At 52.3% G+C, this 141,780-nt stretch overlaps 1 protein-coding gene across 2 annotated transcripts; it reads right to left on the bottom strand.

The window, feature by feature from the left end:
* Positions 1 to 56,398: 56,398 nt before the first annotated feature.
* ETS1 (ETS proto-oncogene 1, transcription factor) lies at positions 56,399 to 134,262 on the bottom strand. Of its 2 annotated transcripts, XM_059866978.1 has the most exons (10): positions 134,121 to 134,262; positions 127,123 to 127,205; positions 124,801 to 124,945; positions 81,171 to 81,290; positions 80,468 to 80,668; positions 77,121 to 77,198; positions 75,767 to 76,012; positions 71,412 to 71,672; positions 62,025 to 62,143; positions 56,399 to 61,074 (listed from the first exon to the last, which is right to left on the bottom strand). In XM_059866978.1, the coding sequence occupies exons 2-10, from the start codon at positions 127,192 to 127,194 to the stop codon at positions 60,859 to 60,861; spliced, it is 1,458 nt and encodes a 485-aa protein (XP_059722961.1). In that variant the 5' UTR covers positions 127,195 to 127,205; positions 134,121 to 134,262; the 3' UTR covers positions 56,399 to 60,858. The 2 variants fall into 2 exon arrangements, with proteins under 2 accessions (XP_059722961.1, XP_059722962.1); XM_059866979.1 differs by lacking the exons at positions 124,801 to 124,945; positions 127,123 to 127,205; positions 134,121 to 134,262 and adding an exon at positions 103,553 to 103,908.
* Positions 134,263 to 141,780: the final 7,518 nt, after the last annotated feature.

The following is a 141,780-nucleotide window of genomic DNA, read 5'->3' as shown; positions in this document are numbered from 1 at the left end:
GCAGGTGACCCAAACATGCTGGAAATTTTGTTGGAAATTTTGTCCCATATTTCGAGCCACCACACACCTGGTTGCTTCCCAAAGCCAGCAGCTCTGTTTCAACACCCATAAATCCCAGGCTTGGAATTCCAGGAATTGGAACTGGGCTCCTGCAGATCCTCAAAGCAATATTTAGGTTGAGGTGGAGTAGTGGGGGTTTTCCCCCCCCCATCTTTCTCAAAATCTTTATTCTTTAACAAACTTGTTGCCAGACAAAAGACAAATTTTCTTTGAATGTCAAAACAGGATGTTTTTGACAATCTCAGGACATTCAAAGAGCGTTTTTTTGTTTTCTTTTTGAAACAGGAAACTCGTCTGAGAGCCCTTTCCTGCAAATGGTTTCAGTTGTGACAAAACTGCCACATTCTGACAGAGCTTGGGGCATTTTTTATACAAAAGGATGCCACATGTAAAAATTTTTGAAAAACCCATCCAGGTTACTCAGTCCTGGAGGTGGGTGTGGATTTTTCTCCTAAAAAAGCTCATTAAAGGGAAATATATGGAGATTGAGCTGTGGAGCAGCTGGGAATGGGAATGTTTGTCATGGATATTTGGAGAGCAAGGTCATTAAAGGGGATCTACCCATGGCATTGCAATCCAGGTGTCTCTGCTGCATCCCCAAACCCCCATGGCACCTCTTTGAGCATGAGGGGATGGAGGATGCTGAAGAAACATCAGTGGAACAGCGCTGCTGAGATGCTCAATTCTCAACAAGGAACTGAAACGAGATTTGCAAGTCAAACTCTCTGCCCCTCTTTGCACCCAGAGGGAAATGGGGCTCCAGCAGCTCCAGGGGGCTGAAACGAGGGGGAGGAGTTCATGGTGGGTGACAGGGGAGGAGCTGGTGGGGTCTGGGTGGTGGAAAATGCTTTGGGAAATCCTGGGTGTTTCCCAGTGTCAGGATCCTGCTCAGAACCTCGGAGCTGCTCCTGGAGCCCTGCCCTCCCAGGTGTTGGACCTGAGCTGTGGAGGGATTGCAGCAGGGGGAAATCCAACCCTGGCACCACTAAAAATGGACCTGAGCCTCTGCATCCCAGTATCTCATCAGGTGAACCTGGATGCATTCAGGAAGCCATTCCAGGAGCTCTCTGCCTCTCTTAGCCTGGCTTTGACAACCTCCAATACAGGGGAGGGAAAACCAATCTGGTTTACACTCAGGCACAGACATTTCAAGACTTTTGTCTTTTATTTGCTTAGAGATGGAATCAACTCATCCCAACCTGGATTAAAACCATCCCTTGTGGGACCAGCTCATCCCAGCCTGGCTTAAAATCATCAGTTCCTTGTGGGATCAACTCATCCCAGCCTGACCTCAGACTTGCCTAGGTCTCGTCCAGTCTTCAGCAGGATGAGCACCCCATGTCAAAAGAGCAGCTGTTGGGTTGAGATGGCTCCTCCAGAGGCTTCTAAACATGCCCTGGGCATTGCCTGGCAAAGCTCTGGGATGTCTCCATGAGATCCCAGCTCTGTCAAAGCTCAGGGAGCCTGGTGGGAATAGCAGGACCCCAAAAAAAGTGATAAAGGTGGAATCACCATCAAGCCCCATCTGGTTTCTGTATTGTTGGGTGGTCTGGAAATTCTGGGATTAATGGGATCCATCCACAGTTCCTTGCATTCCTCCTCTCTGTTTTACCCAGGCTTCTGTGAGGACTTGCAGAAGTTAGAATATCAATATCAGAAGGAATGTAAGGAAATATTCATTCCTGCTGTCAAGGAGATCCAGAGGAAGGCAGGAGGAATTAGGCAAATGTGAGATCAAGACAGGATCGTTCCACTTGCAATTCTGTCACCCAGAGCAGGGAGAGGAGGGATTTGGCTCCTCATCATTGTGCTGGATACAAGCAAAGAGCAACAGCAGCACGAGGGCTCTGACACAAGAGACCAAAATCTTCTGCTTGATCTGCAAGGAAGAGAAGAATTCACTGGAATTTCAGCAAAGGGAGAACACTGCAGTGAGGAATACCTTGATTTTTTTCTTGTGCAGCCCAGATTAACAGGACTGTGGTGTTGGAATTGTTCTCCTCCATCCCCTTCCCTCAGACTGTGCAGTGTCCACTTGGTGCTGCTGGGCTGGATCAGTGTTCCAGCACTGCCCATCAGAAATGTTCCACAGGAGTGCAAGGCACCAATAAAATTGTTCCCCAGAGGGGATTTTTGGACTCATCTTTCATCTAATTTGATTAACTTGGCTCATTTCCTGCTCTCCCTGTGATCCCACTGATGAGATGTGCAATCCCAGGTTTATGGTGCCCTGCTGGGATCACTCAGTGACAGGAGGGAGCTTTGCAGGCACAGCCTCAGCCTGGCTCAGTGCATTCTGCCTCCTCTGAGTCCCCAAGCTCCATCTCTGCACCTGAGTGTCGGGACACCATGGAATCACAGGATGCTGGGATGGTTTGGGTTGGAAGGGACCTCAAAGCTCAGCCAGTCCCACCCCTGCCATGAGCAGGGACACCTTCCACTGTCCTGGGACATCCTTTCGCTATCCTTGCTCCAAGCCCTGTCCTGGACACTGCCAGGGATGGGGCAGCCACAGCTGCTCTGGGAATCCCATCCCATCCCCTCCCCACCCTCACAGGGAAGAATTCCTTCCCAAAATCTCATCTACACCTGCCCTCTGTCCATGGGGACCCATTCCCTGTCCTGTCCCCACCACCTTATGAGGTGGCCCAAGGAACCATGAGCCGGCTGGAGGCTGCTGAGCCACCCCAGAGCATCTGAGGGCCTTGGAGCTTCAGGTTCTGGGCAGGGCCAGACCTGTTGTGCCTGTGCACAGGAACGTCCTGGTGTGATCCCAGATTTGCTCCTGCTGCATTTTGGGGGTCCCAGCTTTGTCCCTCTCCAGATGTGAGGGGATGGGAGGCAGGGCTGTGTGCTCTCAGCCCTGTTATCTGCTCTTTAAACAGTGTTAAACCTCCAGAAATAAATCCTCTGGAAGAGCTTGGTTTTGCTCAGCTCCTCACCTGGCAATGCTCCTAAAACATCCAGGAGTTTTCACAGAGGTCTTTAGGAAGATTTGACACTTCCATCACTCCTTTCATCCTGAAGTGCTTTTCCAGCCTGAGACCACTGCTTCAGTCAAGCTGTTCATGGAATATTGGGGTTTTTCCCTAAAAACCAAATCCTACATCATCCTGGGAGCCCTGCTCATCTTCCATCCCTGTGGAATCAGTGAGGGCTCAGCACACTGCTCATCCACGAGGGGATTATTGGGATGATGCCACTGCAAAGGGAGCACTGGGAAATGGTCCTGCTTTGGGAAAAGTGGTGGTCTTTGGGAAAAAAAAATAAATACATGTACAGTATGCAGAGGACACTGAATTTGGCTCCAGTCCTCTGCTGGAGATTGGCTGCTGCTGTTGCTAACACTCAAAGCAGGACAAGCACGTTCCAGAGTGAATTCCTACACAGCTCTACCTTCAGAACCGCTTTGGATCCAGACAGAGCAATGCTGTCCAGGCTTTGGGAACAGTTTTAAGGGTGAAGGAGCTCCCAACCCTCAGAATGCCCCAGCACATGATGCAGGGACAGGCTGAGGGCAGCATAGCAACTCTGTCACCACCTCCAGAGGACAAATTTACCCTGGACTGGGATTTTCCATCTATCTGCCCTTGGCCAGACCCCAAATGCTTAAACCCCTCTTCCTGCCACACTGTGGGGGAGATGGAGATATTCACCCCTTTCTAACAGAGTCAACTCTCCCTGTTTATTGCTAAACTGATAACAAACATCTGGGATGAATAAAACCCACCCCTGAACCCACAGCTAAACCCAGCACTGGTGTGAAACACCAGGAGAGAGCTGGGGCACAGCAGCCACACCAAGAGGGTTCAGTGCCAAAGGCCCCGTTCTGAGGTTGCCCTTGGACTTGATCCTTCCAGGCAGGAATTTACAGGAATTTACCATGCTGCTTTCCTTTAAATTGCCACAAAGAGGTGAGTGGCCCCCAAATCCTTGTTCTTCTCAGTGCTGGACTCCAGGAAGGTTTTGGGGGGAGAGGTGGGAGAAGTTTTTGGCTCCAGTAGACCAGGAGCTTGTGTGGCTATGGAGGATCCTCTGGAGCTTCTGTTTCTAGGAAGGCTCCAAAGGAGCATCCATGCAAGTTGAGGTAGGATTGCCAGGAAAAATGAAGCAAATTTGGAAAAAATTAGCCGCAGGAGCTCTCCTCCCTCTTCCAGACATGCAGGTGTTGCCTGGGCTGGGAAGATGTCAGGACTGTGGCAGTGAGGTGTGGCTGATGTTAAACAGGACAGGACGGGTGGGTTTGATTGGAAAAATGCAAATGGATTGAGATGGAGACGAGGGTGTGTGGCTGGGGGGGAGCAGGACAGGGCGGGCAGGCCCTGGCACAGGGTGCCCAGAGAAGCTGCGACTGCCTCATCCCTGGAAATGTCCAAGGCCAGGTTGGACAGGGCTTGGAGCGACCTGAGATAGCAGAAGGTGTCCCTGCCCATGGCAGGGGCATGGAATGAGATGGGTGTTAAGGATCCTTCCAATCCAAGCCATTCTGGGGTTCTGTGACATTATCCCCTCCATTACTGCAATCCTGCTGCTCCCCAAAATCTGCCCCTGCCTCGTCAGATCAGGTGCTGGAAGAGGAAGCAGGGTCTTGGCAGGGTGGTCAGAGCTGGAAAGATGCTGGAGAAGGATGGATGGCATTTGGAGAAGGAGGGCATCTGGAGAAGGAGGGCACTTGGAGAAGGATGGAATGATGGAGAAAGATGGAATGATGGGGAAGGATAGGATGATGGAGAAGGATGGAATGATGGAGAAAGATGCAGAAGGATGGAACAATGCAGAAGGATGGGATAATGCAGAAGGATGGGATGATGCAGAAAGATGGGATGGTGGAGAAGGATGGGATGATGGAGAAGGATGGAACAATGGAGAAGGATGGGATGATGGAGAAGGATGGAACTATGGAGAAGGATGGGATGATGGAGAAGGATGGAACGATGGAGAAAGATGCAGAAGGATGGAACTATGGAGAAGGATGGGATGATGGAGAAGGATGGAATGATGGAGAAGGATGGGATGATGAAGAAGGATGGGATGATGGAGAAGGATGGGATGATGAAGAAGGATGGAATGATGGAGAAGGATGGGATGATGAAGAAGGATGGAATGATGGAGAAGGATGGGATGATGAAGAAGGATGGACGAATGCAGAAAGATGGCATCTCCCCGCTAATGAGGCTGAGAATGTGCAGTGCTGGAGCTGCCTGGGCTGGAGTTAAAGGGGTGGTAATTACCTGATTACTGCCTAATGAAGGACAATTGAAATGGATAAGCCTGCTTGGTGCTTGGAAAAACCCGAGGAGTTTCTAGGGAGACCAAACCGCAGAGATCTCGGCTGGAGGGGGGAAACGGAGGCTGCAGTTCCTTGCTGAGCCAGGCTGGGGAGGGCGACCCCATTTCTGACTCATGATCCCCAAATCTGACCCATCCCGGAGCCATCCCACGGGATGACCTCATCCCACAAACCCAGCTAAAGCCAAGCAACAGCTTCGTGCAGCATGCTCGGAGCAGAGGGAAGACAAATGGCATTTGCTGCCCCAGACCCCCCGGTGGTTCCTTCTCCCCCGCGGCTCGGGGCGGTTTCCAGCCACCGCGGCTTCCAGCACGTCTCGCAGGGCCTGGGCAGAGCTGGAAAATGATGTTTAATGTGTCTGCCTGGGCAGGAGGTGATTAATCTGTCTGGGGGCATGGAAGTGCTGGTCGTGTTTGTGGCCATGGAGCTGCTTTCATCCAGGGCGGCCAGGAGAAGCTGTGAACACCCAGAAGCTAGGGTAGCTATTTATTTGCTTTATTGAATAAATATATTTAATCCTTAAGCCTTGGCTGACCTCCTGCATGAATGGGTGCTCTGTTGGGAGAACCCATCCCACCCAAAGCAGGGCAGCCAGGGATGCAATGGGAACGCCGTGCCAAGGGGAAGGGCAGGGGGCCGGATCCCGGCACAACAAGAAACGCCGGGATGGGGGAAGGCCTGCGGAGATTATTCCCCCCAGCGCACAGCTGGGTTATTTCTGCTGCCGCCAGATAAAAGGCTGGAAGTTTATCCAGGCCGGGTGCAGCAGGGATAGGTTTCCTGCAGACAGGTGGAACGCTGAGCACGGGACTGACCCAACAGCCGACGGCCCTGGGGAATGTCCCAGCCCCGCTCGGAGCCGGGGCGCAGCCGCTGCAGCCCCCGGTGCCCCGGCACGGGCAGACGGGAGGGGCCGCGCCAGGCCGATAACAGCCCCGGAAAGGCATCAGAGACACCCGGCCGGCCTCTGCCTCTCGTCACAGCTCCCTGCCAAGGAGGCTCCTGCACCTTGTCAGCCTCCTGGTAATGGGAACCAGCTGCCGTGGGGGATGGAGAGCGGGGGAAGGGACCACTCCTAATTCCTGCTGCTTGCCCGGGGCTGTGGCGGGAGGGAGCGATGGGGATGGGATGGGATGGGGTGGGATGGGGATGGGATGTGCCTGGGATGGGATGGGATGGGATGGGATGGGATGGGATGGGATGGGATGGGATGGGATGGGATGGGGATGGGGATGGGATGGGATGGGATGGGATGGGATGGGGATGGGATGGGGATGGGGATGGGATGGGGATGGGGACGGGGACGGGGATAGGGATGGGATGGGATGGGGATGGGATGGGATGGGATGGGGATGGGATGGGGATAGGGATGGGATGGGATGGGATGGGGATGGGATGGGGATGGGATGGGATGGGATGGGATGGGATGGGAATGGGGATGGGGATGGGGATGGGGATGGGATGGGGATGGGGATGGGGATGGGGATGGGGATGGGGATGGGGATGGGGATGGGATGGGGATGGGGATGGGGATGGGGATGGGGATGGGATGGGATGGGATGGGATGGGATGGGATGGGATGGGATGGGATGGGATGGGATGGGGATGGGGATGGGGATGGGGATGGGGATGGGATGGGGATGGGGATGGGGATGGGGATGGGGATGGGGATGGGATGGGGATGGGGATGGGGATGGGGATGGGGATGGGGATGGGGATGGGGATGGGGATGGGGATGGGATGGGATGGGGATGGGGATGGGGATGGGGATGGGATGGGGATGGGGATGGGGATGGGGATGGGGATGGGGATGGGGAATGGGGAGGAGGCACCCAAAGAACTTGGCCGTGTGGATGCAGAGGATGCTGAGGATGCAGAGGATGCTCAGCCCCAAGGCCAGCTCTCGGGACCTGCTCACTTGTGGGTGCAGCTAACACTTCACTGAACAGTTTTTCAAGCTTATTGGGGTTTGCCATTCCCCAGGATGGGTGTGATGTTCTTGCCTGCCTTCCCCTGTCCCAGAGGAAAGATTTGTACAGAGGGAATTCCACAGCCCAGAGCTGAGCTCAAGGCTAAAGCTCATGCCCAAGAGACAAGCTGATATTTTACCCCAAAATATCCACTTCACTCCCCAAACTGCTGCAGAGCTCAAATCACTGCTCTGCACAGAGAACAGACCTCCCAGGAGAAGTGGTCCTGGGGAGAGGATTGTTCTGGGTGTGCAACAGCATCCTCCTTCCCTGTGCTCCTGCTCTCCAAAGTCACCACCACCCCAAACTCTCCTCGTTCCTTGCAGGATTTTCACCCTCTGTAGCTGGGAATTGGAGCAGAGGGAGGATTTACACCCTTGTCCAGGCTGGGCTTCTGGGAAGAGCAGCATCTCCAAGGAACCGGCTCCATAATTGGGTTAGCCACGCTCATTTTCAGGAACAGGTTGCTGTTAACAAGTTTTAATTAAAACCATCTTCACAGTGTCAGCAAGTTGAAACTGAGGGCAGTGTTTCATATCCACAGTAATATTCCCAGCCGGATCACAGGCAGGGTGTCTGCCAGCATCCCAATTTTGGGGCAAAAAAAGCCAAATTTGCCAACCCAAGTGGCTGAAGCCTCACTTGGACCCCACACACAGAGCCCAAGGGCAGCTCAGCCTCTTCCAGCACCACGGATGCTCCTCCCTCTCCTATCTCCCAAACTTTCTCCAGGCTAATTTTAGCAATCAGCCCCTCCAGAAATCTTCTCTGGAGCTTAATCCCACTTGTGAAGGGGGAAATGAAGAGTTTTCCTGCAGTGGAATTACTCTCTGCTCTTTTCTTGCCATGAAATTCAGGTTTTGGCCCTTTGGAACCTCTTGAAGAGATTTTCCCCTGCTTTTTCCCAGCCCTGGCTCTGCCCAGAGATTTCACAGCTCGTTGCAGCCTCACTTTGAGTCCATCCTGAGTGCTCTAAAGGCTCTTCTGAGCTCTCTCCAGCTTTCAGTGCTCAGGGAGATGGGATCAGGGAGGGACATGGGATCAGGGCACTTTTGGATGTGCTGCTGCGGAGAGGTGGGATCCAGACTGGGTTTGGGCTCCTGAAATCCCAGGATGCAGCTCAGAATCCAGGAGTGCAGCCCTGGCACAGCTGCCTGCCTTTTGCAGCTCTGCCTGTTGGATCAGATTCCTGGGCTGATGAGAAAAGGCATTTAATTCACCAAGAGACAAAATTCCACTTCAATCCATCAATGGAAAATGAACATTGAATTCCAGGCGCAGTTTGGATCCATTTCCCTACTCAACCCCCAATACAAGAAGATCTAAAACCTTGTGCTTCTCATCACAGAAATGGAATATTTTCCCTTATTTTCCCTCCCAAATCAGGTCTCCAACCCAAATCTATGGCTGCTCTTGGCTTTTTGTCTCCCTCTTCTGCCAGGCCTGGAAAGGATTTCCTGGGAGGAGGTGGGATGGTGCCTTTGCCATGTCAGGTCTCAGCTCCACACTGGGGATGGGGTGAGCCCAAAGGGGTGTTGGGACTTGGGGCAGGAATTAAAGCTGTGCCTTTAATCTGGGATTGTCCCAAAGGAATTCCAAAAGCACAAATCCTGCATGGACATGAGCACCACTCACCCACCACAAAGCCCAAGCACTGGAGAAAAGCTGAATAGTTTGGCAATCTCAACTCTGCCTTTCTAACCTGGACTAAAAAGACTTGGCTTGCTGTTAAATAAAGGGAAACTCCTGCTGGAGGGGGAATTTTGAACCTGGCAGTCCCAGAGCGGGCGCAGGGTGGGTTTGGGCTGAAATCCCGGGATCTCCCAGCGCTGCTGGCTGATGCAGGAGAGAAGGGGCGGAGCTGGTGGAGGGGCAGGAGCGGCGGGGCCGGGGGATCCTCCGAGGGCATCCCAGCAGGCAGGATCCTGACCCAGAGCAGATGGGAAGGGAGGGAGGCTTTTTCCAAGGACCCACTGTAAGAGCCTGAATGAGAGATGCGGGACTCCAGACAGCTCTTCCTAATGCAGTTTATTCCATCCACGAGGTTACAGCAGTCCAGGGTTGTGGGTGGCAGAGCTGTGCCCACAGCTGTTAGCTCCAGCTGCAAGTAGGCCTGGAGACCCTTTGGCTTGGTTACAATGCATTATTTACTTTTCTTTGCTGAGCATCTTAATACAGTAGAATCAATCTATCCCTTAACTATTATCCATAGCCTGTCATAACTGCTATAATTACCATGTTCATGTTACCATTCTCCAGTCACTAAAAGTCAGTACATTACAGTTTAAGCTAGAAGTGGTTTTTCAGTTTTCTCACAGTGGAAAATTCTGAGACCTTTTTCTACATCAGCAGGCTTGTTTGCCTGTGTTCTCTTCCTGCTTGGTAAAAACATCTTCTTTGGGGAGGATTTATCCTTTGTTCTAAGTCATAAAAACCCCTTCTAACACAGCCTCGGTTATCCAGTCAGACTGGCTCAGCAATTCTTTTCTTCTATATCAAAACTTGCTTCCATCTCTATTCCTTCTTCAGATTCTACATTTAATAATCTTTCTGCCATGCATACATATCTGTGAGACTTTCTTGTCAAACTTTCATCCTTCCCAACACCCGGGGAGATAAAGGTATTAAAACTGACCATCTGCAGAAAGAGAGCAGAGATGCCTCAGGGTCGGGGGATAAAATTTGGGATGGAGCCTCCAGTGGGGCAGGGTTTGCTGCACCTCCCTGCAGGGATGCCCAGAGCTGTGTCTGGGAGGCAGAGCTCATTCCAGCTGGGAAGCAGAGTTAATCCATTCCCTTCCCCAGCCCCAGCTCGTGGCAGGTTTGACAGATCCCAGGGCTCCTTCCCGTGTTCTGCCCATCCCTCACTCGGCTCCCACAGCAGGAGCAGGACGCGGGCACAGCATCCCCCTCCTGTCTCTGCCAGCCCTATGTTCCACAGGGAAAAATACCAGGAAAAGTCATGGCTCCCTCAGTCCTGGGGAAAATCTGGGGATTTCTTTGGCTGGGATAGGAGGCAGTGCCCATGAGATCCCCACACCTCTTTGGACCCATGGGAAAGGATTTTGGGGTTGGTTTTGGGGCTTTGCCAGGAGTCTCAGGTCTCCATCTCTCTGGCTCCTACAGAACCCCCTTTCCCATCCATAAAGCACGGCAAAATTCCTTCTTTTTTCCATCTGAGCTCAGAAAAAGCAGAGGAGATAGGGTGGATGTGGCATTGCAATGCCTACCTCACAGATTTCATGGACATTTGGGGGGGAAGCTGCTTTCCTTGGGGGGGATGAGAGCAGCACAGGGCCAAATCTGACCTGCAGTGGAAATCCAGGGATAAAATCCTTTATCCAGAGGTTTTTTGCTGACATTTCTCCCTGCAGAGTGTCCTGGGCAGAAAAAAAGACCAACCCCAAAGCCCTTTTCTTTTGCCTTTGTGGGACTGGGACTCTGCACTCCCAAATTCCTGCTGTTCCCTTTCCAGCCCAGCCTTGGAGAAGAATGACCCCATTGAATGGGCCAAGTTAATCAGGTGAGCTCCTGACACACCTCATTTATCTTCCCTGAGCCCGGGAGACCCAAAAAATGGGATTAAAAGCAGCGATAAACAAAAGATCCCAGACGGCCAAGAGATTTGTGGATTTTCCCCTGATCTGAACTCTGGGCCCAACATTTGGTTTTTATTTGGGAATAATAGGAAGTGACAGAATTGGGCTTTTTCTGCCTCACTTTGTGACTGATAAAAATATCCTGGAGGAGGTGGGAGGAATGTCTGGGAAGGGGATGGACTGTGGGATCCACTAATTTGCCTTTTTTTGGGTATTAGTGGAGGGTCTTCCCCAACTTGTTATTGCAGAGGGATGGCAGCTCCCACCTCTCCTCCCCTGGTGCTCCCTGGGTCTCCCTGTCCAGAGGGGAACAGGAGCTCATTCCTGGGTTATGGAGAGTGCAGGGCTTGGGATGAAAACACTCCCAAAAACATTCCCAGCCTTCAGGGCCACCCCCATCCATCACCCTGGATCCAGCCCCAAACATCCATCACCCCTAGGAGCCCTCTCTGCATCTTTCTGATGCCTTGCAGAGCCCCAGCAAATCCCCTTCCTCCCCTGCAATCCTCAGCCTGCCCTGCTCTCCCTCGGATCCAACAGAAATCCCATTTCCTATGGAAAAAACTCCTTTCCTTAGGAACATTCCCAGATCCCAGCTCTGTCTTCAGGGAATTTTGGGTGCTACAGAGCTGCTGCTTCCACTGGGCATCAGGGGCTCCATGTCTGTAGGATGAGCCAGCAGATGGAAATGAATCCCTGGTGGAGCCCTGACTGCTGAGAATTTCAGACTTTCTGTGCTGACAGGCACTGACCCCCAGGAGAACACTGCAGTGACCTGAGGCCATGGAGAAGCTTCCAGAATGGAATGATGGCACTGGGATTGTGGGTCTGGGGTTTGGATAGAAGTGTGTGATATCACAGGGGGGAAAACTTAGAGTTTAAGGTTTTAGAATATAGCAATAGGTATAGAGCAAGATGGAGGTTTTAGGGCAGAGGCTGGTCCTCCTTCTCCTTCTCCTTCTCCTTCTCCTTCTCCTTCTCCTTCTCCTTCTCCTTCTCCTTCTCCTTCTCCTTCTCCTTCTCCTTCTCCTTCTCCTTCTCCTTCTCCTTCTCCTTCTCCTTCTCCTTCTCCTTCTCCTTCTCCTTCTTCTCCTTCTCCTCCATGGGTTTGGGTGGTTTTGTGTAATTGGACAGAAAAGTCCACATTAAGGGCACGGGGGATTTGTTATTGGGTTAAAAGTGAAAATAATTTGGGTGTCATTTCTTAATTGGGCAGTTTATCCTTAAAAGACCTTGGAGAGAGGGATATGGGACCATTTTTAGTTTGTTGGAATGAAGTGCTGTAGAACTCAGGTTTGTGAGACTGTAACATGGATAAGAACTGATAAACATCTGAGTCCCACCACGGAACTCCATCTCACACATTTAATCCCCACCCTGGTAAAAAAGAAGATAAATCCCAACACATCCCTAAACATTTCTGGGGACAAATGGAAGTTCCTTCCTAGGATTTATAAGAAATAGAGACATGGGGGGGTACAAAGCCCTGGAAATTAAAATTTTCCAGCAGTTTTTTCCTTCCACAGTTGCCCTTTCTTCCCTGGATGAATTATGTTCCTTCAGTTGGAATTTCCGGAGACGAGCACAGAAATTCATCACCAGGCTGTGAAAGATCATCGGTGATCTCTGCAGTTCTGAATTTGTAGGGAAAACTGGGTTTTTTCTGAAAGATTTTTAAGGTTTCATTAAAATAAATGCAAAAAAAATCTTTTTATGTCACTTTCTAAGAGCTGCAGCCTTGCTCCTGATTCCTGGGGCTCCTAAAATCAGGATCATTGGCAAACTCTGGGTCTAAGGGATGCATCTTTACAGGAGGGTGGTTGGGTTGTTTGAATTTAATAGAAAACAATCCTGAGAAGGGAAAAAATCCAAACACACAGGATGGGGGAAACAGCCCCTTTTTACTGCTTAGGATGCCCTAAAAACAGTGAGGGCTGGGCTGGCTGTGCAGGTGTTTAAGAGGGAATGTTCTGATGTGGACATAAAATTCCAGGGAAAGCTCAGCCACCCCCCTATTTTAAGGAGTTATCCAAGGGGGAATTTAGTTTCTTACAGAGTTTCTCAACAACTTGGTGGAGATGGGCAAGAAGAAAAGAGGTGCTTCCCAAAACCAGCGTTCCACAGCAGATTCCAGTGCACTGGGATTTAACCTCCTGAATCAGGAACACCTTCCCAGGACCCTGTGGGCCAGGAGAGCCAGAGTTTCCCTGTCCCTAAGGCCCTGCACCATTTGGGGTATGGGTTTCCCACACTGAGCATCCCAAAGCTTCCCAGAGGGGTGCAGCAGGCAGGAGGGATGGGAGGAGGGGCCCTGACCCCAAAGGAAGAAGCAGCTCTGTCCCTACAGCCCCTGGAGGGGAGCAGGAGTGTGGGAGGAACAGGGTGGGATCTGGGGGTGTCCATGACCCCAGACTCTTGGGATGGACGTGTGGGGCATCACTGCAGGTATCACAGCCCCCTGCAGATTTGGGGTGTGGAAGGGCTGGATTTGGGAAGCACCTCTTAGCTGGGATTCAAATCTAAGCAAAGCCCCTCTGGCTTCATTCCAGTGATGCTGGAAGCTGGGATGAGCTCTAAGAGCTGATGGAATTTTCTCCATATCTGTTCCCAACCATGTCAGGTCCCCTGAGCTGTTCCTGTGTCTCCCACTCCTCACATTTCTTCCAAAAGCCCCAAATCCCACTTTTACAGATGAACCTCCACTTCTTTTGCTTTTAATTGAGGAGGTTTCCAGACCTCATTCCATCCCAAAAACCTCACCTTGGGCACCTCAGGGGCTTGGAAAATGCCTGCCCATCCCCAGAGGATGCACAGAGATAGTCAGGAACTTTGAGATCTTCTCCAAACCCCAAAAAGAGAGGTGGGATGAGCTGGACTCAGTGCACACGGAAAGGCTTCAGTTTTAAACTGGAGCAGGAAAAGAGCAGGAAAACCACCCAGGGCATTGTTTTTTCCATGGTTCAGCAGCTCCTGTGCAGTGTTTAAGAGAATAATGAGGAATAAAGAGAATAAAGAGGGAATAATGTCATGGAGATGATGGGATCCACACAGCCACATATGCTGCTTTCCTGGGGAAACTGAGTCCTGGAAGAACCCTGCCTGGAACCCTGCCTGGAACCCTTCCTTGAACCCCTCCTGGAACCCTGCCTGGAACCCCTCCTGGAACCCTTCCTGGAACCCTTCCTGGAACCCCTCCTGGAACCCCTCCTGGAGCCCCTCCTGGAGCCCTGCCTGGCTGGACTGGGAGTGTGCAATGGCTGTGAAGGGGATGAGAACCTTTGGTCCAGGTCTCCATCCTGGCAGGTGAGGAACACTGCCTGAGTTATGGGATGTCCCAAATGCTGCAGCCACAAACACAGCTGGGTCCCTGGCATGGGGATGTGCTCCAGGCCCTTTCCATGCCTCTCCTGCCCCTCTGGCATCCCCAGGATTTGCTTTGTCCCCTTCAGGCCTGGAGCAGGGATGCAATCCCAGGTTCTCCATGCACAGCATTCCCACAGTTTGGCAGTTTCTCCTCATTTTTCCCCTCCTTTATCCCACAATCCATATGGAGAGAAGAGCAATGTGTTTGGAGATTAAAACTCACCCCAACTCTCCCACCAAGCCAAGGGAACCCCTCTGGGAAGCTCCTTTTTGGATTATTTGATGTGGCTCAGCACAGAGCAGCCACCTCCCATCCTGGGTATTACCCCGGCACCTGGGTCATTTAACACTGCAATTTGTAAATCTTCTGGTTTTCGCTAAGTCAAATCAAAATACTCTTTTTTTAAAGGCCTATAAATCACTGTAAAATCCTGACCTGCCATGGTCAACAGCCCCTCTCTGGCCCTGATCTGAGCCAGCATCTCCATGGCCATGAATATTGGTTTGGAGACCTGTAAGGCAAGAAGATCCATTCTATTGTCAGCAAAGGATCTCTTCTGGAGCTTGCAGGAGCTTCCTCTCTCTTAAAATCCAAATAAAAAAGGAGCTTGAAAGGAGAACTGTGGGAGAATCCCCCTGTTTTCCTGAGCAGAGCATCTCCCGTGGCTGCAGCTCCATCCCGGGAAGCAGCTGTGCCTGTGGGAGCCCTGTCCCTCCCGGCCCGGCTGTGTTATTGTGAGTGTCACGTTACAAATCCCCTTTCCATGCCCAGATCCCGGCGGGAAAATAAACGGGGCGAGGTCAGGACCCTGCCAATAAACAGGAGCCAGCCCCGGCTGGAGTGGGGCCGAGGGGATTTGCCGGCCTGGCCCTGTAGGTCCTGGCTCTGAGGTGGTCATTGTCCCTCCCCATCCTGCCAGGACACACAAATCCCCTGGGAGAAGCTGCGCTGGGAGGGGCTGGAGTCACTCACAACCCCTGCAGGTCGATCTATAATCGATCATCTTGCAGAGACAAAGGGGAATTGTCCGGTTTTCTCCAGAAATAGTGCCTTTGGCCAAACCCCCTCCTTTTTCCAGGGAATATTCCTTGGTGAATATTTGTAGGTATGGAGCACACTCAGGGGGGTGAAAATTCCTTCAATCAGAATAAAGCATGGCAGGAAACTCCAGGCTGGAGCTGTAGATCCATTCCTGGGACTCCCCATGAAGGATTTAGTTTTTGGCATCTGCTGAGGCAAAGGGAATGTTGAGGGCATCCCAGTGGGAGCCAGGGATCTTGAGCAGTAGCAGGGAAAGGGTTAACATGTGTATTCCCACAGGAGAATCCCATCCTATCCCATCCCAGCCCAGCCCAGGCACAGGAACCCATGAGGGAATTCTCAGGAGCAGTCACCTCCAAGCTCCTCTTCTCCCTGCCTTCCCCAGCCCTGGGTGCCCCTCCCGAGGATTTTTCTCCCTAATTAAGGATGTTCCCTGTGAATTTGCTGTGCAGGGTGGGGAAAGGCCAGAGAAGCAAAAATCTCCCCAGAGGGCACCAAAACTGAAGGTCTCCTATTTCCATGTCCCTTTCCCACAGCTCCCTCCAGCACCTCCTGCCCTTCCATGGTTTGGAATGAGGGTCCTGGGCAAATATTTGCAGAATAGGGGAGAATTTATAAAAAGGGATTTGTTCACCATTAGGACAGAAATAAAATAATAATAAACCACAGATATTAGAAAGACAATATGGTTCAAAGCATTGGAGTTTCCATGGGATGAGGGGGGAGCCCTGGCACAGGTTGGGTGGATCCCTGGAAGTGTCCCAGGCCAGGCTGGGTGGGGCTTGGAGCAACCTGGGACAGTGGGATTCTGCCCTGCCGTGACAATGTGGAACAGGATGAGCTGTGAGGTCTCTTTGCAGCCCTGAGCACTCTGGGAGGCCACTGATGCCTTGTGCAGGCTGCCCTAGACCAGGGCTGGATGGAGTTAAAGAATAAAGCAGGGATTTATTCAAAGGATCTCCTCCATGGACCCACCTTGGGCAGCACAAGAGCCCAGCCAGGGCTGCACCCAAGATGAACCAAAATGGCCTCAAAATGGACAACAGGTCACGGGGTCTCTTACCAGCTCTGCTCCATTTGCATATTGGAGTTCATTGTCCAATTCCAGCTCTAGCCCATCCAGTCTCACTCTGCTTGTTTTTCTCTCTCCAACCCATGGTGTTTGTGCTCCTGGGCTGAGATTTGGATCATTTGTCCTTGGTGCCCAGCTGGAGCAGGAACTGTTTTGTCTCCCTGCTCTGTGCACAGAGCTCACCATCCCCTGATGTGAAACCCAGACCCACACACTAAAGCAGCACAGAGTCTGAAAAATAGAAAATCTAAACCTGAGGCATCTCCATAATTCCAGGTGGTTTCAGAGCTTCACCATCACTCAGGTGCAGCTCCCACCACAGACCCACCACGGGAGGGGGGCAGGGGTGGAGGGGAGGGCTCAGTGCCCAGCTCCAGCAGATTTTGGGTGGTGCCCCTGAAAGCCCCAGGCCCAAAGAGCCATTGGTGCCCTGGGACTGAAACTGGGACCTGCCACCACAAAAGCACCTGGAGGGGACTGGTAACAGGGGAAAATGAGAGAAAAAGAGGGAAAAAGAGGAAAAGAGGGGAAAGGAAGGGCTCAGCTGCATGAAGCTGCTCAGGTCAAGGAGCATCTGGAGCTGGTTTTAGGTCCAGATTGGAGAAAACTTTTTACAGACAAAGTCTGGTTAAACCCAGATTTGCATCACTGCAAACTGAAACTTTGCTGCATTTTCAGGAGTCAATAAAGGACTCACATTTTGTGTTATATTCATATCATATTTCATATCTCCAGGAGCCAATAAAGGACACAAATTTCATATCATATTTATATTATATTTCACATCTTCAGGAGTCGATAAAGGACCCACATTTCATATAATATTTTAATCATATTTTGCATCTTCAGGAGTCAATAAAAGCTCCATATTTTATATCATATTTGTATCATATTTTGTATCTTCAAGAGTCAATAAAGGCCCCTTATTTCATATCATATTCATATCATATTGATATTTTGAATAAATGATATTTTGTTTCTTCAGGAGTCAGCAAGACCCCCCATTTTGAATCATATTTTGTATGTTCAGGAGCCAATAGAGGCCCTACATTTTGTGTCATATTTGTATCATATTTCACATCTTCAGGAGCCAACAAAGGCCCCACACTTTGGGCCATATTTGGCTTCATTTTCAGAGAGGCCCGGGAGGTTTTGTGTGACACCCAGACATGTGAGCAGCTCCAAACCTCTCTCTGTTGCACCTCTCCAAAAAGCAAACGCTGCAGATGCAGAGGAGAGATTTCTGTGGGTCCTGCTGAGCTCTGAGCCTTGCCAGGGGCACCAAAACCCCGAGCAAACAGCGGTGACATCGGCTACACCGGTTTGGGGTGGCTGTGACATGAGCTCCCCTCTCACCTCTGCTTTGGGTCACCTCGGTGACAGCTCCTGGTTTAAAGGCACAAAGGTGGTTTTTGTGAGAGTTTTTTGGGGTTTGGTTTGCAGCTGCTTTGCCCAGGAACTGAGTGAAACTCTCGAGATCAAGATAAATGTTGCATGGCAACCGAGCACCTGATGGGTGAAATATGACACAAATGCAATCTGAAACATGGGGCCTTTATTGGCTTCTGAAGACACAGAATATTATCTGAAATGTGGGTCATTATTGACTCCTGAAGATGCAAAATATGATACAAATATGATCTGAAATGTCTGTCCTTTATTGATTCCTGAATATGCAAAACATGATATAAATATGATATGAAATTTGTGTCCTTTATTGGCTCCTGGAGATATGAAATATGATGTGAATATAACACAAAATGTGGGTCCTTTATTGACTCCTGAAGATGCAGCAAAGTTTCAGTTTGCAGTGATGCAAATCTGGGTTTAACCAGACTTTGTCTGTAAAAAGTTTTCTCCAATCTGGACCTAAAACCAGCTCCAGATGCTCCTTGACCTGAGCAGCTTTGTGCAGCTGAGCCCTTCCCTTCCCCTCATCCCTCTTTTCCTCCCATCCCAGGAGCTGGGACCACAGGAGTCAGTACAGGGGGAGGAGTTGGATTTGGGCCCCTGCTCCTGTCAAAGGTGGAGAAATTATTGTACTTGTGGGGTGCCCCAGTGAGGGAAGGAATGATGGATCTGACTCCATGTTCTCAGAAGGCTCATTTATTATTTTTGATACTGTATTATATTAAAGAATGCTATACTAACTATACTAAAGAATACAGAAAGGATACTTGCAGAATGCTAAAAAGATAATAATGAAAACTCGTGACTCTTTCCAAAGTCCTGACACAGCTTGGCCCTGATTGGCCAAAGAGTGAAAACAACTCCCAGCAGAACGCAATGGAACAATCACCTGTGGGTGAACAATCTCCAAACACATTCCACATGAGCACAGCACAGGAGAAGCAAATGAGATAAGAATTGTTTCCCTTTTCCCTGAGGCTTCTCAGATTCTCAGGAGAAAAATCCTGGGCGAAGGGATTTTTCACAGAATGTGAATGCCACAGAGAAACCTGGGCTGCTGCTCCTGCTCCAGCTCCTGAGGGTGGAGAAACTTCTGGCATGGAGGAGAAAGTGATTGATGAGCTCCAAGTCCTTCCGCCAGGTTTGCTCCTTGATGAACACTGATGGTTGGACTTGATGATCTTTGAGGCCTTTTCCAACCCAAAGGATTCTGAGATTCCATGATCTTCCCATAAAAACTCACAGATTGCTGCAAATCCTCTGGAAAGGGCTGAGGTTGGAGATGAAAACTCCAAAACTCCTGGCCCAGAGGCTCAAATAAACTTTATTTTGGAGGATTTTAATCTCTTTGCGGATCAAAGCATGAATTGCATCATTTCTTCAGAGGAAGGTGGCAAAGAAAATCCCTGTTTGGAAAAATAGGGAAACTGCAGCACAGCACAGGACTTGAAAAATCCCGGCCAGATCAAATATTCCACATTTCTTGGAGGATATTTGGAGCACATTTCTTGGTGGAATAAACCAGGGGCTGGTGATAAACCAGTAAGAAAATAATCCTGTGTCCAGGGAAATTTGGACTGCTGGATCGGGGGAGGGAATTGCGCTGGAAAGGTCAAGTTCAGCTCTAAAAATCAACCCTTTGCTTGGACAGATTCCCCCTTTTCTGGAGGCAAAGGAGATTTTCCCATGGAAAGCCGTGTTTTGCTCATTAAGAGGAGAAGCTGCTCTGCCTGTTCAAATATCCCTATAAATGCTGGATAAATAAATCCTAAAGGATCTGTTTAATAAATTGTATTTTTAGGCATCCTCAGCAGGTCCCTACTGCCCCTTGGTGAAATCAGACGATGCCCGGGAGCAGCAGGAATTCCAGAGGAAAATAAATTCTCCCCTTCCTTGCCACTCCCTTTCCCTTCCAATCCAAGTGCTTCTTTAGGAACCTCCAGGATCAGAAATATTCAAATTTCCCAGATTTTTTTAAAGGGAAAGCTGGGAAGGAAGCATCCACCCCCAGCAACAATTTCTGTTTTGTGCAATCCTGATTTTCCATGGATCTGTTCATTTTTACTCTGATCAGCTGCAAATCCTTTCCCTCCACAAGGAAATGTTTTCATGGTCTTGGAAGGAGATTTTTGGCCCCAAATGCCAACCCAGCAGCAAAGAGCCCCCATCCTTCCCTCCTGTTTTCCAAGCAGGGAAGGGCTGGAGCATCCCAGGCCCAAGGACTTTGCCTGATCCCCTCTTTGCCCGTTTTCACCCAGAAAAGTGATTTATTAACGAGGCCTGGTGGAATCATTTCCCCTCCCCACTCTCCTGTAAAACCCCACAGGCTCCAAACGAACGGAACTGCTGTGTTTGATCCCCATTTTCCCCCTCACTCCATCCCCCCGTTCCAAATTTCCTCTTCCCCACCTCATAAAAGGATTTTCTCCCCAAGAAATGCTGTTCCTGCTTTGCTGATGGGGTCAGGACCTTTCTTTTTTCGGGTTTTTTTTCCTTTTTTAATCCATTTTATTACCCCCAGGGAGGGAGGTTTTCCATCTGGGAGCTGTGTAATGCAATCCAAAAATAACAGCACGGCTGCTCCCTCCTGTGCCCCAGAGCCCTGGGAAGGGACCACCAGCATCCCTCTGGAAGGATGGAGAGGTGGGGAAAACCCTGCCCAAATCCTCATTTCTAGAAATATATCCTGTATATTATATATGTTATGTTTATTAGTAATTATATGTATTGTATAAATAAAATAATTTAATAATAAACAATATAATGTAGAGATATTATAAAAATTATTAAATAATTGTAAATTTTCATATATCTATATCTATATATATCATTCCTCTGGAATGATGGGGAGCTGGGGAAAACCCTGCCCAAATCCTCATTTCTAGAAATATAGTCTGTATATTCTGTATACTATGTATAAGTAATTATATGTATTGTATGTTTTAAATAATAGACAAAATAATGTATAAATATATTTAAAGAATATTAAATAATTGTGAATTTTCTTTAATGGTGGATATATATATCTATATATCTATATATCTATATGTCTATATGTCTATATGTCCATATATCTATATATCTATCTCGTCCCACTGGAATGATGGGGAGCTGGGGAAAACCCTGCCCAAATCCTAATTTATATAAATATATTCTGTACATTCTGTATAGTAGGCATTATATGTATTGTATATATTAAATACTTTAAATAATATAAAATATTATGTATAAATGTTGTAAAATATTTAATTATTACTATACCATTATAGTGATTATTATATTAAATAATTATTAATTTAATATTACAATTATATATTAATAATAGTACAATTATTATTATGTTAAATAATTGTGAATTTTCTTTAATAGGGAGAACTTTATATAATTATCATCCCCCTGGAATGAAGGGGAGCTGGTGAAAACCCTGCCCAAATCCTCATTTCTAGAAATACAGTCTCTATGTTATGTACATTGTGTTTATTAGTCATTAAATGTATTGTATATATGAAATAACTTAAATAATATACAATATAAAAAATAAATGTTATTAAAATATTAAATAATTGTGACTTTTGTTTAATAAAGGAGACATATATCTACATATTTATATTTATATCTACATTTATATTTATATCTATGTCTATATTTATATATATATATTAAATCCCTCTGGAATGATGGGGAGATGGGAAAAACCCTGTCCAAATCCTAATTTATATAAATATATTCTGTATATTCTGTATATCATGTTTAATAGTCATTATATATATTGTATATATTAAATACTTTAAATAATATAAATATAATGTATAAATAATATAAATTATATTTATATCATATTAATTATATTTCTATGAATAATATACAATTTAAAATCATTATGATGTTATAGTAATATTAATATAACATTACATTATTAATATTATATTAAATAACTATTAATTTAATAAGACAGTTGTATTTATTGATAATGATACAATTATTATTATTCTATTAAATAATTGTGAATTTTGTTTAATAGGGAGACCTTTATATAGATCTCATCCCTCTGGAATGATGAGGAGATAGGGAAAACCCTGCCCAAATCCTCACTTCTAGAAATAAAGTCTTTTGTATATTGTGTTCAATAGTCTTTATATGTATTGTATATATTAAATAACTGAAATAATACACAATATATTCTTATAAGTAATGTTTTATATATTACTAAAACATTATTATAAGAATTATATATTTTATATTAATATTATTAATACAATAATTATTCATATGATTGATAATTGTGTTATAGTAACTGTGATAGATATAATATATAATACTTATATTGTATATTATAATAAATAATTACTATTATATTATTAACAAATTATTCTATTTATATACTATTAATAATACAATATTAATATAAAAATATTCGATAATTGTAAATTTTCTTTAATAGGGAGGCCTTTATATAGATCTCATCCTTCTGGAATGATGGGGAGATGGAGAAAACCCTGCCCAAATCCTCATTTCTAGAAATATAGTCTGTATCTTCTATGTGTTATGTTTAATAGTCTTTAAACATATTGTATATATTAAATAATTTAAATAATATACAATATAATGCATAAATATTATAAAATAATACTAAATAGTTGTACATTTTCTTTAATAAAGGAGACCTTTATATATATTTATATCATCCCTCTGGAACAATGGAGAGATGGGGAAAACCCTGTCCAAATCCTAATTTATATAAATATATTCTGTATATTATATCTATTATGTTTAATAGTCATTATATGTATTTTATACATTAAATGCTTTAAATAATAAATAGTATAATGTATATTATTAATATTTAAATTATCAATATTATATTAAATAGCTATTAATTTAATAATGCAATTTAATATAGTATTAATAATACAAATATTATTATAATACTAAATAATTGTGAATTTTCTTTAATAGGGAGATCTTTATATCATCCCTCTGGAATGATGGAGAGATGGGGAAAACCCTGCCCAAATCCTCATTTATATAAATATATTCTGTATATTATGTTTCATAGTCATTATATGTATTGTATATATTCAATACTTTAAATAATATATAATATCATGAAGACATATTATAAAATTATACTAAATAATTGTAAATTTTCTTAAATACAGGAGACCAGGACTTTTTGGGACGTCCCTCTGAGGATAGACTGTTGATCTCCATGGGAGTTATTCCCTTGGATACCCAGCAATGTCTTTTTGGATATCCAGTGTCTATCCCTAGGTCCTCCTCTCCCACCCCAGCCTCCCCAGGGCTGTGGAGAAGGCAGAAGGGACCAGGCCCAGGGAGCCACCCCAAATCCTTACCCAGCCCCCTGGGAATGCTGCCTCTGCTCTACAGCCCCTGGAAACAGCTCTTGAGTGGGAAATGGATTTGTAGAGAATTCCCAAAGCCTGACAGAAAGCTCACACCGTGTGCATCTCCATGTACCTTTAGGGAAACAACCACGGAAGGTGCACTGCAGTGGGACCCATGAGGGGACATTTTAGAGTGATGAGGTCTCTGGTGTCGAGATGACCCCGAGGTGTTGGAAAGTCTCTTTTTCCCAGCCCCGAGACCGAAGAAGAAGACAGAGTTCCTTGGCTCTGGTTCTCAAGGTTGTTTATTTGCTCTTATCTAATGCATGGTCTCTCTCTGACCTGCTGAGATCTGTCCAGCAGGTCAGGTTGTGGCACACTGACCACCCTCAGGGTGGTGCTGGCGTTTTATACTAAAAACTGCCTGTACTTTATTTACAATAGTTTTCCAATAGCTATCACCTATGTTAGACAGTTTGTCTCTACTCTAAACCAATCCAAAAGTGCCACCATCACAGCAGAAGTGTTGTCATCTTATTGCAGGGGCTCCATACTGTTGTCTCCTTATCACAAAGGTTTCACACCTTCTCAGTGTTTCTCATGGGCAGCTCCTCAGAGCACTGACTCTTTCTTCTTCACAAAGTAACCAACTGACTCCAGTTCTCTTCTCAACCAACCATCCCACTCTTTTATAGCGCTCTTCTTCTTATTGGTTACAGCTGTGCCTGTCAAAGTCAGGCCTGTTCCTAATCTTGGATAATTGGCCCAACTGCAACTCCTTAGGGGTAAGATTACTTTCTACACTATCTTTATTTCCGTAAATTCTATCCCCCTACACAGAAGATGGAGGAGGAAGAGGAAGAGGAAGAGGAGGAAGAGGAAGAGGAAGAGGAAGAGGAGGAGGAGGAGGAGGAGGAGGAAGAGGAAGAGGAGGAGGAGGAGGAGGAGGAGGAACACACCCAGATTCCTCCATCTTGCCTCTTGAACCCCCATTCTAAATCCCCAAAATTCTACTTTTTCACCCTGTGACAAATTCACCCTGTGACAAATTCCATTCAAACTCCTGTGGCTTGTAACTCCTCACACAAAGTCACAAAGTTGGTAATTGTTTCCATGGGCTAAAATCCAAGGCACAGGTGTTTTTGACTCTGTGCCAAAGTCTCTGAGCCCCCTGCCAGGGTCTCGAATCCTCCAGGGCAGCCAGAGGAATGTCCGGGGTTCCAACATTAGATGTTTGGCTTTAAGGCATTTACAGCATGGTGTGGTGAAAGCTAAAAACCACATATAGTGTATTGTAATTAAGGAATGGCTTCTGATTGTGATAGCATGAATTATAACACCTGTATTGTCTCACCTTTCTCATGAGACTGAAAATGGAATAAAAGTTTTTAGAACACCTCTCAGTTGCCCCATCTCGGGGTCAGCAAAGGGCCTAATCTGACAATTTTGGGGAAAAAATGCCATCCTTAACAAAACTGGGTGTTTCCCATGAGAAACTGGGATAGGTTATGATGGCCAGAGTGACAGACAGGGAATACTTTATTATCTATTTATATCTCAATTTTTATAGATATTTAATCTCTATCATATATTTTATATATCTCTATCAAGTATTTAACTCCTTAATCCCCAAGGAAGGCATTTTCCAAGTCATCTTTCCCCATTCTCCCCTTTGTTAAAGCAGTTGCAGTTTCCAGGCAGGAAATAAAACTCAAATATTTTGCCCCTTGCAGCTGAACTCAACTTTTCTTTATTTTAGAAACATGGCTTGGATAGAAACTCATAAATCTCTCATCCCTCAGAGCTTCCAATGCTCCTGGGAACATAATTTTCCTTTGAAGTGGAAAGTGGGAAAAGTAAAGGTTGGGAAAAGAGGCTGGTCCTGCATAGCCCAATTTCCCCTCCCCCTTCAGAGTTTCCAAAGGGTTTATTTTCAAATTTGAAATTAGTTTCACTCCCTGGTTTTGGTTCAAAAAGTGCAGGGGAAAGATCCCAACCTGTCGGATTCACAGCTCTTCCCATCGGTGTGCTTTAAGAAAAGAAGGGTGAAGGAGACATTTGGCCTTTTTCTCCTCACTTGAGGGAAGATAGCAGGCAAAGCGGTCCAACTGGGATTTCTGGTGTTATTTTGGGAAGCAGAGCTGACCCTTGGCACAGCCAGCACCACTAGAGGGCCCAGAAAGTGCTTCAGTGATGCTGGTGCTTTCCTTGTGTTGCTTATCATAATAGCCAGTGCCCTAAAATTGCTTGTGCATCACTGGATCCCTTCCAAAAAATTGTAATTAAAAAATAAATAAATAAAGTAAAGTCCCAGCAGTTCCTTGGGTGGATTTTTATATAAAGGCTCCTCCAAGACTCCTGCAACAGCAAACCCCTCAAATTTCAGCCCCTGTTTGCAGCTGCCAATATCTTTACTGTATTCATAATCCATATTTTGGGCACAGTTGTACCTGTTTGAAGTTATTTGGGATCAATACAACTTGCATGAATGTCATTCCCCTTCCCAGGCTGGAATTCAGCTCACAGTGACCCTCCTGCCATGGATAACTCCTAGGACCTTCTGGAGCTGGGACCGAGCAGTGACAATCGGTTCTCCCGGGATTTTTTAAACTCTTTTTCCATTAAACGAAGGGAACAGCTTTTCCTGCCATTCTTCTCTTGGATATTTGCGGTTCAGCTCAGCAAACAGGGAGAGGAAGGTCCCCAGGAGTGGGGTGGGGATGTTCCAGGCCCAGGAACAGGGATAGATATATTCTGAACCCCAACCTTCCCAAATCCTCAACTCTGCAGCTTAAATACCTCCCAGAACAAGCCAAGGACAGCCTTGGTTCCTCCAGCCTGGGATCTCAGCCCCACAGCCCTGTCCTAGGATTAGGGGCTGCCTTGAGCCCTTCCCAACCCACACAGAGGGGGGATCAGGGAGGCTGGAATCACACAGGGGTGGAGCAGGGATGTCGGGAGATCTTATCACAGCCTTTATCTGCCATTCCCGATTGGTATCTGTGCCTCCAGCAGCCTCTGCCCCTCTGGATCCTCCCTGAGCACTCCCAGGGGACAGCACTAAGAGCTCCTGGAGACACCATGAGGGATTGGAGACGGGAAATGGGATATTGGTGGGAGCAGTGATGGGGGAGGGCAAATCCAGAGAGCAGAGCAGCCCCCAGCCCCGTTCCTGACCTCAATTTGGGCACTCCCAGGGCCACACTCATGGGGATCTCGGTGATGCTCCCAGCAATGCTCTGACCAAATCACAGCCAGGGGTTAAAGAGCCCTTCCAGCAGGAGTGTGAGTCCTAGGAGACGCTGTCATTCCCGGAATGCCTCTCCGGGCTGGGAGATCCACACAGGAATTCCCATTCCCAGAGTGCCTTTCTGGAGGGGAAAATCCATGCAGGATTTCCCAGAGCACCTCTCCAGAGTGTGAAATCCACACAGGAATTCCCAGAGAAATCCACACAGGAATTGCCATTCCTTGAGTGCCTCTCCAGGATGGGAAATCCATGCAGCAATTCCCAGAGTGTCTTTCCAGAGTGGAAAATCCACACACCCACAGGAATTCCCATTCCTAGAGTGCCTCTCCGGGGTGGGAAATCCATGCAGGAATTCCCACTCCCAGAGTGTCTCTCCGGGGTGGGAAATCCACACACCCGCAGGAATTCCCATTCCCAGAGTGCCTCTCCGGGGTGGGAAATCCATGCACACGCAGGAGTTGCCATTCCCAGAGTGTCTCTCTGGAGTGGGAAATCCACGCAGGAATTCCCAGAGAAATCCACGCAGGAATTGCCATTTCCAGAGTGCCTTTCTGGAGTGGGAAATCCGCGCACCCGCAGGAATTGCCATTCCCGGTGTGGCTGGAGCAGCTCCTGAGCCATCCCCGTGCCGGGAGCGCAGGGCCGGGCGCAGGAAGGGCCGGGCTCCCTGCAGAGCCATCCCGAGCTCCGGGATGTTTCCTGCAATTCTTGCTGGCCCTGACCCGCCTTTGGTTATCGAGGTGCCGCTGCTGGGCTGCCGCTGACCTCCCCCGAGCCCGGCCTGCAGCATCCCCGCTCTGGGCTTTATCTCTGCGGGGTTTCGCTTCCTCTGACGTCTTTGGAGCAGCCGGGAGCAGAGGAGGCTCCGGGGGCTGGAGGAGGCAGCGGGGCAGCACCGCAGCCTCCCGGGCACAGAAAATCCCATGGGACGCTGCATGCTGCAGCCTCCGCTCAGCTTGGCAAGAGCGAATTCCATTGTCCACATCATCCATGAGCAGCTCCCGAACCCCTCTATCAAAACTTGTATTGGTGTAAGGTCCTAGAGGATCCCAGGATGGTTTGGGCTGCAAGGGGCCTCAAAGCTCACTCTGTTCCACCCCTGCCATGGGCAGGAACACCTTCCCCTCTCCCAGGGTGCTCCAAGCCCCGTCCAACCTGGCCTTGGGCACTCCCGGGTGGGGATCCTGGATAAATTCAGGGTGTCCTTGTGAAGTGCTGGGAGGCTCGGGGTGGAGCAGAGGTGTGCCCCTTCCTGCCCAGCTTGCCGGCATGTTCAGAGTTAAACCTCGGTGGGAATTTAAACCCAGCCAGGCACTGGCTCCCCCGAGCCCCTTCCACAACCAACCAGCATCCATGGATGGATTCCCCCCTTTTTGGGGAGAGGGCCCCCAAATCTGGCAATTGGGAGCTGCGATTGCCAAATCCAAACCCAAACCCCAGCTCCCACTGCATTACCCACCCCTGCAGAGAGCCCAGCCTTTAACGAGCCCCTCCAACCCAAACTATTCCAGCATTCCATGACTTTGTGGGGGCTCACCGGTGCTTTGGGAGCACCATCCCCCCCAAGCCCCATCACCCTGCAGGGAGCGGCTGCACCCAAGCCCCGGGGCTGAGCTGCGGCACCGCCCGCCGGGGCGGCCTTGGCCCCGCGCTCGTCCCCCGCAGCCTTTTCCACCGTCCCGCTGCCCATTGTTCCCGCAGCCCGGCCCTGACCCCGGGTATTTATAATCCCCCTTTCCGGGCCGGCATTGTGTGCTCAGCCCGGGATGAGCCGGGCTCCGCTCCCGCTTCCGCGCCTTCCTGTTTACACCCGGCCGGAGCGGGAGCCAGGCCGGGCTCTCCACAGCTCCGCTCCTCCTTCCAGCGGGGACGGTGTGATGGCTCTGCTCCCCAGAACTCCTGGGGAAACGGGGATAAATCACCCTCTGTGCAGTGCAGAGGGACCAGGCTGGGGACCGGCCACCCTTCTGCCCACCCTGCTGGTCACGCCCTATTCAGAGCAAGCCCTGGTGTTGGTTTGCCTCCTTTTTGCAAGGAGGTTCCTTGGGATGGACTCAGCAAAGCCATTAAGCCCCTGGAGTTTGGGAATAGTTGGGTTAACCCAGGATGAGCTCTAAGACACCCTATTGCTATTGCCACCTTCAGCTTCAAACCCTGGAAAGATTGTCCTGGGGCTGCTCAGACAATAAAATCTGGGCTATATCAAGCTCTTCTACACTGAAACACTTTGTGACCCCAAAATAACATCCATGCTCAGATTTGGGCCCCAAATGGATTTCTTTTGTCTCCTAGAACTGGCAGTGTTGTAGCTCAGCAGGCTGTGGCCATGCCTTGACACAGACAAGCCTTGGATGTGTTTTGTATTTTAAAAAGTGGAAAATATCTCCATTCTGTGCTGATCCTGTGTGCAGAACTGTTCATTCCAGCAGCAGAGACCTTTTTCCCAGATAGATTTTATTGCTTGGGGAGGTAAATCAGAGCTGGCAAGGGGCAGACCTCGGGCTGCCAAGAGCCCGTGGTGACCTCTGTAACAGAGCTGGGCCGCAACAGGATGGGCTGTGGGCTCCCCTCTGCTGCAGAGCTGGAGCTCAGGCTGACAAAAAAGAGGTCAGTGTTTAATGGGTAAAGGTGTGACAAGAAAATCAGGCCTGACCCGGTTCCAGTTGCTCCTGCTGGGACAGGATGAGTGTGAGGGATCCCCAGTCCTCACCACGGTGCTGTCCTGGCACAGGGAGAGCCAAGGCAGAGGGAAAAGGTGTTTCTCTTGTGCTAGAAAGAGAAAAAATTGCAAAAAGGAGGCAAACCAATGCCAGGGCTTGCTCTGAATAGGGCGTGACCAGCAGGGTGGGCAGAAGGGTGGCCGGTCCCCAGCCTGGTCCCTCTGCACTGCACAGGGGATGATTTATCCCCATTTCCCCAGGAGTTCTGGGGAGCTGAGCCATCATTAACCCCAGAGGGTGCAGAGGTTACCCCATGGGCAAACCCCTGCCTGTCCCAACCCCTGGGCAGCCCCTGGAGGCCGGAGGGGTCCCTGCCTCCAGAGTGGAACAAAGGCAAGCCCCAAACCCAGCCCTGGCAGCGTTAATGTGCCCTCGCAGAGCGGGGTGGAGCCACCCTGCAGGAAACCCCCAGTGCAGCCACTCTTCCAGCCAGCTGGAGAAACCATTATGTGTGCTGCTCTCCCCTCAGCCCACCTGGGGACGTCACTGGTGGCCTCCATCCATCCCTGGAGGAGATCCAGGCGTGTTTCCCTCGGACAAACAATGGCCCTGACTCACAGAGTGCGGAGTTTTGGGGGGGTTTTTCCTGCTCCCAGCCCGTCCAGGGAGAATTCCCCCCAAAATCCCACCTGCAGCCCTGGCAGATGTGCAGAGTCTATGGCTGTCACTGCACATTTATCCTTTATCTGCCCCTGACAGGCCAGCCAAACAGAATTCCAGATGTTTCCTACCACGGAGCCCAGCCCAAGGTTTTGGGGATTTTCAGTGTTGTTTTGGGTTGTTCAGTGTTTGCTTGGTTCTCCTGGCACTGGGACATCTGGAGAGGGCAGCTCCCTGCAAACATTGATTTATTTTTTTCCCCAAAATAGGAAAAAAAATTTAAAATTTCCATGCAGCTACTGTTAGCCAATATTTAATATAAAAATAAAATCCTGGGATTTGTCTTGGGACCACTCAGGCAGTAAAATCTGGGCTATCTCAAGTTCTTCTATGTCCCTGAAACACTTTGTGACCCCAAAACAATGTCCAGGCACAGATTTGGGCCCCAGATGGATTTTTTGAAAAAAAAAATCAAAATTTCCATGCAGCTCCTGTTGGCCAATATTTAATACAAAAATAAAATCCTGGGATTTGTCCTAGGGTTGCTCAGGCGATAAAATCTGGGCTATCTCCAGTCCTTCTATGTCCCTGAAACACTTTGTGACCCCAAAACAATGTCCAGGCTCAGATTTGGGCCCCAAACCGATTTTTGGGAAAAAAAAATGTATAATTTCCATGCAGCTCCTCTTAGCCAATATTTAATACAAAAATGAAATGCGCTGTCTAATTTGTTAGGTCATTGGTAACATTATTTATGGGGAGAGGGATGGATAACAAGAATAATCCCACATAAAGGAGGCAGTGGGATCACACCAGCCTTCATGTAAGGATCTGAATTCCCTTTGCTTGGAATGGCAGCAGGATGGAAGCCCAGCTGAAGGCTGAGGCAGGCACTCCACAGGTTTCCCTGATCCCTGGGAGGGACGGGATCAAACAGCTCCTGGAATGGTTTTGGATGTGTTGTTTTTGGCAGCACGAGAGCTCCTAAGTAAACCAAATATTTTTTAAAAAATAGATTTTAGTTTTTACTTTCTAATTTTATTTTAACTCTGAAGCAAAATATTTTCCATGGAATGCCCCTGTCTGGCTGTCAGTGTCTGTGAAGTGGAGCTGATGGACCCGATCCAAGCATCCCACCCATGGCCTGTGCCAGCCTGGGCTGCAGCTCCTCAGGGCTGGGATCTGCCCTCCTCTGCCAGACCTGCTCCAGGCACTGCAAACTGAGCACAAATCCTGTCGGGATCCAGGACATTCCTCTGGCTGCCCTGGAGGACTCCAGACCCTGGCAGGGGGCTCAGAGACCTTGACACAGAGTCAAACACACCTGTGCCTTCCATTTTAGCCCATGGAAACAATTACCAACTTTGTGTGAGGAGTTACAAGCCACAAGAGTTTGAATGGAATGACAGTGAATTTGTCATGGGGTGAAAATGTAGAATTTTGGGGATTTAGAATGGGGGTTCAAGAGGCAAGATGGAGGAATCTGGGCGTGTCCTGTCCTTCCTCCTTCTTCTTGTCCTCCATCTTCTGCTGTGATGGTGGCACTTCTGGATTGGTTTAGAGTAGAGACAGACTGTCTAACACAGGTGATGGGTATTGGGAAATTATTGTAAATAAAGTACAGGTAGTTCTTGGTATAAAAAGTCAACACCACCCCAAGGGCAGGGACTGTGCCACAACCTGACCTGCTGGACAGATCTCAGCAGGGCAGAGAGAGAATGGAACAGATAAGAGAAAATAACCCTGAAAAGCAGAACTGACAAATCTCGACTTCTTCGGTCACGGGGCTGGGAAAAAAGAGACTTTCTAATACCAGGGAGGTCATCTCAACCACAGAAACCTGAGAAAATCCCACCCTGCATCACCCCCAGCCCCCAGAGAACTCCTGCAGGGCAGCAGCTGGGGAGGGGGCTCCTCAGCAGTGCTTTTGGGGGAGCTGGAGCATCCAGGAACATGGCAGGTGGGATGGGGCAGTTCCCAGCAGGAAAATTGGATTTTCTCAGGGCAAAAAGCAGGATGGTGCTGGTGACCTGCCTCAAGTGAGCTGGGAAATTGGTGGAGGTGAAACTGGAGATTCACATCCCTTCCAGATGGCAGTCAGGAAGCTGCTGGAAGATTCCACCATGGGGTTATGCCAAGAATTTTCTCTGCATTAGTTCCCAATTTGGACTTCCCAGGTGAGCCCCTGCAGAAGCTCCCAGCAGTGTGGGTGGTCCTGGTGCTATGGATGAGCTCTCTGGAGACAGAGATTCCTTCCCTCAAGTGGAAGAAAATAAAATTTCCACCTTGAAGTGAAGTCTGCAGTCATGGATCCATGGAATCCTGGCTGGTTTGGGTTGGAAGGGATCTGAAAGCCCATCCAGTGCCACTCCTGCCATGGCAGGGACACCTTCCACTGTCCCAGGGTGCTCCAGGCCTGTCCAGCCTGGCCTTGGGCACTGCCCGGGATGGGGCATAACTCCATCCCTAATTAGTGAAGAGAAGCAGAGGCAGAGCAGGGTCACACATTGATGGTGTGACTGAAAACCTCACCATTCCTCCATGACCAGAGGAGACTTCCCAAAGCATCCCTGCTCTGTGGCCATCGAGCCCTGCTGGGTTCACATGGAACATCTGAAAAAACAAGAATTAAAGGGATTGGAGAGGGAAAGATCTTTGTTTCACTGCCTGGTGAGGGGCAGCTACGGGCATGGGAATTTCCCTTTCATTATATTCCAATCATCTCCCCACACCAGGAAAACTCGCGTCCTTTCCTCACCAGCCCCCTCAGAAAGTTCCCCAAGCCCTGAGCCTTTCCCCCTTTATTCCTTGTGGGATCATCCAGGCTGTGAGGAATCAGGATGAACAGAATATTGTTGAGATGGGAGGATAAACAGGGCTGGGAGGAGGGGACTGGCATCTCCCCGTTACCCCCAGGGAACAGGGACATCAGCAGGAACCCTTGGTGGCTCTGGGCAGGTTGGGAGAAGTCCAGCTTGAGGCTGTGGTATTCCAATTGTTCCTGCAAAACCTGGTTCTGGAGATGTTCAGCTTAAATCCAGCGTCCTTGGGAGCACATCCATCAAATCCAGCAGTGCCACCAGGCATGAGGAGCATCCACAGAGAGCTTGTCCCATTCCTGCCTCCCTTTCCCCAGCAATTCCATTGGGATTAAGGATCCTTTTTGTTGGAACCCTGACTGCTGAGAATTTCAGACTTTCTGTGCTGACAGGTACTGACCCCCAAGAGAACACTGCAGTGACCTGAGGCCATGGAGAAGCTTCCAGAATGGAATGATAGCACTGGGATTGTGGGTCTGGGGTTTGGATAGAAGTGTGTGATATCACAGGGGGGAAAACTTAGAGTTTAAGGTTTTAGAATATAGCAATAGATATAGAGCAAGATGGAGTTGTGGGGTGGAGGCTGGTCCTTCTTCTTCACCTCCTTCTCCTTCTCCTTCTCCTTCTCCTTCTCCTTCTCCTTCTCCTTCTCCTTCTCCTTCTCCTTCTCCTTCTCCTTCTCCTTCTCCTTCTCCTTCTCCTTCTCCTTCTCCTTCTCCTTCTCCTTCTCCTTCTCCTTCTCCTCCATGGGTTTGGGTGGTTTTGTGTAATTGGACAGAAAAGTCCCCATTGCAGGCACGGGTGGTTGGTTATTGGGTTAAAAGTGAAAATAACTTAGGTCTAATTTCTTAATTGGGCAGTTTAGCCTTAAAAGACCTTGTAGAGAAAGGCAGTGAGCCATTTTTTTACCTTGTTAGTGAAGAACTGTAGAGCTCACCGCTGTGAGACTGTGACATTGATAAGAGAAAATAAATACCTGAGTCTGAACACAAAATATCGTCTCAAGAGCTTCAATCCCAACCTTGGCAGAGGAAGGAGGAAGCCAAAAACCAACACTTTTCCACCCTGGAAAAATGAACACCTGTGTGGCACAAGGGATGCATCTCATTAATACAAATTGTAATAGATTTCCTGCTTTTTAGAGCTTAATCCTCACAAGAAGGGGCCAGCAGAGGGGGTCTGCTCTGGGAGCCATCAGAAATCCAGCACAAAGCTCTTTTTAGGGAACAAGCATGGAAAGAAGGGGCTCTTGGGTTATTTTCCAGTGTTTCCTTGTGTTTTCCAGCTTTGGTGGATATAAAGATCCCCAGGATTTTTCCTTGGTGCTGTTAATCCCTTTCCATCCATGCACTGAGCAGAAAAGGGTGGGGAAGGACCAAAATCAACCAGGGTCATTGGCAGGGAGGGGGCAGGAGCTGCCAGCATTGATACACTATAAATAATAGCCAGAGTGGCTTGGGGAAAGGAAAAAATCCAGAGAAATTCCAGACTAAAGCAGGAGAGAGCTGGGATAAAGCCTGGTGGGTTCAGCATCCTCTGCAGTCCTCGGGGCAGGAACAGGGGCTCTCTGTGCTGAGCCCAGGCACAAAGAACAGGATAATTTGGGAAGTGCAGGATGGATTTCCTCCCCAGGACCCTTTGGATTGTCTCACCAGTGCATTACATCCTCTAAAGCTTATAAATCAATTAACTCAGGCCTGCCTAGCTAATTAGAGCTGCTTACACTTCCAGCTAATAAAATATTTGTCATTTCGAAGGCACGTGGGAGTTTTTCTTCAGCTTAACCCAATCACCCTGACAATTCCTGCAGCTGAAGACATTCCCAGAAGCACTTTTTGCCCAGAGGTAAGAAAATCTGATTAGGTAAGATGACAAAAACTTGCATTCCTGTAGTTTTCCCTGCTAGAGTGTGGATGGGTGGAGATGATGATCCAGCAGCACTCCCATTGGCAATCCAGCAGTGGGGATGGAATTTGGAGGAAATTTTGGGATTAAGGATGCAGAGATCTGTTGGACACTTGGGTTCAATGGATTTCATTGTTTTTGCTTCATCCTTAAGCCAAGTCTTGCTGATTTTGGGAGGATTCAAGCTCACCTGCCTGGTTTTTTTTTGGTGTTTATTCATCTCCACATGTTTAATTCAACAAAGGAAAAAGAAACTCTTTGAATGTGCTGCTGCATCCAAATGGGTTTTTTTTCCTCTTCTATCTTCCCTTATTTTTTAATGGACTTAATAAAGAAGGAAATGTATCAGCCAAGTCCAGCCCATGTGGCTTTAACAACTCAATTTAATTAACATCTCCCAAACTGTCTTATTAAAACTAAATTAAGTCCTGATTTGAGAAGTTTAATAGATCACCCAGACCTTGTGCAGAGACAACTGCAGCTGTGGGAGTGCCAGCAGAAGGAGCTGAGCCTTTCCCTGCTCACCTTTGTGGGGCCAGAGCTGCTCCCTCCCCCATTCCCAGGCTGCAGTCCAGGTCTCCTGCCAGGTTAAATCAGTGTTCACTCTCTGGGGCTGCAGACAGCCAGGAGCTCCCTGAGCCCTGAGTTTATCCTGGAAGACAGGAAAAACTGCCAAACCAGAAAATTATACAGAATATACAACCCTTTCCCTGGCTTTTTAAAATGCATTTGCCTAAACCACAGTTTTGTAAGGTTATTTTTTGACTTATTAAAAAAAAAAAAAGATGCTCAGGTTAAATAAGAATTATCCTAAAAATGGCCCTGTTTGCCATAAGTGCTGTGTGGGGAAGGATTTTGCCTTTGGGGTAGGTGGAAACTCATCATTTTTGGAAGGGAAACAGGGAAGAGCAAGGAAACATCAGTTTATTTTGGAAATTTTTGCTCCCAACAAGGCAAGTGCTGCTCCATCAGCCTCTTCTGTGGAGGAGCTGCTGCCTTCCCCATCCTTCTGTGCCCTTTTCTCTCTATTTCCCTTTCCCCCTATGCTTCCCTCCTCCTCCCTGGGGGTTCTGCCTTCCCCCTCTGCTCTCCAGCTCCCAGAGATGCTCTCCCACCAGAAAGCCTCCAGGAGCTGCTTCTGCTCCTGCTTTTCCCAGCAGACCCTCAGGACTGGAGAGCTGATGGGGGCAGCATCTGCTTTCCATCACCCTGCCAGGCCAGGCTTAGCTCTGCTCCAGTCTAAGCCCTGCCCAGGTTAATCCCTGCTCCCACAACCCTGCCCCATGGCTCCAGAGGGCTGGAGATCAAGGGAGCTCCTCAGGGTGGGGCTGAGCAGGGCTGGAGCTGCTCCTGGGGACACCTCAGAGCTCCTGGGGACACCTTGGAGCTCCTGGGGACACCAGGCCAGCAGGGCTGGAGCTGCTCTTGGGGACACCTCAGAGCCACTGGGTGGGCTGGCAGGGCTGGAGCCGCTCCGGGGACACCTGGAGCCGCCCCTGGGAGCTCCTGGGGACACCAGGCCAGCAGGGCTGGAGATGCTCCTGGGGCACCTTGGAGCTCCTGGATCAGCTGGCTGGGCTGGGGCTCCTCCTGGGACACCTCTGATCTCCTGGGGACATCTTGGAGCTTCTGGAGGGGCTGGCAGGGCTGGAGCTGCTCTTGGGACACCTCAGAGCTCCAGGAGGGAGCTAGACCTGCTCCTGTGGCTGTTCCAAGGTGGGGTTGAACCCACGGATGAGTTTTGGGGAGGGGGTTGCTAGCAAGGCTCAGCTGCTGCTTTTGGGGGACTGCCCATTCCTGGGGCACTGGCCTGGTGGGAGGGGCCATGCCCAGGGACAGTGCCAGCCTGGAGGAGGGCTCTGCTGAGCCCAGGGGAGCACAGGCAGGGGCTCTGGGGCTGGAGGGAGCTGGGTCAGTGCTCACATCCCCCAAATCCAACTGGCCTTGGGACCAGCACTCTGAGCAGTGGGCAGCCCGGTGCTGTAGGATCCTGTTTCCTCTGGTGTCCTGGTTTAGGGCAAACTGGGGAGAAAACCTCCAGAGGGAGCCCCCCCAGAAAGCAAACCCACACAGACCCTGACCCCATTTGGTTCGGGAAGGATTCCTCGGAGAGAAGTGGAAAGAACCTGTTTATTTAACAGGGACAGCACCCCCAGCACACAAAATCAACAATACCGGGTGACACCACCCTGTCACCGCTCTGAAGAGATGGCAAATTCAGAAAGTCTCTCCTGCAGGTGCTCGCTCTGTTACCAGTCCCTCCGGCACTGGGACAGGCTGCTGCCCACCGTAGGCCCCAGCAGGCCACAAGGGGCAAACTCTCGGGGTTTGCCAGGTCCCAGTCCAGAGCAGGCTCGAGTGGATCCAAGAAAGGGATAGAAAAACAGTCCAGGGAAAATTCAGACTGCCTAGCTAAACTGACTAATAAGCAGGAGCAAAAAGCAAGAGCAAAGCAAGAGCAAAGCAGGAGCAAAGCAGAAGCAAGAGCCAAGCAAAAAGCAAGAGCTGCACTATGCACTGCCCTGTCTGTGTCCCACCAGCCGTGGGGGAGCGGCTGATAACAAAACAAAACAAAGCTTCGCTCCTCAGAGCCAGTCTGGAAGGCACAGAACACAATATCCAGCATAAATAGAACACACAAATGGGGATACAAGGATCATAAAGTCACCCTGGGACATCTGGGAAGTTTGGGATTCATTCATTGTGAGCCCTAAAGGTGCTTCTGCCCATCCAAACCAGCAGCAGAGAGCGCAGCCAGGATGGCTCAGACTCCAGAGCTCGGGCAAAAAAAAAGGATTTAAAGCCAGATTTAAACCACACTAATTAGTTAAAAAGCCATTGTTTCATCATTTGGTAGTAAAGCAGTGACTTTAAACCAGCAGCTGCTCATTTTGCAATTCTCCTGACAAGGATTTTCCATCCCTGCTGACGTTGGTGGAGTTATATCACCTGGAAATCTCCTCCCAGTGTGTGTGGAGCAGCGTTGTTTACTGAAGAGTTTTAATCCTCCATTTACAGCCCCCCTCTGCTGAGAATCTGCGCTGAAATCAGGAAAGGCATCTGCAAAAAAACAAAAAATCCCTATAAAAACCCTTTGTAAGCAGAAGGGAAGGAGATTTGAATCACTGAGTGCTGGAAAACTTCTCTCATCTATTTATTCCTGGGCCTGACATCTCCGAGAAAAAAATCCCCAACCACTTTCCAAACTCCAAGAGGGGTCTGGAAAGGTTAATCCTGGCACAATTTTGCCATCAGCCGTTCTGGAAGCTGTTTCCCCACGGAAAATGTTATCTTGGGTTGGGCTGGGGTGTCCCTGGGTGCTGTAGGGCAGGAGGAGGATTAGCCCCAGCCGTGTTTGTAACTCTGTTAATGTGGGAGATAAGGATCGTGTGATAATTGCTGGCAGCAGGGAAAGAGAAATTCCCCAGCTCCAGCCTTGGGGGACAACTGCCTTTTCCCTAAAAAGCATTGGAGGAAAACTCCCTTTTTCCTAAAAATCACAGGGGAAAAACTCCTTTTGCCCTAAAAAGCACTGGGGGGAAATTCCCTTTGTCCTAAAAAACATTAGGGGAAAACTCCCTTTCCCTAAAAAGCATTGGAGGAACACTCCCTTTGTCCTAAAAAGCACTGGAGGGAAAATTCCCTTTTCCCTAAAAAGCATTGAGGGAAAAGGCCCCTTTCCCTTAAAATCTTTGGGGACAAATGTTCCTTTCCCTAAAAAGCACTGGGGGGAAAACCCCTTTCCCTAAAAAGCATTGAGGGAAAATGCCCCTTTCCCTTAAAATCTTTGGGGGGAAACTTTCTTTTCCCTAAAAAGCACTGGGGGAAAAACCCCTTTCCCTAAAAAGCATTGAGGGAAAACTGCCTTTGCCCTAAAAAGCACTGGGGGGAAATGCCCCTTTCCCTGAAAAGCACGGGGGAAAAATCCCTTTGCCCTGAGAAGCGTTGGGGGAAAATTTTCTTTTCCCTAAAAAGTGTTGGGGAAAACCTCAATTTTCCCTAAAAAGCATTGGGGGAAAACTCCCTTTCCCTAAAAGCACTGGGGGGAAATGTTCCTTTCCCTAAAAAGCATTTAAAAGTTGGCAGAAAGCCATCAGTGAGCTTTTTTTCTGGCATGACACCTTCCTGGGGCTGCTGGGACTTTTCCCAAAGAGGATTTTCAGGAGTTTTGTCCCCACCCATGGGGGTTGGGGTTTGTGTGGTGGTGGCTTCACCAAGAGGTGGCATCTCCCCAGGTTTGTCCTGGTGACCCTGAGTGTTTTGGGGGGAATTGGGTGGTGTTTCAAAACCAGAGCTTGAGTTAGAAATGTCACTTAAACCCCAGCTCTGTGTGGTTTGAAGTTGTTATTTTCTTTTTATAAAAGGTCCTTAGAGACTTGTTCTTTTTTGTATGAATAATTGTCTTTTACCTTTCCTGGGAATTAACTTCAACAGCTCCTTGGAAAAGCCAAGTGTTGCCTTCCAGCCACCCAAAGAATCTGGATGCTGTAATTAAGGACACAGAAATTCAGGAAAAAGAGAAATGAACAAAACCATAGAAATTATTTTCCTCACTTTCTCAAGACCCTTTTCTCCTCTCTGCCCCCTCTGCCTTCCCCACCTCTTCCTTTCCTCTCCTGAAGCAGTTGGTTGTGAATGGGGTTCAACTTTGCATTGTCAAATTAAACTTTTCTTTTAGAACTAAAAAACTTTCAGTTTTAAAAAATACTGGGAAAACATCTCAGTAAAAATTATAAATGTTGTTTCAAGTGAAAATAATACTAAACCCCAAAGTTACAGACAGAGTTATTGACCTACTTCTGTGCAATGATGATGTGGAATCAGCTTCCTTGGGTTTATTTTTTTATATCTTTTGCTTTATTTGTAATTCCCAGAGCTGCTTTGCTTCTGCCCAGAGACCCTTTTAGTAGTGTGAGGAGGGGTCCCCTCCTGGGGGCTCCTGGAGCTTCTCCCTCTCCCCCACAGCAATGAGATACCCTGAACTTTCCAGGGCAAACCTCCAAGCCAGGGGGAGTGCTGCTGCTCCAGAGGGGGCTCATTTTGGGATTTCAGGCAGCAAAATCTCCCCAGTGAATCCCCATTCTGAAGCAGAGAGGTTTCTGGGGCCCTTTGGAGGTGGAGCAGGGATCAGACACGTGGAGAGGGGAGAGGAGGAGGGACCCAGTGCTGCTTTGATCCTTCTTGGCGTTCCCCAAGGCCCCCATGTGCCCAGCACCTGAGAAAGACTATTTATAAACCTGCAGGAAGAACAGGGAGCCCATAAATCTCCTGGGCTTCCTTTTCTCTCTGGAGCAGGAGGAAAATGAAAACCACGTGCTGGATTCTCCAGGGATGCTCCATCCTCCTGCCCCAGCCTGGAGGTGCCCATGGGACCTGACTGTCCTCACCTGGGGGTACTCAGTAAGGCAGGAGGTGAAATCCACACACTGGACAGGAGGGAAGACGTTTTCCTGACACTTTGGGGTGGTTTCATGTGAAAACCCCAAAGCTCCCAGGCCATGAACTTTGCTGCTGCTGAATCTCCATCCCCACGGCTCCTTTGAGGGCCAGATTCCATCACCTCTCAGCCAAAGCCATTTTATTAGAATGAGGAGAGCTGCTCACTTTGAATAGGAACCAAACCCTCCATTTTGGCAGGGAAGGGTCACAGAGTTTCCTACAGGCTTCTGGAAGCTGCCATGGAGATTCTCTGGAGGCTTCTACGGGGCTGAGCTTGTGCTGCAGCCCAGCATCTCCACACTCAGCATAAATTTGGCTGCTGGACACCAAATTCCTGAAGGAAAGGTGGATGCCATCAGGCTCAGCCACGCACTGCAGTGGTGATGCCTCCCTGACGGGCAGAGCTGCTCTCTTTGGGATCAAAGATCAAAGGGCACCAAATGTGTGACCTCCCGTGGGGGCTGGAGCTCATCCCAACACCAGAGCTCCTCGTGGGGAGTGGAGGGGAGGCTGCTCCTGTCCTGCTCCTGGGTGAAAGGGGAGCAGTGCTGCTGACCCCAGGGGCCACAGAGAGCAGGAGCAGATGGCAAACAGAGCTCCCAGTGTGGCCCTGCCCGCAGGAGGTGACCCCGGGCACAGGGCATTGTCACCAGAGTCCTCACCGGGACACGGGGCCCAGTGACTGCAGAGAACTGCCCCAGGCAGCAGCTGCTAAAAATACTGGGAGGGACAAAACCTGGCTCCTCCTGCCCCTGCAAAAATTGGGAATTTGCTGTGCTGTTTGCATGGCCATGAAAAAAACTGTCCCCACTTTTTTTGCTGTTTTTTTCCCCATCCTTTCATCCTTTCCACTGGTGCTGTTCAGCTCTGAGCCCTGGATCTAAAATGAAGAACATGGGGATCCCTTCTGTCAAAAAAAAAACCCCAAAAAACACTGAGAAGTTATTCTTGGTATCATTTTTAAGGTGGGGAAATTGAAGCACAGAGCAGGGTTGGATTTTGCCTACCCCTTCATATCCTGGGAACGAGACAGAGAATTTCACACAAGTTTTCACACAGCCCTGGCCAAAATCAAAGCTGCTGCCCATGGACACGTGGGATGCTCTCCACATGGAGCAAATCTGCCCTACTCACTTTGCATCCACTGAAGGAAAAATAAATCAAACAAACCAGTCAAAAACTGCCTCCTAAAGGCCCCGGTTCTCACGGCCGGCAGTGACCAGAACTTCCCTGCGGTGCTTTCCTTGCAAAAGCTTGGGATGGTTTATCCATGTAGGATAACTGGGGCAAAAAAAGGGCTTATTTCAAAGTTATGAGGGGAGAGAGGTGCCAGAGAAAGGAATTCAGGGTAGTGAGAGGGAAGTGCTTGGCTGCACATCTGGAATCAAACCTGTGAAAACTGAGGAGAATCCAAGAAAACCACCTTTTTGGGATGGAGCTGGGCATAAAATTGGGAAAAGCAGCAGAACACAGAAAGGGGGGGGAAAAAAGATAAAATCTCCTCCAGCACCATCTGAGTGTTTCCTAAACCCCCAGGCCCGGTTGTACACATGGGAAAACAGCCATAATTCAGGACATTGGGATGGGGAGCTCTGGGAAAAGCAGCGTCTGAAGTTTCAGTGAAGGTCCCACAGCACCTGTGGAATATTTTCTCTGCTGCCTGCCCCTAATTGCATCCATCTGGGATGGAGGAGCTCTTTCAGTGCTGCCATGTGTGGGCAGAAGCTGCTGGGCTTTGCCCCATATTCCTGTCAGATCACAGATAAACACAGCCCCATCCCTGGGCTGCTGGGATAAGGCAAACACACCAAGTTCTGCTTTCAGGGCAGCTTCAAGAATGAAGCTCTGATTAAACAGATGATTTTCAGCCTCTTTTTGTCACATTCTTGTGAAAGAGAGGTTGACACAAAAATAAAAAGGAGGGGCAATCTCTCTTGCCTTTTTCCCTGGGGGGAAACAGGGAATACAGGCACTGTGTGCCTCAGTTTCCCTGTTTATCTTTGGGGCATGCTAAAACTTGCTGCCCAGATGAGCTTAACAAAAATTCCAGTGTTTAAAGTGACATTTCCATGTGCCACCCCCAGGTGTGATGTCCCAGCAGCAGGAATGTAAAGAAAAAGGGGAAATTCCCCCACTCCTCATGGAAAACTCTACTGGAGGGAAATCTCCTCCAGGAGGAAGGACCAGGGCATTTGGAGCTGGTAGGGGCTCAGAATCCCCCAGGGATCAGCCTGAGGCTGCAGCAGGGGCTGGGATTGTCATCACATTATTAAACAGTTCTATAAAACATCCAAGTTTTGTTCTGGTGGGAAAAAGCTGCAGGAGGGAGGATGGGGGAGCTGGAGTGGATTTTTTCCCTGATTGCAATTTTCTTTGTCTGGATGTCAAGCTCCAAAACATCCCAGTGACTCCAAATGATTCTGGACACTGATTTGAAAAAAATTCTTTCACGTTTTGGCATCACCCAATAAAATTCTGGAGAGATTTCTCTCCCCATTGTCTTCCAACCAATTCCTAGAGAGTGGGGAGAAGAGATAATTAAGTCAAGCCTCATTAAGTGTTTCAAGAATTCCCTCTCTCCTAAGTTTTCCTGTGGTCCATTCACTTGCAGCAATCTTTACCTGAGCTCATCCCACTTAACACAGCTGGAGAAGCGGGAAAAATCCAAATTTTTGGATTTGTGAGGTGCCCAGGGATGGAGAAGGGTCAGAAGCCAGGATTTAGACCCAATCCTGTCGCCCTGGGTGACATCTCTGCCTCTTCTGACCAAAGGGTTGGGATGAGATGTTTATTGCCCAGCAGCAGCACCTGAAATCACAGGATCATGGAATTACTTTGGTTGGAAAAGACCTCTAAGGTGACCAAGCCCAGCCATAAATCCCAGTGTGACTCACTGAGGTCTTGTAGGATGGTGTGGTTCTGACACCACCCACTGTCCCTTGGTCCCCAGGCCATGAAACCCCTCCTCAGGTGAATCAGAAGAGGCTTTTCTTGGAAACATGGAATTCCAGAATGGTTTGGGTGGGAAGGGACCTTAAAGCTTCTCCAGTCCCTTGGGCAGGGACACCTTCCCCTGTCCCAGGTTGCTCCCAGCCCTGTCTCACCTGTCCTTTTCTCTTCCCCATGGTCCTTCCTCCCTGCTCCCACCATCCCAGCTGAACTTCATGTAGGGAGTGGGAAGTGGAATCCAGAGAGGTGGAAAAGGGTGGGAGAGGAGGAAGAGGAGGGAGTTTCAGGCCCAGCAGCTCACTGACAATTTTGCTGTTGCTGTTTTTATTTTTTCTCCCTTTATGTTTATCCAATTTTGAAATTCCACTTAATTAAGAAAAAAAAAAAATCAAAGCTCTGCCTGGAATTTCTCTTGCTGCCCGTTCTCAGCCTGTGAATTTCCCAACGCCTCGGCAGGGGCTGCCTGGACTCCATGGGCCCAGAGCCAGCTCTGGTTTCCATTACAGTGATTAATGCCAGGGACCACGCTCACATCCCAGGCCTTCCACACTGCTCAGGGATTTGGGGAATTTTGGTACCAGTTCTGTGAACCCCTTCATTCCTGCGGGGCAGCCATGGTCACGTTTCCAGCAGGAGCTTGGAAGCTGCTCTCCAGGAGGATGGGAGCAGGGCAGGGCACCCCAGAGCTGCTGGGGTCCCCCTGCTTTCCTCTGCTCTCTGTTGAGGATTTCTCCATGCTCAGATCCCAGTTTTCCCTGCTCTCTGCCCAGGATTTCTCCATGCTCAGATCCCAGTTTTCCCTGCTCTCTGCTGAGGATTTCTCCATGCTCAGATCCCAGGTTCTTCTGTGGGAAAGCCACTGCTGGGATGTGGGGAAGGCTGGTGGTGTGAGGTTTGTGATGGCAAAGTGGGTCAGAGGATTTTCCTTCTTCCCTGTGTGCCCATGAATCCTGGAAACATCCAGGAAGCCACCACCAGGACCAGCCTCTTCCTCACCCCCAGTGATTCCCAGCTAACTTCAATCCCTTCCTGGGAAAAGCATCACTAAATACAACTTTATTCCTTGTACTTTCATTTGCTTTGCTTCGTTCCCACAGACCACAGCTGGCTGCTCCCAAATCCTGGGGGATGGGGGATTTCAGGAGGAATCAGGAAAGCTGGGATGAAAGCAATGCTGGACAATCCTTGCCAAATCTCCCCTGGGAAGGCTGAACTCTCCACCACCCTTGCTGAAGGCACCTTAGAGGCACCCCCACAGTTATTCTGCTTGTGCTCAGGGTTTTCCCAGTGCTGGATTCATTGGATCAGCCATGGGAGGAAATGCTCAGGCTCCCCAAACTCCTTCTCCAACAGATGTTCCAATAACAGCACATTAAAAAGGAAGTTCCCTCTTCCAGGTAGCTCCAGCTGTCAGCGATCCAGAGGTGAAATTTATCCTTTGCTCTTGTCTCTATAAATCCTTTCCTGAGCTCCAGGCCAAGGCAGCTGCTGCTGAGGGGCCAGCGGGTGCTCAGGGAGTTCACTCCTGCTGCCCTCATCCCAGCCAGCCTGGACCTGTGGGGAACATCCCAAAATGTCTTCAAATCTCATGGGATTGCCCTGTTTGCAGCTCCTGGAAACAGGATTGCTCCTTGTCCAGAAAAACAAGGTGGATTTCACCCAAAATCCATGGAAGTGCATGGATTATTTGGAATGTGTTGATGGCCTTGCCCTGCCCCAGCAAGACCTGGATAGGTTTTTTGAATCTCCTCTCCCTACCCAGACAGATGGATCCATCCAAACCATCTCTCTCAGGTGTCTCCAAAGCCTTGGATGGACACCAAATTATTTGGGATACATTGGTGGCAACGCCCTGCACGACAAAACCTTGTCAGATTGGCTGAGACACCTCCCTCTTCCCAGAGAGATGGATCCGTCCATCCATCTATCCCTCCATCCATCCATCCATCCATCCATCCATCCATCCATCCATCCATCCTCCATCCATCCATCATCCATCCATCCATCCATCCATCATCCATCCATCCATCCATCCATCCATCCATCCATCCTCCATCCATCCATCCATCATCCATCCATCCATCCATCCATCCATCCTCCATCCATCCTCCATCCATCCATCCATCCATCATCCATCCATCCATCCATCCATCCATCCATCCATCCATCATCCATCCATCCATCCATCCATCCATCCATCCATCCATCCATCATCCATCCATCCATCCATCCATCCATCCATCCATCCATCATCCATCCCTCCATCCATCCCTCCATCCATCCATCCATCCATCCATCCATCCATCCATCCTTCCCTTCCTCTGGGTGCCTCCAAAGCCCTCTTCCCATGCTCCTAAAGCTTCTTGGATTACAGACTCCTTGGGGAGAAAAAGATCCTGGAATTTTTTGGAGAGCTGATCAAAACATGTTTTGATTTTATTTGATTTCTCTCCACTCCCAGAAAATTGATTTTTTTCAGCTCAAAGCCAAGCTCTCCCCCGCTACTCCCACACAATTTGTATTTCTGTGCTGATTCCTTCCCCTCCTTTGTAATGTCAATCCCAGAATTTCTATGGAAGGCAGACATCTTTTACAAAGAGTTTATCAGGAATCCCATTATTTACCTGGGGAATTGTCATGAGGGATTATTGCCTTTTCCAGGAAGAAATTTTTCAGGCTTTCCTTTTGTGTGTCAGCTCAAGTCTCCAAGGAGCTGCCAGAGCCATGGCACTCTGGGGCACACATTCCACAGCTCCCAGCATCCGGCTGGCAAGAGGAGAACAAGCTGGGGCTGCCTTGGCCTGTTCAGCCCTGCTGGAGGTCACAGTCCCTCATGTTCATCCTCCTTCCTGGAATGCACATGGATATTGTCTCTCCCAAGCCAGGCTTTGGTTTCCCAGCCCAGGCCACACTTCTGCATGCAGAGCCTGAGCAACCAACGGGATCCCAGCTTTGTCCCTCTGCTGATGGGATGAGGAGCCAGCATTCCCTCCTCAGAACCACATTCCTGAATATCCCCACACCCCCGTGTGCTTCCCGCTGCCTTCGGCGAGACCTCTGTCTGCTTCCCACCGTGCCCTTCCTGGGACAGGGAAAGTGCTGGGAAAGTTCTCTCCCAGGGCACTCAGCTGGCTGCGGCCTTGAACAATGCTTGGAAGGGAGGATGGGGAAAAAAATAGCCCAGCTGACGGCACAGGGACTCATCCAAGCAGCAGCAGCAGTGCATAGTTTGTGGTGGAAGTGTCCTGGAGTTATTTCCTATGGAAATCTGGATTGGGTTAGCCCTGCTGGCAGGCTGGGATCTTCCCAGCTCAGAGGCCCTGTGCTGGACTCCCATTCATTGGTCACCAGCTTTCCTACTCCAGGCTTTGCTTTTCCCAAGGAGATCTCTTGGTCTCCTCCCTGGCTGGTTTTCTGAGGGTTGTTCCCAAAAAGCATCTCCTGGAGGCTGAGATTCCATCCCCAGGAAGACACCACGGGACTCCTCATCTGGAGTTCCCCAGGATCCATCCCATCCCAATGCTGGGGCTTCAGGGTCGAGTCAGAGACCATGCCCGTGGTTTTGGTGGCTGCACATGGGGGAGACGGAGCTCCTGGACAGGGTTTGTCCAGCACAGACCAGGACATGCCTGGGTTGGGCCTGTCCGTGTCACTAGAGCATGACAAGGAAAGCAACTGAGTTGTCTCCAACAACTCCTTGTGTTTTGTTAGGAAAAAAGGGAAGAAAAAACTGAACTCATGTTTTTCAGCACTTCCGATCTCTCTCAGGACATGACCTTATCCTGATTTGGTGCTCTGAGACAAATCCACCTTTGCAGAAAAATCTTCATCATCCACAAGGAAAGCACATGGAACACCAGAATTCTTTCCTATTGTAAGCCACTCTCCCTCTCCACAGCTCCATCAGCTCCTGCTCCCATCAGGCTTGGAATTTTGGGACCCCACTGGCTGGCTTTAAGCCCTACTTTTCCCAGGCCACGTCCCCACTGCTCTCCCAAATCTGACCCTTCCCGAGCATCTGGCAGCCAAGCGCGCAGAAGTCGGGCAGGGAAAACCACACAGCATTTTTATCCCCCAGCAGAACCTCCTGTGTTTATTTCTGGAGTCACAGCAACCCAAGACAAGGACCTCTAGGGCTGAGAAGGAATGTGTGAGAAGCTTGTGAGCAGGGCTGGCAGACTGGGAGGGAGGTGCTCTCCAGAGGGAGAGGTGTGCTCCAGAGGGAAGGGTGTGCACTCCAGAGGGTGGGATGTGCTCTCCAGAGGGTGGGATGGGCTCTCCAGAGGGTGGGATGAGCTCTCCAGAGGGTGGGATGAGCTCTCCAGAGGGTGGGATGGGCTCTCCAGAGGGAGGGGTGTTCTCTCCAGAGGGAGGGGTGTTCTCTCCAGAGGGTGGGATGGGCTCTCCAGAGGGTGGGATGGGCTCTCCAGAGGGTGGGATGTGCTCTCCAGGGGGAGGGGTGTTCTCTCCAGAGGGTGGGATGGGCTCTCCCGAGGGAGGGACGTGGGTTCTCCCAACACGCTGCTCTGGATGACAATCACCTGCTCTGTGCTGGTGTCCCTCCCTTGTTTTGGTCATGGGCAAGGCAAGATTTGGGGTGAAATCCTTCAAATTCTTCTTGTAAGCAGATCCCTGAGCTAATCCAGCCCTTGTCTCCAAGAGATCATCTCCATCTCCACACTGGGGAGGGATGCCCACTTGCAGATCTGTGCAAACCCTGGGTGAGCACAAACCACCCCCAAGTGATTCCTCTCATCTTTTCTTGTGTGGTTAAACAAGTTTGAATCACAACCCAATTTGTTTATTAAACCAATTTCACTAAAATGTGCCACCCCTGGAAGCAGCCTGTGCTCATTTCCCCCTCTCCCACAATCCCAAAGCTCATAGAGGGGGAATCCAGCGCTGCAGCTGCTGAGATTTCTAAATCTACACACCAAACCTGGATTTGTTCTGTTTCTGTTTGTCATTTCCATAAGCCATCCCATTAGGAATTGCACATTCCTGGTTGCTAATTTTATCAGAGAAGGGCTGCACAGATCCCCAGGCTGATACCAGGAATGCTCCTATGGAAAGAGAGTCGTGTTTTCCTGTGTACACAGAGTGGCTCTTCCTGAGAGGAACTGCAGACAGATTTTTGTTGAGTTGTTGGGTTTGTTTGGAGTTTTTCTCTCCTTGCTGGTGGCTGAGCAAGCAGCTGGCACGGCCTCTCCACGGATGATTCACCGTGACCAGGCAAAGGCAGATCCAGCTCTTCCTGGCCCGGCTGCTTGTGACAGGAATTTTGGGTTCAGGCTGGGAGGTTTTGGGGATGGGAACCAGCTTTGGGTTGGGTTGGCACAGCACGAGGTGGTTGGGAAGGGGAACGTGCAAAATCCCATTTTGCTACTGCTACAAGGTGGCAATCCAGGGATTAGGGAGGGGTCATGGGAGTGGATCAGAGTGGCTTGGGTTGGAAGGGACCCTAAAGCTCAGCTCGTTCCAGTGGGACTTTCCTCTGTCCCAGGCTGCTGCAGCCCCAGTGTCCAACCTGGCCTTGGACACTGCCAGGGATCCAGGGGCAGCCACAGCTACTCTGAGCACCCTGTGCCAGGGCCTGCCCACCCTCACAGGGAACAATTCCTAATTCCCAATATCCCATCCATCCCTGCCCTCTGGCAGTGGGAGCCATTCCCTGGGTCCTGTCCCTCCATCCCTTGTCCCCGGTCCCTCTCCAGCTCTCCTGGAGCCCCTTCAGGCCCTGCCAGGGGCTCTGAGCTCTCCCTGGAGCCTTCTCCTCTCCAGATGAGCACCCCCAGCTCTCCCAGCCTGGCTCCAGAGCAGAGGGGCTCCAGCCCTGGAGCAGCTCTGGGGCCTCTCTGGACTCTCTCCAGCAGCTCCACTTCTGCTGTTGGACTCCCAAGCCCGCAGAGCACTCCAGGATGGATTTGCCTTTGGCACTGAGGTACATTTCCAGCTCAAAATAAGGTTCAGTTGTAGAAACTCTCCCAAAACCTGTGTGAAAATCCCAGGTTCATTGTCAGCACCTCAGCCTTGGCATCCAGGTGGAATCCTGGCAAGGAGCTGCTGTGTCCTGCTGCAAGGAATGATTTCTTTGAGCTGCAGAACATATCTGGGGGGTGAGGAGCAAAAATGAGCCCCAGGCTCCAAATAAGCCACAGCATTCCTGAGCAAACCCTTCCAGAGTTTAAGGAGCCTCAGCAATTAACACCTTCCTGATTGCCACTCTCTGTTCCTCATTGCACTCTGTATTTCTTACTGATCAGTTTTTGCCTCCCAGCCCTTCATGGCCACATTTCCTTTCCCCATGGAGGAAGGGAGCCTGTGAGTTGGATAAATCCTTTCCAACACACAGGGAGAGAAATGGAGCTCCGAGAGCCTCCTTCCAGTCATTTTCCTTGCTCTCTCCTGAACTGCTGCCAGTTTTGCAGCTCCTCCACTTGGGCTGTAAATATTGGTGCTGTTGGAGCCCAAAAGCTGTCCCAGCTCTGGGATGCTGCTCCCAATTCATATCCCCTGATTTTCACCCCAAAATCAGAATTCTATTGGCAGAGCTGTGAGACCAGGCACCATTTTTTGGTTGTTATCCCTGTTTTACTGGGGAGATAAGGATCTCTACACATTAAACCCTAGAAGTGACCAAGGCTGGGCTGGAGAGGGTTGAAGAACCTGGGATAATGGGATAAATAGTTACATAATTAATAAGAAATAAATAAAAAATAAAATTAATAATTATTTTTAAAATTTAAATTTAAATATTTTAATTATATTTATGTAATAAATTACATAATTTAATGTACACATTAAACCCGTGGAAGTTCCTGCCCATGGCAGGGGGTGGAATGGGATGAGCTTTAAGGTCCCTTCCAACCCAACTTCTCAGATCTTCCCAAAACCTGGCAAACCCCAGGGCAGCACCAACAGAGCCTCACACATCTCATCCAGCCTTTGGAAAGGCACCCGTGGGTGCTGGGGGTCCCAGGGGCCCTGGGGAAACTGCTGGCACCCCAGAGAACCCACAGCAGGCTGGGCTCTGTGGGATCCAAACCCTCTGGCACATCCCAGACCAACGTTTGGCACAGCCCTTAAACAGGTCAGCAGTGGCAGAGATTTCCAAAAACAGCTGGGAAAGGGGCTGGAGGGTTTGGATTCACTCTGAAGAGCATAAATCCATTGCTGCACACCAGCAAAGGAGTTTTCCCCTGTGTCACCCAAGGATGGTGACAAAATGTCTCCATTTGATCCCTTTTCCTGTGCTGATCCCACCCAGCCAGAAGTTCCTTGGATCCTCAAATCCTCCTGCAGCTCCATGAGTGCCACTCTGTCACTCTTATTCATTTACTGGCATTTCATCCCCCTTTCTCCTCCTTCCCTTGCTGGCAGGAAGCTCCTGCCTTCTATTTTTATCATCAGGAATTGGCTCTGCCATGAAAATGGGACCTCACAGGAGCAACCCCTGGATTCAGAAGAAGGGAGAGGGAAAAATAAACATCCATCTCACCCTGTGCCAGCACTGAGCCAAGGCTGGATTTCGTGGAGGAGGGAAAAGTCAAACCAGGGCTGTGCCAGCTTCATGCTGAGAGTGAGATTTCCCCCACTTGCTGTTTTTTGGGGGGGATTTCATGATGAAAACTCAGCATGGTGATGCAGATCCTGATGATTTATGGGGATTTCTCCTCCAAGGAGGACTTTCCACTTGGCCAGACTGGGCAGTGCTGAGGAGAAGGGCTTGGAGGGGTTTGGAAAGAGGAGCCGGCAGGGAACTGGGAGCAGGTGCTGCCAAACACCTTCAGTCCAGGCCCCAAAGGGTCACCTTATCCCAGAGGCTGGGGCACAGGATGGGGACATGGGGCCTCCAGGTGCCTTCACTGTCCCCAAGGTGCAGCCACTGTCACCAACCCCATTCCCTGAGTCCTGACTCCAGAAGAGCAGGAGGGATCCAGCTGGGTGGGGCTCTGCAGAGCTTTTGCACATCATTAAGGTCCAAAATGACCCAGGTTAACCTTAGATCCTCCGTGCTGATGTTCCCCGTGTTCCTAGGAAAGCTTTGGGAGGTGTTTGGGAACACAGAACCCCTGGCAAGGGCTGCTCACAGCTCAAACCCTGAGCTGTTTGGGCAGGGCATCCCACCAGGCTTCCCACAGGATCCTGATGGTCCCAGCTCCCAGGTTTTGGGCGTGGTGTCTCCAGGGAGACCCCAAATAACATCCCCCAGCGTCCTCCACTCCACTTTCCTGGGAAATATCTGGGATAGAGGTGGGAAAATGGGGCAGCAATGTGGGAATGGGTTTATTCTGCCCTGCTGGGTTGATCCTGGCTGAGGATTCAGGGGATTGGAAAAAAATGAAACATCACAGTGGTGGTGGGGCTGGAAGGAGCAGCTATTCCATCCTGTCGCATCCCATCCCATCCCATCCCATCCCAGTCCCAAACAGGGACCCCCAGTGTTCACCCCAGTGTTAAAGGCAGGCTGGAAGGGTTTGGGATCTGGGATTGCATTTGGGGAAACTGAGGCAAAGATGGTGAAAGAGGCCAAACTTGACAAGAGCTCCCCAAGTCACAGATCCCAAATCCCAGACCTCCACTGGGGATCCCTGCCAGCTCCTCGTGCCCTTCAGAGAGGAAGCAAAGCCTTTTCCTGCTGCCAGATCCCCCTGCTTGGCTTCCTGGGTTCATTCAGCCAAGGGTTCTCCCCCTGGGGCAGAGCCCCCAGCAGAAGGACAGCCATGGGAATTTTGCAGGAGCAACCAAGACAGAGAAGGGGAAAAACATTAAAACCCCAAAGAAAAATCTCAATGTGGGGAATTCTAGTTCTATTTTTTCTTGCAGAGGATGATTCCCTGCTCCAAAAGAAACCCTTTTCTGGCAGGCTGGAGCTGAGCAGGCTCTGCTCTCCCCTCCAACCTTCCCAGCCAGCCCTGGATCTGGGCTGGGAGCCGGGGGCTCGCTGGAGGTCTGAGGTGGGCACGTTGGTGGTCTGCCCCAGCCAAGGCCAATGGCTCTGGCTTCACCTCGTGCTTTCCAGCTGGGAAATATCATTAATGGGGGCTGAAAATCCATGGCACCATTCCTGCCCTGCTTTTCCCACTGTGCCAGAGCTGGAGCAGCAGGATGGGGGTGGAGGATGCCAGGGAGGAGCGCCGGAGGAGGGAGGAAAGTTTGGGATGGCAGGAGGGCTGGAGGAGAGGGGGAATGTGGGAAGGCAGTCAAGGAATGAGCATGGAGGAGGAGGGAGAGGCTCTGCTGGGTCCATCAAGGGCAAGCCAAGCTCAGGGAATTGGAAATTGAGAAATTTACCCCATGGAAAGTTAGCCCTGTCTGAAGGAAAAGATGAGCTCAGTTCAGCATGACCAGCCTGGGAGTGTGCTCCTCCCTTCCCAAAATGATGCTGAAGGCAGGAGGGGGTGCAGCATCTGGGGAGCATCCCCACCTCAGGGATACAGAATTTTGGGGAGTATTCTCACCCAGGGATGCAACATCTCAGGAAGCAACCCTACCCCAGGGATGCAGAATTCTGGGGACTGCCCTCACTCCAGGGATGAAGTTTTTAGGGAGCATCCTTCTTTGATGGGTGCAGGATTCTGGGGATTATCCCAGCCCCAGAGATGCAGGATTTTGGGGAGTGTCCATGCCCAGGGATACATCAGCTGTGGGAAAATCCTGACCCCAGGGATGAAGACCTTGGGGGAGCATTCTCACTCCAAGGATGCAGCATTTTGGGGAGTACCCCCACCTCAGGGATGCAGAATTTTAGGAAGCATCATTCTCTGATGGATGGGGAATTCTGGGGAACAGCCCTGTGCAGGGGTTCTTGGTGAGCACTTTGGGGACCATCCTTTCTGCAGGGATGCAGCATCCTGGGGAGCATCCCTACCCCAGGGGTGCAGAATTCGGGGCAGCAGCCCCGGCCCGGGCTCCCTCCGGCACAGGCTGTTTGCCTCGTGTCCCCAGCCCCGAATTCCTGCCCTCCGGAGCAGCCTGGCACAAAGGCTCATTGTGGGAGCGCCTTTCAAGCGAGGCCAGGGAGCGGCCGCGCTCCCGGCAGCGGGGAAAGGCCGCTGGAAGAGACGGAAAGTTGCTGTTGGACGAGGTTCAGAGGCCGGGGCTCGGCGGGAGGGAGCCGGGGGAGGAAAGCAAACAGCGGAAAGTGCTGACTCCGACAGGCAACCCCGGCATCCCACGGCAGCACCCCCGGCACAGCCAGCCCGGCAGGGGGAATGGGCACCAAAGGTGTCCCAGTGCCTCCCAGCAGCCCCAGATCTCCATTCAGGAGGGGGAATGGGCACCAAAGGTGTCCCAGTGCCTCCCAGCAGCCCCAGATCTCCATTCAGGAGGGGGAATGGGCACCAAAGGTGTCCCAGTGCCTCCCAGCAGCCCAGATCTCGTTTGCCTGGTGCGATGTGCTCGCTGTGCCCAGATCCACCAGCGGGATGTGTGCAAGGGTGTGCTCACCCCACAGGGAATCACAGGATGGTTTGGCTTGGGAGGGATCGTGAAGATCATCCAGAAACTATTGCCCAGGAAGGAGCCAAGCTCATCCCCTGCTGCTCAGCACTCCATCCTTCTCCTTCCCCCTCTCCCTCTGCATCCCTCTGCTGCACCCCCCCCCCTTAAATTCATCCTTCTCCTCTTCCATTGCCTCCTTCCACCTCTCTGGGATCTCAGGGATTTCCGGAGCCCTTCCCTCACTTCAGCCTTCAGCCTGCTCCTGTTTCTATCTCAGCGTCCCTCAAACACCAGTTTCAATGTCTCATTTCAAGGCACCAACCTGAAAATGCCCCTTTTCCTCACTGGTCTCCCCTTGCAGCAGTAGCTCAGGGCGTTTCCACCCCAGAAATCCTCTCCATCCCACAGGGATCCCTTGGGATACACTGCCTCCTGCTCCACTGCACTGCTGCATGTGTGCATCCCTGGATAATCACATGCTGGGGAAAACCCTCCTGCCTGCTCTGGCTCTGTTCAATCCCACACCTGAGCAGCCACACAGCAGCCAACAGACCAGAAAAATCCTCCTCCAGGCGCAACTCCCCACACAGGCAGGATTTTCTTCCTGGAGAGGACATCACTCCCAGCAAACCCTTCTTCTCTGCTCAGTTCTATCATAAGGGTCAATTATTCCATGATTCTACAAAATTATTGGACTCAAAGGTCTTGGAGCAGCCTGAATTGCAACCTGAGTAATTCTATTCTATTCTATTCTATTCTATTCTATTCTATTCTATTCTATTCTATTCTATTCTATTCCATAACTATATTCTGTTAATAATTATATCTTGAAGGTCTCTTCCAACCTTGTGATTCTGTGATTCTGTGATAATCTATAATATTAGATTCTATGATTCCAAATTCCCATGTTTTTTATTAGAAGCCTGGTTGCAGGATGCTGCAAAGGGGATGGTTTTGGGGGAGCAGAGCTGTGGCTGTGATGGTTTTTTCCATGGGAAAATCTCTGGTTCCCTCCCCAGACTCCACTTCCCCATCCCAAATCTCACTGCAGCCGCTGGTGGCATGGAGACCTTGGGAAAAGGAGGGGTGGGGACAGGGCAGGGGCATCAGGGGGGCACATTTGCTCCGTGTGCCCCTCCTCCCCCTCCGCTTCCTCTGGGGGAGCAGGGGGCGGTTAATGAGGTTAATAATTAACGCGGGGCCGTTAATGGGCGCGGTGTTTTTAGTAGGAGCGCTCCACAAGCTGCAGTCGCTGCGGAGTGCGGCATTCGGGCTGCGGGGGGGACCTGCGGCATCCCCAGGATCTGCAAGGAGGGAAAACCCCCGAGAGCTGCGGCACCTTCACCGTTTGGGGCTTGGTTGCTTCCCCAGCAGAGCCTCCGCCGCGGCTGCGCTGGGAGGGGAGCGGAAAGGAGCGGAAAGGAGCCGCTGGATGTTTGTTTTCCCGGGACAGCCGAGCACGAGCCCCGGCGCTCCCGCTGCGATGAAGAAGCCCCGCCGGGACCAAGGGCCCGCGGCCGCCCCAGCGAGTCCCGCCCGGAGCGCCGCGCTGCGGGGAGAGGATGGAGCGGGCTGGGAGCTGGCCCAGGGCTGTCCCCGCTTTGGCTCCGTCCCCTCCGAGGTCGGGGATCGGCTCGGGAGCGCAGCGGTGTCCCGTGAGGACCATCAGGATTCCCCATCCTCATCCTTGGTTATCCCGGGATGTTGTTCCCTGTTGTTATAAATGGAGAGTTTCTAATCCTGCATCCGCATCCCCCCGTGCCTTGCCCACTCTTCCTCTGGTTCCGGTGACTTTCCCGAGTGTCACATTCCTAAGCAATGGCTCTGACCCGAGCCCTGCTGACTCAGCCAATCCAACGTCACTGGTGTCCTTTGGGAACTTCCCTTCACGCAGAATTTTATGGATCAGCATCAGCTCCTGGCCCATGGACGTCCCCCAGATGCTGGATTCATTAATCACCACTTCCAGAGGCTCAGGCTCCAACCCAGCCCTGTCCAACTGGGCACAGCACCGTTTTCATCCTGGCTTGATGAGGACAAGGAAACACCAGAGCCAGCATAAAATTCCCTGGAAAAAGCATCCTGACTCCTGTGCAGGCTTGGGAGCTGGAATCGTTGTGAGTCCCTCCTGATGCCTTAAGGAGCTGGAACAGAGGCTAGATGGAGGTCAGAGGAATAAAGTGGATATTTATTGAAGGGCCTTCAAAGGCCACACCCTGGCAGTACCAGAGCCACAGTCCTGGCTCTACCCAGATGGCTCCAAGATGGAAGCAAAAGAGGCCTTGGTCACAAGATCTCCCATTTTTATAAGTTTTAGTCCATTGGCATACAGGAGTTAACTGTCCAATTAATAGTTTGCGATTATGAATTTTCATCCTCCTTGCTTGCTTGCCCACCTTCTTCTTTTCATGTTCTTTGTGCTTTGGGCCTGAAGTTTGAAGAGATTGTCCTTGAGTCTCCAGCAGGAACAGGATTGTTTTGTCTCCACCACCCTGTGAAAACATCCTGGTAACACTGAATATAAAGCTAAAAGCTGCACACCAAAACAGAACAGAAAAACTCAAAACCTAAGGTACCATTCCAACCCAGGACATTCCATAATGGATCCAAACGTGGTTTTCTCCAGGATCTGAAGCAGTGGTGAAGGACTTGGAGAGGGCCAAGGTGGATTTCTCCTCCCCATGGGCCACAGCCCGAGGTCTCCAGGAGGAAAGAGAATTCCCAGCACAGCTTCCCTCTGGCGGCCGCGGGATCTGCGGGGGGGGGGGGGGGGGGGGGGGGGGGGGGGCACACCCATCACCTGAGCTCCTGCTGAGGAAAATGCCCTGCTCAAAGCTCATCTGGACTGGTGAACCACAGACACGCCATGCTCCCAGTGAGGGCTTGGCATGAAAGAGGGTTTGGGAAGCCTGGGGTGTGGATCCACCATCCCAAAGTGAGAGGGAGCTGTGGGGAACATCACCCCACCATGATGTCAGCCAGGCCCTTCTTTCCCATAAAACCCCAACTTCAAAAATGGGGAAAACAGAGAAATTGCTGGATTTTCTGCATTTTTTGTTTTCCCACTTTCTGCCCCAAATCTAAAGAGGAAAGGCAAGGAATAATCACACGGACACCAAGGATTAGGAATTATTCTTCTTTTAATTTCACATGGTTTAAAATACGATATGAAATAAGGCTACAGTATATAAAAAACTCTCCAGCAAAATGATGTGCCAGCATCAGCAATTAAAACAAAACCAATCCCCTCCTTCTCTAGGAATTCAATGGAGGAGGGGTTTTATTTTTTTTTTGAATCCTTTAAAAAAAACCAAACAGAACCAGACACAACACACGGACACACACACACATCGCTACATCTCTAAGCTACCTCAGCTCAGGTTTTTTTAAAAAAGCACCTGCTTTTTCCTTGTTTTTTATTTTTTTTTAAATCTCGCTTTTAAACTTTTTTTTCCCACTTTTAAAAAATATAAATTATATGAAAATACACGCTGGAAAATAGTCGAACAGCACAATATAACAATCTCTTTTTTTTTTTTTTTACTTCTTCTAAGTTATCAGCTTAAAAAAAAGGTGTAAAACCAAAATAAACAAAAAAAATACTTCCTTATATTTGTTGGGGTTTTTTTGTTTGGTTTTGTTTTTTTTTTTTTTTTTTTTTTACTGAGGCAGTTAATTCCTGGAGATATTCCATTATAACATATATGTATACATAGATTTATCCTTTATTTAAACCTCTTTGGAATGTAGACAACAGCTCCTTGTGTTACACAGACCCTACCAGGGAGCAGGGCACACCAAGGCATCCTAGTTTTCCAATGTTCACAAGGAACCAGCAATTGAATCCTAAAACCTTGGAGAAAACCCCTCCAAAACCTCAAAACTCAGATAGTGGAGATGTTTCCAGCAGCACCTGGATTTACTGCTGCTTTCTGGGACCATTTTTAGGAGGAGGTGCTGCTTTGGGAAGACAGGAGAAAGTGAAATGTTACATTACTCCTTATTTGTTGCCCTGTCTTGTTATTTCTTCCCCAGAAGGATCCCATCTGGATGGGGATGGAGGGAGTGTGGGAATGACATGGTTCTCCACTTGGACACATCCGAGTCCAAGGGCTATGGTGGTCCCACACATGGAGATGGAGAGGGACTGGCAGCAGGAAAGTGCTTGTGGGTTTTGTCATTTTGGGGGGGGTTTGTCATTATTGGGGTGGTTTTATCATTATTGGGGTTTTTCCCTTTATTTTTGAGTTCCCAAATATCAACTGTCAAGGCCCCCAAAGCTGTTGGCAAGGCTCAGGCTCTGCCTGAGGGGCCAAGGGAACACCGACCCACATGGAAACAGCAAAGAATGAGCAGGACACAGAAAATATGCCAAAATCTCATCCAAAGCACCTGAGACATTCCAAACCAAGACAAAATCGTCCCGCTTCCAACACTGTCTTCAAGGGGGAAATTCACTTCTGTGTGGAGGAAGCAGCACAGGAGGGAGTCCAGCCCTGGCAGATCTCCATCATCCCTCTCAGATCCATCCTTTTGGGCCAGCAGGTGGGAATTAACCAAATTTTCATGGACTTGAAGGAGCTCAGAGGGTTTGGGTTGAGCTTGTCCAGCTCAGTACAGCCCTCACCAAAGGCCAGCAATGAAAAGCAGAAGGAACAAGGAAACAAAGCAAAAGAAACAAAGAGAAATCTACACATTTCCAGTGTATAAACAGCACCCATCTCTGGGATGGCCTCTAGAACGGGAGTAAAAGCAAAGGAAAATAGGAAATGATGGAGCTGATATGTCTGGGACTGTTCACAGGCTGTGAGCTGGGAGGGCAAAGGGCTGGAGAAATGATGGGGAAACTCCAGCCAGAGGCTTCTTCCAAAAATCCAGAGCTGCTTCCCCTGGCTCACCCTTCCCTACCTTCAAGCATCTCCCCAAAATCACTGGGAACACACAGGCTCAGCTTGGAAACCTGGAATAAGCACAGTGGGTGAGGGCTGTAGCCTGGCAGGAGGATGGGGTTGTAGTCAAACCTGCAATTCCTCCTATTGGAGGGAAATTTTATCCCATTCTTTTTCAGCTGGAGCATCCAAGCAAAGCAGGAGGGATGTTCTGGGGCATGGCCCATGCCAGGGGCAGGAGCTGGGATGTCTGGGAATCCCTTTCTAAGGCTGGAAGGGGGATTGAAGTGCCCCATGATGGGCAAGCTCACTTTGCAAGCACTTTGCATCAACCCTGAACATCCCAAAACCCCTCTGATTGCTGTGGGGATGCTCTTTGCCAGCTCCTCCCTGTGCCCTCACACCTCTCCTGGCTCCCTGTCCAGCTGCCCAGCTGTGGCTCAGGCTGGACCTGTCCCAGAGCCTCACCTCTGGGGGTCTCATCCATGATATTCCAATTTTCCTTTCCTCCCTCCAGCTTGGCCAGGCTGCCTCCATCCTCCTCCTCCCTGCCTGCCCAAGTAGATGAGTCTGAGCTCCACTTCTCAGTGGGCAGAGCCCCTTTCCTCCTTTGGGGTTCCCTTCACCTTCATCCCCTCTTCCCTCTTTCCCTCCATCCCACCCTTTCCTTCAGACAACCCACAGCACCTGAGTGTAACAACCTCCCTTCCTGGGCCCCCTCTGCTTCCAGCCCCTGGCAGGAGCTCCCTCCTGGCCTCCCCATTTCCCTCCAACTCCACCTTCTGTAAGGATACAGCAATTCTGGGGCTGATTTTCCCTAAAATGCCCAGTTTTAGGATGCAGAGGTGCTGGGTCTACCCCGCTCCAGAGGACAAGGAGAGCCCAGCACCTCTGGGCATCATTTTGGGGTTGGGCTCCCCTCCAGCTCTGCCCCTGTGAGAGAGGGGTTGTGCCTGAATATTCTGGGTATTTTACACAGATTTCTGTCCTGCCACCCCATCCTTTGGGATTGGGCAGGAATCGCTCCTCAGCCCCTCTGGAAAGGCTCTGACCCTAACTCCCAGAGCTGTCCAATGAGTGAATGAGCTCTGTGCCCCAAGAGACACAGAGAAGAGATTCTGGTAAAGCCCAAAATGCTGCCTTTAAATGCAGACACCCTGGGAGGGGTGAAAGATTCCCTTGGGAGGCCAAATCTGCGGGGATCTGGCTTTGGGATTCTACTGGGATATGGGAACAGCCTCTGACCCTCCTAGTCCCACCAGTGCCCCTGAGGGTGGTGGGACTTTGTCCTCAGCCTGCCCAGAGCATCCCAGTGAGCACAGGGAGCAGCAGGAGTGACCCCTCCAGAGAAAACCAGCTGCAGGAAGGGTTTGGAGGCCAGAGGGAGCAGCTGGCTGCCCTGGGCCTGGTCCCACAGCCACCCCTGGTGACACCGTGCTCTGTGCCACTCTCACCCTGACAGCAGCAGCCCAAGAGCCATAAGGAGCCCATCTGCAGGGACAATTTCCTTTCTGCTGTGCCCACACACGGCCATAAAGACAGAGCTGCTTGAAACAGGAAGGAAAAAGCATTTCCCTTTGGTTTTTGAACTTTTTCCTGATTTTTCCCTCAATTACCTTGCATATTTTTCATTTACCACATTGAAAACATGGGAATTTCTCTCCTTTCCCCCTCCCAAAAACAAAAATGTCGGTAAGCACCAAAGTGTTCCTTGAGCAAAAGAAGTGATTTGGAAAATGCCAAAAGACATTTTCCATGGAAATTTTGAGAGGATTTGTGCAGCCAGACACTAAAAAAAAAAAGCAGGGATTTCAACCAGCATTATCAGCACAGCGTGTGGGGCTGGAAACAGGAGAGGCACCCTCAGCCAGCATCAACAGGAGCCACTTTGGAGTTCATTTTCCTTCCCATCCCAGTCCCAGCATTCCAATTTTCCAGTGGGGTCTATATAAACTAATTCCTCTTTTTCTCTTTTTCCTCCCTGGGATAAAACTCTCTGCTGGCAGAACAGAAACAAACACACACAATATTGCAATACTGAGACCATCTTAGAGCTTAAGACTATTTAGAAAAAAAAAAAAAAAACAAATACTGGCACAAAATTTAATAAAATAAAACTTTAAAAAAAATAAAAAAGTCTTGATCCCTCCTAGGAAAAATTCTCTCTTGTAGAAAAGAAGACAGTGGACAGAAAGGTGATGGAACAAGAACAACAGTTCTTGGTCTTTTCCTATATTGCCCCTCCCCAAAGCAAGAATATTCACCCATTTTGGTTTTCCAAAAGAAAAAAGTTTAAAACTCCTCAAATCCTCAGGAATATTGTCATTCCTGACCTGTCAGTTTGTGTGTGAGTGACCAAAGGGATCCATTCCATCGCATTTTTTTCTAAACAGCCAAGGGTGGGGAGGGGATTGTTGGTTTTTTTAAGTGAGCTACATTTTCCTGGCTTTCTCAAAACTGAGAATTTTCCCCCAGAAAAGCCTGTCTTGGAACTGTCAGGAAATCAACAAAAAGCCCATCCTTCCCCAAAGTTTTCCTCTTCCTCCCCCCTCTCCCCCGACATCCTCAAAGCCTCGAACCTGAGCGGCCCTCGGAAAAAAACGAGCAGAAGAACAGCGAAAATCAATAAAAAAAGAACCGCCAAACAAGTCCCGCGGGCTGTCCCAGGGGACAGCGCTGTCCCCGTGTCCCTGTCACTCGTCGGCGTCGGGTTTGACGTCGAGCATGGCGTGCAGCTCCTCGGGGGTGTAGCCCAGCAGGCTCTGCAGGTCGCACACGAAGCGGTACACGTAGCGCTTCCCCGCCGTCTTGTGGATGATGTTCTTGTCGTAGTAATAGCGCAGCCCACGGCTCAGCTTCTCGTAGTTCATCTTGGGCTTGTTTTTCCTCTTGCCCCATCGCCGGGCCACCTGCAGGCAGCAGGGATGGGACGAAAGGTCAGCCGGTTGGCGTGTCTGTGGGGATGTTCCCTTCCCAGCAGGAAGGGGGAGGATTTTCACAGAATTCACAGAATTCCTCATCATTAAGAATTGATGCTTGGGAAAACCAACCTCTGTGCAGTGGCAGAAGATGGCAGAGCACCCCATGAGGATTTATCTGGATTACTTTGTGTGCTACCTCAGATATATCCTCATATCCCAAGTTCTTCATCCCTTTCCCAAGGTTCCTCCTCCACCTTCTGCCAGTTCTAAACCAGAGGACACCAATGTGCAATGGCCCAGTGCAAATCACTTCTGCAGTTAGGCAGGCTCCAGTCACTCATGGAATTATTTAGGTTGGAAAAGCCCTCTAAGATCATGGAGTCCAACCATCCCCCAGCACTGATCCACATCCCCAAGTGCCACATCCATAGAGCTTTTAAATCCCTTCAGGGTTGGGACTCCATTGGCAGCTGTGCCAGGGCTGGACTGCACTTTCCATGAAGAAATGTTCCCTTATCCAACCTAAACCTCCCCTAGCGCAACTTGAGGCCACTTCCTCTTCTTCTGTCACTGCTATTTGTCAGAAGAGACCAACCCCCACCTTCCAGTCAGGGGAGGGGACAAAGATGCCACCTGTTCCCCAAAGCAGGGGACAGTCACCCCTCACCTGTACCCAGCCTATCTGAAGAGCTTTGCCACTGCTCCTCTTCCTAAGGTGTGCCATTTGTTTCCCACCAACTTTGGGCACAAACCCCTGCTTCCAAAAGGTGACTGCATCCCAATTTTCAACAAACTTTCAGTTGGACTCTGATTCCTTGGTTCCCCATGACATACCCAAGACCAGAACAAAGTGGCTGCCCAAAGGGAGGAGAAGAGGCTTATCCACACCAATATTTCTGAGGAATTTGGGTTGTGCACTTAATTCCAGGGCACTTTACCTCATCTGGGTCTGAAAGTTTGAATTCCCAGCCATCGCCCGTCCAGCTGATGAAGGATTGACAGGACTTGTCAGTGAGCAGTTCCAGCAGGAATTGCCACAGCTGGATGGGTCCACTGCCTAAAAAGACAAAGGAAACATGGAATATTAATGCCAAGAAAAGCACAGTTTGTTCTATCACAGAGGGGGAAAAATTCCCATACAAAAGGTGCTCACTGAGTAAAATAAAGCCTTCTGTCAAAAAGAGCCACCAGCAGCCACAGGGCAGGAGCTGAGCTGAGAGTTAAACCCTACAGGTAACAGAGCTTCCTATTTGCAGGAAGAGCTTAATATTCATGCCCTGGAATGCTTCACGTGGAGTTACATAAATAGGATTATTTTTCTGGCACACTAACAGGAGGAGTCACTGCCTTGGCAGGGCAGCAGCGCCAGTCTCCGTGCCAAAGAGCTGCCGGGCACGGCTGAACTCCGGCAGACTCCGCTTCCCGGCCGTGACTCTTTGCTCTGTGCTGCTGATCCAGATAAGGGAGACCCAGGTACGAGAATTCCTTGGCCTCTTTCCAGGGCGTGTTGCTGCAGGAATGGGCTCTGCAGGCTTGTGGGGAGGGTGGGGGCACACAGAGCTCCCCAGCCCAGGATCTCCTCATTGGCACAGCCTCAGCAAATCCACACAGAACCTCCCTGCGGCTGCTGCTCCCCTGGCCCCGCTGGAGAGGCACGAGGTGATGCAGAGCATTCCATGCCATGGGCATTCCACCTCTCCTTCCACACCTGGTCTCCACCTCCACTCCAATCTCTTCCTTGGCCCATCACCAATTTGTCCCAGTGCCCTCAGTGAGAGCCTGTGGTGAGGTTGGGCTGGAGTCATGGAGAAGTTTTGAAATATTTATCTCTCCCTTGGGCTTGTGTCCCAATCCAAGGTAGAGGAGAAGCCCTGGAGCTAAAATCTCTTTGAGGAGCAACTTCCAAATGTGGCCACACCCCAAGTATTGCACTTGGCTGTGGGTAAGGTGTTTTGGGAGAGACCCTGCCATGGTTTAAACCCAGCTTGGAATAGATCATTAATAATAATATTTATAACAATAATTATAACAAGACAGCCAGAGGAGAGAGGAAATTATTTATCCCACAGGGAGTTGCACAGGCTGGATTAGCTGGGGTAATCCCAGTGCTGACAGAACTGAGCAAAGCTTCAAGCAGGGAAAAAATGAGTTATGGGCTCAGAAAAAGGGACGGAGCCCAGCCTGTTTTCAGGAATGACAATGGATGCCATCTGAGCTGTGGCTGTGGGATAACCCACGGAGGGAAGGGAGGGCTGCTCCCCTTCCTCACAAAGTTTGAAATTACTCCAAAGCGGCTGGGGAGGAGGAAATGAGGGAGCTGGCTCCAGGACATAGGAATGGCTGTGTCCCATCCAGCCCTTCCTAAATTGTTTCCCTCCTGTTATCCCTGTGGAACCTCTCCAGGGCTTTGTCAGAGTCAGGCCTGGGGGTTATCACAGCCCCAGGCAGGGCAGGGCAGGCAGGGCAGGGAGCTCATCCTGCTGGAAAGGGGAAGGGATCCAGTGGGGAAAGGCTCCAGCCCGCCGCTCCCTGGAGCTTGCCAAGATGTTAACTCCACAGCCACGCTCCCCAGTAGGGATGGAGCTGGATAATCCACGCCAAAATGAGGGAGGAAATGCAGATGACGCCTTCACCTCTTGTTGAAAGGGAGGAGTGAAAAGCCTGGCCTGAAGTGCCACCACATCTCCACGCTCAGGCCTATTTATAGCAGTGAGCTCTAAATGCAGAGAAAACACTGGGAAAAGGCTTTAGTGGCTGCCTGAGGTCCTCCACAGGTGAATTCCCAAGGGGATGAGTTCTCTTGGCCCATCTGGCCTCACACCAACTCCCCACACACAGCAGGAAGCATCCAACACCCAAATCGAGTTAACAGAGTTAACAGAGACACAGCCCAAGTGTCCGAGGCCAGGTCCATCCCCTCCCTTTGATTTCTCTCCTGCCCAGCTGAAGAATAAGGACTTTTAGTTGATTCCTTCCCCAAAATAAGAGGGATGGAAATTCATCACCTGGGTGCCGGGTTCTTGGGTGAGGAACTGCCCTCAAAACACCCCTGGGCCATCCTGGCCCTGCAGGATCTTTGGAGGCTCCAGCCTCACTAACCCTGGGCCAATGGCCAGTGCTATTCCTGTTTGGTTGCCAGCTGGCAGGAAGAGGTGCTGGGAAACTCAGGAATTCTTTCTTCTCTGCAGCAAGCAAGGTAGGGCTCCTGCCACCGCCCCCAGTGCCACCCTGCTGGGTATTTTGGGATTTCCGAGGAAGTGGTGTCATCCTTGGAACAGGGATTCCCAAGGTCTATTCTGAGCTGCCTGCAGGACACACGTAAAACCCCAAATTCCTCTCGCTGGACAGGCAATTATGTGAGGAATGTGTTTGTGCAGGGCTCCAGGCATGTCCCAGCTCCTGCAAACACCCCCTCCCTGCCCGAGGGGGAGGCAGTGGAGCCTGGCAGATGTGGCACTGCTCGAGATGGCAGCGAGGAGCAGGAGCCAAACCCCAACACATGCCCAGGCCTGTGCCCCAAATCAGCACTGGCAGGGAGGAGACAGAGCAGGGAGCAGCACTGGAGGTCAGGACATCGACATCGTCTGCTGGAGCTGTAATTAGTGCTGGGAGGGGGAGCTCCACAAATGAGCCACTCTGCAGCCAGCAAGGAGCAGGGAATATCTTCCCATAGGATTTCAAGGTGGCTCCTGCAGCAATGCCACTCCCCTCAATGTCACAGGGCAAGCTCCTAGGCTTGTCCCTGCACCCAAATCTCCTCACCCACAGGAGCTGGGAGCAGCACCCATTTTCCATCCCTTGTGCTCCAACCTTTCGCTTCACCCCAGCCAGGGCTGGAAATCCCCATCAGGATGCCAGGGTGAGATCACTCCATGGGATCCCCTGTGCTGGGATCACTCCACACAGCCAGGCTGTCCCAAGGCCAGGGGGTGCTTCCCACCGCAGGATCTGCTGCCTTGGTTATCCCAGAACATCCCCCTGTTCCCACAGCCTGGGTTGGGGATCTACCCCTTGGATCCCGCAGCAGATCCAAGAGTGAGGGGGAGGGGCACAAGGCAGCTTTTATGGCATTGCTCCCCATACACCCAGGGGCTTCCCAGAGCAGACCCAGCCCTGGCTGGGGACTGGGGGCAGCCCCTGCTCCACAAAAGACAACGGGAGGACTCAGAGGATTGGGGGTGTCCTCCCACCCCACCATGACCTCCTGCACCCATGGGGCTGCTAAGAATAGCACCCACAATGGGGGCCCTGTCTGGCCTTGGTGGCACTGAACAGGGTCCTTCAGCAGGGACTGTCACACCACAGGAATTCTGCGGCGTCAGGGGGAAAATATTCCCCTGGGCTGGGTGTCAGTGGGAACTGTGGGAACTGGGAACCGCTGCCTGAGCGGGGCTTCCTCAGCACCAGGCCCTGGTGGTGTCCCCAGGGTTTGGTGCCACACCATCCCTGTGCCATCCCTCCTTGGGCAGGAGGGTCCCCCACCTCCTTCCCAGCCACGGGGACACCAGACTCTGCTGGGTGGGGCTGTTCCAGTGGCACGGTGACGGTGGCACCGCCCAGCTGGGGCAGACGGGCACAACCCCGGCCCTGCCATCTCTCTCGGGACGGTTTTACACACCCACCCCTCCCAACGGCCTCTGTTTTGTTTCCCTTGCTTCAAACAAGACAAGAAGACAAAAAAACCCCACCTACCAACCCCCAGCGAGACACCTTTGCCTGGCGCTCTGCGGTTTGTGGTTCCAGCCCCACAAAACAACCAGCCCTGGCAACGGCTCCGAAACAGCCCCTGCCCCATCACCTGCCCGGCCTGCCCATCCCCCTGCATGGCACCACTGCCCCCAGATCCCCAAAAGTGTTGGGAGTGCTGGTCCCCATCGCTTCCTCATCAGAACAGCTCCCACAGCTCCTGCCCAGCTCCTGCCCAGGCTGGTGCAGGCATCAGACACTGCAAAGTGGTGGAGCTTGGATGGAGCATCTCCAAAGAAGAGCTGTGAAAAAGCAGGAGAGGACCTAGGAAGCCCCTTCCTCCTTCCTTTGGGAGCAACACGGCCATGATTGCAGGCAGGAAAGCAGCCAGGGGCTGTCCAAGCCAGAGCTGCTTCCCTGCTGCAGCTCCTCTGGTCTCAGAATGGGGTGTTGGGAGGACTGATCTCACAGAATTTCACGAGTGGGAAGAGACCCACACAGATCATCAACTCCAGCTCCTGGCCCTGCATGGGACAACCCCGAGTCCCATCCTGAGAGCCTTGTCCCTGAACTCGAGATTGACTCCAGGGGTACCTGGCAGAGCTCCAGGGGCTCTGTGAGCTCCACATCCCCCTGACAGTGGTCCTGCAGGCCATGAGCTGCTGAGCAGCACCAGCTGGGTGTCTGCAGGAGACCCAGGCAGAGCTGCTGCCCCCAGCACCCCCCAGCTGGAGCAGCCCTGGGGAGAGCTGAGCTCTGCCACGCTTGGGCAGCGGCGCGTGGGGCTGCGTTTGCTCTCGTTTGCACGTCTGGCAGGTGGGGCAGGAGCCACTGAACAGGCCCTGGTGCCACCCTGGAGTCCCCACCCTGGGGAGGCCACGAGGGCACTGACCCCATTGGGCCCTGCCTGAGGCAGAAGTGGGCAGGAGCTGCCAGGTGGTCACCCTGAAGTCACCTGTGAGGGCAGGTGAAGGGCATGAGCCAGGAGGAGCAGGACATGAAGGACATGAAGGACATGAGCCAGGAGGAGCAGGGTGACACCATCCCCTGCATCCCAGCAGGGCCAGCAGAGCTGTTGTGCTGCTGGGCACAGGAGGGAGGTGCCTGCATTCCCCAGCTCCTGTGCCCTGGCTGCAGATGCCCACGTGGGCACTGTGCTCCAGCAGGGCAGGCAGGGAAGGAGCTGGAGTCCAGGAATGCTGCAGCACAGGCTGGGGAAGGGAAGGCAAGGACAGCCAGAGCCCTGGAGTGAGGCAGGAAAGGGGACAGGAAGGCAGCTGCTGGCAGATTTTTGGGTGCTGATGGCCACAGCACAGGGGGGGATCTCACCTGTGGAGGCTCCAGAGCAGCAGCACAGCACCAGGGGGAGGGGCAGCAGCACCTGAGCTGGCCTGAAAGGGACCCACTTTCCTTGGCACCCCTCGGCTTTCTTGCAAAACAGCAGCTGTGCTTTCACTGCTGGGCACAGATAACATCGCTCACCAACAGCCCGGCAGGCTGCAGCTCTGCAGCACAGCAGCTCACACACTGCTTGGGGCTGAGGCACATCTGGGCCCCATGGCACAGCCCTGTGGGGGCTGCCAGCCAGGCTCAGCAAGGTCTGGCTGGGGCAGATCCAGCTCAGCAGAGAGAGCTGGGGTGGGATAACATCTGTGAGGGAGGCAGTTCCTGCAGGGCCTCCTGAATTCCTACTGCCCAGCAGGACAACAGGGATGCTCTGAGAGGGACACTCGGGGCATGGGTGACATCAGCTGGAAGGGCATTAACTCTTTAAGTGCTGGGACTGGCTTTAAAGGATCAGCACCTCCCTGACCAGGCCCAGAGCAGAGGACAGGAGCAGCAGCCATACAACCCCAGCCTGCATCTGCAGGATGAGGGCTTGCTCTGCACTCAGCTCAGCTCTCCCATCCCTCTCCCCTCCCCTCTGGAACACGAGAGATGACCCTGCTGGGTGCTCAGTGATGTGGAGCAGCAGTTCTGGGCCACGGCAGCAGCAACACCATGCATGGAAAGCCCCAGGGTGTCAGTCCTGCCCACCAAACAAACCCCATAACCCGGCTGCCAAACCACACAGCTGCTTGAGGGAACCCAAAACCAGCTCAGTGCTGAATGGTCATGGCGAAGCAGGAGGGTCTGAGCCTCCTGTGCCCCTGCAGCACCAGGGGAGCAGCAGTAGAGGCTGCAAACACCAACCCGGGGCGCAAAGATCCAGCTGAGTTTATCCACCTGGTGCAGGGCTCCTGCAGGATGCTGGTGGCCATGGGAGTCACCAGAGGCTGCAGGATCCAGCTGTGGCACAGCCCCAGGGCATGTGGAAGCAGAGCTAAGCTCACTTTAGCCCAGCTGGGCTCAGGCACTGAAGGGATCTCTGCCCACTCACACCAAACTTGGCTCTGCTGCTGAACCACAGAGCTTAGACTGAGCTCAGCTGAGCCAGTGCGAGGTTTAGCAGTGAACACACATCCCAAGCCATCCCTTGCTTGGATTTCATGTTTGCACTCTGTGTCATGGCAAAGAAAATAAAATCTGGCTTAATGTAGAATCTCAGAATCAGAGAACTTCCTGAGCTGGAGAGACCACCAGGATCACCCAGTGCAGCCCCTGGCCCTGCACAGACCCCCCAGCAATCCCACCCTGGGCATCCCTGGCAGAGCTGCCCAAACCCTCCTGGAGCTCTGGCAGCCTCGGGGCTGTGCCCATTCTCTGGGGAGCCTGGGCAGTGCCAGCACCCTCGGGGGAAGAACCTTTCCTGATCTCAGCCTGCCCTGCACTGGCCCAGCTCCAGCTGTGCCCTCAGGTAAAATCCAAGCTGTCCAAGCTCCAAACCCAGGTGTCCAGGGCTGGCCCTCCCTGCAGCAATGGAAACTGAAGTTCATCAACTCCTGAGCAATTACATTTCTTCTTCGAAAAAAAGATAAGAAAATTGCATCAACCTCTCTGTAAGCAACCATGGCAACTTGTTAAAATAGGTCAAGATGTGGGGGCAGATAAGGCAGCTCTGAAAGGCCGCTCAGAGCTGGGTGAAGAACACATCAAACGCAACCGGAGCTTCCGCCAAAATGCACCTTCTCACCCCAGAATGCGCCTCTGGGGCAGATAGCATCAGAGAAGTGCTGGGGCCACCTCCCTGGGCACACAGAAACAGCCTGCCAACAGAGCCTGAACAAGATTGTCAGGTCCTTGAAGCCAGGACAGAGAGCTCTGGGGATGAGGGATGTGATGCCCCTTCTCACCCTGCAGGTCCAGCAGGGCCAGCACGAGCAGGGGGCTGGGGCTGGGTGTGGCCTCAGGGGGCAAATGGAACCCCAAGGTCTGGGTGTTTTGGGCTCCTGGGCTGGCAGAGCCCTGCTCTGCTCCTTGGGAGGCTCCACCTCCTCAGCAGAGCCACAGGCAGAGCCCAGACTCTGAGTTCCTCTGCTCTGGCTGCCAGACAGCACTTCCTCCCTGAGTAAAGTAAGAGTAAAGCAAAGCAGTGCACAAAGAGGCCTGAGCCCTGCCTCAGTCCCCACCCTGAGCCCTGCTCAAATCCCCACTCTGAGCTCCCCCTGAGTCCCTGATCTGAGCCCTGCTCAAATCCCCACTCTGGGCTCAGCTGGCCCAGGCCAGACCTCCAGCCCTTCTCAGGGCAGGGTTTTCCTCACTGACAGACTCAGAGAGTGGGGAGTGCCCAGTTCTTCTCCAGTTTGAAACCCAACATGTTCTACTCGCTCTCCCCAGGCCCTGCTCTCACAGTGACCCAGCTCTGGCTCCCTTTGCTTGGAAAATCCAGAACTGAAGGGCTGAGGGCTTTAAAATGGCTCAGAGGGCATCTCTGGAGTCACTGCCTGCCAGGGTCACCCATCCAGGGCCCGTTCTCAATATCAAAAGCTGGCTCTGCTGGCTTGAGCCCTGAATATTGCTCAGCAGCCTTTGGAACAGGCAAACAGAGCTCCAGCTTGAGCGTTTCCCAGTGATCCCAGATTTTCCTCTCCACATTTAAAGCCTATCAAGTGAAGCAATGCAAAAATAAATAAAGAAATCAGGCCTTCCCATTTATTGATTCCACCTAAGTGCCTGGGCCAAGAGATTCTCTTCTCAGCTCCAAGAGGGGTTGGAAATGAGGTGAGGGAAAATGTTACACAGGGGAAAGTGTTTGGAATTGTGCTCTGGCATTGCATGAACCCAAGTCTCCCCTTCCTCAAGGCACTGCTCCAAGGACAGCCTTTGGGGTGCTAATATTCCTTGGAAAAACACAGAGCCCAGCCACTGACTTCAGCTCCTCGCCTCTCTCCAGGGGTGGCTCTTCTGCACTCTTTCCCATGAGCAACAGCAAACGTGGAGGGAAATATCCAGCTTGGAAAAGAATGCTCCTGGTTTTGCCAGCACCTCGGTGCCTCAGTTACCCCAGCTGTTCAAACTCATCCTGGGCTCCTGCATCCCCAAAGCACTTCCAGGTGCCACAGGGAAAGGCATTGCCAGGAGAAAATAAGAGTAAAAATAGGAATAAGAAGAGCAATTTGTGCTCAGTGGTCTCTTTTCTCCGGAGCATCGATTTCAGTAGCACAGCAGAGAATGAGCCCCAGGGCACAGTCCCTCCTCTCCCTCCCCAGTCCATTCAGGAATGCAGAGCACTCTCATATTTGGCATGGACTTGGTAGAATCTCATTCAGCAGGCAGGGCTGGGCTCTCTTTCTAACTAAAGCTATAGCAACAAACCACTTCCTTTTTTACACTCCTAAAATTATCTGCCCACCTTTCCTCCCCCTGCACCTCTCCCACCCCCGGCAGGCTCGGTGTCAGCCCCACATGAGCCGTGCGTGGGAGGGCACTCGGGGACAGCCGCGCCTCAGGATCTGCTCCGAACCTGGCCATGATCTTTATCACCACAAACTCTTTCCACCAGCTGCTCCCAGCTGGGCCAGGACAGATCTGAAGGTGCAGAGCCAGGGAGGAGGCTGCCCCCGAGTTTTCCTCAGAGCACAGGGAAAAGCCATGGCACAGAAGGGCTGGAAAGGATTAGCTCAGCTTTAGCTGGAAGTCCCATCCCACCAAGTTTCTCTCCTTGGAAATGCCAGATTGCTGAAGGGCTGTCATAAAGAGCCAGAGTTTCCGTGGCCTATCACCTTCTCATCTCTCCCACCTCAGGGAATGGAGAATGTTTGGGATGGCTCTGGCAGTGCCCCATCCCTGCCTCACACAAGGTACAAGGAGATCCTCTCCTCTGTGCCACAGGGAGAGGATCCATCCCCACACACAGCAGTGCTGCAGCTGAGCCTGCTCCTGCCCCAGGGGGAAAGCACAACCAAGAGCCCACCAGTCACCAGCACAGGGCTGCAGGCTCTGCAGCACCTCCTGCTCAGGGACCAAAGCAGCCCCAGCTCCTCCACAGCCAGCCAGGGGCAAGGGGAGAACAAGGTACTGAGTGCCCTGTGCCCAGGGAGGTGCCACATCCCCCACGAGCTGTGGGATGGGTGGATGCCCACACTCAAAGGAGATGCAGCCCTGGACTGACCCCAGACACCCCAAAACCCTCCCTCACAGCCCTGCACCAGCCACAGCGAGCTGGGGCAGCCCAGAGTGGCCCGAGACTGTCCCTGGGCACGGGGAGGTGCTGCCCCAGGGGCAGGGGGCACAGAGGGGCTGCCAGGCCCGTGCCCTACCTGTGTAGCCAGCCAGGGCAGCAGCAGGGATGACAGGCTTGTCCTTGTTCATGTCGGCCCGGTCCCGCACATAGTCCTTGAAGGTGCCCTTGGGCTTGTGGCTGGGCAGGGTGGCAGGGTAGTCCTCAGAGTCGAAGCTGTCGTAGGAGGGGACGCGCTGCAGGCTCTGGAAGGAGGACTGGCTGCTCCAGGACTGCGTCAGGCGGTCACAGCTGTCGTAGCTCTCTGTGCTCTCGAAGGAGTCCTGGCCTCCCAGCTTACCTGGGGGAGGCACAGCAGCTGAGACAGGCCTGGCCAGCACAGGGCACTTCACCTGGCCAGCACAGGCTGCTCCACCTGGCCAGCAGAGTGCTTCAGCTGGCCAGCAGAGTGCTTCCCCTGTGCACTGTGCAGGCACAGGGCAACTGATGCTGTTCCTTTACATCCCATCTCCAAAGTAAGCACAGCCCAGAGGTGCAATACTTTCACCTTTGCCATCCAGAGCAGGGCTGAGCCCTGGAAAACTTCAGGCAGAAGAGCAAGGCAGAGAGAGACAGGGGAAAAACCCAAATCTGGCCACTCTATCCAAGACTCGTGCTTTGCTGACTTTGAAGGCAATTTCAAACACATTCCAAAAGGCAATTTCAGAGACAAAATTCACTTTAGATACTCAAGGCTGAGCTCAGGAGCCTAAACGTGGGCACTCCAGGACCTCTTCATTCAGTGGGTGGGGAGGCCCTGGCACAGGGTGCCCAGAGCAGCTGGGGCTGCCCCTGGATCCCTGGCAGTGCCCAAGGCCAGGCTGGACAGGGCTTGGAGCAGCCTGGGACAGTGGGAGATGCTCCTGCCCATGGCAAGGGATGGAACCAACTTTAAGGTCCCTCCCAAGTCAAACCTTTCCACAATTCTCTGATTTCTGTGATTCTCTTGCTGCTGAAGGATATTGGAGGTCTCCAATAAATCCCCACTACATCTGCCAGCCCAATTCAAACACTGCTCAGGCACACCCAGCTCCTTGAATTTGGATGTTTCTCCCTAAATTACACAGCAGCCTTTTGCTGCCATCTGTTCCAGCCAGCCCCAAATCCCCAGCCAGCAGCAGGTTTGCTGCAGGAGCAGAGCCAATGGCTGAAAGCTCCAACAGCTTTTCCCAGCTCTGGTAAGGTGAGCACAGCTGGTTTGTATCAAAGTCACTCTCTGGGGTATTTTTAGTCAAAGCCAGAACATGAGAGGCCAGATCCTCACCAGTGCTGATTTACACCCCCCAGAGCCAGCCCTGTACTGAACCAGAGCTAAAAAAGGCCCCAAAGAACAAACTGAAATTGCAGCCTCTGATCTCCCTACTCGACTGATTGCTCAACATCTTTCCTGACAAGCTAACAGGATCATTCAAGTTCACTAATTTCCCAAACCCAGCTAAAAACAGCTGCTGGGATTGTGCAAGAGCTCCTGGAGAAATTTCCATTGGCAGAGCTCCCCATAGCCTGGGCCCAGAAAGCAAATCCCAGGGGACAGGGAACGTGGAAGGGCGCTGGCAGACGCCCCCAAATATTTGTTGTGTTGTAGTTTGAAGAGCACTTGCTGTGAAAAGACTCAACTACTGCAGGGCCTGCCCTGATTGCTGGCCTAGAGTCATTGGGAGCTGGGATCCATTGGCTTCATTCTGCTGGGATAGCCCTATTCCAAACTCTTTTCTATTTTCTTTTTGTTTTTTGAGGATTTTCACGCTCCAATCCTTCCCTGAATCCTGCTAAGGAGAACACAACGCTGCTGTGTCTGTACATTAATTGGCATAACCAATTCCCTGAGCAATCCTGCAGCACAGGCTCATTTTAAAAAGGAATTAAAACCTGACAGAGATGTGATTTGTGTCAATCCATTGAAAATTCACCTAAATTCCACCTAGCTGGAACAATCACGCCTTGCACTTACTCAGGACCAGCCTAAATGAGTTTGGCAGCTCCACTTCTCAACCAGCTGCCCTCGCTGACAGGGCAGAGAGAAACAACTCCCGTGGGACCCCAAAATCTCCTCCTAAAGGCCCCACAGAAGGCCTGGGAAAGGCCCCACAGTGTCTGGAAAACCTTCACCCTGAGGTGATGCTGAAGGGTTTGACTTTGTGTCAGACTAACCTTGTAAGACAGTGCAAGGTAAAGAGGAACATAAATATAAATTAACTGGGCTCTGCTTTATATTAAGACTTTCCCCCAGCCCTGGCAGGATTTGTGTCCCCCAAAGGCCCTTCCATGGCTGAAATGCAGCACTGGTGTGAGCACAGCCTCTTGCACCAGTGTTCAAGCCTTTGCTAACAGCAGCAGCCAGGGCTCTCAGTTCCCTCCCCTGAAACCATTTTTAGGTTTGCCACTGAGAACAGGCTCCAGGTGGAGTTGCAGAAGCCTTCCTGAGCCATTGCACTGTGAGAATGATGAAATCACCTGTGTTAAAGAAAAGGTCAAGAAAAGGCAGAGACGTTGCTGAAATTTAGGCAGAAAAACAACCCCAAAAAGAGCAGTTTCCCCAAAATTAAAACCGTGCTGCCCTTCTGGCTCAGGTCATCTCTCTCAGAAGGAGAGGCAAGAGCACGAATAACAAGTTCCCAGTAATTGGCTCTCCCAGCCTGGAAAAAGAGCGAGGAAGTTCAAATGAGCTGCATGTGCCATGCAGCCTGGAAAGCAGCTCTGGCTTTGCTGGGAGGGCAGCTCAGCCTCAGCTCTCTGGATAAATGGGTTTAAGTGCTGCACATCAAACCTGGCTCACAGCACCACGTCCCTGTAACAAATTCTGGGGCTGAGGACACCTGGATTTCATTTTAGGGGATGGCAGGCAGGTCACATCTCCTCCCTGTGCCTCAGGTTCCCTACCTGGAATCTGGAGATAATGATCCCACTTGTGAGGGACTTTGAGCTCCATGGATTCAGCTTTTTGCTTTGAAGGAGGCAGAGCCACATCCCCAGCCTGGCATCATTGATGTGATCACAAAGCAATCAGACACGTGGGCCCCACGTGTTCCCAGTCTCACAACATTAATTGGGAAGGAATTTGGGCTCAGATCCTCCGAAGTGTTCAGGTGTTTAAATCCCACCACCTCAAAGAGGAATCACGTACCTATAACTCTTTGGGGAGCAGCATTTGGGGGGTCCTTAGCTCTGCTGCTGCCCCAGCCCCTGACATCTGCACCTCGTAACCAAGTTCAGGAATTGGCTGCAGCAAGTATTTCAGAGAAGCAGCCATCAAATCCCTGGACATAATGGACAAAGACTTTGGATCATAAAGTGCAAAACTCTTCAGAGCCTTCAACAGCAATTCCTGATGAGAACTTGTGAAGAATTTGTGGAGCTTTGCCTGGGCTCCTAAAAATGGGATTTCTACAAGCACCCAGCAGTTTGCCCTGCCTGGTAACATGAAAGCTCAGCTCAATTTCACTCAGGTTCAACATCAAAGCACAGCACCAGAAACATGCCCTTTCTGCAGAGGATGCAAAACAGGCAGCAGAGGAGAGGAGAGGAAAGCAAGCCCTTCCTCGAGGTTTCCCTGGGGAGAAGGGCAGGGAGAGCTCAGAGCCACCAGGGAAGCCAGCAGTGTTGCGAGAGGGCTGTGTCAGCACTGCACAGCTCCCTCGGTGCTCCCAGGGCCATTTTCTCGGGAGGGGGGGTGAGAACAGCAGGAACCCAAGCCAGCCCCAGTCAGACAATCCCCTTTTCTAGAACTTTCATCATTCTATTTCTCCAAAGTATCTAGTCTTATTTACATAGCTATCCTTTAAAACTCTTTTTCTAGTTCCCTTTTACAGGAGTGTGCCTTGGTTGACGGAGTGACAAAACTCTCCTTTGTCCCCTCAAAAAGGAAAGAAGCCCAGAAGTTTCTCTCCTCCATTAGGTGAAAAAGCCACCTTATAGGCCATGGGGACTTCACCTCAAACTTAAGGATAGCTAATTGGACAGAAGCCAAAATGTCCTGCCTGAGCAATTAACTAGAAAAAGGAGAGAACAAAGAAACTAACCACTTTTGTGAGGTGTTTTTCCAGGAGCAAGAACGTCTGGCACCTGACTCGGTTTTCCTTTGTTTGTTATTTTGCCTTTTATTAAACCTTTTTGTTTCCAACACTGCAACAGAAGCCATCCTGCTGATTTTTATGCCTCCAAAGGTAGCTGAGCTATCTTGGGTGTGATATAGACCTCTGAGAGCTTATTAGACCTGGCCCAAAGAAGTTACTACATCACAATTTCTCTCTCAACAATATCTGTCCTGTTCCATGGCATTTCTAACTCAGCATTTCTCATCTCCCAGTTCACTGACAAACACATCCAGTGTAAACCTTCTGTTAAACCCTGAAAACTCTCTCCAAGTTCATTTCCCAGGTTTAAGCCCAGCTTTACCTCGGCTGGCACGGCCCATGCACATGTTGTCTGGAGTCACCACCTCCTGCTTGATGGAGAAGAAGTCGTTGTGCAGCGGGTCCTGGGCGGGCTCGCGCAGCAGCACCGAGGGGTACTCGCTCTCGTACTTGAGGGACAGCAGCTCCTCCGAGCTGATGGGGTGCAGGGTCTGGTAGGACTCGGTGATGAAGCTGGGCTCCGAGAACTCGGACGGGGGCACGCACTGCGCGTGCTCGATGCCATAACCTGGGACACAGCACAAGTCAGAGCCTGCCCAAGGCAGCTTCAAGGACCCAGAGCATCCCACAGCCCCTCCCTTGGGCACTGCTTGGGGTGAGGGCTCCAGACATCCCACACCTCCTCCCGTAATGCTTTGGGTGAGGCCTCCAGAAGCTACAGAGATGGGGTCTGAAAATGCAGCAATTTAGCAAAATACAACACCCCCGACCGTCCTCAATGTGCTTTGCACCAAACTCCTCCCAGGGCAGCTGCCAGAAGGAAAAAGCTGGGAAACCCTGGGAAGTGGATTTTACCCTGTTGCTCAGCAGATAAGCAATAGGGTAAAAATGCTTCATTGCTGGTTGGGAAATGTGAGTCCTTGCACAGCCACCTCTCCCCATGCCAGAGCCTGGAATCCCAATCCACAGAATCATGGAATCCCAGAAGGTTTTGGATTGGAAAGGAACTTAAAGCTCATCGAATCCCACCCCTGCCATGGCAGGGACATCTTCCACTACCCCGTTGCTCCAAGCCTTGTCCAGCCTGGCCTGGGACAATTCCAGGGATGGAGAGTCCACCACCTTTCTGGGCACCCTGTGCCAGCGCCTCTCAACCCTCACAGTGAAGGATTTCTCCTTCACACCTCATCCAAATCTCTCCTCTTCAGGTCAGCTAGGCTTTTTGCTGGTTTGTGAAATATCTCCCAGATTTCCAATGCCCTTAAAGGACAGCTCCAAAGCAATGGCAATGGGAAGTGCAGGAGTGCAGGTGGAGACTCATCCCTTTCCTTGCTAGGCTCCTCCCTGGCAATCCAGAGTTCAGCCTTTCCCTCCATTCCCTCCCTTTTTTTAACAGGTTTTTTACAATTCCCAACACTCAGGTGTGCTGAGGCTGCTTTCAAAATCTGCTGAGTTACAGCATCAAACCAATAGTGCTAGAAGAAACCAGATGTTGGCACACAAGGCAGCCACCAGTCCAAGGCAGTCCAGGAGGCTTCCAAATCAACCCTAAACCCTTGGAAACACCAGATCCCCCTTTGCAGGGTGCAGTCCTGTTGTGGTGAGGACAAACCTCTGCTCAAAGGTGCTTCCAGGCATGGTAATGGTGATAATGCACACTGCTAATTGAGACTTACTAATGAAGTAGTCTGAGGTGTAGCGGGACTCGGGGTACGTGGTGCTCACGCCATTTGCTGGGTACGGTTTCACCTCCTCTGCAAAGAAGAAAGGAAGGAAATGTCACCAGTGGAAGGCACACGGAGCTGTGCAACACTTGCTGTGACACAGAGAGCCCTGAACTTCCCAAAATCTCCTCAGGTTAAACTGGGACGTTCTGAGCTACAGAAATGAGTCCAGAACTGAAATCCCGCAGGAAGCTGGGGCACGTGGGGTCCTTCGGGAATTCCTGCTGCAGGTATGGCTGAGCTTAAACAAAAACCAACCCAACCCAAACAGCAACAGCGTTCTCAGCCAGGGCCCCAGGAGGCTCTGAGCTCCCAGCTGCAGCATTTCCTTGCCTGCCTCAGGCTTTGTCACCTCTCCTTCTCCTGGGGGTTGCTGAGCACACTTCCATGTGTCAGCTCCTGGAAAAACTCCCCAGACAAGGACAGTTGTTTTCCTGGAAAAGCCCTATTTTTAGACCAGCAGTAGGTGTGTATGAGGGAGTGGGTGACCCATCCCAAAGCCAGCTCCTCTAACCCCAAATCAGTGTGAAATCCCAGCCTGTGCAGCACCTGATGCAGGCAGAACATTCCATGTCCCAAACTGCTTTGTTCACTGTCCCTGACCCCACTCCTGACATAGACTCCTCCATGTATATATGGTCAAAATGCCAAATTTCAGCTTTCCATAGGCATAACTCACTGGGAGAGAGCACAGAGCACATCAAGGCATGGATTCCCTGCTTCCCGTGGCTTTTTCCAAGCACTTTGCTCCTCCTGGGCTGTGCTGAATTTGCTTTCCCATGTAAAAGCCACCCTGCCCCTACTCTGGGCAGTTTTTCCGTGAACACCTGACCCATTCCAGTGTGGCATTCTGAGCAGGGATACTGGGATGGGGATTTTCTTTCCTTTAACCAAAGCAAGGCCCCTGGGCAGCTCTGGGCTGGGTTTGTTTCTGCCCCAGCTCTGGAGAGCCGAGCACAGATAACACACGTTCGCCTGTGAGGAGCCTAAATTTGGCCCTCTCCCCTGGGGACTGCAGGCTGGAAAATATTCCCTAACAAAAGGAGAGGTTGTGCAAACACAGACTAATGAGAAATGCTCTGTTCCTCTCTCCACAGTGTCTGCCAAGGGGCAGGGGCTGACCACAGAGCAGGGGAGAACCTTTGGCTGAGCTTAGAGTCAAGTGCAGGGCACTGCTGACTGCTGGTAACTGAGGGGGTTATTTTAGGAAGAATTATGGAAAAGTGAGCCTGAAAATACCCAAATCCATGCAGGGAAAAGGCACCGTGTGCTGTTTTTAAAGCCTGAGCAGGCTGTGGTACGTGAGTCACGCAGTGCTCACTGGGGACAGTGTCAGCTCAGGGGACAGCGGGGTCACAGCCTGTCCCAGCCAGACCCTGGGCCAGCAGCACAGGTAAAGCCAGGCATTTCAGGGTTAACAGCCACTCCCAGCACCAACACCCCCAGTGATGATGGTGGGGATGTTGGAGAGACAAGCTGGAGCCCTGGCTGAGCCTGGAGACTCCTGGATCTCTTCCCATGTCACATTCAGGTGCAGAGGGAGAGCCCCAGCTCCTCCTGTGTGGGCAGAGACGTGGCAGGGACAGGGACAGGGACAGGGACAGCTCTCTTCTGTCTGTACAGCTCCAGCCCAGCTCTGGTCAGGGCTGGAGATGGGCCCCAGCACTTACAGGGAACAGAACCCAGTCCTGGGGGGAGGCTGGTTATTTCTTGGGAGCTCTTTGTCACCCACAAATACCTCACTGGAAATGTGTTCAGAGCCCACCAGAGGAGCAAGGTCCCTGCTTGTGCAAGAGTGACAAAGTCACCAATGAAACCAAGCAGGCAACAAAGATTTCTGGGTTCCCAGGGCAACACCAACAGTGTGAAGACACAGAAATTCAGCTTTATTCATTTTCAGCCTTTCAGAAGAAGAGTTGCAGCAGGCACAAAGATTTTCAGCTTCTTTGAAAAACTCCTCTCTGTCCCAGGCCGTTGTACCACCAATTCAGTGTCTGAATACCCATGTGTGTCAGTGCTGTCTGAAATTATGATTCCCCTCTGCCATAAATTTACAGCATCGAGTCCATCTCTGTGTGTGGGGAATCTGCAGGAAGGAGGTGCAAACCCAGCCCTGGTGCCTCAGGCAGTACCTGCAGCACATCCCACCCTCTCCAGTGGGCACAGCCCAAAAAATCACAGAATTACAGAATCCTAGGAGGATTGGGTTGGAAAGGACCTTGAAGACCTCCCAGCCATGGGCAGGGACAGCAGGGAAGAAGGGCTGTGGGAAGGTGCAAGCAATGGCTCAATACAAGGAGAAACTGGGCTGACCACAAAGTTTGACTTTGTTTGGTTAAACTGCTCGGTGTTGATCCAAGCTCTCCATGAAAAATATGCAAAACAAAAGGGACAGACCAGACTTAGAGCCCAAGAGCAGGAAAACAGCCTGGCCTGCCCAGAGCCCGGGAAGGGCCATGTTTACCTCCTGCAAACCACAGGTAGCAGTAAAATTAGTAATGGGCAATTAACATCCATTTGTCAATGGTTTCCTGGAAGGAATAACTGTGCTCCCCTCCCCTTCCTGCCACCAGGGTCAGTAGGACAGCACAGGGGACATTCCAGGAAAGCAAATAGCTCTGCAGAGAAGGAAGCTGGAGAAAGAGCCCAGGTGTGCTGCAGCTCCTGCTTGTGGCTCAGGTAGAGGTGCTCAGCTCCTCACCTGCTCCATAGAAACCATCCCAGTGCTCCTGGGCATCCAGACACAGAAAATCAACACCCTAAATCAAAGTGTGTGTCCCCAGTCACTGAACGTTAATACCCTGGGATGCTGTCATTCAGGGAATGGCACAGATGGCTTCTCCTCCCAAAAATGCTGGTTTTGGGGACATGGAACACCCTTTTTTGGGACATGGAACAAAGCAAAGCAGCTTCCAATCACCACTGGGAAATTCAGGTAGGATTTTGGCTGTATTCCTGTACCCAGTTCCAGTGGAGGAAATAGTAAAATTCACAACAGGAGCTGAACAGGCTGAGGAAAATCCCACCATGGATTCCAGGCAGGCACAGTGTCCCTGCCCACTGGGGATCCTTGCCAAGCAGCTGGCATAAACACTGCCTCTTTGAGGCACTGCCAGGATTCGCCCTGCCCCTGCTGTTGGGATGCCCATTTGGAATCCTGCTGGAAAGCTGGGCTTTGGAAGATGTTGTTTTTTCCTGGGATTAAAGCTCAAGGTGAACAGCTCCTGGTCTGTGGAAAGCCCCAGAACCAGGTTGGCAGGGATGCTGTGAATTGTTCACTGGGACACGCCAGGACTGACCTTTCTGCAGGATCTCCAGATGTTCCCAAAGGATATCTCCCACAAAGTCAGGTGCCAGCTCCAGGAAGCATTCCTTGCCCAGGGCACAGAGGGCAGCTCCATTCATGCAGAACTTCTGGAAATCCACTTCCTTCAGGCTGAACTCGTTCACTGCCCACATCACCCAGTCCCGCACGTGCGTCTCCGTCCACTGCTGGGGGTCTGCAGAGGGATCCAGCCGTGAGCACCCATGGGCAGTTTTCCCAGGAAAACAGGACACAGACAGTGCTGCAGCTGCCCTGCACTGGCACAGCCTCATCCCTGGAGACTGGCAGCACACTGGCACCAGGGTGTGTGGAACGCCATGCCCAGTCTGGATCAGCCTTTATGGGGACACATTTCATCCAAGGAACAAGCTTTGGATTTGTTTGGGATTTCTAAAAATCCCATCACTTCTCTGACCCCCTTCTCCCACCCATTTCTCCAATTTTCTTAGTTTCTCCCTGTCACCAGCCTCTGGTAAAGGGTTCCTGCTGCTTCTTTCTTTAGTGGAGATGACTTGTCCACATTTTTCCAGCTGAAGCTTCCAAGAAGCTTCAGGTGGTATCTGAAAGGCAACACCACCTGAGGAGAACCAGCAGGGGAGATGGCAGACAGGGAATTCTGGGCAGGAGGACACAGCCCCTGTGGGTACCGTGGTTGTTCACAGGAAGCCAAGTCTTACCTTTGGGAATTCCCAGCCGCTGCTGCTCCTTGGCAAAGCCACTGAACGTGGCTTTCAGTGCCTGGGACATCATTTCTTTGCTGCTGGGCGTTAATAAAGGCACATCTGCACATTCCATGTCTGAAAGAAGCAGGAGAGAAACACAGCCATGAGGACACGGGGCTGGGAAAGATGTCAGGGAATGCCAGCCAGGTGCACATGGTGTCCCTACGCTTCTGGAATGTGCTACTGGATGAAGATATCAAGGCCTTTCCAGACAGCCTGCTGGGCTTCAGCATTCTAGGTGTGTCTGGAGCCTGGGAAATGCCTCAGCAGCTCCAGGCACCGAGGAAGGCAAAGAGTCCCACACCATGGTGTGCAAGAAAGAGGGAGAAAAGCATCCCTGAATTGCCACTCTGTCATCCCAGTGCAAACAAAAGCAAAGAGAAAATTAAAGAATTCTAGAAAATTCTCTATCCTAGGAAATTCTCCCCTGTGGGGGTGGGGAGGCCCTGACACAGAGAAGCTGTGGCTGCCCCTTCTCTGGAAGGGTCCAAGGCCATGTTGGAACAACCTGGGATGGTGGAATGGGATGGGCTTTAAGGTCCCTTCCATCCCAAACCATTCATATTTCTAAGAGTCCATGAAAAAGCAAGCTGACAGCAGGCTGAGACAGGATGGAGGAGTGGCAGAATACCCATTTGAGGGGGGAAGGGAAACAAAGAGCTGGAAAATCCCACATTAGCCCAGAGTTACGTCATGCACATCCATAGCACATAGCACGGAGCCAGGGTGAGTCATGGCCAACGCTGCCACCCCAGGGGACAGAGGGGCCAAGCCGAGAGCCAGGCCTGGAGTCAATCCTGACAAGGACCAAACCTCTTCCTTTCCTTTTTTAAATCCTTTTTTCTCATTTATTTGGAAGGAGATGAAGCTTTGTAGCCAAAAAGTCTCACAATAAAAGCAGCCATTTGAGGCAAAATATCTGAATAGAGGTTTGGCTCTTTTTCCCATACTTTCAGTATTCCTGAAAAACATCTTTGATGGAGAAGGAAAGTCTTGAACAACCACCACCCCAAAAACTGCCCTTGGTCAGCAGAGATGGAAATCTTCCACCTAAGGCTGGCTTAGCTCTGCAGCCTAGTGGAAATTTTCCATGAAAACTCAGAGGAAAAATGACACCACGGGCAAAGTCTTTGGTGTTCTCATGAATATTTGGAAGCCAACACTGAAAATCAAAAATTCTGTGTCTTGTGGAAACTCAACCACCACAGTTTTCCATTGCTCCAAGTTCACTAAACTCCTGATTGAATAAACCTTTACACCTGCAAAAAGCTGCTGAGGGCCTGTTCCAGGCAGTGTTGGTGTATTCCTGACAAAACCCAGAGTCAGGGAGGGAAGCAGCGCTGCAGCCACTGGGAAGAGCCAGCCCAGCTGCCCAGTCTGGAACTCCTGCTCCACTCAACTCCTCCCCAGCCAAACTCACGGGCATCATTTAAAGGCCAAACAACCCAACACAGGGTTTTTTTCCAAGTGGGAATCTGGGGGTTGGGTCAACAGAATTCCAGGGTAGTGGTGGAGTCATCACCCCTGGAAGTGTTTAAAAAACCTGCAGATGTGGCTCTTGGCGACATGGGTTGGTGGTCACCTGGCAGTGCTGGGGAATGGTTGGACCCCATGATCTTGGAAAGCTTTTCCAACCTAAACAATCCTGTTTTTCCATGGATAAACCTCCACAGGCAGCTCTGTAGCACAGGGTGAGGGTGACAATGCTGCAAAGCATCCCCAGATCATCCGCTGGATACTCCCAACTCAATTCCACTGCCAAGCCAAACAGAGCAACTTCTCTGTCCCCACTTCTGCACCTTCCACCTCTCAGCCCCAACACATGCACATCCTCCAGCCAAGTCCCCAAGACTCTCAAGAAATGATTTGCAGACTCTTGGCTCAGGTAGAAGCAGTGAAATTCCCAACACGGAGTCTCTCAGGACACAATTCCTGCCCTCAGCCCAGCACACAATCCAGGATTGCCTCCACAGTGGCAGGATTGGGACCTTTGAAAGCAAATCCCACATGCAAAGGCTATTTGGCAAATTACACTTCATTATTTACTGGATTTGGCTGGAGAGGGCATGGAAAATGAGCAGCCACCATTGCTATCTCTGTTCCCCATCTGCTGCTTGAGATAACACTGGGAGAAAGTGGCTCGGTGCCCCTTTCCCTTCATCCTCAAGTTACACTTGAATGTTCTGCTCTCCCTGCTCTGTGGTCACAGGGACCACCCAGGAATCTGCTCCCTCTGCCTGCCTCAACAGCAGCTCCTGCCTGCCCTGGGAAGATGAGTCAGAGCCAGGATGAGAAAATGGTTCTAACCCCAACTTTAACACTGAATCACCATGAAAACCTGTGTGGAGGGGAGCTCCTCAGGCCAGACACCGAGAGCAGGGTGAAAAACGGTATTTTTGTCTCTGCAATAGCAAGGGCCCATCCCTGATCCTGCTGTTTGGTTGTGCAGGATCCATGGGTTGGCCTTGCACAAACCCAGCAAATCAATTTTTCAGTAGCAGGAGGATAAGATTTCGGTTTAGGAAGGTGAATGCTGAGCTCTGCACAAACAACCTGTCAAACAGGGGAGACTTAAAAGTGATTCCCAGGGAGAGGTCACAGGGAAGCAAACAATCTGTTCCCAAATAAATAAAAAAAAAAACATGCCAGAGGACAGTTTCTATTTAAACACCCAGATCAACCCAAATGTGCATTTCAAGGCTTCTGCAAAATCTGTTGTGCTCGGCAGATTTAGGACTAAAACATCATCTGCTTTTTTCCTGCGAGGTCGCAGCCACTTGTTTGAATTTCTGCTGAGGAGAGAGCAGCCCCAAAGCCCTGAGCCTGCAGAAGCCTTGGTTGGCTCAGCAGTGTCCCAGAGCTGGGGAAAACTCACCCAGGGAAACCAAACGCGTGTGAAGCTCTGCAGACATGTTTGGGGAGAAGGCTTGGCTGGGTGGATTGAGAAAGATGGGGTGGATGGACAGTTTTTACCCTAAATTCTGCTTCTGCTCTTTGGAGGTACTGAATTTATTTAAATAATTCAGTATTTATTTTAAAACTGGGTGGTTTCTGTGCAGGGAGCATGGTGGGCTTCACCCAGCTCTGTGCAGGGCCAGGACCCGGACTTAGCGATCCCTGTGAATCCCTTCCAACCTGGAATATCCTATAACTCTATGAACTTTGCTGCTGCAGGGAAATTCCTTGCCGTGGAGGCAAACCCAGCCCTGGCGATGTCCTCCAGTGCTTCGCCTCCAGCCTGGGATGCCTAAAGGTCAGAGTTGAGCAGAATTTCAGGAACAAAAGCAACAAGCCCCATTTAGCTGCCCTGGTATCAGCTTTCAGTGCCATCTGAAACCTGTTTGCAAGATTTTAATCAAACCTTGCACCAATAAAACCTCTCCTTTAGTGCTGCCCACGGAGCTCAGGGCTGTGTGCAGGAGCTGGGGTGGGAGCCAGCACCAGGCCCAGCTGTTCCGCCTAAACCCAGTTCAGGAATGCTGGGGCTTTAATCCCAAAAGCAAGCTCAGCAGCAGGGGCCAGACTGGGATTTCTGGCTGGTTTTTACGAGCCCATCAAAGCCCCCAACACGGCTGCCACGTGCACCCAGCTGTGGGGATGCCGTGTCCTCGTCCTGTGCCGACAGAGCCGCCTTTGATTTCCCTCCTGGGAGAGCGGGCAGGGAGCTATGGCTTGATTTTTAAACTGTGCCAGGAGTTGCAGTCACCCTGGAGAGTTATGTCAGCAGCATCTGCAGAGCAGAGATGCAGGATTTGCCTCTCATGGGGACAGCTTTTATCTGGCTGCAGCATTCCAAGGCAAAGAGGGATCTGGAGGCTCCGTGGCTTCTCCAAACCAGGCCCCTTCAGCTCCCTGACATCCCTGGGGATGGCACTCACAAGGACAAGAGGATAAAACACCCTGACATTGCCCTGGATGGGTTCTGTGCTAAGGGGGACCTGCCCAGTCCCCCCAGCCAGGGGCACATGGAGCCTGAGAGAAAACCAGGAGCAAAGAGGCCAAGATCACTAAGTTCATCTCCCAGCCAAATTCCCACTCTGTTCTCACCAGGCCTTGCATGTGTAAACTATTTCCACACATCTGATCTTTTTAAAGGACTCAGATTTACAAACTTCAGGGATTTTGACCTTCAAATGCACAGAACTCATCTGCACGCCAAAGCCATTTGCAGCTGATTGCAGAAGGAAAATAAATGGCAGAGAGGGCAAAAAAAGGATGGGCTGAGCAGAGGGATGGGAGCAAAGTCATTTTTCAGCCCAGTTTCCACCCAGGGTCAGTGACTCCTCCAAGCTCTCCTCGGCCACTAACTTTTTTTTCCATCAGAGGCCCAGTGTGTCCCTGTGTGGGGTTTCACCAGCAGCTGCTGGAAATGGATGTGGGGAGGGTCAGAGCAGAGCCACCTGACCCCACAGCACCTCCTGTCCCTGCCTGGATGGATGGATGGATGGATGGATGGATGGATGGATGGATGGATGGATGGATGGACAGCAAGGGCAGGAACCCGAGGTCTCCTCAGCCTTCCCTGCCCAGGCCTGGAGCACAGGATGCCATGGAGATGCCAAGCCTTGTGTGGCTTGGCAGAGGCACAGGGACAAAGGGGAAAGGCTTGGAAATGAAACAGGGTAGAATAGATTTAGATTTAGATTTAGATTTAGATTTAGATTTAGATTTAGATTTAGATTTAGATTTAGATTTGATTTCAGGAGGAAATTCTTCCCTGTGACAGTGGGCAGGCCCTGGCACAGGATGCCCAGAGCAGCTGTGGCTGCCCCTGGATCCCTGGCAGTGCCCAAGGCCAGGCTGGGCAGGGCTTGGAGCAGCCTGCGACAGTGGGAGGTGTCCCTGCCATGGCAGGGGTAGAATGAGATGAGCTTTAAGGTCCCTTCCAACACAAACCATTCCAGGATTTCATGGTTAAATTAGGGGGGGAAATGCAGGTTAGCTTCAAACGAGATCCTTTGCATCCAAGGGCTCCATGAGTTCGAGCCTGTGTCCCTCAGAAACCTCAGTCCTTGAGCCCTGAGGCAGCTGGAGCCCCCATCCCGTCTGGAGCTGCCCACACTCCAGAATGTCCCCCCAGTGCTGGGTGACGATGGAGAAGGAGTTTCCCTGAGGGGTGGCAGGGGTTCACTCTCCCACCCCCCTGCCATGTGCCCACAGTGATTCTGTGACCACCAAGCCCACGGTTCCCCCTCAGCCCACCCTGAGCTCATCTTCCTGAGCCCCTCTGGCCCAGCTTTCCTTGGGATCCAAAGCAGGGCAGAGCTGGAGATGGGGGAAGCTGCAGCACAGATTTCCCAATGTCCCCCAGCTGAGAGGGTTCAGCAGCACAGAACCTTTCTCAGGATCAGAGGAGGCTGAGGAGAGGGGGGCTGGGAGCTAAGACCCTTCCCACGCTCCCCAGCGAGGCTGCCAGGCACCGTGGAGCCACCACGTCCCCACCACATCCCCACCACGTCCCCACGTCCCCAGCTCAGGTTTCCAGCACCCCCAGGCACCTCCAGCCCCTCAGGGCAGCTCTGCCTTTCCCAGGTGTCCCCTGCCCTGGAGCAGGGACACCCGAGCAAACAACCCTGGTTGAGCCCCCTGTTATTTAGGCAGGATTAGGCAAAAATTTGTGTGCACTTTTGAACTGTTTTCACAAGCGTTGCCTCTCACTCCCACGCAGGAAGCAGGAGAGGAGCCGGCCTGTTCCAATTAGGGCTCCTGGACCCGAAGGGCAGCGAGATTCCAGGGGGAAAAGGGAAAGTGGGACAGAAAGCTGGAAAAAAGGGGCCAGAGGGAAATCTGGATGGGGAGCAGGGATAAGCACAGTAAGGGGTGTTTGCTGGGGCTGTGGGGATGGGATGGGAGCAGATGGGATGGGAGCAGATGGGGGAGATTCCTGCAGCTACGTGCCAGAGACCGGCCCTGCTTCCCTCCGCAAGGATGGCACAAAAGGTGCAGACATTTGCTATTTTAATTTAAAATAAATATATTTCTTAAACAAAAAAATAAAAAAGAGAAGAAAAATAAGTCTTTTTTTCCCCTCCTTCAAGCAGTGAAAAATAAATACTGTGAGATGAAAGCTGGGCTTCAAGAGAAAAACAAGAGAGGAAACCGAAAGCCCACAGTGCTTAGCACTGCAGAAAGCCCAACAAAGCCAGCTTTTTTCCGGCCCTCAGCAGTTTTCTTAGGGAGATGTGGTGTGCCATGGGGGCCAGCTCTTCCCCTCAAAACAGGCCTGAGCACTGTCCTCCCTAGATGCAGATAAAGGCATTTTGTCCCAGGTTTGGGCTCTCAGCACTTGGAGCTCCAGAGGGGAAGGTTTGGCTGTGGGTGAGGTGTTGGGATGCTCTGCCCAGCCTTGGGTTCAGCCCTGTGTGCCATGGACAGCCTGGCCTGGCAGAAACATGTCCATGAGGAAAACTGGACACAGAGCAGCCACCAGGTGAGGGAGAGCTGGTTTGGCTCTGGGGTCTGGCAGCTGTGAGGAGCCAGGGAAAGGATTCTGCAGCCACCATCAGTCACAGCCTGCCCTGCTCAGGCTCCAGTTCCTTCTCCTCCCTCACTCCCCCTGCTTTGTAACGTGGGTGTTAGATGGCAATCCTGGGAAAGCAGCATCCTTGAGAGTCCCAGGAGCTCGCAGGGGAGCAGTCTGGTGGGCAGCTCACTCTGGCTTTTGTGGAGAGAAGAGGTAATGAAGTGCTAGAGAAAGGCCAGGGCTGAAGCTGAGCTAAACCACAGCCCCTGAGTCAACGCTCACTGTGACTATGTGAAAGCTCCCCCAGCTCAGCAGGGCCAGGGCCCACAGCTTCTCTTCCTTCAGCAGTCAGGGGCTTCCCTCAGCTGGGGATTCACCCCATCCTCCCCATTTCAGCTGCTGGAAGGAGCACAGACAGGTAAAGCAAACCCTGGGGAGATCCAGCCACCTCTGAGGTTGGGGAACGTGGCCACGGTTTAACAGCACTCATTGGAACCATCAGAGAAATCAAAAACAAGACTTGTCATCAATCAAATTCCATCAGCATTGCCCAGAGCAGCTGTGGATGCCCCAGCCCTGGAAGTGTCCAAGGTCAGGCTGGACAGGGCTTGGAGCAGCCTGGGATAGGGAAGGTGTCTGTGGGATGGGATGAGTTTTAAGGTCCCTCCTGACCCAACACACCCGAAGGTTCTAGGATGAGATGCTACAAGGCTGGAGTGGTTCAGCTCCAGCAGCAGCAGCTCAACACCTGACCCTTCCACTCTTCAATCAGCTCTAAATGGCCTCTGCAGCCCCTTCAGATATAACAGCATCACAACCTAAAACTTCCTGAGCCCGCTGGCCTGAGGGCAGAGTCCAGCTTCTTTAAACCCCTGTGGAGGCTCCAGACTGGAGACAGCCAGGCCAGGAGGCTGCAGCCAGCCAGGAACAGCCTCCACCTGCCAAACCCCTCCTGCTCAGGAGGCAAAGCCATCGCTTCCCTGCCTCTTTCCCAATGGAATATCCATCCCAGCAGCAACATCCCCTCTGGAGGCAGGATTGGCGCCTCACCTCCAGGCCGGGATCGCTGCTCAGCAGGGCTGGGAGGACCCTCCCGGGCTGGCGCAAACCTGTGAGCCAGGCTTCCGCCGATAATCGCCCTAATCCCTGCTAACCGCGCCTCTAAAGACTCTAATCCCGGGGCAGGGCACACACGCGCTGCTGCCGGAGCCTGGAAAAGCCTGTAATGGACACCCGGCCCGGCTGGAGCAGCTCAGGTGGAACCAGCCAGCCCCACCTCCGGGAGATGCTCCTTTCAACCCAACCCCGCTGCTCACACCCCACTGTTGAGCAATGGGGGGAAAGGGAAAACCCCTGCCAAGCCCCGGCCCTCAGCACGGAGCAGACGAGCACAGATAGTGCCCTGCTGCTGGCACAGAGCCCAGGCGCTCACGACCAGAAGCTGCCTGAAGCTCCTCCCTGTCCCCGGGCTGGGCTGGGAGCCCTCACAGTGCCAGCCGTGACCCCGGAGCCTCGCAGGGCTGCAGGAGCCCAGCCTGAGCCTCCCAGGGCAATCCTACCTGGGCTCCAGCACTTAGGACACGGTGCTGCAGGTCAAACACACCCACCCGAGAGCTCACATTCCCTTCCAGCCTGGTCAAAGCCAGGAGTTCTGCTGTTCTCTCCTCAACTCCCTGGCTGATGTTGCCATTTCTGGCATCTTTGATGAAGGAGGGATGGGACTGGAGGATTTGTCCCAAGAGAAGGATGAACCCATCCCAGAGCCCTGCCATGGGTTTTTCCTGGATTGCAGAAGCACCCATGGGATGGATGCTCCCAAGGTACTCCCTGAACAGTTCAGAGGGAACATTTCTCCATCCATCCAAACAGACCCTCAGACTCTTTTGCAGATATTCATCTCTCTGTCCTTCATCATCACCCAGGAATAGGGACAGACACAAAGGGGATTCAGCTCCAGCACCTCCAGCTGCTGCTGCAGGCTGGGGCTGCCAAACCATGCACCAGAGTCTCCCAGCAAGGGAAAGCAGGGATGTAACAAGGCCAGGTTGAGGACAGTTGGCAGAATATCGTGTGGGGAAGATGCTGTCAGGATGGGAAGTGTGAAAAGGGAAGGCTGAGATCTCTTGGCAGGGCTGTCCCCTTGCAGCAGGAGGAAGGCCAAGGAACCTTCACTCAAGCTGTGCTCTTTCATCACTCACAAAGGATCCCAACCCTCCGAGCCGGCTCAGACACTCCTGAAGAACAAACTGTGCCAGCACACTTTGTGAGCAGCCACGCATGACCTCACAACTCGAGATGTTTTCATCCCACAATCCCGATGATCCATGTGCAATGACTCCATGCCCTGGATAAAACCCCATCATTTGTGCTGCCATCACCAGGACACGAGACATTTCTGAGGCTGATGGGCTCCAGAGCTGTCCCTGCTGCTGGGAAATCACTGCTCCTTACAGAAGCCTCAATTCCCTTGCCTTGGGAAGGGATTAGACACGGAGATGCTCAGCCAAACACCTCCAGTATGTCTGTCCCGAGGAATTCCCAACCTTCCCTTGATTTCCCTGCTCAGACTGATCCCTCTGTGTCCAGGCCCAGCCCCTTCCCCCTGGCCAAGTCACGCCAGACACGAGGCAGCACATGGCAGGGCAGTGGGAGTGCCCCGGGGCTCGGGGGATGTTCAACCCCCAGATATGTCCGACCACATCAAAGTTTCACCAGCTCCCATTCATCCTCCGGGAATGTGTGTGAGAGCCGGACCTGCCGCTGGTGTGTCCACGCGCTCATGGGGAAGGTCCCTGGGGATGTTCCTACGGCTTCCTGAAGACCAGAACATCCCACAGGATGCTGCCGGCACGGAGGAAGGCGGCGATGCGGGAGGATCAGAGGATGACGAGGGAGGAGGGAGGGAGGGAGGCTCGGCAGCGCCGGGTCACCTCCGCTCGCCGCCGCGGGCGACGGGCACTGGGCGAGCCCTGCACCGCTCGGCAGCTGCAGATTCCTGCCCGTCCCACCCCCTCCTCCGCAGCCTTCCCGGGCACCCCTTCCCCGCAGGGCAGCGCCAGCAGACAGCCGGCATTGCTCAATGGCAGCGCAAGTCACATCGCGTCCCGCGGCTGCGGGGGGACCGCGGTGCCGGGCCCGGCCAGCCCCGCTCCTTCCCGGCTGCCACAGCTTCCACATCTGGGACTGCTGGGCTCTGCCCGGGGCAGCGCTCCCTGAGCGTGTGCACGGCACAAGGAGAAGGAAGAGGAGGAGGAGGAGCCCAAGAGCTCCTTCACAGGAGCCCTGTCCTCACTTGTCCTCCCCATGTCCCCCCTCACCCCTCTGTGCCCAGGGAAGTCCCTGCACACGAGGACTCCAGGGCTGCCCTCCCTTATCAGCCCGAGCTGTCCCGGTGCCAGTTGCAGTTTCCAAAGGCGGAGAGGGAAGATTAGGATATTTAGCTTTGAAATCAAACAAATAATTGCACAGGCTTTCTGCAAACAGATCAGGGTTGGGAGGTCAGAGAGCAGCTGGTAAATCTCAGCACTGTTTGCTCTGCCTAAATAATATTAGACCAAGAATAATCAATCATTTTAATCAACAAAATTATTTTTAACTCTTTAGAGCAAACAGTCAATCCACTGGCAGCTGCCAAAAGATGGCAGGTAATGATCCACATGTCTCCAATTCCCCTGTGTGGTTATGGATTGGCTCCTTTGCACCCCTGGATTTATTGCCCTGGAGATTTGCCCTCACAAGTGCCATGACCCTCTCTGAGGATGTCCCTGGCCAGGCTCACAAGCACACACTCAAATACACACAAATACACCCAGCAGCCCCCCTGCAGCTGAACCACCCCCCCACCCCCCCCACCCAGGGCAGCTCACAGCAGCCAAGCACCTTCCCAAGCTGCATCTCCCAGGGAGGGAGGGGAGGAAGAACCTGCTGGACAGGAGAGGGAGAAAGAGCTCCTTCTGCTCTGCCACCTGAGCTAGTGCCACCTCCTGGGGTTGTGGCTGTGCTGATGGCACCACTGACCCCTCCACGGGCACCACTCATGTGCACATCCCCTCAGTCCCAGGCAGGCCGTGCACAGCAGCAGATGATCCCAGCAGCCACAACAGGACAGGAGCCTTTTCCTGGCTGGAAGCCATGAAAGCCAAAGGATTGCTGAGAGGAGAACGAGAGTCAGCCTCCCATTTGGGACCAGGAGGGAACCAGGACAAGGCCATCCCTGGATGCTCCTGCCAGCCCTGCACCATTTCACCTCCCTCTCCCCTGCCCAAGCTCAGCTCCCCCAGTGATGGAGGCCAGGAAAGGCCTGGGAAAAACCTAGGAACCAAAGCTCTGCAGCCCACGCCAGCCTCAGGAACAGCAAAGCCAAAGTAATTTCATTTCACAACTTCCCAGGAACAATTCTCCTGGGTTTATTAATTTTTAAGCAGACAAGAAAACCAACAAAGGGGATTTACCAGGAGAGCCCCAAGATTAATCATCTCCATCCCAGGCTGAGCACAGGGCTCCTGGGCTTTGCCCAGGTGTATTACACCATGCAGCATCCGGGTTTCCAGTATCCTCAGGCACAGGAGCGAGGGTTTTCCCAATCCCCAAGAAGTTCTTCTTTTCCAGCTCCTACTTCTAGGAAACTTCCCACCAGGGAAGGCAGCAGTGCAGGGACTGGGCCAGACCAAGCCCTGGGAAAATGAAGGTGGGAGTGAGCTGGGAGAGGTGGCCAAAGAGGAGCTGGGCTGCCCCATCAGGCTCAGCTCTCCCCATCCCAGAGCCAAGTGCTGTCCAGGATGGATTCTGTCCACTCCTGGCCTCAGCTGGGAAGAATGAAGGGCAGGCAGGGATAAATGCGAGGGGCTCGGATCTACCCAGAAGAAGCCTGAGCTTGGAAACCTCAGTGAGGGCTGGGGGAGAGAGGCTGAGAGGCTCCCAGGCCTCGCATCCACCCCGCGGAGCATCCGGAAGCCATTAAGGAATTACAGCCTGGCTGGCCCCAAGCCCTCTCCGGCAGAAGTGCCTGGAGCAGATGGTGAAAGGGCTGATTGAATTCGGCTGCTCACGCCAAGAGGCTCTTTAGGAGACACTCCATGGAGGAGGGGGTGGAGGGGGCGGCATTTGGGACTCGGGAGCTGGGAGCCCTTGCCAGGAACTCCAGGAATCCTCCGTCAACCCTAAGGAGGCTGGAGGAGCTCTGGCAGTGACTTGGATGTGTGGTTTGAGGGGTGTGAGATTCCCCTGGGAGCTTGGCCCAGATTTCCTGGTGCCCCAGGAGTGACTCCCCAGTGATCCAAGGCTGGTTCCTCTCCCTTCATCTCCAAGGACACCGTGCATTGGACCAGCTCCCTTCCAGGGACCTGGCATGGCCCCAGGAGCTGAGTGATCCCAAGCCTTGATCGCAGCTGAGGAGGCACAACCTCCTCAGCCCAACAGCTCTGCCCGCCCCGGGGCTTTCCTGCCAGAAAAATGCCAGTTTGTAAAGATCCTTAATTCCCATCTTGGTGTAATCCCACCCCATTCCCACACTGGGTATGGGACCAGACCTCCCAAAGAGCCCTCAGAGAGGGATGGAACTCCAGTTACTCTGGATAGGGAGGAGGTGGGGAAAAAAGACCAGGATGAGAGAAATGTAGGATGAAAAGAGCCAACAGGAGGGGGAAAAAAACCTAAGGAAAAATTTGCTTCGAAAGTCATCCTCAGTGCCAGCCCTCCCAGGGGTTATGCCAGTGCCTGGGCAAAAACACAGATGCAGGAACCAAAACTGCCTGGGGATGAAGGAAGGACTTAAACTCTCCCTGGAAAGTGGAGGGGAAGAAAAATAGGAATGCCCCAAAAACCCACACAGCCCCAAGCTCTGGGCTCCCTGCCCCGGCCAGCCAGCTCCAGCTCGCCATTCCCTGTGTCCCGGGGGGACAGGCATCGGTCCGAGGCCCCTGTGCCATCTCCTATCTCCGAGTCCATCCCTGCTTTTCCAAGGGAGAAAGCTGCAGTGAGTCCCCCCGGGATCCTTGGCCGGCTGCCCGAAGTTGGGAAATCGGGAGCCTGGTCAGGCTCTGCCGGAGGGGCCGGCACGGAGCGCTCCGTGACCGTCAGGGGATCTTTGCGGAGCAATCTTTTCCGAGACAAGTCATGAGATTATTTCTTGCCTGGAATTTGCTCCCGCAGCTCCCATCGGCCCCGGACTGCTGAGTCAAGAGACCGCCGGGGCTGTGCCCTCCAGATGAGTAAATAAATTGCCATGGGGAGTGCGGGGGGCCGGGGGGGCTGGCGCCCGGCGGGGCGCGGGATGGAGCAGGGAGGGGACCCGATGACTCCCGAGCCTTGGGCTGGGGATGGATCCCGGTTTGGCAGCCGCGCACGGAGTTAGTCACCAGATTAGCGAGCAGTTACACACGCGGCTTAAAGGCACATCGTCCTCCCCTCCCCTTCCCTTTCTTCCTTTTCCTCCGGGGTCTTATCCCCCTTTTCCCTTCTTCTTTTATTTTTGAGATTTCTTTCAGCCGAACTTTGGCTCTCAGTGAGTGCCAGGGACGGGCAGCCCGACAGCCACGGAAGGCAGAAGCCCTTGAAGACGCCGAAAGGGGGGAAAGAGTCCGGCCCGGGGGTGACACAGCTCGGGGCAGCCCCTCCTGATCCTTTCCCTCCCCCTCCCGCCGATCGCTCCCCGCCCCGCTGCGCCGCTCCGCCGGGCACTCGGGTCACTCTATAGGATCCATATGGCCCCGGCTGCTCCGGGCTCGGCTGCTTGGAAGCAGGAATGGTGCGAGTCATCCCGCTCGAAGGCAAACAGGCGCAGGGCCGGGGCCTTTCATGTTCCGGCCTTTGGAGCCAAATTCAAATCTGGAGCCGCTTAAAGGGATGGAAAGAGCCCCAGCGAGGAGCGGCCCCGCCGGGCCGCGGCTACCGGGACAGCTCCGCATCGCAAACCCCGCGGCTGCCGCTGGAAAGGGAAACTGTCCCAGCCTTCCCAGACCCCGCGGCTGCCGCTGGAAAGGGAAACTGTCCCAGCCTTCCCAGACCCCGCGGCTGCCGCTGGAAACTGTCCCAGCCTTCCCAAACGCCGGCACAGCCTCGGACCCCGAGCCCAAAATTCCTGGCAGCCCTTCACAAGGATGGGCTTGGGAAATGCCACCGATGCTGCCGGGCTCCTCTGCTGCCCGGGGCTGATGCCAGGGCTTGAGTAAAGGAGTTTTTCCTCAAAGGAGTTTTTCCTCATTTCCAGCTGCAGACCAGGAGGAATTGCGTTTGCTGACCTCATGGAGCAGTCTGAGGGATGGAGCAGTTGGGTAACGTGCCTCGAGCACTTGAAAAGAGAAAGCTCTTGGCATTGCATTTTCAAACTGCTTCTAACAATAATGGGTAAAAAAAGAAGGGAAAAAATAATGACCCAAATTTCACATGTCTCACTCCGTCTTTTTTTAATTTTCCAGTGGAAAAAGCCAGGACTACTCAGCTTTTGCAAGTTGTTTCTTCAGAGGGTTCAGGTTTCGGTAAACAATTGCTCAAAACTAAAAGGTAAGAAAACAAAAATCCCCTTTTCTGCTCCCAGAGCAGTGACCAAAATTCAGTGGCTTTGCACAAACACATACAGGCACCTCTGAAAAAAACTTTCATGTGGGTCAAAAAGCCACAGTTTGATTATTGTGATAAAAAGTGCTGACAACAGGAGGTAAACAACAGAAAACAACCCCCAAAGCACTGCCCAGTGTCCAGCTTCAGCTTTTGGGGTCTGCTGCTGGCAGTGGCAGCTCCCCTAAGTGAGCAGGGTTATCCTGCAAGGCCATGGCAGCAGAGGCAACATCCCAGGGAATGGCAGCCAGCCCCATCCTGCCGTGCCTGACTCAGCTCCCAAGGGATGCTGAGCCTGCCCCAGTCTCCCAGCACCCCCAAACTGGGAATTCTGGGAGGTGGATGGCTCCAGGCCTGCCTGCTGCTGGGGAGGAGCTGGGCAGTGGAACACAGAGCATGGAGAGCAGGAATCCTGCAAGCAGAGTGAGATCTGGAGCACCCAGCTGAGGATGCTCTCACCTCCCTGAAACGGTGGAATGGGAGTGCTGTGCCTCAGTTTCCCTAAAAACAAGGTCTCATCAAACCTTTTCTCAACATCTCTTGGGGTGCAAGGCCCCAAAGCTTTAGAAAGAATCTTTTAAAGAAAAGCTCAGTCCCTGGACTGGCTTCTCCTGCACTCCCCACCAGCCATGAGAAGAATGCCTTGGAATCACGTCAAGTATTTGAGATGAGATGGGGGGAGAGAGAGGGGGCACGGCGAGGGGAGAGGGGGAGCCTTTGACTCAGTGTCTGGCTTCTTTCATCAATCCCACATTCCTGCTCATGCCATCACCCTCCGGGAAAGTGCCACAACCTACAGAACCCATGTGGAGCCAATTTAGAATCTCCTCTGTGTAAGAAAATGCATTTTGTTCATTAACAAGTTCTGGATGCTGAGCTGTGGTGAGGAGGCAGCCCCACAGCCATCCCAGAATGGGATTCAGTGGGAAGATATCCTACACACAGCTACAGCCCAGAGCAGAGCAGTGCTCCCTGCACTCTCCCAGGACGTTGTTCCAGCCCAAATAACCCCGGGGTTCCTGCCCCAGCCACCTGAGCTGGAGGTCTCTGCCTCTGCTGGCTGTATAGGAAAGGTTTAAACATGAGGAAAAAAGCTGGAAAGCAGGGAATTGCTGGAGCAGGTATTGCTGTTGTGCCCAGCAGCAACTGGGAGATGAATGAATGGGAATTCCAGCCCCAGAGCCCAGTTCAGAGCCAGACAGAGCCCTGGGACTTTGCACATCCCAATCCACAACCAGGGCTGTCACAATAACTCCAATCCTCATTCCCAAAGCAGAGGGAGCCACAGAAAGGAGGGGAAAGCAAGCTGCTGTTTCTCGGTGTGTTTGTGATATTTCTCTGGCAGGTTATATTTATCCATGAGCTCCAGGAACCAGATGTGGGAGCGAGGGGCTGTGCTGCACCAGCTTCCTGCCTTCCTGCAAACACCGGCTCCACCTGCCCCGCACAGAGCAGGACACAGCCTGCAGAGCCAGGAAACTGTGCAAGGTCAGCACAGCCAGGGCAGGGGACAGGGAAAAACGTGTCACCTGCCTGGTCCTGCACAGGGGGCATTGCTCCCATGAGCTGGTGATGTTCATGGGACAGAGGAGCAAATTGGGGCTTGGATTTTGGCAGTTGACTGAAAAAATACCCCAAAACCTCAGCATAAAAATGCAGGGTTTCAGTCCAGAAAGAGATGGTAGTGAGAGAGCAGGGCTTGACCCATCCAGGGCTACTCTGAGCCAGCCACCCCTCAGGAGAAGGATGGAACACCTCGGAGCAGCTCTGAGCACAGCACTGGGGACTCTGCCTCCCCCTCAGCCCTGCAGGGCTCAGGCTCTGCCAGGCAACATTTGCAGCCTGTGAAAGGCTCCAGAACCTGGGTGAGACACTGAGACACCACAGCTGAGCCCTCACACCAAACTGCAAACTGAAACCACCCTGGCAGTGCCCAAGGCCAGGCTGGACAGGGCCCTGAGCCACCTGGTCCAGTGTGAGCTGTCCCTGCCATGGCAGGGGTGGCACTGGGTGAGCTTTAAGGTCCCTTCCAACCCAAACCATTCTGGGGTTGAAGGATTTATTTCTTTTTCTGCCATCTCTGTGCACTTGGCCTCCAACTGTGTCCATCCCAGACTGTCCCTCCCCTGTTCCAGAGGATATTCAGGCACATAAAGCCACTGTAGATTTCCACATTTTCCCATCACTGCCAGGGAAGCCTGCAGGCACAAATCCCCAAAGCTGGGGAAGCTGGGCTGGGGAGATGAGAGCAGGGCTGTGCAGCAGGACCCACCCCAGCTTTCCAAAGTCACCTCTGCAGAAGGAGATCCCACTCCAGGCCCAATATCTGCAGAGCATCTCCCAGCTCTGCCATGGGCAGCACTCAAGTGCTTCCCCCCTCAAATTCCACTGCACCTGGGAAAAATGTAGGAGCTCGTAGGAGAATCAATAAATATTTATTGTTTAACCAGCAGTATTTTGACTGGAGATGTAAGCATGGCCCTGTGCCAGGGAAACAAGAGCCTTCTTGGCCAGCGCTGCAAACAAATTTTTGTCTGTATCTTGTTGGAAGATTATAAACTACACAATGAAAGGAAAAAAAGAAACCCAGGCAGCGAGCAGCTTAGTCACGGAAGAGGAACAAAAGAGCTGAGATGGATAACTGTGGCATGGGGTTACAAAAAAAGGGCTGCAGGCCTGAATTTTGGCTGTGAGACTGCTGTGCTGCTCAGATCAGCTGCAGATTGTGCCACTGGCTCCTGCTGGGATGGGGCTTGGAGCTGCACCAGGAGGCTCTGGAGTGACACTGGAATCCAGCAGGAACTCCAGCCAAAAGCAAACTGGGGAGTCAGGGCTGAGCCTCACCCCTATGGAATACCCAATTCCCACAGGGATCCCAGGACCAATGAACAGTCAGGCCCTGGCTCCAGGGCAGCTTTAGTGCTCAAATACAGCAGGTCATCCCCTCCTTGTGCACCTCCTCAGCATCCTGGCAGCTCCTACCCAGCACAGGTGCTCCACCAAGCAAGACTTGTCAGCCTGGAGGGTGTCAGAGCTGCATCCTTTGGATCAGGGACAGCAGTGACACTTGCTGTCCTACATCCTGCCATTTCCTCACCTGGTGCCATGCAGGGACCAGCTGACAGTGCAAAAAAGGAGAAGACTCTCCTGCCTTATCTGGGACAGATTTACTTGGATTTGTTCCCTTCTTCCCCAAAAATCCCAGCAGATCCCGGTGCCACAACTGACAGGAGCCATTTAGGGTGGCAGCTCTGCCAGTTCACATCCCTGGTGTGTATTCAGACAGTCTGGTCCTACTCAACACCCACCTGAGGCTTTAATCTATGGGACAACCTGTGCACCCACAGCCTGATGCAGCTGCGCCCAGCTCCTCCCACAGCAGGATCCATTCCAGAGGAATGTGACTGTGGATTTCCTCGTTTTCCCATCATTGCCACGGCAGCCTGCAGTTCCATCCAGAGCTGGCTCCCAGAGAAGCTGGGGCTGCCCCATCCCTGGACTTGTCCAAGGCCAGGTTGAACTGGGCTTGGAGCCACCTGGGCTAGTGGGAGGTCTCCCAGGTGAGATCTTGAAGGATTTCAACCCAAACCATTCTGGGATTCTGTGATAATCCCGTGGCAAAGCTCAGTGTGCCACAGTCCTGCTGGAGTCCCAGCCCCTCGCTGCCTGCCTGCAATCTGCTCTGGATTTGGGAGTGCAGGAAGTCTTAGGATGCCACAGCAGCTCCTTTGGAGAGCTGGAGTGCAGCATTCCAGCGTGAGCCTGTGTTATCCCTGCATTCTGTAAGGCCCATCAAAGCGTGGCACGCTGTAATTACATGGCAAATTAGGGGCCACTTCATGGAACGACACTAATTACACACTTGGTGAGTGCTTTGGGGAGCTCGGCATGGAAACGTGTAAGGGAACGGGGTTTGCTCCAGGTCCCGGGAAATCTCCCTCCCCGTACCAGGGTAAAAACCAGGGATGTGCTCTGTGGATGTCCCTGAAGGACAGCTCTGTGAGCTGCCCTCTTTCCACTCCTTTTCAGAGCTTTGGTGGGAAGCTGATACTAAAAAACTTGAAGCCGGTGGCAGTCAAGTGCAGCCAGTCCCCCCTCCTGGGAACCTCTCATTCCCGCATCCCGCCTGGATACCACAGTAATGGGCATTTTGTCAGCGCATACAGAGGTAATTGCTCTTCTTCAGCTGAGTTCTCACCTCCTCCGCAGGCAATCAGCACCGAAAATGAGAGAGCGGCCCCAAGCCCTCCACTGCTGAGCCTCAGCCTCGCTGCTGATCACTGCAGCCCACACAGAGCATCCCCAGCCGAGCCCAGCGCGCGCCTGGGCTGCACTGCAGAGCGAAGCATCCCGAAAGATCCGGGTGCCATTCCCTGAATCCCTGGAAACACCAACCCGTGCTTTCCTTTCCCCAGGCTCTGACATCCCGGGTGTCCCCGGGGGGCCAGGTGAGCGCCCTCCCAGCGTCTCTGAGGCAGAGGGGGAACAGAGAAGGTGCCGGAGCAGGGAGGGAAATGCTGGGGCTCGGAGGGAAATGCTGGGTTCTCTGCTGTGTTTTATCCCGCACGGAAAGAAAACGTGGCCATGCAGGAGCCAGCACCCGTCAGCAGCAGGGAAACTGAGTCACACAGCAGCTGATACAGCTGGAGGGCTCAGTCCTGCGAGGATAAGGCATGATCAAACCTGTCTTTTTGAGAATAATGAGAATAATGCCCCAAGTCCCTGAGCACTTTTACCCCGAGCAGCTCAGCAAACTGCCCCCTGTTGGTCGAGCTGGCCAGCTGTGACCCCATTCCATGACCTGGAGCCAGGGATGGCTGCAAACTTGTCCCCCCTAGACAAGGCAGAGGACAGAATGAAGGGTCCCTCCTAAAACCTAAAGAAGGGCGATTTTCTGTGCCCCTTGCCCGCGGCGAGGCTCTGTGGAGGAGCTCTGCGTTTGCCAGGCTCGCTTTGAATGCCAATTCCCTCATTTGTCTGAGCTGAAAATGAAAGCAAAGCCTGACCTGGCTGTGGGAAGGGGGAGAAGCACGATTCAGGCAGGTCCTACATCCCGAGCAGTTTGGAAGCTGTGTAGGAGCTTCCCTGTACCCTGCACTGCCACAGCAGGAGAACCAGAACCTTACAGAGCTTTGGGTTGGAAGGAAAAATCTTGCTTCAGCCCTAACTGATGTTGTCCCAAATCCTAAACAGAGGGAAAAGCTCTTGCCAGATAAAAGCACACCCCTGGGATGCCACCCACGCACAGGCCAATGGAAACAACGTGTCCATGTCCCAGCTGTCCTCGGGGTAGGCATGGGAAGGGCCAAAAAGCCGGGAATTCTGTGCTCTGTGTGCACGGAGCAAATCCTTTTTCCAGGAACAAATCCCCCCCTGCTCCCATAACACACCTCCAGGGAAAGGAGGCAGGAGGAGGGCTGGATGCAGGATGGGGAGTTTGGCATCCCTGCTCCACCTGGGATCCCAGGAATGACACCTGGGATTAGAGCCCTGCTCTGGTACTGCGGGGGAGGCAAATATGCAGCTTCCTGAGCAAGAAATGAGCCCTGGGAGCCCCAGTTACACCCCACAGCTCCCAGCAGGGCTGGAGCTGCTGCCCACTCTGCCCACAGCCAGCAAATGCAGCTTGGTGGAGCTGCAGGAAACAAAGAGATTTGTGCAGGGCAGCCTTCATCAGCCCCCAGGTGAAGTTCCCTTGGGGTTGAATTTTGTGTGGTTTGGGGTTTTACTGTCTCAGAAAACGTCCCACCAAGCCTTTGGTGGATCAGCCATGTATGTACAACCACAAGTGATGTCAGCACCCTTCCATCACATCCTCCTAAGAATATCCACGCACACAGAATTGTGTTCTGAAGGAGAACCCCCCCACATGGGGTTCTGGCTCTGACCTGCTCATCTCACTCACACATTCCTGCTGGTAGTAGCAGGGGTGGAGTGGGAGGATTTGGCTTTGGAAGCTTTCTGTGGACAGCTCCTCATCCCTTCCAGGTTATTTTTAAACCCTTTGGACACCACAAATCTCCCCGGAGTTCTGCAGGCAGGGGTGTGGGGTGGGGTAGGGTTTGGTTTGGGGGGTGAGAGGGGACAGAGTTTCACAGGGCATCAGGCACCTGGCACATCAAACATCCTGCACAGCTGAGACTCTCTGGCTGCAGGGCCCTCCCTGCCCAAGGTTCACCCACCCCACGGATCACACCCGCACGGCTTCTGTGCAAGGGACAAAGGGCTGGAGTCCTTCTCAGCCCATTTTGGAATTAAGGACGATAGGAACATTTGGTAGTGGATTCAGGGCTGCAGGAACCATCAGGGAGCAGATGAGCCCTCCAGGAGCAGAGAGAAGTGATGTTCCCTCCTCCCCTGGCTGGATCCCAGGAACACAACCCAGCAGTATCCACACTCCTTCCCTCGCCATCAATCCCACCAAACCAGAGAGCTGCAGCTTTTTTCTCTGGAGTTGGAGGGGAAATGAGGTTAAGCCAGCTAATTGACAGCGCTGACCTTTGTGGCTCCCAGCGAGCGCAGCCACCAGCACAGGAGCGGCTGCAGCTGAGCCGATGGGGAGGCAGCGCTTCTCTACCTCTTGGGTTTGTGTTTTTCAGAGCTCTTCCTGCCCAAGTTTCAACTTTGGGTCATCTCTAAGAGCAGTTTGCTGACATCAGCTGCAGAAGAGCTTTCAGGGACAGAAGAAAACGAACTTAAGGCAGGGTGAAACTCTGAGCCCTCCCTTCAGGCACCAGGGAATTCCACTGCTCTAGACACCCAGAGCCTCCCTGGTGTGGGAGCTCTCACCCACACCAGGAGCGTGCAAATTTTAACAGATACTTTACTCTGGAGTGAAAAGCAAACCCCACCCCACCCTGATGGTCCAGGTGTTTATTCCTGTCCCGTTTTCCTCCCCTTCGAACAAACAGGCTGCCCTCGGGGGCTGAAGGGCAGCGATGAGTCTTCACCAAAGTCTTAGGAAATAGGCACAAACAGGTCCTCAGCTTCCCTCCAGCCTCTCATTCCACCTGTGTAGGTGCATTCTTAGCATCCCTCGGGCATTTTGAAGCTCTGACCAGCACAGGGTGCTCCCTGCGGCCGGGAGGAGGGATCCCAAAGGAGACCCCTGCGCTGGACACTCCGGAGCCCATGGATGGCTGAAGCCAAGGCGGGTGCTGTCTTTGGAGCTCTCTGCAGCCCCGCTGATGCTGCACCAGCATCTATTGAAGTCGAAGCACCAACCCCTGTGCGGCTCCAGCGCTCAGCTGTCATTTCATTTCCACACGCAGCCCAAAATCCCAAAGCCTGCGGGAGCTGTGCCTCCCTTCTGCCTTTCCTAGAAACTTTCTAACCGGCAGAGAAATGCACAACTCAATCTTTAATTTGCTTTTCTTCGCCGCACCGGTGCTGCACAAAACCCAGCAAACTTCCAGTTTGGCGCAGTGGGAATTGCAGCAGGGAGAGATGAAGCAACAGGACTCGTTTAATGCAGAAAAAAGGGCTGGTTTTTGTTTTTCCTGCGGGTCCTCCAAGCTCCATCCTCCACCTCGCCTGGGCAGGGCAGAGAGGAGTTGAGCACCCGGGATCAGCGAGCAGCCAGACGCCAGCAGTGTGTGAACAGCAGCTCTTATTCTGGTCAGGCTCGGCTCGGAGCAGGAACCACAGCCAGCAGCAGCTGAACTCACCCCGCTACAACACACAAAAACCCTTCTCGCCTCCCTTCAGTAACGTGTTGCTCTCTGCACCCTCTCTCCACCCATTTCTCCAGCTCCAGAAGGGCGGAAAAAAAAAAAAAATCAAAGCGGCTGGTTTTCCTGGATTAAACGTGCTAAATCCAGAGTATTTAGCACTGGAGCTGTGTTTCCCAAATACCACGAGTGCTTGGACCACACAAGACATTTCCAGCCAGGGATGGGGGAACGCACATCCATCCCAGCTAACGATGGGAACGGGCGCGGAGCCCCGGGAGCGCATCTCTCCTGCCTCCCCGCCGGACGGGCTTCCCTACATCCCGGCAAGGATGCCAGGAGCGTGAGGGAAGGAGGCTGGAGGGGCGACGGAATGGATTTTAAGAGAAAGAGGGGGATGGAAAGTCATAAAAGCGCTCGGAAAGTCAACTCGCCTTAGGCAGCGGGCAGAGCCCGGGCGGCGCCGCTGCGCTGCGACTTGGGGCGCGCTCCGTGTTCTCTTCCAAAAGACACCCCCAAAAAACCCCACACCGACCTCTCTGGTCACCCTTCCCCAGCGGTCCAGCCTCTCCCCCCCCGCCAAACCTCCCCCGCCGCCGCCTTCGCCGGGAGAAGGGGCCGGGGCTGCGCGGAGGGGACACGGCGCTCACCGGGGGACGGGAAGAGCTCGATGTCCACCTTCTCCGTCTTGATGATGGTGAGATCCACCGCCGCCTTCATGGCTGGGGCAGCGCCGCGGGGTCGTCGCGCCGGGAGCGGGGACGGCGGCTGAGCCCCGCCGAGCGCGGAGCGGGGCGCCCGGGGCAGCGCGGCCGGGGCTGCCTCCCTCCTCCCGCTGCTCTTCCTCCTTCTCCTCCTCCTCCTGCTTCTTCTCCTCCTCCTCCTCCTCCTCCTTCCTTCCTTCCTTCCTTCCTTCCTCCCGCGCTCTCTCGCTCCGCTCCCGCCTGCGCTGCGCTCCCCACTCCGCTCCGCTTCGACCGTCCCAGCCGCCGCCGCCCCGGCCGGCCTGAGCCGAGGGGAGGGCGCTGGGCCGGCCCCGAGCGGTGACAGCGGCGGAGGGACCCGCCCCGCCCCGCCCCGGAGGCGGCCCCGGCCCCGGCCCCGGCGCTCCGGGGAGCGGGGCCGGCGCTGCCGGGGGAACGGGGGTCCGGGGGCAGCACATCCAGGGCGCCTCCGCCCCGACCTGTGCTTGCACCCCGGCCCCCAAACACCACGGGATAAGAGTTTGAGCACGCTGGCTGCAGGCAGCCGTGGCTGGAGCCACTGCCCGAAACCGATGGTTCTTGAAACCAGGCCGGTTGTGTTCACCCCTCCTGTCTCGACATGAACCGCTGCCTTTCACATTCACCCCTTCGGCTCCCACAGCCCCTTCATGCTCACATCATCTCCTCACATTTCCATCTCCCCTTCATATTCCCATCATCCTGCCTGGAGCAGCCTGATCCTCTCCCACCCACAAGCACGCCCAAAGTCAGGGGCACAGCCAGGGCAGAGCAGTGCACACTGTGCTGTGGTGGGTGACAACCAGGGCTGGCTGTTCCTGGCCTGCTTGGAAGAGGTGGGAGGCCAAAGAGAGTTGGGAACTGACTGAATAAAAAGCATCTTGAAGATGCAAGATGAGTGTCATGCCAGTACAGCATGGAGTTAACAGAAGAATATCGGTTTTCACATGAAATCTGTTTGATTGTATTTAGGTAGCACAAACTTGAGACCACAAACGGCACAGCAGAAGGAGAGTATGACTCACAGATGTCAGCTTACCGGTACGGAGAAAAAAAGTCATTAGCAACCAAGTCTTGTGGTTCTGTCACTCCGAAAGTCTTTAACAGCTTCCAACGTCGGCACAGATCAGGCTGCTCTCATCAAAGATGGGCTCAAGTGAGCACAGGCCTGCAGGAGCAGCTGCCTGGGGTCACAGTGACTGCCTAGCCCAGAGGATGGAGCAGGGTCCCGCTTGCAAACACCCCTGAAACCTCCCGAGGCCCCGAAAGATGAGCTGCACATGCAAGCGCTGCAGCTCTGATTATTTCGCTTCTGCAGCGGGGCCTTTCTCAGCCAGCACAGGCTGAGTATTTATAGCAGGGAGTTTGTGCAACTGAAAGAGCTGCGAGGTTGCCGGGGCCAGGCAAGGAGAGGTGGCTCTGGCTGCACACACAGCTTTGCCAAGGCAGGCAGATCGAGCAGCAGGGCTGAAAGCTGGCAAAGCTGGGCAGGGAGCTCCAGCCCCAAGTTCCTCTTCCTCACCCAGTGACAGCCTCTCACATTCCCAGTTTTACAGGCAATCTTGTTTTCAGTTTACTTGCAAGCTCAGTTCTGGACAACCTATTCCTGCAGCAGTGGAGTGGGACCAGAGATTTGCTGTGATGAAAATCCTCCCTCCACTGATTCCCAAGGGCTTGGGAGAACTGGAGCTCAGGCAGAGCACAGGGCTGGAAACCTCAGCTGGTGGTTTGAAACCTGCCACAGGAATGAACCTGGAAATCCGAAGGTGGAAAGAGGATTGCTGCAAGGATAAAATGAGGTCCCTCCCCGGGACAGGATCACGTGCTTGCACCTGCCCTGGGTTTGGGTTTCTTTCTTCCCTCTACAGCAACGACTGAAGGAAGAAACTACATAGAGGAGATTTAGCAGAACCTTTCTAGCTCATAATCAGAAGGGGATTCAGAAGAAACAGCTGCCTTTCTATCTGATCTCTGATCCCTCCAGAGCAGGCTTGGGCAGAGAAACCTGATGCAGTTATCAGAGCCCCCAGCCCTTCCCTTCCCTTCCTGCGCTCCCGGGCTGGGATCCCGGCCAGGGAGGGGAGGGGGCTGCCTGGGGGTGCCGCTTTGTGCAGCTGCCTGAGGAGCCATCAGAAAGCGCCTGCGGTCCCAGCCGTATGGAAATGACCCCCGGGTAGATCGCTCTCCCCGCTCAGCGCGGCTGCAGCAAACCACAACCCCCGGACCGAAACGGAGCGGGAGGCGCGGCGGGGTCACTGGGACTTGCCCAAACACAGGCTGGGACAGGCTGCTGGTGGCACACAGCACAAGGCTCTCCTGGGCAAAGAGGCCCTGGAGGGAGCTGCCACAGATGGAGGTGCAGTGAGAGGAGGCAGCGGGTGCTCTGAGATGTCTCTGCTTTAGCCTTGCTCCCCTGGGCTCTCGTTTTAGCTCAGCTGCTCCTGCAGTGTTACAGTCTCGAGGACTGGCTGAACTCCAGGGCACCTGTACTGGAGATCCTTCTCTTCTGGACCAGGACAGAGGCTCTAATAAAGACCTTTCTCACAGCTTGTGGGTTTTATATTAGGAGACATCCACGCCCTCCTGGCATCCCGGCTGAGCCCTGATCCCACAAAGCTGATGACACTGAGCCCAGCTTGGTGCAGGATAGCTGCAGAGGAGCTCTGAGCTGTGCCTCACCCCCTTGTGCCTCCCCAAACCTGGGGCAATGCATGGCAACCCCTACGTGCAGGGAAACTGGAAATGCTTCCAAAAGTAACACCAGGGCAAAAATCCCCAAAAGGGAGGAAGAGAAGAGAGTGGCTGCGGACAGAGGTTTCCTCCCAGGGCAGCTGAATCTCTCCTTCGAACTCCATCCCAGCAGCCGCCTTAATTTGTGTTCACTTCAGAGCTGCAACATGAAAGCCCTGGCTCTGAGCTCCAGCTGAGCCGCTCAATGGCTCAGTGTTCGCAGAAGGCATGGAAGGAATCCATTGATTAGTTTCTTCAGCTGGGATGTGACCGTTCCGAGTCCAAGACCTGCCAAACATGACTTCGCCTCAGCAACTGGTTCCTATTTGCTGCTCACAGGCTTTAGGAAAATCTTTCCTCTTCCCCATCCAAGTCTCACCCTCGTTTTCCACTGTGTCGTTAGGAACGTGAATATCCATTCAGGCTCCGTGCGGGAGGGAGGATGCCGGGCTGGAGAACGGCCCTGCAGCCCAAAGATGGGCGATAACCATCTGCCCTCCCTTCGCAGCGCAGCCCCACTGTTTTCAACTGCTGCGAACAAAGAGAGGATGGGCAGTAATGCCCCATTGTTCCCAGGGCGGCTGACTTACCTTGGGGTAACAGAACAAGAATAATTATTATTCTTTTAGCACTGAGGAAAGGTGTTAGGAGAGCGGAGCCTTTGCTGTGATTTCGAATGCCAGGACGGCTCTTCCATGACTTTTCTCCTGGCTGGGATGGCTCTTTCATTTCTCCACGGCCAAAGTCACTCCTGTCCCAGCCCAGGGCAGCTGCTGGCTCTCCTTCAGATGCCGTGGAGCTGGGCCAGCTTCTCCTTTCCCTCGCATTTCCCCACTCTCATTCTAGCAGGAATTAGGTGTAACTTCTGGTCTGGAGAGGGAGCTTTTCCGAGCACTGCTGCTACCAAAACATGGGGTGAAATACAACGGCCACGTGATAACGTGGAGCATCCACCCAGCTGTAATGGCCAGGAAATGAAGAACACCATATCCAATTAAAACTGCAGGGGGATATTTATGGTAGAACGTAATTAGCCAAATTGGAGCCTTCCCCAAAACTGCCATGGGATTTTTAATGACGGCGAGCGGTCAGGGATTGGGTTTGATGTTTTGTCAAGTAAACAATACCCAGAGGGCATGAGACAAAAATCAGGAGCAAAGGGGAAAGGAAAAAAAAACAACCAAAAAAAAAACCCCTGTTCTGCAATTCCAGGGAGAAACGGATACATGAAAGGATTTATCGTAACGGGGACATTGTTGGAAGGAGCAGCAGCCACCACTCCAAGAAAGGAAAGAGCAGGGAGGTGGCCCTGGGTGTGGAGGTGGCCCTGTGCAATGAGAGGAAAGAGCAGGCAGCTGCCGCGGCCGTTCCCCCGGGAGATACCTTTCCTGGAATTTAAAATGATACGAGAAATTCTTTCAAGCACCGTAATAGCTGGGAAGTATTGGAGTATTTTGGTAAGAGGAGGCTGGGTTAGCCCCGCTGACTCCAGCCTCCCGTTTTTGGCTCGGGCATGGAAGCAGAGCTCGTTGGTGGCATATCCTGCGTGTGCGCCGGGCGGGCTGCAGGAGCCGCTCCCAGAGCCGGCTCAGTGTCTCGGAGGTGGTGACCGTACCCCAGTGTGGCCCCTGGGGTGCCCTCGCTGCGGGCTGGAGGCACAGAGAGTGCCCCAGGCTGGGCGCTGGCGGCAGGAGGAGCAGGGCAGTGCTCCCGCTGGGATGCCCAGCCTGGGCCATCGGCCACAATGCCCTCCTGTCAGCGACTGTCCCCGGGCTCCGAGCCTCCGCGGCTCCTGCTCTCATTAAGTCCCGGCGGGGAGGGCTCACAAAAGCCGCTTTGTGGCCAGCGGGGGTCAGGGCCGGGCACACAGAGCCCCGTGGCTGCGGGAGCCACAGCCCTGTCACACACCCAGGGTCCCGAGTGAGCCTCTCAGGCTGCTCGAGCACCTCCGAGTGCGTCCCGCTCCTGCCTTCCCAGGGCTGCTGACCCCGCACCTGAGGAGCTGCTCCGGGCTCCGGCAATGCCATCCCGATGGGAATGCCCTGGCAGGGCTGCTGGCACTCCCTCGTGTCCCTGCTGGGAGCAGGAGCTGGATGAAAAATCCTCATAAGCTGCTCTGCAGCCCTGTTTGCTCTCCGGACATTTCCCCCTCCCCTCAAGTCACAGCACCGGGCTCTGGGTAAACAAATCCTGGAAGGTTTTGCTGCTGAACTCCCGATATTCCAAATTACACCGAGCATGTGCAGCCAATACCCACGAAATCCCACCTGCAGGACACCTCTCTTGCCTTTGCTCAGATCTCCTGGCTCGGATCTCTCTCCTTCAGAGCACAAACAAAGCAGCCAGCTCAGGTTTAAGCAGCACAGCTCTGCTTGTGGCTGTGCTCTTGCATCCAGCAGTCTCTCCTTACTAAACCGATCCCTGGTAGCCCTTGAAACTCCCTCCCCTGGGATACATGGGGGGATTACAAAGGAGAGCCAAAGGAATCATTGCTCATAAATGGTCTCCTGACAGCCAGACTGTGATCACTGACGCTTATCTGCCCTTTCCATCTTTCAAAAACCCATCACCACCCAAACACCACCCACTGCTTCACCAAACACGGAGGGACAGCCACGTTTCACTTTACCGAGGTCCAAGAGACACACCAGCACCTCCCAAGGGAGGTCAGCCCAGCTCCAAGCTCTGGTGTAGAATCCACAGCCTGAGAAGTGGCAGCCACCAGGGCAATGCCATGCTGGCAGCCAGCTGGAAGTGATCAGCCCAGGAAAATAAACCACAGGCCTGCAGTGACCCCCGGGTTAACACCAGGGCCAGGACAGAGGAGTTCAAGTGATGGAGGTATAATTCCTGGCCAATATTTCCACCTCTGTGCCTTCATCCCCCTTTTTTTAATGACTCTCTCTCCCTTCCCAAGGAGCTGGGAGTTCAGCAATCCCAAAGGAAAAGCTCAGGGGTTGGGGACTGTGATGGGATCTCTCTAGAGAGAGATTTAGGAGAGAGGACTGGGATTGTTCCACAGGACTCTGGAAAGCACAACCAACCAAGATCCAGCAGCCAAGGAAGGTCCCTCCATCCTCAACCACTGTCCTGCCAAGGCCACGAGGTGACAGGTGCACACTAGAGAGATAATTCAGGGGTGGGCACGATTATCCCATGCACACCATGCCCAGAGCACGGAAATTCCAGGAGGAGACGCAGCCCTGGAGCTGCCCTCCCCAGAGAGGTTCTGCCAGCAGAGGCACCCCCAGCGTCGCTCCTGGCTGAGGGATCAGCCTGCCAAAGCCTCTCACAGAGGAAAAACCCTCGCCCGGCGCTGGAAACCTCCTCTCCCGCAATCATCCGTGTTTGGCAACCTGGCCTGGCAGTGAATAAGCGCCAGGGAAATATTCCTCCCTACACGTGTTTGGGTTTTTCAGGGTGGTTTTCTTGGCCACAGCTCCTGGCTCTGCAACAATGCCCGGCTTGTTCGGCCCCGCGCTGCAGGGCAGCCTTGAATAGATCTGTCTAAAATTATAAGCGGGCAGCCCCTGGGCTCTGCGAGATCACAGAGCCCACGCTGGGGCTGAACAAAGCCCCCGCTATTTCCCAACAATTAGGCCGGCTAAAAGGACATCTATCTCCTGCCATCAGAGCCACCACGTGCCTCCCAGCCAGCCCATTGTGCAGCTAATTAAATAACACGCCTCTCTCCCCGGGAGCGTCTCCTGATTAGCTCGCCGAGGTCCTAAATCCTTGCGGGTGTGAATGGGAGCAGACAGCTGCTGGGCAGGGAACTGCGGCTCCCGAGGGGACACGGTCACCCCGGGACAGCCACGGCAGCAGCGCCGCGGATTTCTGGGCTTTAAGGGACCTTAAAGCTCATCCAGTGCCAGTCCTGCCATGGCAGGGACACTTTCCACGGTCCCAGGTTGCTCCAAGGCCTGTCCTTGGACACTTCCAGGGATCCAGGGGCAGCCACAGCTCCTTTGTGCCAGGGCCTGCCCACCCTCCCAGGGATTAACTCCTTCCCAAGATCCCATCAAACCCAGCCTGCTCCAGGCCGAAGCCATTCCCTCATCCCATCCTCAGGGAGCTGCTGAGCAGAGATCCTGGGATGCAGGAGGGCTCAGCACACTGCTTCCCCATCCACCTCCCAGCTGCCTGCAGCAAAAGCCGTGAAAACAGGTGATTTATTTATTATTTTTCATGCTTTGCTGGTGGCTGGAAGGAAAAATCAGATGCAAATATTTTTTCTAAATATGTTCCTGGCTGATACAGAGCAGTTTGTTGTAGGGTTTTTTCCTTTTCCCACACTTCTCATTGGGTTAAAGCAGGGGAAAGAAAATAAACAAGGAAAATGTTGTGTCATTCAAGCACAGCTAAAACTTTCTATTTTTGCACTTTTAATATGGGAAGGAATTGCAAAATGGAAAAAAAAGCCTATTAAAAATAATTTGTTAACAAGCTCTTTTCACCCAGTTAGTTCACCTCCTCGAGGAGGATTCTGTGGGAGGGGAAGGTCTTGGATAAAGAGGAGGCCAAAGGGAAGCTGGGAAGCTGATTTGTGTTCTGTGAGATGAAACAGAATAACCTCTGGGGCTTGGAGTTTCTTTCCAATCCCAAAAGGAGTTCTGGGAAGTGAAGAAAATCCACTCAGATGACGCATCAAACACCCCAGGGCTGCCTGAAATGTCCTGGGCCACCACAACCATCCCTGGGGAGGTAGACATGGACCTGAACACCTAACCTGCACCAACTTGAGCCAAAAGCCACAGCAGGATTTTCTCCCCATCCCAGATCTGCTCCTCGGGCTGAGCTCCAGCACAACAGCCCAGAACTCCTAAATCACTCCAGATGTTCAGCACCTTTCCTCACACGCTCCCAAGACCCGGAAGAAATTCAGTTCCCTTCTGTCAAGGCCCTAATCAGCAATAGTTGCAAATATACCTTTTACCCCGTTTAAATCATCATTTCCCACCTCTGGCTATTTCAATCATCATTTTCACACTGGGAGAGCCTGCCTGGAGGACTGGGAAGGTGGAGCAGCAGACTAATGAGCTGATTTCCTGTGGACCTGCAGCTCCAGGCTGGAAGCAGCTGGACCTGCTGCTCCATCCACTCAAGGAAAACACAAAATCCCCATTCCTCATTCCCTTGTGGAGAGGAGGCAGCAGGAGGAAGGACACAGAGGAGGAGGAGGCAGAGCTTGGTTTTGTTCTAATGGCAACAAAAGCTGGCTTCTGTTTTCCAAACCCACCCTGGAGAGTGGCTCCTGGTGGAGCTTGGGTGGGAAAAAGCTCTTGGGAAGCTTTAGGAATGTGTCAGGGAATTAGTAATCAGTATGTGTGCACACCCATAGGGGTTCACTGCAAAAGCACAGGGATCAACTTGATGCACACTGTTGTTGAAATCATATTTGCCCGGCACTCAGGAAATGCAAAGATTTTACACCAAATAACCAAATTTTACAGGGATGCATCCGCAGGGCCAGAAAAACATCATTAAAAGAGATGCTATGGCTCACACGAAGGCCCAGAAGGGGCTACACAGGAGTGCAGCCCCAAAGCCAGTTTAACATAACCCAGGAGCAGCCTCCTGAGCCCTCCAGCAGCTTCAAACCCCACGGGCAGGTCTGAGAGTTCCATTCATCCCAAACTCCCAAATAAAGGGCAGGAGCCAAGAAAAAGCTGCCTCCCCTCACCCAGCCAGTGCCCTGGGTCCCAAAGCTCTGGGAATGGCTCCACAGCCACTTGATTAATAAGGGCCCAGGGGGGGGAAACCGTTTACATAACCTTGTCTTCTCTAAACTTCCTAAGTGCTTCAGAAAGTGGCTGCCCTGGAAACCCAAACTGGAAACGAAAAATATTATCCTGCCATTTATAAACATCCCTGGTGCTAATGAAGTGTGGAGCAGCAGCAATGGCCAGCGAGGGCGAGGTGCTCTTGGCAGGCGTGGGAGAGCCCCAAAACCCTGACTTCAGGTGGCTGTGGAGGGTAAAGTCCTCCCACCATGATCCAGTGCTCCTCCCTGGAGCAGGGATTTGGGAAGAGGGTTGGCTGTGGAAGTGTGGCTGTGCTAAACGCAGGGGCTGGGGGCAAATGTCGGGGGAGAAGGGCAGGGTGATCACAGCCAGGCAGGAGCAGGTGGGTGAAAGCTCTCAAATCATTCCCTGAGCTCAGAGTGTGGCAGGGGTGAAGCAGCACATCCTGCTCCTGGAAAGCAGGGAGGGAATTTCGGTGCTTGCTGCACTCCAGACCCTGTGGGATGAACTGCCCAGGCCAGGCTGCTCGTGCAGGCCAGCAGAGCTGTTTACACCACTGTGCTCTGAATAAACATAGAGCAGCCCAAATTTAGCTCCTGGGTTCAACCACCCTGCTTCTCGCAGCCCCTCAGCCACACATCCCAAGCAGAGCCAGGACAGCAGAGCACTGCAGCCCATTGCTCCATCTGCTTTCCCTGCTGTCATTTCCCACGGAGATTTGTTTGTGCATCAGCACCAGAAAATGCTGAGGTTTGGCTGGAAATATTTGGATTTGGTTTTGACAAAATAATGATGATTTCCACCCAACAATCTGTCAGTTTTGGCAGCAACAAGGAGAAAAGAGAAAAAAAAGAGAGGTTTTTTCTCAAGATATGGGGGCTGAGCTGACACCCAGCCTGGGACTCGGCACAAGGAGAAGGCAAAGCAAAGCTACTGGGCTGCCTCATTATCCTGTCAGTCTGATTACTGCTCCTACTTCCACGGAGTGGCTCCTTGCCTGGATTGAAACACAGCCAGAGCTGCCAGACACACGAGGCCTCTGCTCTCCTGGAGTCAGGCAGGGGCTGGATGCAAAGCAGGGGAAGAGCAGGTCTGGTCACTCTGGAGATGTCAAAGATACCCCAGGGGAGCTGGTGGTGAGGAGCTGGTCCAGGGCAGGAGGAGATGCCAGCTTTATTTCCATCACTGCCTTCCAGAATTTGTCCTGTCTCTGGAGTCTGGAAAACTGGGTTGAAATCTCCCAAGCACAGAAGCTTCTGCAAGATGCCTGGAACTGACCAAATTAGAATTTTTCCATCAACAGGCTCCCTTGGGGCATCTCTTCCTTTTTTCCTTTTCTACCTCAATGCTGACATCAGTTTGACCAAGCAAGAGCTCCCTGGCCCAACTTGGATCTCAGATATGGAGAGTGAATCACACAGACCTGGGAGAAAGGCATTCCTGACTTCTGAAAAGAACTGCTGCTGAGTTAACGAGAAGGAGTTTGGGCTGGATATCCTTAGAAATCAAATCTCCCCTTTGGTGGAGCAGTTTATTTTCTCCATTTTTCCTAAATACCAAACCCTAGCACAACCTGAGGCTGTTTTCCCTTGCCCAGTCCCTTGTCAACCCTGAGAAAAGACCAGTCCCCACTGGGCTCCACCCTCCTGACAGGGATTTGTGGAGATCCCGGCTTTGCATCCTAACCTGCCCTTGCAGCATCACAGGGGAAGGAAAAACATCAAAAGAGAAGCCATGTCTGACCTTTGGGGATCAGAGGTCTCCAAAGGCAGCTCCCAGGCCACGGAGAAGCTCCTTTCATGAGCCTAAAGCTGGAAGTAAGCCCACGTGCAAAGTCCACCGTCCATGCCAAGCTGTTCCCACCCCTCCCTGAAGGCATTTTGGAGTGTCCTATGGCTGTCCCCAGAGGAGCCATCATCCCAGCACATGCAACCGCAACCGGGCCGTTCCTCGCAGGAGCAGCTGCACAGAGAGGTACCATGCTCCAGCTCTGGTCAAACAGCCAAAGTGACCCAGTGCAGCTTTTCCAAAGCCTATTGATCCCAAATCCCACGGGGGAAGGTCCATCTGGAGGGCTGGGAAACTCCAGCACGTGCTGGGGAGGCTGCAGGCAGCTCCAGGGCTGGCCGTGCCGACAGCTAGGGCTCACTTCAGATGTCTCGTTTTGTGTGTAATCTGAAGCACTTGCACAGCCCCGCTCTCCAGGGACCCTCAGCCACTCTCCTGACCTCACTGAATTAAGTATGGCAATAAAATGTGCACTGAATTAATCATCTGCATCTCCAACGTGAGAAACTGCTGTGCAGGGGCTCACAGGAGCGGCTGCAGGGATTTGGGGATTTCACTCCAAGGGAAGGCTGTGGGGTTTAGATGCCTAAAGACTTGCTGGTAAGTGATACAGCCAAGGCCTTCCAAACCCCAGCTGTAGGATCAGCCTGGTCTCCTAGATATTATCCCTAAGAACTGTTCTGCCATAAAAAGCCAGGCTGGACAGGGCTTGGAGCAGCCTGCTCCAGTGGAAGGTTCCCTGAGCAGGGAACAAGATAGGCTTCAAGGGCTCCCAGCCCAAACCATTCTGGAGAGTGAATCACACAGACCTGGGAGAAAGACATTTCTCTGTTTCCATGACCATGGGTGCTGGGAAGGGTCACCAGGACTGGGAGCTTGGGTGAATGACTCCCCCACCCTCTGGGAAGAGGAGGTTCCACGGCAGGGTCCTTGCAGTCCAACAGCTCATTGCAGCAAAGCTGGGATGAAGAAGGCTCTGGGAGAGCAGCAAGAGATCAGGGATCCCATTTTTCCCCCAGAGGATCCAGGTAAGGTGAGAAACATCACAGGCACAAAGCAGGCCCTGGAAAAGGAACCTTTGGAAAGCTCAGCCCTGGCTCTGCTCAGAAAAGGAGGAATCACGTCCATTCCCAACTGGCAGCAGGGGCGGCTCAGGCTGATTTCTGTCTCATTTTAGAAGGAGAGCAGAGAGATGTGAACCCTTACAGGGTTTTCAAGGAATATCCCTCCTGATGCTCTCCTTGCTTCTCTAAGCCTGGCATTTCCTCCTGCTCTTCCCCTCTCCAGCCTGGACAAGCTCCCAGAGCTGTGCTGGGGCACAGGACAGTCCCATCCTCCTGGAAGTGTCTCTGTCTTGGAAATTACAATTAAAAGAACCAAAAGACCATCCTAATTGCCCCCGTCCCTCCCCCAAACGTCTGACAGCAGTTTCTCAGGCTGAAGTGATGCAAATAGCTCAGATAAGGCTCAGATAAAGTATCTGTGCTCTCGAGGGCTTATCTGTGCTGAACACCAACTCCAAAAATCCTGAAATTTGCCCCGTGGGACTGTCTCTGGAGCCTGATTTCCATCTGAAGCCTCGACCTCCAGAGGCTGCAGAAACAGCTCCTGTTCAAATGCATTCTTGAGATAGCAGGGTGGGACCCGGCAGGTCTGCAGCTCCCCTGCTGCGGCTATCTGGGATTTGCCTCCTGATGGGAATGTTGCAAGAGCGCGGCTGATGGCTCAAGGAACCGGTGACGGCACCTTTCACCACCCCCGCTCACACTCCCAGGACTGAGGGAAAACCTTCTCAGCTCTGATGGAAAGATCACTTTCCCTCGGCTAGAGATTGTTCCGTGCTGGCTTTTGCTTTCAGGCCCTGCTCGGTGACTCCAGGCAGAGGGAAGGCTTGGGGGACAGCTCAGGGTGCTGAGAATTCCCTCAGGAATGGCATTGGGATGAGATCCGGAGTTCCTGGGGGCAGCAGGGATCTGGGTGCTGTGACCATCCCCGCCTGGCAGGATGCAAAGGGAGGCAGCAATCCCTGGGACAAGGTCTGATGGAACACACCTGGCTCCCAGCAGTGGCCAGTCTCTAATATTCATTTATAAATGCTCTGCTTAGTGAGCCAGCTTTTCCAAAAACACACAGAGCTGCAAAACGTGTGAGAGCTGGGAGTGACACCCATTCCCATTCCCATTCCCATTCCCATTCCTATTCCCAGAGCACTGCTCAGGATGGGAAAGGAGCTGGGAAGTCCAAGGCCAGGCTCTGAGAGGGATAATTGGGATCTCTTTGTAAGCTGGTACAAAGGCCCCTGGGCTGAGACCATTCCTTGTCCTGTGGGAACACCCAGGGTCTCCCATCTCCCAGCCAGATCCCACATTCCATGTGCTCTACAGACTCTAGAGTAAAAGAGAGCAGGAAGGATCCCCCTCTGGAGGGTTTGTGACCAAAGAATCCACGATCTAATCATTTATACACCTCATGCAAATCTGGCAGGGATGGGAAAATGGAGCTTTCTGAAAACCTTTCAAAGCTCTGCAGAAATTGCCCAAATCCTGCTGATCCAAGCAGAGAGAGATTTCCTCTCTGCAGAGGTTTGCAGCCAACAGGCAGAGTTCTCAGGCAAGAATAACGATGAAATTCTATAGGATGGCTCATAAACCAGAGAAAAACTTCATTTCCTACTAAAAATTCCCAAGGGCTCATTCCCAAAGAGTCACAGGACTGCTGTAGAGTGCTGGCTCCCCTTCCACCCCAAAAACTGGGATTGAGGGAAAACGTGTGGGCAGCTCTGGGCTCCCAGGGCTCTGCAGCACTGGCAGCACCAGGGTGAACCATGAGGTACCAAAACCAAGGGACTGGGGGAAAACCTGCGGGCAAGGTCCAGCTCACAGTGCCTCATGGCACTGGCAGCCCCTGGGTTAACCATGAGCCCCAAAATCCCAGGGATTGAGGGAGAATGAGTGGGCAGGGTCCAGCTCTGAGCACTGAACCACAGTGCACATTTCACTCCCAGAGTGAACCACAAGGCACCAGATTCCAGGGCTTGAGGGAAAACGCTCCATGATGGCACTGGCAGCCGCTGGGTTAACCATGAGACACTAGGTCCCAGGGATTGATGGAAAACCAGTGGGCAGAGCTGGGCTCCCAGCACAGTGAACCACAAGGCACCAAATCCCAGGGATTGAGGGAAAAAAAGTGGGCAGAGTGGGGCTCCCAGCACTGCTAGCCCAGAATGAACCACAAGGCACCAGATCCCAGGGCTTGAGGGAAAAATGTTCCATGATGGCACTGGCAGTCCCTGGGTTACCATGAGGCACCAGATCCCAGGATTGAGGGAAAACTTTCCATGGCACTGGCAGCCCCAGGGTTAACCACAGCGGCGCCCTGTGAGGCAGCGATTTCTGCTTTATTTCAGCAGGGGAAGTGTGTCCCTGCCTGATTAGCCCAATGGTTTCCTCTTTTCCCATAACCTCCAGACCCCCATGGCCTAAGTGTTTACTTTCTGAAATAAAAAATCTGCCAGTGTTTTTCTTTTTGCAGGGCATGTGTATTTTGGGAGGACTCGGGGGGAGGAGGCGGGGGGGGAGCTGAATGGGCCGGGAGGCTGGCGCACACCTCCCTCCCCTCTCCCACCCCTCACCCCAGCTCCTTCCCAGCTGCAGCCTCGGAGCTGAGACTTCTGGCTTCGATGTGAGGAAGAGAGAGAGAGAAATGCATTAATGAGAGAGTTCAGGCTCTTGCTGCAGCAGCCATAAACACGAGGAACATCTGGAGGGAGAGAGAGGTGCTCCGAGCTGCCAGCAGCTGAAAGGATCAGGCTGTTTGCAGGGTCCTGGGTTCCCTGCTCCCCACAGCCTCTCTGCCTGCCCTGCTGTGCTCTCCTGGCATCCCATCGTCCCACCAGGGAGAAACCACGATCAGACAATCCTAAAGGCTGGAGAAAGCCTCTAAGATTATCCAGTCCAACCATTCCCTCTGCACTGCCAGGTCCACCACTAAACTGTGTCCCCCAGTGCCACATTGACACGTTTTTTTGAACATTTCAAGGGGTGGGGATTCACTTCTCTGGGAAAGCTGTTCCAAATATCTCTCCTCACTTCTCTGCCCTCCCTGCTCTTCACCAGCCCATCAAAGCTCCCTTAAGTGCTGCTACCAGGGCTGGCCACGGGCAACCAAGCCCTCTGGAGAGGGTGCTCTGCTGCCCAGTGTCCCCACAGGTCACAGTTCTGAGGAATTTTCTTGGGAAAGCTCAAACATCACCCCCACCCTCCCTCCCCCAGTTGTTCTGAAGTGTTCTGTGGTGCAGGATGGTTTCCTCCTCTGGAAAACTCAGCAGGTACATCCAGCTCACTCCATCCCTATGGAGGGGTCAGTCCTGCTCCAAGGGACCCCCAAAATGAGACTCTTCTGCAGGCAGCCTCAAGGCATCACAGAAACCCTGGCCAGGCTGTGGCTCAGATCCCTTCCTCCTGGACATCCCATTGCCCCTTCCCCACGGCACACTGGAGCTCTCAGTGCTGGTGCCCATTTTTGCAGCTCCCAAACTTGAGTTTTTCCTCTTGCTGAGCTCCCACCCCCCTGTTCTACCTGAGAATCCCAACAAATCTCCAGGCTCTTCCAAAAACCAACACTCCAGATTTGCCCCAGACTCATCCCAGGGCCCAAGGCCCTGTTCTGAGCATGATCCCTCATCCCCAGCTGACTCTGCAGCTCAAGTGGGAAAAGAGCTCTGAGCTCATTCTCTGCTGATGACCAAGGCACTGGGAGCTCCCTGGGGTTTTGTGGCAGCACAAGGAATTTTCCAGAGTCAGGGAGGAAACAAATGGAAAACTGAAAGCCTGGACTTTTGTCATTCTGTAGCCTCAGTGCAAATAATCCTCTCCAAGTGCTGAGCTGCAGCAGGTCCCAGCACCACTGAGTGTCATGGTGTTAAAAATAGGTCAGAAACTGTTGTAAAATAGTTGATAGATGGTTAAGCATGTACTGTTAGTTTGGTTGCTATATTGTAAGAGGGGTTAAAGGGCAGTTATAAGAAATCCGCTACTCAAGGTACCCTAACACACCTCAGTAAAGTGCACCACGAGCCAGCCTGGACAGAACTGTCATGGGCCAATCAAGGCCTAAAACCTTCATGCAAATGAAGATCCAAACAGAAACCAATCCAAAGGGACAAAAAACAGGATAAAAAGGGGCATCTGACCCAGGGAAGCTGTGCCGTTCCCCTGGGACATCGGGGCCGGCGCTGCTCCATCCTCGGCGGGAGCGCTCCTGCCTGGCCCAAGCCCCCTGCTTTAGGCCTTTCTTTTATTATAATAAATGCTGGAATCACTTTGGTACCAGAAGTCTGGTCCCATTTTCAACAACGGGAACCCCTGGGTGCGTTTTCCTCACCTGGGAAACAACAGGATTCACAGGAGCCAGCAACACCAGCTCCCACTGACCTGAGAGCAGAGCAGGGGCTGCTCATGCTTCCCAGCAGATTCACACACACCACAGGCATCCCACAGGCATCCCACAGCTCTGCAATTCATTCCCAGGCCTGGAGGGATCTCCTCTCTTCACCAACAGACTGGAAAGTGCCCTTAACAGAGAAAATGATGTGTGTCCTTCAGCGGCCCCAGAGTGTCACAGAATCACAGAATAATGAGGTTGGAAGAGACCTCCAAGATCATGAAGTCCAACCTATCAAGTCCCCCAGAACAGCAGCTGGGACTGGCCTTCAACTGGAGTCTATGGAATACCAAAAGATCCACAAAGGAAAAGTGAAAAACCCTCATTCCAGCCAGGCCCTAAACAGCCCCAGAGCCAGAGAGGCTGTGTCACCTCAGTGGCCAGAGGGTGACACCAGAGCCCTGAGCCTCGCTCAGCCCCTAGGCCTGGGAGAGCTGAGGGTCAGGGAATGCTGCAGCAGGTTGAGAACGGCAGGATCTTGTGCAGGGCTTTGTCTGAGCCATGGAATGATGTCCTATCCAGTGCATCCCTCCCCATGGGGCTCACCCTGATTTTGCCCCATCCTGCTGCCCTTCACCTTCCTGCACATCCTCCTTTGCCTGTTCTGGTTTGCTAAAGAGGGTGAAGAGAGCCTGGCTGGCCCGGGGGTGATCCTGGCTGGCCCAGGGAAGGGCTGGCTGGCCCAGGGATGAACTGGCTGGCACAGGGAAGGACTAGCCAGCCCAAGGAAGGGCTAGCTGGTCCAGAGAAGGACTGGCTGGCCCAGGGGTGATCCTGGCCGACCCAGGGGTGATCCTGGCCTGGCCCAGGGAAGGGCTGGCTGGCCCAGGGAAATGCTGGCTGTCCTGCAGGCAGGAGCAGCAGCTGTGCGTGCCCTATGAGAAGGCTCCCATTCATCTCAGCGAGAGCGTGCGGGGGAGGCAGTGCAGCACAGGGGAGGGGGAAGTGTTGGAGGAGGCTGAGAAAAGGAAGGAGGTCGCAGTTAAAAATAGGATAAAAGGACATGAAAAAAAAAAAAGCAGATTTAGAAAAAAAAATCTTTGCTCAAAAATGCTCTGCAGCTGGAGAAGCCATCGGGCTGAGCCTGGTCAGCTTTACCTTCCCCCCTTCTCCTCCTCCTCCCCAAGCCCCCTTCCTCTGAGCGTGGGCCTGGAAGATGGCCCAGAAAGCGCTCACAGAAAACGTTTTCCTGCGGGGCTCTCCACCGGGAGAAGAGCAGGCAAAGGAGGGGACACGTGGGGAAAAGCAGGGACGCTTGGCCATGGATGTGGGTGGCCCCGTGGGACTCCAGCCCGTGGCCCTGGCTGGGCTGGGAGCCGGGCTGGGAGGAGGATCACAGGGTCCTCCCCTGACTGGTGAGGGCACAGAGCACACCAAGGTGTTTCTGCAGCTGCAGGGCCTTGGCTCTCCTGGCCAAACCAGCTCCACACTAGGGCAGCCCTGGCTGCGAGGACTTGATGCCCGTGAAGCACCAGCTCTGCTTTTTGCTCTCCAAAAGATCCCTGGGACGGTTCAAGGGCAGCCTGGACACAGCTTAGAGCAGCCTGCTCTGGTGGAAGGTGGCCCTGCCAGTGGCAGGGCACTGGGATGAGATGATCCTGAAGGTTCCTTCCAACCCAAGCCATCCCGGGATTCTGTGATCCATTTCTCAGTGAAGCTAGGAGCACTCCCCCAGATGCTTCAGAAGTATCCAAAAGGCTGGGAATACCTTCAGTCCAGGGATGCTAATTCAGCACAACAGCTGTAGAAAGCTCTTCCGCTGGAGTCGGAGTGGTTCCATCCCTCACTTGCCATTAACAACAGTTTTATCTCCCCTATCAGTAAGGAAAACAAACCCACTCTGGGTGGAAGGGGCTGTTAATGTGGCCTTGGCTCCTAAAGACAGCACAGCCAGCCCTGAGTCCGTGCTGAAATTGTCATGGAATCACAGAATCCCAGAGTGGTTTGGGCAGGAAGGGACCTTAAAGATCATCTCATTCCAACCTTTGCACCACGGGCAGGATGCTGCCCCCTAGATCGGGTTGTTCAGAGCCCCACAATACTTTGATAATTACACTAGCAAATATTTTCTTCCACTCCAGTTTTAACCTAACCTTGTACAACCCAAAAAATAGTCCCAGGGAGGATCCCCTTTCCTTATTAGTTCACCATAAGGTGCTAAGTGTGGCCTTCAGCATCCGTTCAGCAGTGCTTTGGGCAGGCACAGGGCACCTGCAGTTGGGTGGCAGATGGAGCAGTCAAGGTGTCTTTACTGATGCCAAGGAGCAGAGCTATGTGCCCTTGGGTAGCTCATCTGCCTTCTCCTGGTAGGCTGCCTTCAGATACTGGAGGGCTGCTCTAACAACTGGCCCAGAGTCTGCTCTTATCCTGGCTGAGAAGATGCCTGGAGGACTCTGGCTTCATGACAGACTCGCTGTGCTACACTGGGGGCTCAGACCATGCTTCTAGGAATTGCTGTAGGATGCTCAGCCACTGTTGATTGTTCTTCATTGTGGTACAGGTAATAAATAGTTGATTGCTTTATTAAAGACACACTTGAAACAATAAGAGCTAAATTTTAAAGAAAAATTATTTGAGAAAGATTCCTAAACCTGTGGCCAGTTACCCCAGCTCAGCAGAGCAGCCAGCAGCTCCCCTCTGGATGGCCTTGTTCTGTCACTTCTGGGCTGGGCCCTTCCCTCCTGTGGTGATCCCCGGGCACGGACATTCCCAACATGTGCACCACACATTGTGGTACAAGCTGACAAATAAAACTGACTCCAGTCCATTTTCAAATGTCGGCCTTTCAAGACAAAAAACTCCACCCTTTCTTGCTTTATCTATGAGCTAAATCCACATCAGGCTTTCCTTTATCCATATCACAAAATAATCTTATCAGCTTCAAGCACAGTGTAAATAAACTTGCTCAAGCTTCAAAGGCAAAGCATCTTCCCTAAACGCAAGCAGCCCTCAAACTCTTAGAAATGTTGTGGGTTTCTATTGCAGGAGGATATATTCACACTTGCATTTTCCTTGTTGACTTGTTTCTTTCACCAACATCAAGACCATGAAAACCAAAATAGCCTCTGGTGCAGCAGAAGAATAGATGACAAATGGTTTTCATGTGCAGCTGAGACACAAAGGAGAAATGAAAGGCTGTTCCTGGCCCCATATACAAATAAGAGTTTCCTCTCATTTAAAATTAGAAACTGCTCTAGACTGAAGAACGAGCAACATGAAAAAACAAATCAGAGAAGGAGCACCTTGCATTGCAACAGGAAGAACTGAAAACTTATTTTTAGGTATTGCGAGGGACCCAGGGGCCTGTTCTGCTCATCCCAACTCTCTAAAAGCTGTAGATCAAAACCTGTGGAAGACAGCAACAGCTTGGATTTCTTTCCCTGGCTTCACTAATGTTTGAGGCAGGATCCAGCCTCTGCAACAAGAAAGTTCACAGAGCCATGGTGGAGTAAGGAAGATCTGGGCTGCAGATATGTTGGTCCCTGGAGAGAGCACTTTCACAGAAAACGGGAGAGGGTTGGGAAAAAAAAACTAAAAAAACTTTCCAGGCACAGATTTGCAAAATGCCTGAGCAAATCCAAATGCTGCCAGGGTAGATTTCATCAGAGCAGAGCTGACATCATGCTGAGAGAGGTCACTCACAGGAGTTGAGCAAATAGCTGGAATAAGGATGCCTGGGAATAGCAGAGGGGCTTTGCTCCAGCCACAGGCACAGCTCTCTGTGTCCACCTCCTGCTCACACTCAAGTGCTCACCAAAGGAGAAAGGAAAAAAAACACCAAATGCCCGAGCATTTGCCAAGGAGAGATTTCAAACTGTACATTTCACCCAGCAGTCACTGTTCTGCTGAGCCCTCAGCCGCAGAAAGTCTCTGAACATCAGGGCTTTCCCTCCCCTGGGGGCAGTGAGCACCAGCAAGGAGCTGGAACGCTCACATGAGAGCAGCACATGCCCAGGGGAGCTTACACGGGGTTTAAGTGCTTCAGGACAGGCTTCTGTGAGACTGAAGGGAAACAAACTTCATCTTGGTCTTTGGCAAAGGTCACATTGTGCAACTTGAGCTCTTTCTCTTGGTTCTGTGGCCGGGCTGTCCTGGTGGTACCTGAGCCCTGGGCTGCTCCCTCCTCACTCAGCCCAGGCCAGAGAACATCTGCCCTGCCAGCTGCTCCTCCAGGAGTCCTGGAATCCCAGCCTGGGCTGGCCTGCACAGGACCTTAAAGCTCATCTCATTCCACCGCACCTTCCACACCACCAAAAATGGCCCCAAGTGCAAGCTCAGCATGAAAATCCATCTGGTGGGGCAAAAATCAGATCCTGGTGCTTTTCTAACAACTTCTGAACTACAGAGGTGTAGGAGGAGACATCAGCTAGTCCCAGGCGGGGAAGGCATGAAGCCATTCCCTGAGCCCAAGCAGGGAAGGCAGGAACACTTTCCCCAGGCCCTGGCAGGGAGTTGCTTTAGCTGATGGCCCAGCGTGGCCTCTCCTCTCCAGCTCTGGTGACCTCCAACCTGCCAAGAAATCAAAAACTCCCAGAACTGGGTTGGAATAGACCTTAAAGCCCATCCAGTGCCATGGGCAGTGACACCTTCCACTATCCCAGGTTGCACTTGGGACACTTGGACACTTCCAGGGCTGGGGCAGCCCCAGCTGCTCTGGGCACCCTGTGCTAGTGCAAAGCATTGAGTTACAAGAGACCCAAAATTGCCAGCAGAGTGGAATGGGAATTTGGGAATCCCTGTTTCCTTGCAGGCCTCCATGGATGCCACTTTGCAAAGCCACTAAGCAGGAGCCATGACACCAGTCCTGCAAACACCAGGAGAAGTGCAGAGGGTGCAGCTTGGCAGGTGCACCCTGCCCACGGGATCCTCCCAAGACCCCAGGAGCAGCAAGCAGGGTTGCTGCCCCCACATGCAAGGGAGGTGCACACAGAACTCCAAAATACCAAAAACCAGCAAAATCACCAGCTGAAAGGGGAGAGGAGCACTCCCACACCACAGCAGGGAAGAAGGAAGCTCCCACCCTTCGGCATCACTTCAATAGGTGGACAATAAATACAAAACCCCCATATTTAAGGGGTTTTTCTGCATTCTGGGCCAATCCTCACTAAGGGAACCCCTTGACACCATCAAGGTAGGTGCCAACCTGGTGATGCTGTGCCTGAGGGTGGCACTAAGGGCAAAAACCCCAGTAAATGAGGGCAGGACTAGGGCACAAAGCAAATCTGGAATGACACTTGGGGGGGGACACAGCAAACAGAGCCTGGCAGGGGTTCAGGCTCCTTTCTCCAGCTGAGGCTGCTCTGAGCCCCCCAGCACAGGGAAGGTGCCACCGCTGTGACCTACTCATGCCACCACAAATGTCCTACCCGTGCCCCCCCATGCCCTACCCGTGCCACCCCATGTCCTACCCATGCCACCACAAATGTCCCACCTATGTCGCCCCGGCTCCCACTCGTGCCCCCCATGCCCTACCCGTGCCGTAGTGCTCCAGCCCAGTGGGCACCTCCTGCGTGGCAGGCTCATCCCAGAGTGGGCAGCAGGGCCGGGGCTGGCAGCAGGAGGCCTGGAAGGCACAGGTCACCCAGGGATCCTCGCAGGGAATGGGCACTCCTTGTTTCTGGAAGGAACAGAGGGAACTGTCAGGGGAGGGGGACCCTGAAATGTGCGGGGGGCAGGGGGGCTGCTCCAGAACCCGTCAGATCCCAGCTCAGCTGGCTCGGGGGTGTTGGGACAAAAAAGGCCTTTTTTAAACCAAGATGAGGAGAAAAGTGAAGGTAGGAGTGAGGCTGAGCTTGGCACGATTGCAGCTTGGGGGTCTCCCATGGGGACACCCTCTGTGGCAGGGGTCTGTTCCACACCCCACAACTGGGAATGTCACTTGAGGGCAGCAGGAGGCCCCAAAAGCCCCCAAAACGTGGGGGTCACCAGGGGGTGCAGAACCACAGCCCTGCCTAGACACTGAGGGGGAGCCTGGTCCCAGCTCTCATATTTATGTTCCTCTTCCTATTTATAGGGATATTATTTGAGATTATTTTCTTTTTATTTGTGTTGTTTATGTTGGTTTTATTGGTGTGTCCACCGAGATGTTTATACATGTGGTATGTACATATGGGTATATGAGTTATACACCTCATATGAAATGTACAGATGCATCTTTAGTTTATATAACATAATGTATCATTACCCAAACATTACATTACATATTATTATGTGTTAACACACAATACATTATAGATGTACTGATTATATGGGTGATAGAAGAATTTATACACCCACACCTGTGTAATCCTAGCTTATAACTCTGTATAAAATACACATTTATTTTTATTGTATATGAAGCTAAATTTATACTTCATAAAAAAATACATTTACTATACATGGATACAGAGGTATTTAGAAACATAGATTTGTTTAGATTGGGAACAAAGCTTTAATAAATGATCCCAGGATATAATTTTCCTTTTATTTAGTACACACCTATTTTATACATATATATTTATGTATACATATAGTGTGTACACACCATATTTATTATGTGCATCTGTGTGTATATTTTATATATATATATTTACCATGGACACACACACATATACACCACATAATAAATACATTGCATTTAAATGTTTGTCTCCCTAGAAGAGGACAATACCATGCACATACCTATAAATAAATGCAGGATGTTTGAATTTTTTATCATTGTTACCATTTCCCTCTATTCGGAGGAATAGATTTCCTTGATGGCAAATCAATATTTAAAAGCCAAATGCTTGCTCGGAACCATTTAAAGGAAAGCTGTGAAGCTGCCTTGGGAATATTCCATGGCTCAGGATGGGCTTTTCTTCCCAGTTTGGGGAAAATGTTGGGTTTTAGCACAAGTTCTGTGCAGCCTGAGGTGTCAGCCCAGAGCTTATCTGACCTCCCAAGCTCAGCAGTTCTTTGGACAAATGGTTACAAATGCCATTTCTCTAAGTAGAGATTTGATTTCTCTGAATATATTTCTCTGGTTTATTGAAATACGGATCAGATTTCCCTAAATATGGATCTGATTTTCCTAAAAATAGCTCAAATCCCTGCCCAATCTGTCCCAGGACCACACTGCAACCTTTATTGCACACAACCACCCACCAGAGCTGGCTCGGGACAGGGAGCACCAGAGTGGTCCCAGAACTCCAGAAAACCACGGGAGCTTTTCCCAGTCGCTGTCCTGCTCTGTGCTGGTCCCACTGGTCCCAGGTAAAGGGCAGCAGGGGGAGCAGGTAGCGGGACAATGCTTCCCCTGACACTCCTCCCACACCAGCACAGGAAATCCGACCCAGGATCTCATTTCCAGGGGAGGTTTGCAGGCTCCAGAGGGTCAGAGAAGCTCTGGGTAAACACTTGGAATTCAGAACTGCCCTGAACTACCTCAAACCTTGGATCCTCAGGAGATGGCACCAAGCTGGGTCAGGGCTGGAGAAATCCCAGCAACCTGAGAGAAAACTGCTGGGGTAGGAAACCAGCCCCAATTCCTGTCTTTTATAGAGGCATGGAAAGGTTTGGATCGGAAGGGACCTTAACGACTCTCTCACTCCACCCCCTGCCATGGGCAGGGACACCTCCCACTATCCCAGGATGTTCCAAGCCTGTCCAGCCTGCCCTTGGACACTGCCAGGGATCCAGGGGCAGCCACAGCTGCTCTGGGCACCTGTGCCAGGGCCTGCCCACCCTGCCAGGGGTGAATTTCATTCTAAAATCTCATGTGTGCCCACCCTCATTCAGTGCAAGGCCATTCCCCTTGCCCTGCCCATTCCTTACCATCATTCCAGGCCGAGCCAAAGCATAAGGAGCTGCATTGCCAATGGCTGTGTCCATATAATAACTCATCATCTTGGAGGTGCCTGCAGGAACGGAGAGGGGCATTAGATTCCATGCCATAAAAACTGACAGCACCAGCTAAATCCATGCTTTCCACAGCTGTATAAAGCTTGGAGCACTGTCACCTTAACGAGTTTAGGCTGGAAAAGTTAAGGGGCAAAATACCTGGATTAATAGGAAATATTGTGATTAGAGGGGTTGTGCCAACAATGCAGCGCCCAGATGCAGCAGTGTAACCAGGGGAGAGCCTGACAATGGGGAATGAATTAATGAATGATCACCTGCAAGCTGAGGGAGCTGCTCTGAGGGAAGATGAGATCATATTTCCTTTGCTGGAGAATTGGTGGGAAATTGTTGCCAATTTCTTTCTTTTGAGAGAGAAAAAAAAAAAAAAGGCAGTTTGTTGAGATCAACACCTTTCCTGTGAAAGCTTTGTCAGACCCTGTCTGCCTCACAAAGAACTTTGCTGCTTTCAGGACACATCCTCTGGTTTTGCACGAGCTTAGGTTTCCCTCACTGAATCACTGCCTTCCTCACTCAGGATTCACTCTTCTGAGCAAATCCTCCTGCCAGAGCTGCTCATTAGCTGGATTTTTAATCCTCACTGAAGCCATTTGTGTGGCTGAGGAGCTGTGTGAGCACTGTGGCTCTGTTAGCAGAGCTGTGGGTGTTTCTCCCTCGCTCCTTGCAATGCCAATGGGAACACAGGGCCAAGGCAAGGTCTGTGTTTTGGGGCTGTGACTCCAAGGTGCTGGGGGGACAGAGGGAAGGGGAATAGCCTGGGCTGGGCAGGGCTGGCTCGGGCAGGATGGGCCCTGCAGCCGTGGGAATGGCTGCTCCCAGCCTGGTGGTGCAGAGGAGCTGCTCTAACCTCCCTGAGGACACAGCCCTGGCTCCTGGGGACCCCTCTGCACTCCTGCAGAGCTCTGGGCTGTGGCCACTGCAGCTGCAAACACCTGGCTGAGTTATCTTCCAACAAAATCCTGGAATTATCTGGTCCAACGCTGAACCTGGCACTGCCAGGTTATCCCAAGTGCCATTTTACACGTTTGGAACACCTCCAGGGAAGGGGACTGCACAGCTGTGCCAGTGTTTGGCAAACCTTTGAGTGAAGAAATTTTCCTGATATCCAACCTAAACCTCTCTTGGTGCTACCTGAGGCTGTTTCCTTTGCTCCTGTCACTTGTTTCCTGGGAGAACAGAGAACTCCCCCTGGATGCTCTCCTTACAGGGAGTCATGCAGAGCCAGAATTCACAGAATCACAAGATTGGAAGAGACCTTCAAGATCATCGAGTCCAACCGAGCCCCAACACCTCAACTAAACCCTGGCACTGAGTGCCACATCCAGGCTTTTTTTAAAGAGGGCCCCCTGAGCCTCCTTTTCCTCAGGCTGAGCCCCTTTCCCAGCTCCCTCATCAAACTCGAGCTCTGCATGTTTTGTGCTCAGCTCTTCTCAGCAGAGCCAGCTCACCCACATCACCCTCAGCCTCCACTTCTACTCTGCACCCCTGAACATCTCCTGGAGGCCCTGGGACCCTCTCCCAGCCTTCCCTCTGGTCCTTGCCTCTGGGCTTTGCTGCTGCAGAGCTCTCTGCAGTTTTCCACCCCCGGGGCACGGCAGAGCTGCTTTGGCTCTCACTCAGCACCTCGGCAAACAGGGACCCCCAGAGCATCTCCCCCGTGCCCTCTGAGTAATGGCCCAACACAAAACACCTGCATGTGCACAGTATTAAATTATCATCATCATTTCCTGCTGGTTATTACTAACTCTGCCTCAAACACCAGCAGAAGTTTTTTTTTTTCAAACTTCTCTTTTTTAATTCACAAGACTGAAAACTACCCCTACGTGGTGGAAGAACAACCAACCTGTTTCTCTTTGTGCTGTACCCAAAACCACACCGAGTGCGAGTTAGTGTGGCTGAGAAGCCTTAACTAATCTCAGCATCTGTGCACGCCCTGCCAGCCCGCCCTAACGAGGCGTTAAAACGCCTTGGCTTCAATCTCCCTGCAGCTGGGGCAGCTGCAGCTGGGCCAGACAAAGCGTGTGCAGCGCATTGCTGCAGCCTGGCTGAGCACAGAACGTTTAGGGCTCGAAGGGACCTTCAGGCTCGTCCCGTGCCATGGGCAGGGACGAGTTTAGGCTGGAAAAGTTCTCTCTTCCACAAGACCAGGGTGCTTTAATCCCGGTCCAACCTGGCCTTGAGCGCTTCCAGGGGGGAGCACCCCGGCATGAAGGGCATCCCCTAACGCAGAGCAAGGTGCTCCATCCCAGCCCATCACACACCTGACCCCGACCTTCAGCACATGGAAACCGTCTCAAGTAAACACGGGCTGGCCTTGCCCTAAAGCAAAGGTTGATGCTGCCAAACAAAGCAGGACAGACAGGGTGAAACAGCCAGAGAGAGCTGGGGCTGTTCACCTGCCACAGTGACACCCACGTGCCCGAGGGTGAGGGCTCTCAGCCCCAGGAGCAGCCAAAGAGCAGTCAGACCCCTGCTCTCTGCTCTGCAGCTCGTGCAGCAGCAGCTGGGGTTGCTTTGGGGTTTTCTCCCCTTTGGTGGAGGCAGCTCACTCACAGCAGCTCTCGAGAGCCACGTTCACGCCTCGCTGGCTGTCCTTTGCATCTTTCTCAGGCTGAACCTTCCAGCAAGGCACCGCACGCTGCTGCTCGAGGCCGTGGGTGTGCTCTGAGCTCAGCAGCACCAAACTCATCCTGACACCTAGGACAGGCTTCATGCAGCAAGGAACAGCAATAGGATTCAAGCAGAGCTGCAAAGCAGCCCCAGCAGCTCCCTCATAGCCAAGAGGTGAATTAGCATCTCTAGACAGCAGCTCCAAGACATTTAGAGCCAGTTTGCTTTCTGGTTTCTCTTCCCCTCCAAGCTGAGCTGTTAAAAAGCACAAGAGAGGGGCAGGAGCACAATACAAAACTCAGCAACATTTTGCATCCCTATCTCTGTGGGTTTAAGAGAAGTCCTGGTTAAACAAAAATTAAACCAGTTCCCCAACCTGATGCAGGTTTTGTGTGTGACAATGGTTAAAGGGCAGAGAAACACAGGCTGGAGGCTGTGAAAAGGACCTGGAATCATGGAATCCCTGAAGAAGGAACCCCAGAAGGGACCATTCCAAGCCCCCACTATGGATGGCAGGGATGGCACCCAGTAAGTGACACACCCTGCTGGAAAAGGCAGGTGAGCAGATTCTGGGCACGGAATAATTGTGCTCTGGAAAAGTGAGTGTGGAGAAGGAGACAGGGACAGGACAGAGGGAGCTCTACTGTGCTTTGTCCAGGCTAATTTTAACAGAACTTCCACCACTTCCCAGAGGAAACTACTTCACAGCCCAAAACATCTCTCACTGTCAGCAAGTTTCCCTGATGGCTGAGCGATATTTTGCTTCTCTTCAGCTTCCTCTAATAAGAGCCCAAAGAGTTCCTCTCCTCCCCTGGATGCTGTCAGGGAGCTCAGCTGAGCTCCATTCCAGGCTGGAGCTCTCTGGGCAGGTAATTTGGCTGATACTGAGGAAATCACTGCAGATTTACATCAAGATAATCCAGAGCCACAGCTTGCTGGGAGCTGCTAGTAAATAGAGGGGGATCTGAACCATTTGGTAATATCCTTAATGATTTAACAGCTTGACTTCAGCCTTATTGTTTGCTCTTTTTATTCCTGTCCTATTGTGAAAACATGTGTAGGAGAAACAGCATTTATTTTGGGACTTGATCAAGTACCAGCTGAAGCTATTACACTCTTGGGTCATTTCTAAACTAAATTAAAATTTTAATTTCATTTCAACATCCATCCCTCCTCTTTTACAAGGTTGAGGGTTTTTTTGATTTTAAGTCAATTACTGAGCTTGGTTTAAAAAGGGAAAAGCTGTTTGTGCTCATGACTAACACACACCCCCTTGCAGAAGTTGGGAAGGAGTTAAAAGTGAATATTAGAATAAAGTGAGCTTTGTCTGTTGGATATATGAAGACACTTCACAGTATTTTCCTGTTTGTTGTTTGTTGTTCAGTTTTATGTTTGCTCAAGGATAGGCAGAGGGAAGTGGAGCGATGCCACAGTGACGTCCCAGAGGCAGAGTCAAGTCCCATCCCTGTTTCCCAGTTTAATGCTCCATCCATGGCTCTGGCTGAGTCCTGAGGCTCAGACTGTTCCCCAGTTTCTGAGCTGCAGCACCCCACTCAGCTCTGTCCCATGTCCCTCAGCCCAGCTGGGCACCAGGGAAGGTGTCACTGCAGGGTGGCACACCTGGGACAGCCACCAAACACTGTTTGGGTGCTTTCCTCCATCCCAATAAACCAAAAAAATTCCTTTTCCGTGGGGTCTGACGAGAAGCCAGGAGGATGGGGCAGCATCAGCAGCCCCACCAAAATATTTCTGGCTTCAAGAAGGTGAATCAAGGCTTCAAGAACCTGCAGCAGCCCCTGCCACACCCCCGCCCTCCTCGGGCCGCCTGGCTGACCCAGAGTTGCTCAGTGATAACCACTTCATTTTTGCGTCCAGCAATAATTTATCATCTTTGAGGGGGTGGGGCAAAGAGCCGGTGGAAATGACATCCTTCCGCCAGGCTTTAACCCCTGGGATGCTGGCACTTTCCAGGCAGCCCGTTCCCAGGGGAGAAGGGGCTGTTGATCTGTTGGCATCTTAGGAACCTCCTCCCATTCATCAGCGCCCGGCACCGCCTCTCACAAAAGGAGCATCCCTAAGGCAGGAGCAGCGGACAGGAGGGTGTTTTCTGCACTTACAGCCGTGGTTTGAACAGATTGGCCGCACTCAATCCCACATTTCTGATGATTTTATAACTTTGGGGTGTTCGCACCCGGTTTCCTGCGGGGCAGCAGGAGGTGCTGCGGTAAACAGAGCAGCAATGGCCCTTCTGCAGCCGCTGGAAATCCCCCGGGAGGGTGACGGGCCGGGAGGAGGTCACCCGGGGAGAGTGAGGGGGCTCGGCCGAGGGTGTGAGCCCCGGGCTGCTGCCGGGCGCTGCTTGCCGGGGCTCGGCCTCTGCCGGGGACGGGGCAGATGCCCGCAGCGCATCCCCGGCTGCCCCGGCGCTCCCGGGCTCCTCCCTCCCCCGGGGCCTTGCAGACACGAGGGCATCTCGAGAGCCCTCCCGTCTGGCTGGTCAGGCTCTGCCTGGGATGGGTGACAGTGCCAGGGGGGTTAAAGCTCGGCCCAGCCTCACAAAGCCCTGGCTCTCTGTGCTCGGAGTAAACTGCTTTTTCTCTACGTTTCTGCTGCTCTCTGCTCATCCATCGATTACTCAGCTGCTAATTAAGCTAAGATAATGCCCCCATCAGCAGCCCCAGCAGATGCACAGCGAGCTGACAGCACGGGTCAGGCAGGAGAGGGTTTAGGTGGGATGCCAGAGCTGCTGCCATTAAATCACCCTGCTCTGCCCCGGCTCACAGCAGCCACTGGCAACTGCAGGAGGATGTGAAGGGAGAGTTAATTAGGTCAGCTGTTGTCTCACTCACGAATTTGCCTCCTGAACCAGTAGACTCACACACAATGCCATGGGCCAGGCCCTCAGCTGGGGCAGAGCACAAGGGGAATGAACAGGATCAGTATGCCGCTGTTCAGAGAAGGATCCCTGCCCTCTCACACCTTGCCCATCTCACAGAGCCCAGCCTCTCCCTGGCAGAGGGCCTTGGGCAGGGCTGGATAGCCCAGCTGGGAGTCCCCCAGGATCCCTGTGGCACCTCCAGCCGGACACCTGGAGCAGCCTGCCCCAACCCGCTCTGAAATGCCCACCAAACCCTGCTCTCCCACAGGGCCCCAAACCACTGGGGAACGTGGGGTTACCTTCTGTTTCTTTGTCCCTCAGCTTGGGAAAGAGGTTTGTGATCTGGAGGGGCACACAGTCCCCTCCCGCAAAGCTCTGTGGTGAACCTGAGGACAAGGGACACACACACATCCCCGTGCTGGGGTAAAAAAAACACCTCGGGCTTCCACACATCCCCAGCCCTGGGCAAGCAGTAAATACCCAAACAAATCAGGCCTGCCAGAGCATTATTTTCCCGGCAGGCAGGGTGCATAGCTGCACACCCAGAAGAGCAGAGGGCAGCAGAACCAGGCTGAGGCAGGACCGGGCTCCAGCAGGAAGGCAGCCCGGCCCCAACCCGGCCCAGCCCGGCCCAGCCCGGCCCAGCCCGGCCCCAGAGGTGGCCGTTGGCAGCGCAGCAGGGGAAGCTGGCGGTGCCTCTAACACCGAGAGTGGCCACATGCACAGACAGCAGTGATTTACAGACTAACAGGAAGGGGAAGGCCTTGCTGGGCTCCTCAGGGACTCACAATTCCCACTGCCAGGGCCGGGGGGCAGGATTCTGCTCTTCCCAAGGAATGGCAGCACATCCCTGCTGTTGTCACACTCCAGCTTCTCCCAAAGGCAAATGCTGGCACCTGTGGCACTCTGGGCTCTTTAGGGGATGGCATCACCGTGGAAAACCCCCGGAGGGGTCATAGTAAATCCTTCCAATCATCCCTGCAAAGCAGGAATCAGCCCCAGGTCTGTCCGTCTCACCCTGGGCACTTTGGAGCTCCCCTCCCTCACAGCAAAACCAAACCAAATTACACCAAAACCAAATTAAAATTCAGAGCAGCAAAGGAACTGCAAATTTAATTCACTGTACTAATACAAGTGCATAGCCTTCCACCTCGATTAGGAAAATAATAATATTCTCCTAAATCTCCATATAAAATTTATGTACCAAATATATATATAAATATATAAATTTTTAAAGGGAGGCATAATCTGAGACATTTACAGAAGATCCTGCTGTAGCAAATACACAAATCAGTCACTGGGTGAAACTGGAAATTGAGAGAGGAAAAGTAAATCACCACAAACCAAATCTGAGGTGTCCTGAAAATGTCCACAGGTACCTCCGATCCCCAAACGAGTTCAAAGAGCCTCTTCCCCCACCACTTACGGCTCAGCTGAAGGACCCGGGGAAAAGCTTGATATCCTCCACGGCTTCCCACACTTGTGTCCGCTCTCCTCCCAGCTACCTGGTGCTCTCCGCGCTGGAGCCGGGGAGGATAGAAATACCATAGTGTTCGAGGCAGGGCTGCTATTCAAAGGGAGGGGGAGTGGTCAGCCCCGCACCCCGGGCGCTGCGAACGCCGCCAGCCAGGAAAGAGCCACCTCTGGCCGCTGTCACGGCGCTGGGGAAACAAAACAGCCGCTGCTTAGAGGTGGGGATGGGTACAGCCCTGCCAGCCCCGCCGTGGGGTGGCCTTTGGGTCGTGCCCTGTGAGTGCACCCGAGGCTCCAGCCTGCCCAGTGCTACTGCAGCCCCAAGTCCCGTCAGCGGAGTTTGTTCCTGCCCAGGGACCGAGTCAAGGCTGGCCCGGTGAGGCTGTGGCAGCCCTGGCTCCAAAGCCCAGCCCAGCAGCTGCTGAGGTGCCCCATGGCAGAAACCCCTTCCCTGAAGGGCGCTGGCACCGCTCCTGTCCCTGCTCTGTGCGGGTCCGGGGCTCTGCTCCGCTTCCCGCCTTAGCCGAGCCCGGGAAGGCTCCAGCCTGCTGCCAGTCCTGCCAGCTCTCGGCATGTACCCTGGAACCAACAATGTGCCCTGGGGGCCGCTGCTCGTTTTTACAGCCCTAAAGGCTGAGGGAAGCTCCCTCCGAGGAACTGCAGAGGGAATTTGCTCCCGGGGCAGCGCTGGGAGCCGCCGGAGCAGCTCTGCCAGGGCTGGATGGTCCCGACCCGCATCTCCCCAAAGCCCAGCCCCAAGGCAGGTGCTCAGGGTGTGCGGGGCCTCTCCAGGCAGGAGAAGGGCAGGACAGCGCGTTCCCGGCTGCCCAGGGCTAGCAGAGGGACAGAAACCCAGCGTGCAGTGATCTCAGTCCTTTAACGCCCCCGGGAATTATCCAGAGGCTCTGGAACAGCAGGATCTTTGCCTAATACCCCTGTCTTCCTCTACACAGCCTGGCCAGGGAGCTCCAGACGCCAGTAGCCCCGCAAATCCCGGGTGCTGGAGGACGTGCCCATCCCGCCTCTCCCCCTCTCGCTCTCCGGGCAGCAGAGCCGCCTTTTCCTCCAGGAGAGGGCTCCAGGCTGGAGCTGCTGCCCGGCTCCAGCACGGATCCCACCCCGCTGTGTCCATGAGCAGCCCGGGACCAGCCCCTGTCAGGGGCAAAGCCCGGGCCCCGAGGGCTCCATGTGAGCTGCTCCAGGAGAAAATGGGGCGCCGGGAGCAGCTGTTGGCATTTCCCTGGAGATCCTAACAGAGACTGTAAGAGAAGAGCAGCAAAGAGCCCCCAGCCCCAGTGGGACTCAGCCCTCAGTGCCCCCCTGCTCTGACCCCAGGAGGTTCTGCTTGCAGAGGATCTGCAGGAGGGGGCGATCTCCAGGGAATTTAGCAGCACCCTCACAAAAAACCCAAGCAGCCTGTACATCTGAGCGCTGTCACTGCTGAAGGGTCGGTGTGTGGGGAGAGAATAACTCCTGGAGACTCCTTCCCCAGCACAGCCCTGGCTATTTTGAGTACTCTCAGCACAGTGGGCATTTGCAAAGTACAAACCAAAGCTGTGTTTGCTCCCACTTGGATAATTTCTGCCTGCACAGGGCTCTTGTAGCATCTCCTGCTGCCAAATGTTCCCCAGAGAAATCAGATGTGCTGAGCAAATGTTCACAAGACAAAAGTCCCTCCCGTCCCCCTCTCCCAGACCAGGAGGTTGCTAAAATGCACAGAGTAACAAATAGAAAAAAACTCCATTATTTATGCACATAAAACTATTCCCAAGTCCTTCAGGAGCTGCCAAATGATGAATGAATCTCTCCTTTAGCCCTGAATTTAGAAAGACACAGCTCCAGGTGGCCCAAATCAGTTACCTGCTGGACTGGCCAGGCACGGCTCCCTCTTGTAGCTGTTTTAACACAGGAAATGATTTACAGGGTTCCATCTCCCCAGGAAGGTTTCCAGCCTCCTGGGCTTTTCTACAAAGGCTCTGTCACATCTGAGCTCTAAAGGAGTGGAATGTGTTCAGCAATCAATTTTTATCAGGGCAACTCTTCCGGGGATAACCCTGCTGGCAGCTGCGAGCAAGATGTCTCTGCCTGGATGCTGTCCTCAGGAGGGTGCTAGGGTGCAGAATGCAGACATTAACAGCTCTGTGGAGTGGCTGTGCAGCCAGCTGGGAGGCTGGCATGTGGAATCCCAGAGTCATGGAATGCTTTGGGTGGGAAGGGACCTGAAGATCACCAGGTTCCACGTGGTTGCCTGGTTTCAGGGTCACTGCTGTCACATCAGTCACCCAAAGCAGTTGCTTCAGCTCACAACAAAAAGTAGGGTTAAATTTCGGGCAGCTCATGGAATTGATCATAAAGTCATTGCACTTTCCATGGCAGCTGCTTTGGGTTTGCTCCGTGCTCATAAAAAATAAAGCAATCCCTTAATGTTTCCCTGCAGCAGTAATTGATGGCTTCACCAAACTGGGGATGTCTTGGGGATGTTTCACAGGTTCTGCACTTGTAGGCTGCTTAAATTTGGGGGCCCTCAGGCTCCTGTTGAAAGGTGCAGCACACTGGTGTCAGCAGAAACAGCCCTCTTCCCAGTACCCTGAGAAATCCTCAGCACCACTTGGGGCGGGAGCTCAGAGCAGCAGCACTGGGAGGGTGACAGCACCTGGAGATACTCCTGGTTTGGCTGCTGGAGCTGGGCAGGGAGCTTGGATAATCTGGGCAAAATTCAGCCCAGTCCTGAGTGTCACCAGCTGTCACCTACCTGTGCTCCACTCCCTTGCAGCCCCAGGTTCCTCTCCAGGGAGAGATCCCTGTGCTCCTGCCTGTGGATCATAAAGTACTAAAGGGGAGAAGCTTCCAGAGCCCTTCATGGATCACCATTTCCATCTTACTCTGGGAAAACAGAGAAGGAACCAACAAAATGGTCCTGAGTGCCTGAATCTCTGCTTTTGGTGTTACCCCAGGGCAAAGAGGAAATGAGGATTCCTGAGCTGGAGAAACCTTCCCAGTGTTTGCCCTGGGAGAAGGTGACACAGCTGGATCAGGAGCTGCCTGTGCCTGGAAATCCATGGCAGCTTTGCCCAGGGAGATGTTCCCTCTGCCCCTGCTCAGAACCTGGGTGTGCCTCACAGCCTGTGCTCAGATGTTCCCAGAGCTGGGCACATCTGGGACCCAGCTGCTGACACCCTCTGGAGCTGCCTGGCCTCAAAAGCCAACGGGGACAGCACCAGAGCTCATTCCTCTGGACCAACCCCCATGAATTCCCTCCTGTATGGAGCCCAAGGATGCTGAATGTCTGAGCTAAGGGGAAATTTCTGCCCTCCCAAGCAGGAGAAGGAGATTTTTCTACCCTTGGATCAGGCAGGAGCTCAGATCTTGCATGTCCATTATCTTGGATGTGCAGGTGAAGGATATGCACTAAAAATTTGGGGTGCACAGGATCCTGAATGCTTCAACTGCCCCAAAAGTGACTTTTGTGATGCTTCTTAAGGCTGGGAGCTGCTGCACCTGGATCTGCTCCACATCAACCAAGATAATTGTGATGAGCTGGCTCACCCATGGTTTATCCCGCTTTTCTAAGGGAGATCAGCTCTGTTTAAAAATGGGCTTTAAACAGGGAACATCTGAAGGTGTCAGGACTGGGTGAGAAATGACATGGGCAAAAATTCCTTTTTCATCTCTCTCCCCATGGATAAAAACACATGGATGTGTATGGAGGTGAGAAACCCCAAAATCACACCAATAACAACATTTTCTTCCCTGTGAGGGTGGGCAGGCCCTGGCACAGGGTGCCCAGAGCAGATGTGGCTGCCCCTGGATCCCTGGCAGTGCCCAAGGCCAGGCTGGACATTGGGGCTTGGAGCCCCCTGGGACAGTGGGAGGTGTCCCTGCCATGGCAGGGGTGGCACTGGATGGGCTTTAGGGTCCCTTCCCACCAAGTCCGTTCTGGCATTCTGAGATTTGGTCACGTTTTCACTCTGGAGGAGGAAGTGAGAAGTTTCCACTCAGCTCTAACTCTGCTGTTAAGCAACATCTCCAGGGAAGTTCCAACCAGAACATCCCAGCCTGAGCCCTTGAGATGCAAACTTGTGGATTTTGCATAGCTGGCACAAAACCTGATCCCTTTTCTAGAGGCCAATGTGAACATTTTCATTGCAAACTCCTTGTGCAGGTGCCTCCCCACTCACACCATTAATAAAGCCCCGAAAGCTGCAAGAACAAGGTAAATTAATTCTCATTTCTGTCAACATTAACTGGGAAATCAGTCCTTACTCACAAGTTCTCCCATTGCAAGAAGAATTTAGCCTCCTGGTTGGAAGAAGGATCTTTGATTAGTCTGATACACTCAGACAAAAAAACAGTGAGGATTTCATCACACACGCCCTCTTCAAACTGTAAATTAAAATCCTCATCCAGAATCATTTAATCGAGGACTATAAAGCCAGATTTCAGAAGTGCTCTTTTCCCAGGCAGGCACATAAATAGAGATCAAATTTATAAAAATGCTATCAGCCAACAATTCCTGCTCAAACACATCTGGCCAGATTTCAAAACCAATTCAGCAGCCAGTTAATCACTTGCTCTTTATTATTTAACTTACTATTAGCATTGGGGGTAAAAAAACCACCAAGAGATATTTTTATTTTCTTTTATCTGTTAAAATATTCCCTGCATCTTGCCGGGGTGGAATTCAAAGCCTTGATAAAAATCATGACATTTTTAAAAAGTCAACTGCTTCTCAAGCCCGTGTAAAAATGCAGGGGGTGAATTGAGATCACTTCACTGCTTCCCTTTGCAGCTTCTTCTTCAAAAAATGAGATTAGCACTGCACTGAGAATGCCACATAAAACCCACCCAGAAAATAATCAGCAGCTTGTGAGGGTTGAGCTGGGATGGGAATGAATGGGAAGCTGGAATTCTCGTTATTGCTGGCGGTTCTCTGAGGACATCAGGGCACATCTCAAAGCTTTGTGTCCCCAGGGCTGGCTGTGGTGGAGGACAGCAGAGAGTGGTGGCTGTGGTCTCCTGGGTTTGGAATTCCTCCTTCCTGGCAAGCAGTGGCTCCAAAAATATTGGGGAAGGGTTGAGCAGTGAAAAAGGATGAGAGCCCCATCCCTGGAGGGGTTTAACAGAGTGGGTGTGGCACCTGGGGACAAGATCAGTGGTGGAAGCCCAGGGCACTGGGAATATTTCTCTGTCTGCTCTGGGGTGCCCTGACCCCCAGGGGAGCTCTGACTTTGACCCTCATTCATGGAGAAAGTTTCCCAGACTTCAAGATTGACTGGAACCTAGTGAAAGTGTGAAATGGATTATAGAGAGCAGTGTAGGTGTGTCACTGGGTGAGAAATTGAGGGTTTGGGATTTTTAGTGTGCTGTGGATGGAAGCAAGATGGAGGGCACAGGGTGTTGTCCTGGGTTTCTTCTCGATGGGTTTGGGTGGCTTTTTGTAATTGGGCAGAAAAGTCCACATTGTGTGCTTCCAGGGATCAGTTATTGGGTTAAAAGGGAAAATAATCCAAGTGTCAGTTCTTAATTGGATAGTTTAGTCTTAGAAGACTGTAACAAGATATTGTTGGCCATTTGGAGCCTTCCTGCCAAACTCATGGTTGTGAGGCTGTTTCACTGATAAGAAACAATAAACACCTGAGTCCCAACATGAACTACTGTCTCAAGTGCCTTCAATCCCGACCCAGAGAAACCCAGAGTCACTGGTGGATCCTTGGCAGTCCTGGGGGAACACTTGGATGGTCACAGGGAGTTTTCCAACCCAACTGAACCTGCATTCCCTGAGCTGGGGGCTGGAGCAGCATCTGGAGGAGGGGCTGCAAAGGCAGAGCCCAGGGTTTGCACCTGGCTCACTCAGGGTGGTCCTGGAGGCCTCGTGGTGTCTGTTCCCCCGGGTAGCACACCCAAGAGCAGTGGCCAGCACGGGTCTCAGCTGGACCTCTGAACCAGCTCCTGCTCCCCAGGTTCCATTTCAGGACTCCTGGCTCCACTCCAACCCAGCTCAGCTCATCATTTGAATGCCTGGGCTCTCCTTCCATGGCTCACAACTCTTCCCACCAGGAATACCACTGTATGGGGAGGAGGAGGACAAAGCACATGGGTGATGTAGGAATGAAGTGATTTGTCTGCAGTGGGTTCCGTGGGGAGCTGATAAACCTGGGAAATTCTCCTTTTCCTGAGGCCTTTTCCCAGTCTCAAAGTGACCTTTGTGTTCTCCATCAGCTGACAGACACAAGGACAGTGAGGTAGGTGCCACAAGCTCAGCAGGGCCAGGGTGGGAGCTGAGCCCTCCTGGGTCCCATCGTGCACCCAGCAATGCCAGGGACACACTCAGCTAAGGAAGTGTTATCCTGGTTCTCCCATAGGGCAGGGAAGGTGTGAGATGTTCCCGGTGGAACAGAAACTGGACATTTGTCAATGCTTTATTTGTATATCTAAACCAATACAAAATGATCTGCACCTTCATGAACACTTCTTGTTCCAGGAGAAGCAGCAGAGGGAAAAATTCCAGTAGCAGAAAAGCAAGGCTGGGTTCTGTGGAAATGAGTTATTAACATGTCCTCTACCTCTCTGTTTATTTTCCACACGGTTCCAGGTCAAGGAAAGTTTGTCTGTGACAAGGATTAGGCTTTGGGAACAGCTGTGCCTTTTCATATTTAATTCCTGAGCTGCACTGAGGGTGTTTGGACAGATTCTGCTTTGCCTCCTCTGTCGATTGTCAGAGGAGGATAACAGGACACAGGTGACATTTCCAGGATGGGATGTCCCCTCCATGAAGGACACCCAGAGCTCTGGAGGAAGAAAGGGGATAAATAAGGCGCGTTCTGGCTGAATCCATGCTGTCCCCGTGGCTGGCTGGTGCTGCAGGGGTTATTTATGGCCGGGCTGGGAATTGCAGGGCTGGGTCCCACATGTGAAGTGAAAGTGGAAGTGTGTGGGTGGGAGGGGAAGCAGCAGCCTCCCATTTATCAGCACTCCCGAGGCCGAGCAGCTTTCCCAGCTCCAGGCTGACATCTCCCAGGCAGCACTGCAGAACCCCAAAGGCATGATCCCATCCCAGGGTCCATCCTCGGGGATGCCAGGGGCAGGCACACCCACCCTGGAGAGGAAAAACCCTTCCCGACGTCCTACAGCCTGCTCTGGGTGCTTCACTAACCTGCCCACCCTCAGTGCAGCTCCTAAAAAAGGCAGCTGGGAATGGCCCAGCCTGCCCTCCCCCTTCCAGAGCCAGCCTGGGTCTGTGGGGCTTCAGCAGGGCAGGGGGATGGGCTGGAGGGAGGGGTCACGGCGGGGTGAGCTGATGAACAGCAAACAATCCTAATTTATGCAAAAAGCAGTCTGGAAAAAATGACATTCCTGCTTGTCTGCATGTGTAATATAGAGAGATTCCAAAGAAAGGAGCCAAAGATGTGCCCATGAATCAGAGCTTTATCCTGCCAGCCCCCAGAGCCCAGCCCGTGGGTTTGGGGCAGTTTGCCTTGGTAATTCCCAGCTCTGCAGCACAGGCTGCACCAACAGTGCCCTCTTGGAATCAAACAGCTCCTTTGGGCCTCGGATTTTCTCTGGTTTTCCACCCTCTTAGACAACAAACAAGCCATTAATGTCTGGCAGCACAG

Source organism: Haemorhous mexicanus, chromosome 24, assembly GCF_027477595.1.
Source record: "Haemorhous mexicanus isolate bHaeMex1 chromosome 24, bHaeMex1.pri, whole genome shotgun sequence".
Classification (NCBI taxonomy): domain Eukaryota; kingdom Metazoa; phylum Chordata; class Aves; order Passeriformes; family Fringillidae; genus Haemorhous; species Haemorhous mexicanus.
This window is presented reverse-complemented; position numbering and strand designations above follow the sequence as displayed.

What these genes read in the sequence shown, in the direction of transcription:
- ETS1 (XM_059866978.1), bottom strand. Translation starts at nt 127,194, where the DNA reads ATGATGAGTTATTATATGGACACAGCCATTGGCAATGCAGCTCCTTAT. An exon ending in TGCCCTGGCTGGCTACACAG is followed by an intron (nt 62,144 to 71,411) that starts GTAGGGCACGGG and finishes TTGTCTTTTTAG; the next exon opens with GCAGTGGACCCATCCAGCTG. An exon ending in AACTTTCAGACCCAGATGAG is followed by an intron (nt 61,075 to 62,024) that starts GTAAAGTGCCCT and finishes TGCTGCCTGCAG; the next exon opens with GTGGCCCGGCGATGGGGCAA.